General features: G+C 40.7%; 1 protein-coding gene across 1 annotated transcript; it reads left to right on the top strand.

Moving 5' to 3' along the window:
• Positions 1 to 30,785: 30,785 nt before the first annotated feature.
• LOC127622295 (adenylate cyclase type 1-like) lies at positions 30,786 to 120,825 on the top strand. Its single transcript, XM_052096359.1, has 20 exons — positions 30,786 to 31,628; positions 45,234 to 45,383; positions 61,394 to 61,512; positions 62,684 to 62,795; positions 69,137 to 69,264; positions 71,800 to 71,958; positions 72,090 to 72,231; positions 76,517 to 76,672; positions 79,664 to 79,858; positions 87,024 to 87,121; positions 87,359 to 87,443; positions 89,175 to 89,264; positions 93,054 to 93,307; positions 93,412 to 93,538; positions 94,390 to 94,506; positions 101,711 to 101,857; positions 101,978 to 102,076; positions 103,968 to 104,082; positions 114,483 to 114,607; positions 117,814 to 120,825. The coding sequence occupies exons 1-20, from the start codon at positions 30,999 to 31,001 to the stop codon at positions 118,123 to 118,125; spliced, it is 3,360 nt and encodes a 1,119-aa protein (XP_051952319.1). The 5' UTR covers positions 30,786 to 30,998; the 3' UTR covers positions 118,126 to 120,825.
• Positions 120,826 to 144,179: the final 23,354 nt, after the last annotated feature.

Below are 144,179 nucleotides of genomic sequence, written 5' to 3'. Positions count from 1 at the left end.
TGACGTGTTGTGCATTCTGAGATGCTGTTCTGCTCATTGCAATTGTACAGAGTGGTTATCTGAGTTATCATAGCCTGTCTCTCATCAACACGGCATTTCCGTTCGCACAACTGCTGCTCACTGGATTTAAATTTTTTTTTTTTTGGCACAATTCTGAGTAATCTCTAGAGGCTGTTGTGTGTGAAAATCCTTGGAGATCAGCAGTTACAAAAATACTCAAATTAGCCTGTCTGGCACCAACAATCATGCCATGGTTGAAATCACTGAGATCACATTTTTACTCCATTCTGATGGTTGTTGTGAACATAAACACAAGCTCCTGACCCGTATCTGCATGATATTATACATTACACTGCTGCCACATGATTGGCTGATTAGATAATCACATTAATAAGTAGGTGTACAGGTCTTACTAATAAAGTGCTCTTTGAGTGTATAGCAGAATCAGATTCCTCTTCGAATGTCAGTGCAGTAAAGCTATATGTAAGGTTAAATCCATAATAGTAATTGTTTAGACAAAGTGCCCTTTTATAGATCTTCATCTAAATCTAGCTGACCCTTTCATTATCATCTGATGTGCAGCTGTAGTCTCTTATTGAATATAAATCTACAGTCAACTATTTTCTCCTGCTTGAAGCAAGCACTCCATTAGGATGTCTCTAATCCAAATCCCACTACATACAGGTTTTCACTTGTCTGTTTATTGAAAAGCTAAAGGATCTAAGAATTAAAATGAATTTATATTTCTTTGGGGATTACATTTTCCACCCACTATTTTCTTTATTTTTTGGCTTTGAAAGAATGCTTTACCAAGATTTGTTCTCTTGTCAAAATTAATTTCCTCCCTGGTATGCATTTGATTGTGAATACAAACGTGAATATTTACGCTCACTGTATTGCTTTCTCCTGTCCTCCTTATAGAGCAATTGAGACTCAACACAACTAACACAAGATACCTCCTCACCAAACTTTCACTAAACAAACTGTAGGATCAGAATCCCTCTGTAATACTTATAGGAGTACAGGAAAAAAAAAAATCGTACAAAATAATGAGGTGTTTGTGGTTTGTAACCTTTGCGTTGACTTGGGTTGTTAATTATTTACATGATATTCTGATTAATGAATAAAATATATTACAAATAATCACTAAAATAATCAACAATTGCTAAGAAAAGCCCCAAATTGAAGATATTTGAAAGACTTTATTGTGGCAGAGTGGTACAGCAATGGAGAGACATGCCAAAAAGTGGCTTTAGAAGTCAATATATTGTTTGTTTAATTTACATAATATTGAACATTAGCCTATCACTGGCCTACAGTCCATAGCAATCAATTTTGCATCGATTTGCAACAAAGTGGTAGCACTAGATATTACAATAGTTGAATTTCAGAACCAAAAGACACAGTTAGCAGACTGTGCCTTTTATCTGAGCCATGGATGCCGCTGGCTACTTCTGAGTGTAATCGAGAATAGGTCAGTGAAAAGCTTCAGGCCTGATAACATACTGTATAAATGCGTCAGAATCAACAGCACAAACAGCTCTATCATGGACACAGCATGAACACTGCATCAAACAGCAATTTTAATTTTAGTCTTTATTTTAATAATTGCTGAGGCTGTCAGTAGATTGTGAATGGGGCAATATGGTACCGTTTCTGTTAATTGCTAAAGAATGTAAGGTTATCGGCTGACTCGACAGTCTCAAAATGGCTTAATATAAATATCTGGCTGTTATATTGGTATATCAGTTCGCAGGCCTATTAAAATTCACTATCCATTTAAACATGCACTCACTGAGCACTTTATTAGGGAGACTATACTAATACTGCTTAGGGCCTCCCTTTGATTTCAAAACAGCCTCAATTCTTCGTGGCATGGATTCCACAAGATGATAGAAACATTCCTTTGGGATTCTGGTCCATGTTGACATGATTGTATCACACAATTTCTACAGATTTGTCAGCTGCACATTCATACTGCAAATCTCCCGTTCTACCACATCCCAAAGGTGTTCTGTTGGATTTGGATCTGGTGACTTGGAAGGCCACTGAAGAAAGTGAACACTTGTCATGTTCCCGAAACCAGTTTGAGCCGACTTTTGCTTTGTGACATAGTGCATCATCTTGCTGGAAGTAGCCATTAGAAGATGAGTCAATTGTGGCCATGAAGGGATGCAGATGGTCAGCAACAATATTCAAATAGGCTGTGGAATTCAAGCATTGATTGAAAGCATTGCCAAGAAAACATTCCCCACACCATTACACCAACACCACAAGTCTGGACTGTTGACACTAGGCAGGCTGGATCCATGGATTCATGCTGTTGGCGCCAAATTCTGACCCTACTGTGTGTCTGTGTGCCTCAACAGAAATCGAGATGCATCGGACCAGGCTATGTTTTTCCAGTATTCAACTGAACAGTTTTGGTGAGGCTATCCCTCTGCAGCCTCAGTTTTCTGTGGAACCCAACATGTTCTTCTGCTGTTATAGCCAATCCACCTCAAGGTTTGATGTATTGTGCATACTGAGATGCTATTCTGCTCACTACAATTGTACAGAGTGGTTATCTGAGTTACCATAGCCTTTCTGTTAGCTCGAAACAGTCTGGACATTCTCCATTGCCCTCTCGTCAGCAAGGCATTTCTGTCCGCAGAACTGCCACTCACTGGATGTTTTTTGTTTTTTGTACAATTCTTAGTAAAATCCCAGGGGATCAGCAGTTACAGAAATTCTCAAATGGTCAAATCACTGAGATCAAATTTTTCACCATTCTGATGGTTAATGTGACATTAATTGAAGCTCCTGACATGTATCTGCATGCTTTTATTCATTGCACTCATGCATTAGAATGAATAAGAAGGTGTACAGGTATTCCTCATTATTAGCACCAAGATCGCTCTCCTCTAGTAATTTGACTCATAGTCTTAATTGTGATAGTATTTAACTAATTGGGGCCCAGGTCAGGAAGCAGACAAACTGGTTAATCCGAACGTATGCTAGCTGCCTTGAGAATTCACACAGGTCACATAAACTACAACACATAGAGACTGTATCACCTAGATAACATATAGAGACTGTGTCTGTTCCCTGAACTACCAAACACAAACCCCTCAATAAATAATAATACAAAAATGTTATTAAGGTCAAACTTGAAAAAACAAAACAAAAAAATTTAAGTTAAACATCAAATAAAAGGTAGGACTACTAAACATTAGATCTCTGTCTACCAAAACACTAAATGTAATGAAATGATTACAGATCATAGTTTGAATGTTCTCTGTTTGACTGAAACATGGCTTAAACCAGATTAATATATTAGTTTAAATGAATCTACTCCGCCAGGTTATTGTTATAAACATGAGCCTCGCCTGAAGGGTCGAGGAGGAGGTGTTGCTACAATTTACAGTGAAGATTTCGGTGTTACTCAGAAGACGGGATATAAGTTTAAGTCTTTTGAACTAATAATGCTTAATGTGACACCATCAGATCAAAATCTCTGTCCTTTTCTTTTGCCCTTGCAACAATATGTAGATCACCCAGGCCGTACTCAGATTTCCTTGATGAATTTGCACATCGATATTATCAACTCTCTTTACATTTATCTTATTTAATTTTACTTGGCTATTGTATAGGCCTATATATAACATTATTGTATGTACTGTGCACTCACTGAGCACTTAATTTGGAACACTATGGTCCTAATAAAGTCCCCGACATGGTCTTCTCCTTTTGTAGTCCATCTGTAGCCAAAATGTGACAGGACCAACTCATCACCATAATCAGATGCTAGATTTAATTCTGTCATATGGAGTTGATATTATAGAAATTCTACTGCAGAGTGATAACATCTCAGATCATTATCTTGTCTCTTGTATGCTGTGATCATCTAATGTTACTCAATCTACACTATGCTATCATTCAGGAAGAACTATTCTTTCGACCACTAAAGATAGCTTCACTAACAATCTTCCAGAATTGTCTCACATACTCAGCAAGCCAAAAAGTCTAGAAGAACTTGACAGTACAGTCTTCTCTAGCGCACTTGATAGTTTTGACCCCTTTCGATAAAAGACAATTCAAGAAAAAAGCCCTGCACCATGGTACAATGATTAAATTTGTGCTCTCAAGAAAGCAGTTCAAGTGGAAAAATAAAAAATTTGAGGTATTTCGCGGTGCATGGAAGGATAGTGTCTGTAGCTGCAGACAGGCACTAAAAGCTGCCAAGTCAGCATATTTTAGTAAACTCATAGACAATAACCACAACAATCCTAGGTGTTTATTCATAAATTGGTTAGGAATAAAGCATCGACTGAACCAGATATTTCATTGCAGCACAATATTAATGACTTTGCTTTAATGATAAAATTGAAATGATCAGAAATAAAATTGGAACTATGCAATCAACTGTATTAGCACCTCAGAAAACAGTGTCTAATTTTCCTCACATGCAACTTCAATCCTTCGCTGCCATAGGTCATGAATAAAAAAATCAAAAGCCACAACATGTTTGTTAGATCCAATACCGTGTAATCTCAGAACCTCTTCTTAATATTATTAATTCCTCGCTATCCTTAGGACATGTCCCAAGAAACTTTAAAATGGCAGTTATCAAACCGCTTATTAAGAAGGCACAGATTGATCCTGGAGAACTGGCTAATTACTGATTTCAAATTTACCAATTATGTAGAAAAACTAGAAAAGGTAGTGTCCTCCCAACTATGTTCATGTCTAAATAGAAAGTCAAGATTTAGGCCCCATCACATTATAGAGACTGCAATTATCAGAGTTACAAATGATTTGCTCTTATCATCTGATCATGGCTGCATTTCACTTCTAGTGCTTTTAGATCTTAGTGCTGCCTTCGACACGATAGATCACGACATTCTCTTGAATATGCTGGAGTATTCTGTTGTCTGGAAATGTTATTACTGGACATGCATTAGCATGGTTTAGGTCCTATTTATCAGACAGCTACCACTTTGTATGTGTAAACAAGAAGTTGTCAAATCAAACCAAAGTTAAGTATAGAGTGCCACAGGGATCAGATTTAGGGCCTTTGCCCTTTTCTCCTTATATTATTCAATATTCTAGTATGTTTTTATATCAAAGTACTTATATGAGTTTCCTGGCCTTTGTGTGACCCTGGAGAGAGCATATGAGGTTACTAAAAGTGTTGATGCTGCAAAAACCACAAAGAGCACACAGCTGTAACAAAATAATGAGGCTATGAACCTTGAAAACACAGCTGAAGATAAGGAGTAAAAACAACCAGTGGTCAAAGTAATTAAAAAGATAGACTAAAGCCAAGTTTCAACCAGTAAAAAGATATCAAAAGGCTCTGTGAGATAATGGTGGAGAATAGTATCCATTGGTTACAAAAATAATGAAGGGGCGTAGGAATGAGGTAATGCCAGATAACAAACTGTATAGAAGAGGAGGTTTTGGACTAAGAAAGTCAGAACGGACAGCTAGTCGGACTCAAGTTTGTTGGTGATTCAATAAACTTTAACTTTGGCATCTGGAACCCTGGAGTTTTCTTGCATTTTAGAGAGATTTGTCAAAGATTTTCCACGACAATATATGCTTAACCTGGGAGATATTATCAGGAATCATGGAATAATTTTCCACTGTTATGCCAATGATCCCAACTTTATATTTCTTCTAAACCTGACGAAATTTTACAATTCTACAAATTAGCAGTGTATCAATGAAATCAAAGATTGGATGGCCAGAAATGTCCTTCTACTAAATTCCAGCAAAACAGATGTAGTAATTATTGGACTTAAAACCTCTAATTATAAGCAGCTAAAATATAATTTGACCCTCAATGGATGTACCGTTACGTCATCTACTGCGAAGAACCGTTATATTTAATATTTAATACCAATCTGTCCTTTGAAAATCAGATTTCCAGTATTTGTAGAATACTGAATATTTTGCAGCATTCTTCCACCTCAGAAATATTGCTGTTATGACACATGCTCTCTGTTGCTAATGCCGAAAAACAAATTAATGCGTTCATGACCATCCATCCATCCATCCATCGTCAACCGCTTATCCTGTGTACAGGGTCGCGGGGGGCTGGAGCCTATCCCAGCTAACATTGGGCGAAAGGCGGGGGACACCCTGGACAGGTCGCCAGTCCAGCGTTCATGACCTCAAGACGAAATTATTGTGATGCATTACTGGGAGGATGTCCAGCAAGTTCAATAAATAAACTTCAATTAACCCCATTTTATCATCGTCACATTGGCTACCTGTTAAATTTCATATTAATTTTACATTTCAGTTAACTACATACAAAGCTTTGAATGATTTAGCTCCACAATACTTAAGTGACCTTCTGACATGCTATATTCCATCTCGTTCATTACGATCACAAAATTCTGGCTTGTTAATAGTTCCTAGAATATCAAAATCCACTAAAGGAGGTAGATCCTTTTCATATTTGGCTCCTAAACTATTGAATTGTCTCCCTAACACTGTTTGGGATGAAGATACACTCACTCAGTTTAAGTCTAGACTAAAGACTTATCTATTTAACCAGGCATACACCTAATTTATCCATCAACTCACAATTAGGCTGCTATAGTTAGGTCTGCCGGAAGCAAAAACATCTATCATGGTCTATAACTCTGCATAAAATTGAATGGTATCTATGCTAATTTTATTCTATTTGTTTCCATGTCTCAGATACTGAGGTTACCAGAGAACGCCAGATCCAGCTCCATTCCTGCTTCGTGTCAGACTCCACTGCTATGTGTTTCTAAGTGATGATGTCTAATAGCAGCCAGTGCCAGCCAAACATCACTTCAGTATTTTATGATGGACTTCAAAGGATGAACTGATGCCAACTCCAACTGAAAGATATTGGATACTTCATATGCCACTGCCTGAACCTTGGACTTAGGATGGACCCCACGGAACCTCACTGAAATGACTTGCCACTTGAACTGTGGTCCACCTCACTGATCTCTGCCTGCATCACCTTTGTCTAGTGATGGACTACACTCTTGAAATGGAATACATACACTATAATTTATCTGCCAACAAAAGCCTTCATCAGCCAACTAACAAAGGACAATGCATCTATGTGAACTTCTGCAGTTAATCCAGGATGGACTTCAAAGACATTAGTCATTCATCTTGCAGTTCACAAAAATTTTTTTTGTTTGTCCTTAACACTTACTTAGTTTAAAAATGTTAAACCATGACTTGCAGTAAAAAAGATTAAAAGGGTTGATGCTTTCTTTGTAATGTGTGTCCAAAAACTAGATCCAAGCAAACCATTTGTTGTCTCTTGTACTATCCTTTTCATTCTCTAAAGTCAGTTATTTATCAAAAACAACTAAATAAACATTTAATTCTAATCACACTGTCACAGTTATTCATCATTCTGTTCCATGGACTCTTATTTTGAAATGTTTTCTTTTGTCATTTGTCTTCAGTTTTCTCCAACTACATTTCCCATAATGCACTGCCCCAATCTCTGCCATCTGTTTACAATCCTCCTCACATGTTCTCCATTCCCTCATCTGCACCTTCTTGTATAAGTAACCTTCTGTTTTGCCCATTCCTTTGTCAGTTCTTAAATTGTTACTAGTTGTTTATGTATTGTTATGTTGAGTTGTTACTTTGTAGTGTTCCCCTCCACTTGCTTCCTAGATGATTCCTTGTATGCCATTTGTTCCACTCTAACATCTACCATTAAAATACTGAAAAGTTACTCCTGCTTCTCCTCTCTTCCACTCCTCTAACCAATGTTACAGAAAAAATGACCAAACAAAGAATACAGACTCACTTACCTGTTCCTCCCAACGTCCTCCTTGCAAGACTCTCCACCTTCTACTCCAGTGATCCCTCTAATCTGATCCCTCTGATCTCCGACAGGACCAGACCGACAAAAGTAATGGAGCTGACCGGTTAATTGATGGAACTATTCAAACAAGAACTTCCTCTCCTGGAATACACCGTCAAGTGCTGTCAACTCATCACTTCCACCACTATTTCAGACCCCTATCTCAGTGCCATTTATGGAATGGGCTTGAATTTTCATCATCCCACAGCTCTTCCGGAAGTGAAGAATTTTCCTTTTGTGGAATACGTCCGAGCCACACTCTCCATCCATCACTCCTTGCAGCCTGCCACGGTCCCTGTCTCCAATCTTGCCATGGTCCCTGTCTCCAAGCCTGCCATGGTCCCTATCTCCAGGCCTCCAATGGCCTCTGTCTCCAAGGTAACTGGCCTCCCAGACCCAGGCAGTGCCCGCCCCCTTGCATATCCGTGCTCACTCGACAAGAAGTGTGGCATCCTTGTGGGCATTGGCCAACGGCACCTCCCTAGTAGACATCTGCAGAGCAGCAGGCTGGGCAACACCCAATACCTTTGCCAGATTTTAAAATCTCAGGGTTGAGTCGGTCTCATTCCGTGTTTTGTCAGGTCTGAGCCGACAGGGTGTTTCCGCTTGCATATAGCGCCCTTCACCAAGTTGATCCAGTGTGCCTTCTCTCCCAGGTTAGCCACTAAGCCTTGCTTCCTGGATGTTCTCCTCCCTAGCCTTCTGGCCTGCGAATTCAGCAGAGAAATTTGTGTCCAGACCCACTATGAGCCATAGGTACTCTGTAGTGGGGTAGGGCTCCACGGGCTTAGGTCCCTCCTCAGGCAAACTCCCCGTGATGTATTTTCCGCAGTACGGTCTCCCTGTCGGCGGACCCGTGTCTCCCTTGGGCAGTCCCACTGCCCCCGGTCGGCGTACTTGTAGAGCTCCCCCTCATTAGGCAGGACCTACCACTGCGCCACTCCCACGTATGGCTTCATAACACTCGTGGTGTATTTGCCACATGTTACCTCCCACTAGTCTGGGCAGGATGTGGCCTCCGCAGAGTCTTTTCCCCCTGAAAGAATAGGACCGGGAAAGGCTGTCTTCCCTGATGCATTTCAAAGTGCTAAGATAACCCCAGCCACTACCCACTCTATGCGAGAGACATAGAGAGAGAAAAGGCCGTGGCTGCCGGGGTTGCTCCCATGCTAGACATGTAGCACCTGTTCCCTCCTCAGGGGTGCTGGGAATCTAAGGTCTGTATATGACATCTCTTGTGGGGGCATTGGGGAGGGTTACGTGCAGGCGATACAGTTGCCTCTAGTACGCAGCAGCCTGCTTGCACCTGTCTCAGCAGTTCATGTAACACGGACTAGTGCGTGCCGTTTTTGAATGGGACCCCTTGTGTCGAATGAATTGACAGAAAGCGAACGTCATGGTTACTGTTGTAACCTCCGTTCTCTGAGGGAGGGAATGAGAAGTTGTGTCGCTCCTGCCACAGCGCTAGACCTACCACTGTAAACGGTCGTGCCTTATTCTTGGCTCCTCAGTGCAAAAACCTGACTGACAGATGCACGCCCGCTTCCCTTTATACCTGTATGTCCGGGGCGGGGCATGCAAATTCTGTCGGCCAATTTCACATTGGCCTTTTCTCAAGTTCAGAGGTATGCGATGCTCCCAAGGAAGACCCCTTGTGTCACTTCATTCTACGCAACGTCTCGTTCCCTCCCTCAAGGAACGGAGGTTATGACAGTATCCATGACGTTTAAATAGGCTACTGTAGGAAAATGGTACCGTAGATCTGCTTTGTGCTTATAATTCTTATACTGAAGCAGATTTGTAGCCATGCAAGTTTTAATAAAGGAGAAGGTAAGGACGTTATTGAAACTCACTATTATTGGATGAAAATAATGCTCAGACTACTTTGTTATTTTAATGCTTAAACACTATTAAGTCTCTTGGTAGATTTCAGTCATGAATGACTCAAGATGATTCACTGACTCACTCGTAGCACATAAGATGCTCATTTGTTGCCACCTAGTGACATTTCCAGAAGGGGTCACTGAACTAATAATTTAATAAAATTGAACAAATTTGTGAAACATAAGCAAGCCTCACCAAATACTCTTTATTTTGCAGCTAATTCTGCAAACTTGTATCACTAAAATAGCTGGAATTGTTGCTTTTAGCTTATTATTTAAAAAAATATACTCAGAAAAATGTTTTGTGGACCAGTGATTGTCTTACCTTTTTCGCCACTCATGAGTTTGGATCCCTGTAATTTGTTGTGGCATTGCAAGAACAAATCTACAAATTAGAAAAGAAGCAAAAAAAAGTTGTTTTTTCATTACCCATTTAGCGCTCTTGCCCCCTGTGACCTCACACAGCGTAGCCAACCTAAGTGACGTTCCGAATTTCAAACATTTCAATTAAACATGGTACTAAGACAGACAGAAAACATGGACAAGTTCTTGAAAAGGAAAAATATTGAGGATGGTTAGCTTATGTGGGATAGTGGTGTGCCGTAGAATGTTTTAGTCATAAAAAATGTGTCGTGCCAGAAAAAAGGTTGGAAAACACTGCACTAGAGAATTAAAAAAACAACATCGCCATTTATTTGCTTGGTGCAGAATAATCGTGAATAATGTCAAAAATTTTAACAGTCACCTCTTTGCAGCCTGAACTTGTTCAGAACATTAAAACTTTGTGACACCTGCGCTAAAAAACAGACTAGATGCAGCGCTATGACTGAAACAGGACCCAGGTGCCTCAACATGCATTTTTGAAGTTATTTTTAACTTGACACAGTGTGTAAAAATGTGCCGGTCCTGCATGAGACACTGAAGAAACAGTGAGACACAGTACAGCAGTCAAGGACATTAGAAAAGTTGTGTTTACATGATAAAACCTGTTGAGCAAACATTTGCAAAGAAAGGTGTGAAAAAACACAGTTAACAACCTGTTACACCTGCAACTTTTTTTCTTTATGTCATCTGAATTGGACAACAGAATGCTACATCATCGGAAGTTAAACATATCAAATTTCCCACATCAGAATTGAATGGAACAAAGCTATAATAAATGTGTGCATGGCAATTTCCCATTAATCCAATAATAGGAAGCCCAATTAAAACTTTAAATGAAGTATTGTTTAATGTCTGGCAATGTTTCTTATAGTACCCATTGGAGACCCACTAAAGTGCAACCATGGATGCTTATGAAGAAAAATCATTAAAGTGAATGTACGTTGACTCAGTGAAGAACAATGGTGTAATCAAAGTATGCATTGGTGTATATACAAGATTAAACCTTTTCATCTACATGTCCCCTTGGAAACGTTGGAGAGTGTTAGAAGTCATTGTTGTGGGTGTGAAGTGTTTGACTTGGCCATGGCTAGTAGGTGGTGAAAGTGCAAGATTATGGGTCATGTTCCTGATGTTCACAGCTAGGATTAGCTGGTGTCTCCCATGGGGCTTGAAATACGTTATAACACAAATCAACACTCACAGTGAAATGCATCCCTAGAGCACAGACCCAGCTCCTAAATGCTCGCACAAATACATATACAAACACACACAAACACACAGAGTAGGTACAAAAACCTACGACTTCTATAAATAAAAGTCATATATACAAAATTAAGTTGTACCTTTTTATATGTTATGATTTATCCATCTTTTACAAATTATTATGTGCTGTCAATAGACTCAAGATGTTGAATCAATCTCATCCATCCATGATCAAGATTACTTGTATTGAAGAGTTTAAATGCTTTAGTGTTCTTCTTACCAGGACATAAAATGGCACGTTTTTGCTGGCTAGGTAACATAGCTGTGAGTTTATGAGTTTGTATATGAGTTATACAGGGCCCGCTCTATAAAGGGCAGGCACTGTGTGGCTCATTCCAGTAACAGACATTTTCACCCTGCTTCAGAACAGGAAGTCACCCGTGTCTGGTCATAGAAAATCAGTGGGATGTTTCTGGGTGAGCTGACCCTTTCATTAAGGTGGGCCCAAAAATCTTTTGACATTCTTGAAAATTGTGACTTGTTTGATTTATCGTGTGTGCATGCAGCTTGTAGAAAAAGCAATACCCACATAAATGTCATATTGTAATTGCATTTTCTTTATCTCTCTCATGTAATGCACAATGTTGCCCTCTTTTCTGTCTTTTCTCTTTCCATATAGAACCCTAAGGGGTTCTATCGCTAACTTCATATTTGGAACCCAAAATTCAACCATAAATTTTCTTTTTCATTTTTGATTAGTTTTTAAATCATTTTTTGTTTTATTACCAGAAGAACGTTTTATGGATATGGGAACTGAACAGTCCATATACTATATCACTAAGAAAGTGAAATAACCATGTAAAAGACATTTAAGTATGATTAAAGCATCTTTAATACAAGCACTAATTAACACAATCTATAATGCAATAGTTATGAGAGTTGACTTAATAAACCCACATGTTTGTAATAAGATAAAAGTTCATTAGTAGTAATATTATTTATATAAAAATCAATTGAATCATTTAACATTAACCATAAGTTAACCATAAGTAAGATTAATTAAAAAGTACAAACTAAGTAAAAATAATTAAAAGCAAATGACCTATGCAAAGCTGTTAAACAATTTTAGCCGATACAGAATCATTTTGTTGCCACTGGTCTGACAAACTGAGTGAGATTTTTTGGATACAACATGCCATCAGTTTTGTCACGTTCCTCTGTTGTCTGCCCTGTGTCTCACTAGTCTATTGTTAAAGAACTACACTTCCCAGTACCCACCTGTCATCATCACTGCCATTTTGTTCATTGCTCTCACCTGTGTCCAATTTAGTCATCACTCCCTGTGTATTTAAGCCCTGCTTCTTGTTTTCTCCTTGTCTGTCGTTGAATGTTGTTAGCCTGGTGTGTGTTCCCTGCCCGTTTTCCTCAGTCTTGTGTTTATTTCCCCCATTGAGGGTTTTCCTTTGTGTTTGTTCCAATAAAAGTAAGTTTGCTTTTAGATCCGCTCTCCTCGTCTGCCTTCATTCGTTACAGAACGACAGACCGCCAGACCGCCAATTATGGATCTAGCAGATTTCCTTATGGAACTGGCCCAGGCGGATCTGACCATCCGCGAGTACTCCCACTTCTTTTCCGCTGTTGCCATCCACACTGGCTTCAACGACACTTCCCTGAAGACCATCTACCAGCTCAGGCTACCAACATACCAGCTGAGGGAATTGCCGAACTCCGGAGACCTCACGTGGAGGGAATATGTGAGTCTAGTCTTGGGAGTACTCGCTGCCGGGGAACCACCTCTCTCGATCCTGGTTTCCGCCTCTGGGTTTCCGTGCCTGCCACGGCCAAAGAGCCAGCGTTGCCAGCTTTGTCCACCCGGCGGAGGAGGAGAAGAGGAAAGGCTTCTGCTCCTCAGTCTCCGCCTGCCACGGCCAGCGAGCCAGAGCCCACGCCTGCCACGGCCAGCGAGCCAGAGCCCACGCCTGCCACGGCCAGCGAGCCAGAGCCCACGCCTGCCACAGCCAGCGAGCCAGAGCCCACGCCTGCCACGGCCAGCGAGCCAGAGCCCACGCCTGCCACGGCCAGCGAGCCTGCGCCAACGCATGTCACGGTGAGCGAGCCTGTCGCCTCAGAAGTCAGTGAGCCAGCGCCAGTAGCCTCGACCGTCCCCGAGCCAGCGCCAGTAGCCTCGACCGTCCCCGAGCCAGCGCCAGTAGCCTCGACCGTCCCCGAGCCAGCGCCAGTAGCCGTGACCGTCCTAGAGCCTGCTCCCCTCGAGCCTTCCGAGCTTTCCAGAGCTCCGCCTTCCGAGCTTCCTAGAGCTCCGCCTTCCGAGCTTCCTAGAGCTCCGCCTTCCGAGCTTCCCAGGGCTCCGCCTTCTGAGCTTCCCAGAGCTCCACCTTCCGAGCCTCCCAAGCTTTCCAGAGCTCCGCCTTCCAAGCTTTCCAGAGCTTCACCTCTCGAGCCTTCCAGGGCTCCGCCTCTCAGGCCTCTCGAGCCTTCCAGGGCTCCGCCTCTCAGGCCTCTCGAGCCTTCCAGGGCTCCGCCTCTCAAGCCTCTCGAGCCTTCCAGGGCTCCGCCTCTCAAGTCTCCGGAGCCACCCAGGACTCCTCCTCCCAAGCCTCCTAGGGCTCCGCCTCCCAGGGCTCCATCTCTCGAGTCTGCCAGGGCTCCTCCTCCCGAGATTCCCAGGGCTCCGCCTCCAGAGCCTCCCTCAGCTGAGCCTCCCACGGCTCAGTCTCCTGAGCCTCCCACGGCTCCGTCTCCTGAGCCTCCCACGGCTCCGTCTCCTGAGCCTCCCACGGCTCTGTCTCCTGAGCCTTCCTCAGCTCCGTCCTCAGAGCCTTCCAGGCCTCCGCCTCTAGAGCCTCCTATGGCGCCACCTCCATCGGCCCCGCCGCCAGAGCCTTCCAGGTCACCACCTCTAGGGCCTCCTCCCAGGGCCCCTGACCCTGTTCCTGACCTGTGGCCTCCTCCCAGGCCTCCTGACCCGTCCCCTGTCCTGTGGCTTCCTCCCAGGGCCCCTGACCCTGTTCCTGACCTGTGGCCTCCTCCCAGGCCTCCTGACCCGGCCCCTGTCCTGGGGCCTCCTCCCAGGGCCCCTGACGCTGTTCCTGACCTGTGGCCTCCTCCCAGGCCTCATGACCCGGCCCCTATCTTGTGGCCTCCTCCCAGGCCTCCTTCCCAGTATCCACCTGTCATCATCACTGCCATTTTGTTCATTGTTCTCACCTGTGTCCAATTTAGTCATCACTCCCTGTGTATTTAAGCCCTGCTTCTTGTTTTCTCCTTGTCTGCCATTGAATGTTGTTAGCCTGGTGTGTGTTCCCTGCCCGTTTTCCTCAGTCTTGTGTTTATTTCCCCATTGAGGGTTTTCCTTTGTGTTTGTTCCAATAAAAGTAAGTTTGCTTTTAGATCCGCTCTCCTCGTCTGCCTTCATTCGTTACAAGTTTGATGCGACTCTTTGCACACTCTGAGGGGTCTGGACACCATATGAATGACCAGGTTGAGGATGGATGTGCTGATCCCTGTAAGTATGTGAAACATTTAATAGACCTGCTATCAGTATGCAGAGTAATTCAAAATAAATTAATATTGGTATCGCTCTAAATTGTATGATTTTTTTTTCCCCTCTTCTCCCCAATGGGATGCCCAATTCCCACTACTTAGTAGGTCCTCGTGGGGGTGTGGTTACTCACCTCATTCTGGGTGGTGGGGGACAAGTCTCAGTTGCCTCCGCTTCAGAGACGTCAATCCACGCATCTTCTCACGTGGCTTGTTGAGCATGACAATACAGAGACTCGCAGCACGTGGGACTCATGCTACTCTCCGCACACCACACACAACTTACAATGCGCCCCATTGAGAGCAAGAACCACTAATCGCAACAACGAGGAGGTTACCCCATGTGACTCTACCCTCCCTAGCAACTGGGCCAATTTGGTTGCTTTGGAGACTTGGCCAGAATCACTCATCACACCCTGGTGTGACCGAAACAGGACGAGATGGATTCAAATGCAGAAACATTTTTAATTCCAGAATCCAAAACACTGAGGGCAAATCCAGAGAAGCGAGGTTAAAACACAGTCCAAAGTCAGAGCCAAAAAAGATCAGTCCAATAAACAAACACTAGAACGAATGCTAGTAATTCAGTAGTAATAACAATATCCAATAACCAACAAAGTCAGAAGCACAGATGAAACTAGTATTCAGGTGATTGAGCACTAGTGTGGGAACCGGAAGAGGTGGGGTGGATTGTGAAACTGGAGTCCATGACACCTGGATTCAAACTCGCAGCTCCAAGGGTGGTAGTCAGTGTCAATACTTGCTGAGCTATCCAGGCCCTTCTAAATTGTACCTTAAAATTTGCATGAATAGGAGTGTTGTGTTTTATCTATATGAAGATGGTCAAACTAGTAATACTGCACTCCAGAGCCACTGCAAACAGAAATTAACAATTATTTAGTATCATAAGAACCTTAATGCAATGCAAACTAATGAGCAATAATACTTTTTTTTATGACATGGTTTATGTCATTGTTTTGAAGTCAAATGTCCCCTTTGACTTTCACTTGGCTCATCATGGCTCTGATGATGTTGGTGGACAGAACTTCAGAAGTGCTAGGAGTTAGGTGAAGGTCTTTGCTAAAAGCCATGTTAAATTATTATGGCATCTTCAATAAAAAATACATAATTATCATATTTTTGTAGGCTACAGGACAATAAAACTACAAACACCAAATACTCACAAGCAGAGAAATTGAAACATTCCCATGACTTCCTCTCTTTGACTTTGGACATTTCACATATTCACACTCTTGAATAGAGATTCATTAATATCTTTATATCAGTGCAGTTGGCATAATTCAATGCTGTGATGTGCTCTTCTAAATTTGTTGTGTGTTTTCCCATGTTTTCTAGATGCAAAGAAAATGTAATTATAACAACCTGGTATCAGGATCACTGATGTGCAAGGAACGGGGTCTACAGGGGCGCAAGTCTCTTTCGTTCACAAATCTTAATGTGCCCTTCACAAATGTAAAGGTGCCCTTTTAAGCGGAGGTGCCATTAAGAGCACGGATATCAACAACTACTGAGTGCAGATTTCTCTTCTCACTCTGTCCATGGCCTTTCGCCAATACCCCTGCTAAGGTCTGTGCACGTCACTGATCAGAATTACTAGTCAATCCACAACAGAGATTTTAGAGATTCAAGTTTGATATTACTAACATCATGGCGGAGAGTATTGCAGGCCTGGATGAAACAGTTCTTTTGACATTTATTATTTGTGCTTGCTGAAATAAACATGTAAGTCATAAATAACAGGGATTTATGTCAAAATAAATAAAAATAACATAACATTTATCAACAGTTGAATTTATTGCTCTTACTTACAAAGGTTCAGCTGAACCGACATTCCGTGACCATTACAATTTGAAATAGGATGCTTGTGCGCTTTGATCACTCGTGCCTCTTAAATGTGACTTTGTGCTATGTAGATAGGAGGGAAAAAACTGCGCTACATGCAGACTGTATATTAATACTAAGATAAACCTGTCATCTAAAAGAGAAAGTACATTGGATCTGATCATCTGTCATTTATCCTTTTCTAATCAAACCCAAAGCTGTACAAGTACATTGTAAAGGTTTATTTTTCTGCAGTATGAAATGCAAAAGTAATTTAGTGTAGTGTTCAAAACTATATATGAAAAAACTTTCAATACTGTAACTTATGCATAAACATACATACATACTCACATTAAGCAATTGTCAACCCAAAGAACCCTTTTGTGGAAAAGGGGTTCTTTTTTCTGTAAATTATTGTAAATGGTACCCTTTTTGCATAAAGGATTCTTTGGAGCTGAGTAAAGAACCCTAGGGTTCTATATAGAACATCAATGAACATTCTTTTCTAAGAGTGCACCGCTGCACTATATTTGAAGATGAATCACTTAGAGACCTGCCGACATTCCCGAGCCTCATCTTTCCAAGACCCACGACCTCCGCTACTGCGGGCCTCAAAGCAGCTCTGGATTGCATTGATAAACGCTCTCAGCTGCCTTTTCTCCTCATTTACGTTCTCAGATCCTCACAGGTATTGTCAGTTTTGTTTAATAATTATTTTGTGCTCTATATGGCTTACAGGTGAAACTCGAAAAATTAGAATATCGTGCAAAAGTTCATTAATTTCAGTAATTCAACTTAAAAGGTGAAACTATTATATTATATAGACTCATTACAAGCTAAGTAAGATATTTCAAGCCTTTATTTGATATAATTTTGATGATTATGGCTTACAGCTTATGAAAACCCCAAATTCAGAATCTCAGAAAATTAGAATATTGTGAAAAGGTTCAGTATTGTAGGCTCAAAGTGTCACACTCTAATCAGCTAAACACCTGCAAAGGGTTCCTGAACCTTTAAATGGTCTCTCAGTCTGGTTCAGTTGAATTCACAATCATGGGGAAGACTGCTGACCTGACAGTTGTGCAGAAAACCATCATTGACACCCTCCACAAGGAGGGAAAGCCTCAAAAGGTAATTGCAAAAGAAGTTGGATGTTCTCAAAGTGCTGTATCAAAAGCACATTAATAGAAAGTTAAGTGGAAGGGAAAAGTGTGGAAGAAAAAGGTGCACAAGCAGCAGGGATGACCGTAGCCTGGAGAGGATTGTCGGCTGGTGTTGGTCCACTGTGCTTTATTAAGTCCAGAGTCAACGCAGCCGTCTACCGGGACATTTTAGAGCACTTCATGCTTCCTTCAGCAGACAAGCTTTATGGAGATGCTGACTTCATTTTCCAGCAGGACTTGGCACCTGCCCACACTGCAAAAAGTACCAAAACCTGGTTCAATGACCATGGTATTACTGTGCTTGATTGGCCAGCAAACTCGCCTGACCTGAACCCCATAGAGAATCTATGGGGCATTGCCAAGAGAAAGATGAGAGACATGAGACCAAACAATGCAGATGAGCTGAAGGACGCTATTGAAGCATCTTGGTCTTCCATAACACCTCAGCAGTGCCACAGGCTGATAGCATCCATGCCACGCCGCATTGAGGCAGTAATTAATGCAAAAGGGGTCCAAACCAAGTACTGAGTACATATGCATGATTATACTTTTCAGAGGGCCGACATTTCTGTATTTAAAATCCTTTTTTTTATTGATTTCATGTAATATTCTAATTTTCTGAGATTCTGAATTTGGGGTTTTCATAAGCTGTAAGCCATAATCATCAAAATTATATCAAATAAAGGCTTGAAATATCTTACTTTGCTTGTAATGAGTCTATATAATATAATAGTTTCACCTTTTAAGTTGAATTACTGAAATTAATGAACTTTTGCACGATATTCTAATTTTTCGAGTTTCACCTGTAATTGTTTTGGTGTGTATGGGGATAGGATACATGTAATCATGAGGAATGCAAGTACACTTTTATGAATATACTATGCCTTTCTGGCAAAACAAAAACAATTATATTCATATATTTAAAGGATTGAATTGATCAGGCATGAGAGCATCACTTCTGGTCAGCACGCTTGTTCTGCTCTCTTTATGCAGCTTTTTCACATACTCCTCCTCTATAAGTCATTTTTTTAGGCCTCCGGGTACCAGGTAAAGCAGAGGATGACAGAGAAGTCATTGCGGATAAGAGATGTCTTATGGGGTATAATTAACTGGACTTTTTTGTGTTGAGTTTATTTCATCCGAATGCCTCAATTTAGAATTTAAGTATAAACAGATTTTGAATCTAATTTAGATTCAGGCTGCATATCCAAACTGCGCTTTGATCCATGCTCGGATAATATTGCATTTCCTTTTATAATGATCAAGTTGAGTCTTTTTGCACTTAATTTGTCATTACACCGCTGCTCCCTGTGGGGGTGGATTTTTAATCCTCTTTTGCGTTATGTATTTTCCTTTATGCTCATTTATTGTTAATCTATATTTATGATTGTCTTTTTATTTTCTTAATTTTAATCAATTACCTTCCTTATTACATATACATACAATATGTATGTTATCTGAGGGGTGACTAAGGGGTCTTAGTAAAAGTAGTCCAGTAACAGTGATAATTAATTTAAAAAAGCCCGGCTCCCAGAGAATATGCCTTTATAGTGTACTGTATTTATTAATATATATATATATCATCAATTAGCCTTTTGATTTACTCTTTATTACATCAGATCTTATTGAATGTAGAGAGTTCATGGCATGATTATTATTTTTACTTAAATATTATTGTTTTTGTTTTCTTTCATGGTCTGTAAAAGCAACCGTTGATATATTTTATACATCATTTTTAATCCTTAATTATTTAGATGTATATTTTAACAACTTTTGAGTATTAATAAATATATTTTCCTTAGAGCCATCATGTATTCATATGTTTTGCAGATGGTGAGGCCTGCATTCCAACCTAGGCCATGGAAAGTCTGTGGTAAATATAATTCAAGACCTACCATGTCTAAATTGTCTATTTACAACCTTGTTTATAGTTCATTTTTACTACCGTAGCAGCATAATGGGAACTTCAGAAAGAGGAGTATTTATTTATAACTGATAGCTAACCTCTGACACCTGCATAGAAGTCTGCTAAACCTATGATAAGACCTTAATTAATTTTATGGGTACCTAATTATTGTTTGCGCAAATGTGGCTCTTTAAAAGCTCCTTAGACACGAGCATGACTGCTGTGTGCATTTTCATAGCCATTTTTGATTTGTAACTAGTAGCAACTAATAATTTTGCAAAGAAAATAATATATATATGTGGACAGCAGGACTAAGTCGTGGAATTTTAAATGATGCCAAGCTATAGAAAGTAATCAAATAATTTATGATGTTTCCAGGAGTGCTGGTTATTTATGTTTTTGAGACATTACAGACATTACATCAGAAATGAACATAATTAATTCTGTAATGGCCAGCATCATACAATCTGCCAACCATGTTAAAATCAAATAATACATTATAAATTCTGATTCTATGTACTGATTACATTGTCCCATGTCTGCCAAACATGTTGAGTGATCCAAACATCATCTGCTGCCTGAAACCGATCTTTTGACCGGATACTAGGAGTGAATTCACTTATTTTCTTCCTAAATCTGTAAAAAGTCTCTGAATGCAACATTTTCCATCTTTTGGATACATCCTAAAGCTCAATGAATATAGCATATGTTAAGGAAAATAAGCCTATCGTCCACGTACGTGGTCACTGTGTTTAACGGCTTGCTGTTTAAAGATAAATCGCTGAACTTTTTAAATAGGAAAATAAGATGAAACTTGAGACACTACTCGTTTGACTCAAACATGTTTTAATGAAAAACCTTAATGAGGTACCGGTATCTTACCAGATGTAGATTTGTTGCTGTTTCTCCCAAAAACAAACTCAGCTGAGAAAGGTGCCATGTTGTTCTGTCACATGATGTCACGTATTGTTTTGAATGTTTAACCAGTAATGACAGCCTAGAGTATCCTGAACTGAGATCAATTGGTTTAAATAAAATGAATTAATATATAGTCTATAACGTGTAATGTCCATGCATGTGGACGCAGCGTCTTAAGAGGTTAATTAACATACTGTATCATAATCTCAGAAAAACCTTTAAAAATGACATTTTTGCTTTTGACTATAATTACTGATGTATCTAATGTTAAAGGGCTCTTCAATTCTGACTTTCTCTCTGTTCATGTATGTTGAAAATGCAGAGAACAATAGCGACAGAAAATGATTTCCAATTGATTGAAATATGAGTGAGAGTGGTTTATTGTTCATTAACGACATTGCAGACCAAGCTGTTTTCCCCCACATCCCTGAAGATATTTAATGATAAATAATTTGCTACTATGTGGCCAAAACCTTCCCTCTAATTTGATATTGACTGCTCTGCTAGAATATCTGTAGAATCGCTGTAGTATCCTGCATTCGTGTGATCAAGGCCCCAGCAACATTTTAACTTCCCTATAATAATAGAGGGTGTGGTGCATCATGTATTTGTGTAGTACTATCTAGATTCAAAGGGCCCTTTTTTAATATTTGTAATTCTAAATTGTTAAGTGTAAACTGATAACATTATAATTTCTATTATATTACCCTAGAAAGCTACCACACCTGCGATGAGGTTTCTAATACACCTGCTAAAGAAGTGACAGAAAATGTGGCATCTTTCTCTCTTCCAACCCCCACAATCTCTCTCTCTCTCTCTCTCTCTCTCTCTCTCTCTCTCTCTCTCTTTCCTTTTTGGAAAGTTTTCAAACTTATGCATGCTTTGTTAATAATCATCCCGGAGAGAATCAAGGGTTCAGGATCCTGGTTTGTCTCTCTTCTCCGCTGTTTGCCCGATGCCCAGATATCTGAGTTTACGACCTAATACATACCTGATGATATGCATCATGGAGAGGAGAAAGTCAGAGGTCAGGGTCCTGGATTGCTGGTTTTCCACACTCTCCCTAGTGCTGTCTAATGCTCACTCTGTCGCATCGGAGCAGCAACTGCTGTGAACAATGCCTTCAAGATCTTGGCCAATAGTCTTCTGTTGTATACTAACAATGTTATATTCATGGCAGAATTCAGGATCATTTAGTCGCTCAAGCAGTGGAATCTGGCTGAGGCTTGGCTCTTCTCCCTTAGGACATGATCTGTTTGATCTGTCAGGAAACTCTGCTGACATTGCCTTGGCTATAATCAAAACACTTGAATAAGCTTCAGAATTACTTAAATTGGACTCTTGAAAACTCTGAACTCTGAGAAACTCTGGAGTTAAAAAACAAAAAACTCTGCGGGGTGGTAATCTTATTAGTAGGGCTGCATGATTATGACTAAAATCATAATTGTCAATTATTGCACTCGATATCGTAATCAGGATTATTAATATTGATTAAAAGATTACGTTTCTGTGACGTCACGAAGTAAGCATCAGCTTTTAATGGTGGATATGAGCTGCGCTCCAGTTTTTTAAAGCATTAAATATTGTAATAATGTTTGTTAATGTTAGGCCTGATAAAAGTTATTTTAAAGGGATAGCTATGGTATAGAAGAAATGTGTGTCGTTGTTTCTGAACTAGTGACAAAACCAATTTTACTTGATTCAAAATCTGTGACATGTAACAGGTTGATAAATATACATCCTCACACATCACACCTCTACAGCCTGGGAAAGGTAGCTTAAATCAAAAACTACCATCAAATATGCAATATGTCTATTTATTGCTTAAATATTTGGTCCACGTACAGTAAATAACATGACATACTTATTAACAGCCATTTTAAATGACCTAGTTATGTACTGCGTTCAGTAAGCGCTTTGGTGGCGAGATTGATCATTCATCCAGTTAGATTTTCAATGGTGATTTTGTTCATGTAAGATTATCGGTAGTTATTATTTGGCCTAAGTGGTTGCACTTTGGAAATTAAACACAGCGATTCATTAAAATTCTTAATCTACAAATAGCAGCTGCGGGGCAAATGGGTCTTATTAGAGCAGACATGATAATAATGACTGTGATTCATAAAATATGCCATTCAAGCCATATTCTTTATGTTGGCAACACCTTCAAAACAAGCTAATAATAGTTCAACTGAATTATTTTATTGCTATTTTATATAAATCAAATTCACATTGACCTACTTATTAACATGACAAAACTAAACTGTTATTACATTAATAATAAATTGTACACAGAAATCGAGCAACGAGACAACCTCTCCAATTACAATGACTGCTGTCACTCACTGCAGGTTTACACTGATTGAGAACTGCAGTTCAGTGTAAGCTCAGTGACACTCCAAACAGAGTTCTGCACTCTCGCGAATGCTCTCATTAAAAAAAGATGATATCTAATCAGCATAATAAACCAGTTATTTACCCTGTGTCTATGCCTTGATTAGAATGGGAGCATTATAGTTTGCCGTGTTGCTTGTTTGCAGAATATTTACCATCTATGTTGCAAGCGACCGGCACAATGTGCAATACATCAAAACTAATTCTAAAGTTTCACAATTTTTGTGTGCACTACGAACAGAATTGAAACATAAGGCAAGCATCTGAGCATCAGACTGTTTGAAACTCATTTTTTTGCTCAACAGACATTTCTGTGATTGGTTAGAATGCTCAGCTGCTGCAAAAACACGTAAATAGAAACCAGTGACGCAACAGGAGCGGACTTAAATTTAAAGATTTAATCATCCGTTTTCGGGATTACATAATCCTGGCAGTGGCAATCGTAATTGAAATCGTTTTTTCGATTAATTTTGCAGCCCTACTTATCAGTGCTCTTTAGCAACATGCTTGTTGCCTACAGACACAGCTGCCTTTACTTGCTACAGCCTGTGTTGTTTACCTTCCCAATTAGGTCTCAATATACTTAAGGGTTACTTGTAGGCCCTATAATATTCAAGGTCTATTTTTTCTGATATATGTATAAAAAAAAGAGTTTCTCTACTAGTTTCACTAGTTTCTCCTCTACTTCTGTTGAGCATCATATGCTCAGGGATATATTGAGTACGTAAGGTTAAAATATTGACCTTAATAATAGATCTTATTTTTAAGTCACGTGACTTCCTCACAGAGAAGTGTGTTAGTCACTAGTCTTGTTAAACAGCGCAGAGCAATGTTCATAAGGCACTATACAACTCTTGCATTATTTGGTTTAATAGCAACATGCTGTTGCTAACTTATCTGGGGCTAAACTATTCATATAATTGAGCTTACTGTTGCATAGGTATCTGTTCATGAAGTGTCAATTACAGTATTTCATATACAGTTTAGGTCTATTTTCGTCATATATTTTGGGTACATGCCTAGCCGTTGCAATCTCAGACATGTCTGTTACTTCCTTCAGTGTATAATGTCCTAACATTTTGAATAACAGTTTCATGTTGCTAAGAAGGCCAATGCAAAGCTCAGTGTAATTTATATGATCAAATCATTGCATTACAATATCAAGTTAATAATCTGCATTACGATTGGTCAGCCCTACTGAGTAATAGGACATGCTGCTTTGTTTTATCTGTTCGGCTATTGGTGACATGCTGGTTACCATAAGCTCCTATCTGGATGGTTTTTGGCAACCTGCTTGTCGCTTTTAAGATTGTTTAGCCTCTGCTTGCTTCCCCAAGTAGATTACTATAGTAATTGCATCACTTTGATCTCTCCACATTCCAGCAGTCAGCATTCATAGCTATGGATTCAATATGACATCACATAATGAATGAACATTACATTATATAGTGCTTTTCTGAAACAACACTCAACACAGTGAACAGGGGACCCTCCTCAACCCCACCAGTGTGCAGCATCAATCTGGATGAAGTGACAGCAGACATTCACCAGCTATTGGTGGAGAGGAGAGAGTGGAGCAATAGAGCCAATTAATGGATGGGGATAAATAGGAAGCCATGATTGATAAGGGCCAATGGGGAGAATATGGCTAAGACACCAGGGTTACACCCCTACAGTTACGATGCTCCTGTGCCCATTGTAGGCACTTTTGATAGTGGACAGGGGTCATCATGGGCACTCTGAACGGTCTGCGGCTACACAGCCCCATATGCAGCAATGTGCAATGCACTGTGCATTGTGACACATTCCTCCCAAAACCATCATTAACATTTTCTGTGACTTGTGCCACAGTAGACCTTGCGCATCAATGTGCTTGGGTGCCCGACACCCTGTCGCCGGTTTGTGTTTTATCCCTTGGACCACTGTCGGTAGGTACTCACTATTGAGTATAGGATTTGATCAACATTATTTGTTTCACCTGTGAGTGTTCATAATATTTTGGCTCATCAGTGTACATTTATTAAATGTTAATTTAATCTGTTAAGCAAACGAACAACTATACCATATTGCACTCTCTGAAATGTAAAAAATGTACTATGTTGTAATCTGTTTTTTTGTGTGTGTTTTTATTTTTATTTGCTGCACTCGCTGCTATGTCCATGCATGACTGCATGGATGGTCGGTGAGTTACCCCAGAACAGAACAATACAGCCAAGACCAATAGATTGCTTAAATTGTCTATAAGTAAATAAAAGTATTCATTCAAAGTATTTAAGTCAAAGTATTCATATGACGAAAGTGATCCTGACTGAAAATCATCATATACAATTTCCTTGAAAAATTGTTTTGTGTGTGTGTGTTCCTCAGAAGAAAGAATGTCATACAAGTTTGAGTTGGCGTAATGTTGAGTAAATTATGAAAAAATTGTCATTTTTCCTTTAACACAGAACAGACTTCTAAAATTGCACAAGTTTACACAATCAACAATATGAGAAAAATATTTATGTTTATGCTTGTGTAATTAACTTAGACCACTTTGGTACATAGGAGGGGACTGGGGAGCTCCCTTTTTCTGTTACTATGGAAACGCAACCCCTGCCCACCAACCAGGAGGTGGAATGGAGGTTCCAAACTGCAAGCTGTCATTGTGTGTCTATCTGTTATGCTGTGTAACATTGCCGTGTTATAGTATATGTGCATGTGTGTGTGTTGTTACTAACCAAATATAATACAAGGAGACTGGTGCGTGTAAAGCTGTCTGTTCTCATTTCTCTGCTGTCTCTCTTACTCTTGAGACACACACACACAGCGGAACTCCTTTGGAGGCAGCCGTTCTGAGGAGTTCAGCTGACTGACTGCTATTCTTAGAGTCTCTACTAACAAAGGCCCTGGCAGAGAGGAATACACATAGATGAAAAGGAAAAATGTGTTAGCATATGTGTGTGTGAGTGCATGTAGGTGTTAAAAATGTAGGGCTGCTGCCACCAGTAGGTATCTGCGCTCAAAGCGAGTGCATCTGTGTGCAAGAGAGAGAATTAAGAGAGAGAGAGGGAGCAGGTGAAAGATAGATCAATAAAACGCTAATCTGTGAAAACAGGATGGTGTAGAAGCAGGGGACCTCTTTTTCTTTCTCTCCTGTTCTCTCTCTCTCTCTCTTTTTGCTTTTTCCCCACCCCTTTGCTTATGTAAATTTTTTAGCTCCTGCTGTGTCTAAGACTGGCATAGTGACACGAGCATTAGTTTAGACTTACTCTCCCATATGAGAGAAAGCAAAGTGTTATAACATAGTCAACAAAAGCCTCATAAACACAGGATGTCTTTTGTCTAAGTAGACACTGCTAAAAATGGCAAATGCTTGTTGTGAGTTTAGACAAATTCTGATGGCGAATCAAATATGCACTGAAACATCTGTTCTACAATGTCATGTATAAATCTCATGTTTCCTCATTTTTAAAACTGAAGGTAAATTCTTAATATTATTGGAATGCAGATCTGTTCATCAAACCACATTGAGAGTTCACAATTATGAACACATACACTCCAGTGTTGTTATAAAGTAGATTCATGGTATGCTAAAAAAAATGTATAAGGTAGTTTGCAGTGTCTGATGCAGGGCCATGGCATGAATTCATGGAACACGTTTTGTGTATATATATATATATATATATATATATATATATATATATATATATATATATATATATATATATGGGATATTTTTTAATTAACATTAACCAAGATTAATAATAATTAATAAAGATTAATATTATTATCAATAATTCATAATGCTGTAGAAGTAATACTGTTAATTTTTAAGTTAACTAATGTTAATGAATGCAATCTTATTGTAAAGTGTTACTAAATAAAAATAAAGTTTCTATTGTTGGTTCACGATAATAGCACAATTCAGATCACACTCAAAATGCATGGTCTGGATGGATCGGTGTGAGACAAGGACAGATAATCAATAAAACTTTCAAAAATGAATCACTCAAACATCTCTACTGTAAGCTGTTACAAATACACAAGCTTCAAAAATTGCTATGTCTGTAGTCGCGAGTTCAAATCCAGGGTGTGCTGAGTGATTCCAGCCAGGTCTCCAAAGCAACCAAATTGGCCCAGATGCTAGGAAGGGTAGAATCACACGGGGTAACCTCCTCGTGGTCACTATTATGTGGTTCGCTCTCGGTGGGGCACCTGGTGAGTTGTACGTGGATGCCGTGGAGAATAGCGTGGAGTCCGTGGTAACGCACTCAACAAGCCATGTGATAAGATGCATGGATTGATGGTTTCAGATGTGGAGGCAACTGAGATTCGTCCTCCGCCACCCGGATTGAGGTGAGTTACTATGCCACCATGAGGTCTTAGAGCGCATTGAGAATTGGGCATTCCAAATTGGGGAGAAAAGGGAAGAAAAAAGTGCTATGTAGTAAATCAATAACAAGAACAAATCAGTATATGGAATAAGTTAAATTAACGATTTAAAATGACTTGAGAATAAATTGGCAAACATTGAATACATATTTGTAAAAGTAAAGTCTATAGACTAGTCAATATCTTATACTGTAAGCTTAAAAGGCACAGTATGGATTCAGATTATAAGAAGGTTTTGAGGACTGCTGAGACGTTTACTATGACAGCTCTACCAGCCATCAAGTGCATCTACTGCATGCTGTGCCTTGATCAAAAGCAGGCCATTCAAGCAAGACATCCCAAAATATACATGAACTTAAACTGTTTTTGAGTAGTGGACTAAAATAACTTGTAACTGCCCCTGCGGGCCCCTGCATGACAGAAAGTGTTTGGATGAGGTTTTGGTGATAGTCAGTGAAGGAAGAAAAATGTTGTAAATTGTAACCCACAGAGAATGTGAACAAGAGTATCACTTAAAAGAACCTTGAAACCTTGATTTGATGTGAGCATTTAATTATTGCTTTTATGAGAAACAGGGATTCCTCAGAGGTGCTAACGGTTACAGAATGTGATAGTTTTGACAGTCACCGTTATGTTGAGTGTCAGCTTGGTTTAAGTGAAATGTATTTACTGAACATAAACATCATCTTCACAATAAATCTGTGGAACAGTCAAACTAGGTCTGAGGGCCTTTCAAAACAAATGTTCCTGGATAGCAGTTCACAACAACATAGACATTGTCGTGTTTAATCTAATGTTTAAAATTTACTAATTTCAGTCATGAAATTCTAAACTTGTAGGTTCTTTGAACTTGTTATCTGTTAGACAATCAGCTCGCTCACATGAGATATGTTAAACCAATCGACTTTTGGTGTAAGCTGATAGGTCCTTTGACATGTAACCTGATGATCAACTTGCATGCTCTCTCTTTGCCCAACATTTAAATTGTCTCAGTTTGCAAGTTAGCCAGTTGCACTGCAGCTAGAGTTTTCAATGAATATGCTATTTGCTCAGGTGGCTGCAGGGGCTTTTTCTTCTATCAAATTGCACGGTAAGGTCTGCTTTGGCCTTGACACACAGACACATCGCTAACTTCAATTAATTTTCACAAAATTAGAACAAAAATCTGTTTGTTTATTATGAAAGGCTTGTAACATGCTGATTAATAGAGCTAAATTTAGATGTGGAATTTTTTTTTTTATAGGTACCACATTAACTTGTCCTGTCACAAACCTGCTGGACCATCGGAGTCATATATCAGACAGATGAAGATAGTTTCACTTTGCTTCATTCTAGTTTTCTGCAATGTGTTTAGGCAAAAGATGCTAGTATCCATCGATATTGCTGCTCACTATGTCTCCGCTGATGTTGCTGAAATAACCACACCTGCAGCTCTACTTCAAGGTTCATGCGGCACAGAGTGGGGAGAGGAAATAAAGAGCGTTCGGCAGTAGAGAAAAATATTAATTAGCGTGGTGTGTACAGCTCCGTAGTTTTGACACGTTGCTCATATAAACTGTAGAAATGGTAAGATTGGGCAACCTTTGTCATGATGCCTCGCGGTCAGATGAAACCAAGCCGGGGTCCGGTCCCGGACAGCGGTCTGCTAATTGGTGAAAGCTGCTCTAGGCTTTCCTTGTCTAGGTACATATAATGAGTCAGATCACTAGACGTTTAAGCTATTTGGCCAAGCAGGGTGAGGCACATGTAGAGATTTATTTCATTGGCATTATGTCAATCGGGCAAATAGGCCAAGGCACACCTATATAGCATACATTCGGTGCACATGGCTCTTCGTAGCAATACAAAAGTCTTGGTGGTAGATCTGCTTGTTTGGGGGGGTTGTGTTTTGCATTTTGTGTATGCGTTTGTGCAGCTTCTGTGCTTTGTTTGTGGATCGTATTTATGTCTAATTGTGCAGCAGCAGCATGCTGTTATCAAAACGTGTGATCTGTTAGCCAGTCAGTTCGCTGACATGTGATAAGTAACACTGTGTAAATTGATAGGTCATTTAACATGTAATCTGGAAGCCAATCAACATTTGTCCTCGCTCTTTGCATTTTAATTTGCTCAGTTTGCAAGTAAACCGTTTTCTATGAAACCCTCCACCTCTCAAGCTCCACAGTCTAGAACTGCTACATGTGGATGGTATTTATGCCAGTATGACATATATGCTGACAAAGCATGTCTAGTGTGTCTAATTGTGCAGCAGCAGCCTGTATGCATGTGTATTTTCTAGCAGTAACAAGTCTTGATCTGCAGCAGCAAGACAAATATCCTTTCAATATTTCATTAACATGCTAAATCTTGAGAGTTGTCGTGAATTAAATAAACCAAAGCTGCTCCCTTGCCTCACAACCCACTCACAATACAGGACTCTGAAATGCCTAACATTTTGGTGTCACGTTAAATTATTTGAATGAATGTTGGCTTTTTCTGGTCCCATTTGTCTGGGTTTTTTCTGGTTTTAGGGTCCAAGAGGAATTCAATAGCTCTCTTGACGGACCAATTAACACCTGTCAAATTAATAAAAAGAAGCTCACCGTCAATGGAGGAGCAAGCACACCTCCTCAAATCTATTGTCTCAACATAAAAATCTACTTAGGCACCCAGTGGTAATCAATTTAGCTGCAGATGCGCGCGAATTAAAGATGAATGCGATCTGTAATCCGAAACACCTGCTCCGCCGCCGAATCGGTAACGGCACTCGGCGCGAGCTCAAACGGCACTCGAGCAGGAATTAAAGTGCTTAATTAAAAGGCTACTGATGCGGCGCCTCTCATCAGTATACTATTTATAACCGCATGCCAGCACAGCGGGGAGAATCTCCTGGGTTATTTCTGTGTTATTCATCTCTTGATCTAGTGTCATATAGGCACGTCAAAATAAAAACATAATTTGCACGTTTAATAAACAGGATCATCGTGCGTGGAGACTGTCCTAGTTCATGGCATCTTTCCATTTAAGATGAGCCCCCGTCAGAGCTGTGCTGTCTTGTCTTATCTTTTTTTAGGGCTGGGAGACGTGCCTGGTTTCTCAATCTCGGGCTTATATTGCGCAAGCGTGATCTGGACGCGGTGCTGCTGAGATGAAGCTGTGGTATGCAGAGAGGGAAGTCCCGACTCTGCGTTGTCGCTGTTAACCTCTTTCTGGGGCTGAACAAACGCCGCCGCTACGGGTGGTCTGTTCCGTGGAGACCGCCTCGAGGAAGGAGGAGAGAGAGAAAAGAGGAGGCGGCTGCAGTCTTCGCTTGTCACGCTTGTTAATTTTTTTCCACAAGCACCGCGAGCGCAACAAACAACAGTCACCAACCTGTGGACGGTGGCGCGTGCTGCGTATTAGAAACAGTCTCGCGCTGGGGTCAGTCTGCGCGAGCCCGTCTCGAAGAGCGACGTGTTTGTCCGTTTCCCTCATGACAAAACAAGTGCTGGACACGCGGTGTTTGTAAAGAGTACGCGCTCGGCTCTGGCTGTATGAATGGCACCGCAATGGAGGAAGTTCCGCTTCCCAGAGTCCGCACACGGCGGAGGAAAAGTCGCTGCCTGGCCGGCACGTGCGAGGACGAGTTTGACTGCAAGGAGCTCGAGACGCTCTTCCAGAAATACAATCTGAAGCTCGAGCAGACCGCCACGCTCAAAGCGCTGGCAATCCTTATCCTCGTCGCGTCTGCGCTGGCGCTCGTGGAGCTGCTGTCCGCCGGTTCGCGCTTCACCGTGTCCAAGGGCTCGCACCCGGTCCACTGCGTCATCTTCACCTCGCTCTTCATCGTCACCAACGTCAAATATCTCCAGGTCACGCAGCTGCAGCAGATCGCGCGCCTCGCGCTTCTTTTCAGCTTCACCTTCGCGCTCCTCTGTTGCCCGTTTCCCCTCGCGCTGGGGCACGGCGCACCGCAAGGGACGCAGGGCGCGCAGGGGCCTGACACGACGGGCACAGCACCTGAGAAAGGTGTTTGGCAGCTGATGCTCGTTACTTTCGTTGCCTACTCTCTCCTACCGGTAAGGACGATTCTGGCTATTTTGTTCGGCATCCTGGTTGCTGCGTCCCACTTCATCGTGACAGCAACATCGGTAACGGCCTGCAAACCTCGCGCCTGGACACCGGTAAGTTTAAACATATAAATATTTTACTTTACATCACGTCTAAAGCTAGAGAAAAGAGTAAAAAAAAAATTTGCTTCATGGATCATTAGGATCATGTGGGCACGCACTGCACGTGCACGTGCACAAATGTAGAGTGAAGAGTCGCGCGAGTGCCACTTTGGTTTCAGCACCACTGTTAGTGGACAGCGCCTTGAGAAAGCCGAAGGGAAAACGCTCAAAAGAAGCACAATGCACTAAAAGACATTAACTGTAGTTTTTATTCTTAGAAACTACACCAAATAATCTTCACAGCAAATCCCATTCGTAAGTGTATAACAATAAAACACCATACACTACATATTGAGTTTCCTCCTTTAATGTTTCTAAACATGTTGAAATTAAAATGAAACCGACCTGTACGGTTGTAAACACCACGCAACAGGTTGGGAAGAGTATTTGTATGCTTTAACCTTCTGTTTACTCTAGTTAGGAGCTGGCACACTGTCACATTACACTACAGCTTGTAACCTCTGAACACTCACATTTCTTACAAGCAGACGCTCACTCGATGTTAAATGGTGTTTGTGACATGCACTCATACAGGAATTACAGCTTCCGTCATCAACAACCCAACCTGTGAGCACAGTAGTACTGAATTTGGGGACCTGTTAAAGGAATATTCCGGATTCAGCACAAGTTAAGCACGATCGACAGCATTTGTGGAATAATGTTGATTACCACAAAAATAATTTTCTTTAAAAAAAAAAAGCACAAAAAAAAAAAAAAAAAAAACAACAAGCAAAAATTGAGGTTACAGTGAGGCACTTACAATGGAAGTGAATGGGGCCAGTCTTTGGAGGGGTTAAATGCAGAAGTGTGAAGCTTATAATTTTATAAAAGCACATACATGAATTCTTCTGTAAAAACATGTGTATTATTTGAGCTGTAAAGTTGTTTAAATTTTCATATGGTTGTTTTAAGGTTTTAGGGTTGCTGACATTACATCATCATGGCAACAATGTTATAAAACTGGCTTTAACTTTACACAGAAATGGTTAGTAAGTGATTTTATCACATTAAAGTCACACATTGTTTATGTCTTGTGGCTATACATTTGAAATAGTGAGTATTTTAATGTTTACAGTTTGGCCCCATTCCCTTCCATTGAAAGTGCCTCACTGGAATCCAGATATTTGCTTTTTTAAAGAAAAGGAGGGGCGAGTCAAAATAATATTTGTGGTAATCAAAATTATTCCACAAATGCTGTTGATTTAGCTTAACTTGTATTGAACCCCGAATATTCCTTTAAGCTTTGATTTTATCGACAAAGATTGAAAGAGTGCCTAAAATTGAATAAAAATGCTCCAAAGTCTATAAGCAGAGTGGATAGACATAAACTCTTTAAAATCAACTGGTCTAAAAATATCAGAATGCCTTTTCACATTAAAACAGAAGCATCACAGGAGGCAACAGTACACATAGTCAGTATTTCATTATTGTGCTTCAAACTTAAGGACCAATTCACATCTAGACTGAAGTTGTACCATTCTTATGCTGAATTAATTCATTTTTCCTCTCTCACAGACTGTCATACCATAACACTTTAGAATGCCACACATTTAAAATACATGGTGGTCAGCCACCTGTCAGCCTCTCACTTGACTTTGAAAGGCTTTAATGTGTTGCACGATCAATGATTGCCAATCAATAGCAAATACCCATTAACCAAGTTGGCCACTTTGTTTATTAGCACTGTTAACATATTCACAAGTTTGCTAGGAATTTAAATAATGTTAAGGCTTTGTCTGCATCCCCTTAAACTATTCATCAAATGGCCTTCTCTTTCATTTACAAAGGTCCTGTTAAAAAAGAATGCATAGACCAGTAGAAAAGATTCTGGGTAATCCAATTTTCTGTTCCTCTATGAATGAACAATACAAAGCCCTTATTAGGCATCTGCTTGAAGTGCCATGTCTCAAAAGCCAGGCAATTGCTGATTCGTTCAGTCACAGGAGCTTATCCAGAGAGCTTCTCAAGCTATCTAGTGTGGGGGTGTGTATCCATCTCTGTATTGGAGTTTATCATCCTAGGATGGATTGAAAAAAATGAACCCTGTGCCCCCTTTCTCTTCTCCTCAATGGCACACAAAAGTCCTATTACCTGACAGATATCACTGAATTAGGTGTCCTGAAATATCACTTGTCTCTGTGACAGCCCTAGGCTCTATAAAGAGTAAACAAATATGAGTCAGATCTTTGTTCAGCCAATCAGAAGACATTGAGGTAATTTTGTAATAATTTCTCAATAATTTTGGACATTACAATGTAGTCCATATATGGGAAGCAGGAAGATGAGCGCGTAGTAGTCAAACGCCATAGTCAACTTCATAAGCAGTTGTCAGCTAATATTTTGTCCTACGAGAACATTTTTTAATTGTTGCGGTTCTGATTCCTCTTAATGAATCAGGTTACTTTTTCTACTTTTCAGAAAGAAATATTTGGAAACAAGAAAAGCAATTACTGGTTTATTGCATTTACTGCCTGCTGGCAGTCTGTTGCCAAATGATGAGATAATTTCAGATTTCGACAGAGCAGATAGGCTATAACAAATCAGAAATACATTTAATACAATTCTTGTAAAAGCATGTTTACACAGACTTTTTAGAGGCATTAATGCAATTCTGTAATTTATGCTAACTACATAGCTATTAAATACAAATTCTAAACAAACAATGTGATAACATATTTAATGTATTATTTTATAAAATTCCAAACTACACATTGTTATATGAACAACCAGTCAGTAATTGCCTGATTGAAGTCTCACAAGCTTTAAAGGGATAGTTCACCCAAAAATGAAAATTCTCCCGTTATCTACTCTATTATTTCTGCTGAACACAAATTAAGATTTTTAGAAGAATATTTCAGCTCTGTAGGTCCTCACAATGCAAGTGAATGGGTACCATCATTTTGAAGCTCCAAATTACAAACTAAATGCTTTTTTCTTCTTCTATAAATTCTCCTCCCTGCCCAATAGGTGGCGATATGCAAAAACAAAAAAAGAAGAATGTTGACATGATTGTAAAATAGGACTTAGCTCACATATTTCGTTTGGGTAATTTTTGACACCCAGAGAGGTAGATAATAATTTTTAAATACCACATAGTTTTTAGTACGGGAACCAAACTTTGTGACTTCGTCAAGACTATCAAAATACAAATAATATATACAGTATCTCACAAAGGTGAGTACACCCCTCACATTTTTGTAAATATTTGATTATATCTTTTCATGTGACAACTCTGAAGAAATGACACTTTGCTACAATGTAAAGTAGTGAGTGTACAGCTTGTTTAACAGTGTACATTTTCTGTCCCCTCAAAATAACTCAACACACAGCCATTAATGTCTAAACCGCTGGCAACAAAAGTGAATACACCCCTAAGTAAAAATGTCCAAATTGGGCCCAATTAGCCATTTTCCATCCCCGGTGTCATGTGACTCGTTAGTGTTACAAGGTCTCAGGTGTGAATGGGGAGTAGGTGTGTTAAATTTGGTGTCATCGCTCTCACACTCCCTCAAACTGGTCACTGGAAGTTCAACATGACACCTCATGACAAAGAACTCACTGAGGATCTGAAAAAAAAGAATTGTTGCTCTACATAAAGATGGCCTAGGCTATGAGAAGATTGCCAAGACCCTGACACTGAGCTGCAGCACAGTGGCCAAGACCATACAGTGGTTTAACAGGACAGGTTCCACTCAGAACAGGCCTCACCATGGTCGACCAATGAAGTTGAGTGCATGTGCTCAGCGTCATATCCAGAGGTTGTCTTTGGGAAATAGACGTATGAGTGCTGCCAGCATTGCTGCAGAGGTTGAAGGAGTGGGGGGGTCAGCCTGTCAGTGCTCATAACATACGCCTCACACTGCATCAAATTGAACTCCATGCCCAAGAGGGTTAAAGCAGTGCTGGAAAAAAAATGGTGGCCACACAAAATATTGACACTTTGGGCCCAATTTGGACATTTTCACTTAAGGATGTACTCACTTTTGTTGCCAGAGGTTTAGACATTAATTGCTGTGTATTGAGTTATTTTGAGGGGACAGCAAATTTACACTGTTATACAAGCTGTACACTCACTACTTTACATTGTAGCAAAGTGTCATTTCTTCAGTTTTGTCAGATGAAAAGATATAATCAAATATTTACAAAAATGTGAGGGGTGTACTCACTTTTGTGAGATAATGTATATATATATATATATATATATATATATATATATATATATATATATATATATATATATATATTTTTTTTATTTTTTTTTTATAAAATTGTTTAAGAGATTTAAGATATATCAATTTTGACCCAGCATCAATTTTGGCTTTACATATGATATTATGTAGATTATTTTTTTTTTGTAAATCTATGAATTCAAATATACTTATAAACAATTCTAAACATTTAGCCTCTTTCCCATACTCGCTCACATACCTTTTTGTCTCTCACGGGGACTGTATCTTGTTTACAAACATGCACACACACAGTCACACACAGACACATACACATTTCTGTACTAAACAGACATGACAGATATATCTAACAGAACAAATAAACTAAATCAAAGGTACTACTCTGCCGAACCCGCTTGCAGCATACTCGCGCATCAACATTCGACAGTTCATGCAAGTAAATAAAATAGATTTTTGTTAAAAACACAGTGAAAAAGTATTAATTTTGCATAATATATTTGTACAGTTGTTTTGATTATGTTTAATTGAAAAAGAACAAGCTGGTTTAATATCTTTTGACCACCAAGTTGTATTGATCAGTTATGAGCAATAGGAAATTCATTCAAAGTACTAGTAATTCTCACAATAATTGTTCATATAAATTGTATATTATGTTATATTTAGACACAATTTCACAAAAATGTTGATAAAAAATATTTCTTCACGTTTCAAGGCCACATGTCAAGGTCTGGGTAGATTAAATGGCAAGCAATCAATCAGTTCTCATAATCAATGTGTTGAATACAGGAGTAAAGACCTGAGCGACTTTGACAAGGGCCAAATTGTTATGGCCAGACGACTGGGTCAGAGCATCTCTGAAACGGCAAAGCTTGTGGGGTTCGGCCATTCATGTGGATGTCAGTTTGACACGTGCCACCTACCTAAACATCATTGTAGCCCAGGTACACCCCTTCAATGGCAATGGTATTCCCTGATGGCAGTGGCCTCTTTCAGCAGGATAATGTGCCCTGACATACTGCACACATTGTTCAGAATGAGCTGAAGAACATGATGAAGAGTTCAAGGTATTGCCCAAATTCCCAGATTTCAATCTGATTGAGAATCTGTGGGATGTGCTGGACCAATAAGTCCGATCTATTGCGGCTCCACCTCGCAACTTACATGACTTGAAGGATCTGCTAATGTCCATGCCTTGGCTTGGGGGCATGCAGAGGATCAACAGCAAATTAGGCAGGTGGTCATAATGTTTTGCCTCATCAGTGTATATTTTGAAATGTTAAATAATTTCTACATGCTGTTATTTTAAAAATCATATTAATTAATAGCTTTCATTATTTGTCAGTTAACATGCCAAAACTATCAATCTTTTTACATGTATGTACAGTTAAGAACTTATTAATGATTTACAATATAGTTTTAGATGAAAAACGTTGGGTTTTGAATGATTTATAAGCTTAAATTCCACTGGGTCAAAAGTGACCAGCGAATGCAAAAGGTGTTTGCTGATTCTAAATGCAATAGTAGGGTTACATTTTGATCTGTTTCTCACTCACAATTATCATATAACATCTGAAGATATACATTTAACCACTGAGGCTTGTGGATTACTTTCATGCTGACATTATATGCTTTTTGGACCTTCAAAATGTAGGTACCCATTCACTTTCACTGTGAGGAACAATTAATGACATGTGCACTCATAAAACAAGGGAGACACAAATGAGTGTCAGGATCCAGCCACAAAAACTTTAAACAAAGTCAACAGAAGTGGCAGGATCCTGATAGAACATGGAAAACGTGAAGGTGTCTGGTAGTGAAACTCTGTTATGTGACCAAAATGCAGTGTAGGCATTTGTTGACCAATGAGAATCTTGGTGAGGTGGGACTAGCTGTGCTGTGAAATCAAAAAACATGGCAGACAAGCTCAAGTATACGGTATATTCATTCCCTGTCCAATATTATCTTTCTCTGTCAGGATAAAAAGATAGTAATTGTGGAGAGAGAACCTGGAGAAGAATTTCAATGTTTACTGATACATTGTCAAAAAGATATATTTGAAATAAACATCTCTATCCGTGACCACTTCTGCCCTATGTTGTGCACGCCTTCCAAAACAGACCTTTCACAGTCCCATGCATCTAACACTCAATCTGAACTTTCCATAGCGTTTATGTGCTTTCGGTTTGGTTTGTAACCTTTACGAATAATTTGTTTTAAACGAATGCTTAGGAGCATGTATCAAATTGGCCAAGTCACCTGATTTCTGCAAACAAAGCTTTGATATGTCATACTGTTTCAAAACAGTTTCAAAATGTTTCAAGGTTACGCTAGGGGGCGTTGATCCCACAGTCAAACCCTGAATTAGTGTTAAATGCAGGTTGTAGCTGATCTCAAGTCAGTGAATAAATAAATTATATAAAATCAGACTACTTTCTGATAAAAATTTTAGTCATTTATTGTGTTCCCTAAGGAAAAAAAATCTAAATGTTGTGTTTATGAGAATTAATTTTGAGAGAGACATTGTGATATTCAAAGAGATTTATTTGATTTACAAAAGGTGAATGTGGAATTTCAACTATTGTACATGATAATGTGTCTTCAATTTCTTATTTGTATTTAGCACACCACAATTGTCAATTCTAAAATTGCTGCTTATGCCTCCTACACACTACACGACTTTCAAAGATGTCAGATCGTGGTACTATTCATATTACACAACTGTCTGTCTTGTCATATAAGTCGTAGCGTTTTCAAATTACACGAGGAATCGGCGACGGGTAAACACATTAGAAAACATTTCACTGTTGACGAATCCCCGACGACCCGATACGAGATACAAAAACAAATGCACGATCATGTTATGCATTTCAGAATATGATGTGTATCTTTTTAATCGCCTAAAGGCATCATATATTTTATTGGTTAGAATATGAAAAGAACCTCATACTGAAAAATCTACCTATTTGCTTACCTGACTGTCCAAGAGAATTGGCAATTTCTCTCCAACTCTTCTCTTTCTCCACCCGGTTGTGGTACAGTTCAGATGAAACATGAAATCTGGTGCTCCTGCCAATGTTCCACTAATTTTTCCTCCATTGCTTCGGTCCAATTAGACTTTCTCGATACCACAGCCTGTTGCAGGTACATCAGAACTCACACCGAAACTTCCTGTGCCCTGTTTCTTGCTCTCTCTCATTGGCAGTAGGTCAATGCTGCAGTCGTATTCAGTCAAAACATATTTCACATTGTGTGATTTGGAATCGCAGACAGGTCCAGATATTTAACATTCTAGATATCTCGTTGACATCGCGACACGTTGGAAATTCTCTCAGATAATTCTATGATTATGCGTCTATGATAATTCATACATTGCGATCGTCGCTCATGGGAGTGAACTCTGATTTGACCACGATTTCGGGCTTTTGTCGGCGATCACCACAAAACTGTCGGCAAGCGAAAATCGGGCTTAAAATCATGTAGTGTAAACTCGGCATTAGAGTAGTGGTTAATATGTTCCTCAATTAGTCAAAGGCACTTGATTCGTGAGTTGGAGTACCATGCTGTCAGAGTGTACCTTATTACCATAATGTTTCGTTTTCGAATGTTTATGCACATCCTGTCAAAGCATTAACATTTGTAAAATTTATTTTACAACATGATGTTTTATGATGCTGCACTGAATTAGCGTTTTGGGAACAACTTTAGGTGTGACCAGCTGTGAATATGTGTGCAAAATGTCAATGAAAATTGACCGGAATTTATAGCCTCTGCCGGTGACATCATTGGATGCACCTGTAGCAGGGCTATAAATAGATGCGTCACAGGTGCATCGTCAGATCTTTCGTATTCAGATCACTCTGTGTGTGTGTGTGTGTGCTTCATGAGCCTGTCAGAAACTTTCTACTTTCCTCTGTTAGGAGTTAGAATTGTTAGGCAGTGAGCAGAAAAGAATGAATGATAAACAAAGCAAGCGGTGTGTGTTCTCATGTTTACGCTCTTCGCTGGTGCTGCCCTGCACACTATGGCAGTGTTACAGGTGTACTAGACTAATCTGTTGAAAGACCTGAGTGCGTGCACCACGGTCGACGAAGACACTTTCTCTGAGCTTCGTTGAGCCACGGATCTGTCTCCCTGCACGACCAAGCAGACAGCCCACTCCATTGGCCGGTCTATGTCTGCTTTAGTCAGCACGGAGAGACACTTATGGCTTAACCTATCGGCATCAGATACAAGGACAAAACTTTCCTTCTCGATGCCCCGGTTTCGCCTTCTGGCTTATTTGGTGACGCTATGAATATAGTTATCACCAGGTTCAAGGAGGCAAAAAGTCACGAGGAAGCCTTTGGGCAATTCCTTCCTCGCCACACTCAAGGGGAGGGGCCGTCGGCCACCCAGCCCCGCCTCGGTCCTTCTAGACGGGAGGCTCAAAAACAAAGCGTGGCAAATCGGGCTCCCCCTCATAAAGACTGGGGGCCGGTTCGTCGCCCTCAGCAGCCCCCAAAGCAAGACCTCAGGGCAGTTATTTCTAAAAAAAAATTGCACCCAGCTTTGTGGGGGTAGCCCCCCTTGGGACGGGTCATGTGAAACATCCACCTGTACCCTCCCGATACCCCCACGAAACCGCTCCATTCCCGCCGCCTCTGGTGTTTTGGGAGTTAGCGGTTTCCAGCTAAATGTTGGGTGTTCCGTTGCTTCCTGCATTAGTCCAGGACACGGGATACTTGACATCCCCTCAACAGGAAGTGTCAGAATCGATACACATCTCAGAGAACCTGGTAGCATGGATACTACTGCCAGGTTGTTCTATGTGGTTCCTAAGAACAGTAGAAAAAGGCTACAGAATTTTATTTGTTTGCCGTCCTCCGCGTTTCAACAGCGTGGTTCCCACTACCATTAAACTGGAGCAAGCATGTTTACTGTGGAAAGAACTGCAAAATCTCTTGGTTAAAGGGGTCATAGAACATGTTCCCCTTCCAGAGGGTGAGTCAGGTTACTACAGCAGATAATTCCTGGTTCCCAAGAAGGATGGGGGGTTTGCATCCGATCTTTGACCTTTCGAGGCTTGAATCGCGCCGAGGGCGTTCAAGATGCTAACCATCAAGACGGTTGTGTCTCAAATCCAACATCACGTTTGGTTGGTCACGATCGATCTCATGGATGCATACTTTCATATAGAAAGTCTGCCACAACACAGGAAGATCCTGAGGTTTGCTTTCGGGGGCGAAGCTTTCCAATATCGGGTTCTTCCATTCTAGCCTTATCACCCCGCTCATTCACAGAATGCATGGATACAGCACTGGCTCCTTTGCGACTCTGGGGCATCCGCATTCTGAATTACATAGATGACTGGCTGATACTAGCACAGTCACAAGAAATGGTATTACAGCACATGGATATCATGTTAGCTCATCTGGTTTCTCTGGGGTTGAGGCTCAACACCAAGAAGAGCGTCCTCTCTCCCACTCAGAAAACTACCTATCTGGGGATCGTATGGAGTTCAGTCACAATCGAGTCCATTTAGAACACCCTGAGCAAAGTCAGGCTAGGCCAAGGTTGCACTGTTCATCAGTATCAACAACTACTAGGTCTCATGGCAACTGCGTCCTCGGTGATCCCTTTGGGCCTTTTTGCACATAAGACCATTTCAGTTGTGGCTCAAAGCCAGGGGATTTCATCCAAGGGCCAATCCCCTAGGCTGATAAGGGTTACGCGCCGCGTGCTACATACCCTTTCTATGTAGTTCAGACCCCGGTTCCTCACTTTGGGTCCCACTCTAGGTGTGTCTTGCCGTCGCAGGTTTCTAATGACAGATGCCTCCCTGATGGGCTGGGTAGTGGTCTTAAGTGGTCGTCCAGCTCAAGGGGAATGGGAGGGTCGTCAGCTCGATAGTCACATTAACTGGCTCGAGTTGATAGCTGTATTTCTGGCCCTGAAATACTTCCTCCAGAGGCTGCCATATCTTGATGCGGGTGGACAACACAGCAGTAGTCTCTTACATAAATCATCAAGGAGGTCTACGTTCATGCCAGCAGAAAAGACTGGCATGGCAGATTCTCCTTTGGGCCCAGGGCAAGCTCCAGTCAGTTCTGGACTTTCTGCAGGGAAAAATTCTCAGCAGGAATATGCCCCGCCACTCTCAGGGTCTATGTTGCCGACATTTTGGCTTGCCATGCCTTGATGGACGGGGTGCCGTTGGGGAGACATCCTCTACTCGCTCGCTTCATTTGTGGAGCTATGCGACTGAGGCCTCCTGCTAGGATCCGGACCCCTTCATGGGACTTGAGGGTCTGGTTGAGACCCCCTTCGAACCTCTAGAGTCAGCATCTGATAAACTTCTGTCTCTCTTTTCTTATGGCGATTACCCCTCTGAAGAGAATTGAGGATCTACAGGCTCTGTCTGTCTTGCCAGCCTGCTTAGATTTTGCTCCAGGAATGGCTAAAGCAATTTTGCACCTTTATTCTGACTACCTGCCTAAGGTGCCATTCTCGATCTTACATCCGGTCACTCTCCGGCCGCCACCACGCAGACTATGTCGCATTGGGTGAGGGACGCTATTGCCCTGGTCTATGAGGCGCGCGGTCAAAGAAGAGGCTATAAATTCCGGTCAATTTTCATTGACGTGTTGCACACATATTCACAGCTGTTCACACGTAAAGTTGTTCCCAAAGCGCTAATTCAGCACAGCATCTCGTTCCACTTTTATCAGGGAACAAGGGTTACAGTCAAGTAACCTGAGACATTTTATAATATAAAATATATATATTTTTTGGTATTTAAAATATTATAAAACAGTAATAAAAAAAGGCCAACTTATATATGAAGGTCTACATATTCTCCAAATATTCTGTTCTGTTTATTCCAGGATATTGTAGACAACTATGAGTATATGACAAATACAAGGTAGTAAATAATTTCCAATTCATTGTCATTGTATATGATTTTGACTCAAGTCTTCTCATTTGCATGCCTGTAATCATCAGATGTCGTCAGTATGCGGTTTCGAGCACTTCAAATACAAGAAATTATTTGCCGAAGAAATTGGTTCAGTTGACTCGAAGTTTCAGAAAGCTTTGTTTCTGCCATCACTACTGTCGTGACATGCTAGTTGACCATTAAGGCTGAAATATACTTCACGCAAGTACACAAACGCTGTCGTGAGCGCTTGGCTAACACATGGCCAATGCGTGGTCCCGTTGTACATACATTATGTTCACTTTTACGTTGCACTGGCAGTTACAAACCTCAAACCAGAAGAGGACAATAGATTTTTTAGGTGTGACCACGAATTCGGTGCTGCATTCGAAACCAGGAAAATGCTACCTTGAGGCTGTATATGGAGGCAGGATGAAAATAAGGTGCTCATCAAACTGTTCAGAGTTTGTGATTGAAAGAAGAAAATACACTCTAGCGCCCCTTGCAGCAACAGTACAGGAATGCAGTGCGTACTTGCAATGTGTAATGAATTGATTGCTGGCACATTTCACAAAGCAACGACATGTGACATTGAGCTTGCGTAGCAAGGTGTGTCTGCGTTCATGTACTTTCATAGAGTATGTTTGAGCCTTGTAAGCTCTCTCCTATGATTAAAACGCGAAGTTGTTATACCAGTAAGCCTTTCATCGCAACATTTGTTCTTCCTATGTACTTCAGAGCAGATCTCCTATATAGATGACTTGACTCTGTACTGCCCTCTACAGGTCTGATGGAGTATGACAATACAGTTGTAGTGTGCATGCGTGGAACATATCCATAACAAGCTCTATTGAGCTGTATTGAAAATTGTATGTTGCTTCAAAGTAACTAAATAAAGTTAATGCTACAATTGTTTTAAGTTACATAAACCTGACTACATTAGGTTACACAAACAAAATTATTTGTATAGGTAGAAGCTCCTTCAAGCAACAACAGCATAAATTCAATTTTCAGTGTGGGATTGCATGAGGGCGAGTTAATGATAAGAGAATTTACATTTTTGGGTGAGCTATCCCAAAGTACAACATTACATAACACAGTAACAGTTCTTATTTCATTTAGAGTTTGACATGACAAAAGCACTAAAAAGAGCCGACTCATAAGAATAATGTATTCAGGAATCAGACTACAGTGATCACACTGCATGTTTCGTGCTGTAGATTCAAAACAGGCTCATAAAAATCATTCGTTCAGCAATCGGACCACACTGGACGTGTTTTTCATGCTGTTGATTCAATAGAGAGGCAGCAGTGTCACTGAATACCAAATAAAAAGCCACTGAATAAAAGCTCTTGCTTTTTCCAACAAGAGTCTACTAGAAATGTGTGTTTTTATGCCAAATTTGATAGAAATTATATATATATATCGTTTTTATATATATATATATATATATATATATATATATATATATATATATATATATATATATATATAAAACGACCATTCTATAGGTTGAACTGTGTCAGCCCTCATTCCCAAATGAACATGTTTACCATCATCAAGGACACCTACATCTGCTCCAAGGTAAATTAAAGCTAATAAATTAATGTTAATTCATTTACATCTTGATTCAGGTCTTAGTAAAGGCAATAGTAAATAAAGAGTTCACCGCTTTATAGTGAGTGTTATGAGACATTATAAGCAGTTCTGTTCATTTACGCTAATGTTATGAGGTGTGTAATCGCCATGTGACGCTTTTCTCTTGTCATGTGACTGTGATAATTGTTTGATTCACAGTCTCCACAGTTTTCAGTCAAATTACTGTGTAATTTAACAATTTCTTAAAAAAAAAAAAAAAAAACATCAGATAAATATGCTTTAAAGTGTCACTCTTCATTTCAGCCCATGTAAGAATATTATCAAATCCATTTAGGAGAATATTTTTCCCAAAACCACGCAGTTCACGGCAATCTGCTATTTATTCCTATTGGAAGTTCTGCAAAGCTTGTCAGAGCGAGCAATGATAACCAAGGAGGGTGGAGCTTAGCAAAGTGTCAATTGCACGTTCGGGAACCGTAAACCAAAAATCAAATGGTTCTGATATTTAAAAAAATACGAAATCGGTTCTGAACCGGTCCCAACCATACGTACAAAAATACTATTTTGTTACTGTTGCTTTTGAAAACATTAATAACTGAGACACACTGCTGCTCTCCTGCTACATCTCTGATTACAATGGTCTCAATGGTGTAATGGCATCTTTGGGGGGCAGGCTTTTCGAAAGAGGTGTGTGTCTATTTTTGTTGCTAAGTATGGAGGAAGTTCTATAATGGCTAAATATTGCTTACAGCATTTTTAAATGTCAGAATCCTTCTCCATGGTTCAATAAACAGGATGGTCAAGGCCCCTGCAGACTCACACACAGACCCTTTTGTCTTTTTCTCTCTGTGTTTGTAGCTGGTAGCAAATGCAGTGTTGCTGGTTGGTGTGAATCTGTCGGGTGTGTTTGTGCGAGTCCTTACTGAGCGTGCCCAGAGGAAGGCCTTTCTACAGGCTAGAAACTGCATTCAACAGCGCCTGCAACTAGAGGATGAGAACGAAAAACAGGTCAGACTGAAACAACACATGCATGTGGGTAGTTGACATTAAATACTTTTGGAAAGCTGATATGTCCTGAGGTGTGACATGCTCCATCTAAAACTAAACAGCATTTTAGTCATACTTTCATAATTATTACACATGCAGTTCTTTGGACCTCATATATTAATTGAGAAATTAATTTCACACCACAGGACCAAGTCAGGTAATTTTCCATTTTAAATTCTATTCATGTCAAGACCATTTAAAATGAACTATTGAAGGCAAAAAGGTGTTTAAAAATGGTAAAATGGTGACCAGTTACAGGACCTAAGAAATACATTTTCCCATATACACATAAATTCAACCTAAAATGTTACGAAGCGACTATTTGCACTAGGTGTAAAAAGTACCTACCGCCAGAGGTGGGTAGAGTAGCCAAAAAACTTACTCAAGTAGAAGTACATGTACTTTAAATTGAATAATAACTATTCATATTATTGTAAATAATGGAAACTGTCATCATTCACCTCCATGTTGTTCCAAACACATATGACTTCTTTCTTCCATGCATCAAATTAAATGGGTAGTTCACCAAAAAAAAAATAAATAAAAAATGCACTAATTTACTCACCCTCATGCCATCCCAGATGTGTATGACTTTCTTTCTTCGCAGAACACAAATTAAGATTTTTAGAAGAATATCTCAGCTCTGTTGGTACATACAATGCAAGCGAATGGTGGCCAGAACTTTGAAGCTCCAAAAAGCACATAGAGGTAGCATAAAAGTAATTGATACGACTTTTCAGAAGCAATATGATAGGTGTGGGTGAGTGTCATGTTCACTGTTGTCTTTTGTTTTGTGCTTTTATGTTGAAGTTTAGTTTAGTTCCTGTTTCCTGTTTTTGGTTTTTGTAGTCCTTTGTAGTTTCTTTTATTCTGTCATGTTCACTGTTGTCTTTTGTTTTTGTGTTGTTATTTTGAAGTTTAGTTTAGTTCCTGTTTACTGTTTGGTTTTTGTAGTCCTCTGTAGTTTCTTTGTATCACTGGTCTTTCCCTGATTGTTTCCTCCAGGTGTCCCTCATTCCCTTGTTTGTTCCCTCCTGTATTTAAACCTGGTTCTTTGTTCAGTCTTTGTTGATCGTTGTTGAATGTTGACGTTTCGTTTCATGCTCTTCATATTCTCTGTCTTTGTTTGAGGTTTCCCTGACTTTTATGGATGTTTCCCCAACCTGTTTAGCCCCTTTATGTTTTCCTCATTTAGTGTATTTTTCCCATCGTGGACTTTTCGTTTGTTCCTGAGTTTGTTTTTGTTGATGCTTGTTAATAAAAGCCGCGTGTGGATCCGAACCTCCCGTCTGCCTTCTCCTGATTTCCCAGATCATTACAGTGAGAAACAGATAAATTATATATTATATAGGATTTAAATATTGATCTGTTTCTCACCCACACCTATCATATCCCTTCTGAAGACAGATTTAACGAGTGTCATTTGAATCCCTTTAATGCTGCCTTTATGTGCTTTCTGAGCTTCAATGTTTTGGCACCCATTTACTTGCATTCTAGTATAAACTAACAGAGCTGAGATATTCTTGTAAAAATCTTTGTGTTCAGCAGCAGAAGAAAATAAAACATCTGGGATGGCATGGGGGTGAGTAAATGATGTGAGAAATGTAAATGTTAATTATTCCTATAAGGAGATAAGATTCCTTAATCATCATTTACATTCACTGCATGTTTTCCCCCTCCATATTTTGAAAGGGAATGGTGGCTGAGACTGTCAGTCCCTAACATTCTGTCTAACATCTTTTGGGTTTCACAGAATACAGAAAGTTTCTTGGGGTTGGAAGAACATGAGGGTGGGGAAATTATGATATAATATTAATTAAAGGCTGAATTATCACTTTAAGGATGCTTCTCAGATTTGGATGAATCTGTCAATTAGAAGAGAAGTTTCGAAAACGTTCTAATAATTTTTACGGTGAAAAACGTGAACAATGTCACACAGTCCTTGATAAAGATCATGCTTTATTATTCATGCCTTCTGTCATTATTTCACAGCTTTTTATGTCCTGTGTGAATTTAGTTCAATGAAGTTCCAGCATTAGATGATTAGTTTTGTACACAAAGGGGTTAAATTGCACCTTATCTCTGTGTTTGGAAGCGTGTAGTCCATTAGACAAAGCCGCCCGCATCTATCAAACGCTGTGCACACATCAACATTGCACTTACAGAAATGCTCACAATCGCGATAGACAGAAAATAACATTTGCACTTAACGCGGATGTTTACAAGGATTTGTACAGCAGGCACTGGTATGTTGCAGCGCTGATATAAAAATGCGTACTTAGAAACTGAGGTCAGAAGAGCCCGTTACAGATTCATGCAGAAACTGTATCACCAGTATCACCATGACACAGACAAGGCCACGTTATCACAATCTCTAAAATCTCTAAGATATAGGCATTGTGTGGAGTGAAATTATTTTTTGTTTTGCACGCTTGCTGCTGTAGTGTTGAACATGACTCGAATGACAGCAGCAGCTGTGAAGTTCCGCTGTCGTAAGAGTACCATTCAAAAATTTCAATAAATGTCAATAAATTATGCATTTATTAACACTTATTAAATTAAAAGCAGTTATGTAACGACAATGAACTCTGCCAATTGTAAGTAAAAGTAAATGTTTTCATCAGAAATGTACTTGAGTAAGAGTGAAAAGTACCCACCAGAAAACATACTCATGAAAGTACATTTATTCCAAAATGTTACTTAGGTAAATGTAATAGAGTAAATGTAGCACGTTACTACCCACAACTACCTACTGCACATCATTGCTATTTACACTCTAATGGTCTGGTGGAAACACAGAAATCGAAGACAAACTGCACTCCTAGTGTAGCTGCAGCAGCATGAGGCGTAACAATGGTGTTGATATGATTTTTCATGCAGATGACCCGGTTTCTTATCTGCCTTTTGGTACACTTTTTCACATTCTGTTTTCTGTTTCCACTCTTAATATTTCCTTTAATACAACTTATAATAATAAATACAATTTAATATAAAGGTGGATATCCTTGCAGTGATTTGTCAAAGTTGAAGGTTAGGGACTTGAGAGAAAGGTTTGATCCAGGTCAAATTAAGCATGGTAAAACATTAAGAGAATTTTCTATAGTAATATTGTAGTAGCCATGTTTTTTGGCAGAAGCTATAGTTTTAATGCATTTAAGGTTTTACTACTGTAATATGGTGTTAATATAGTGCATGTTTAATTTTGAGGTTACTAAGATTTTTACTACAAAATACCATGGTGATACATGGTTCTGTAATAAAACCATGGTTACTTTTTTTTTAGGGAGATTAAATTAAGGGTTGGTGTAGGGTGTCTGTGGGACTCAATACAATAAACATGCTGCTGTGATGCCCCTATAATGTATTTTACAGCCACTGCCAATATTGTTAGTCCATGGAAAATAAATAGTCCATGTTCTCCCTCAAGTTAAAGTTGCAGTTTTGACAGGTAATTACCTTGCAAGATTGCTTTCATTCCCCTCTGACTAGCTTAAAGGTCAAGCTTTCCCAGCAAAAAAACATGCAGATTTACATGTGTACACGTACACACCAACACATATACACAAAGACACACAAAACAAGTGGGGTCTAAGGTTAGTGGGTTGAATTAGTTGGCATTCAGGCTGTATACAACTATAATGCCATTGCACCCTGCCGAATGCACCATATTACAATAGGCTCTTGGTGGTATTGAGTGTTAATAATATCTGAGCCATTTCATTAATTCAGCTTCCTTGCTTTAAATAAAAAAAATAACATATTAATAATAATAAATTCAACATGAAATTAAAATTGACCCTTTTTACACATTCCTAGTCATATTTCACACAATAGTGCATGTTATTCCAAACAATAATCTTTGTAAGCGCTCATCAAAATGTAATTAGTCACTCTGTCTTTGCTCTTATATGACTTTCCTTTTTGGCTGATTTGACCTAGGCCATGCAGTCTATTGTTTAATATTATAGCCAAAAAGCTATTCAAGACAGGTATTGTTTTAGCGGCTACTGTTATGGATAATATAGCCTTTCTAAAATCTTTCACACAGTAATATGTGTCATTAAGGAGGTAAAATGGGTTGCAAATGAAAGTGACTTCACTTTTTTTTAAATCTGTAACTAAAAAATGTAAATCAACATTAAATAATCAAAAATCAAATCAAATCACTTTATTGTCACACTACCATGTACACAAGTGCAACAGTAGGTGAAATTCTTGTGTGCAGGTCCGAGCAACATAGCAGTCATGACAGTGACGAGGCATATACCAATTACAGTAAACAACATATTTACACAACACAATTTACATATCAGATGTACACATACTTACACAACACAATAATTATATACAATGTGCAGTAAACAATACACACAATATAGAATACACAATATACAATACAATAAGTAAAGAGTTTACATATATATATATATATATATACGTATATATCTATCTATCTATCTATCTATATATATATATATATATATATATATATATATATGTAAGTAGTTGTATTGAGGAGAATATGCTGACAGTCCAGTGTGAGATTATAGATTAATTAAAGTGCAGTGCAAATTATTGATCGTGAGAGATCAATTGTTCAACAGTCTGACTGCTTGGGGGAAGAAGCTGTCATGTAGTCGGCTGGTACAGGTCCTGATGCTGCAATACCGCCTGCCTGATGGTAGCAGTGAGAACAGACCATGACTCGGGTGGCTGGAGTCTCTGATGATCCTCCAAGCTTTTTTCACACACCACCTGGTATATATGTCCTGGAGGGAGGGAAGCTCACCTCCGATGATGTTTCTGGCAGTTCGCACCACCCTTTGCAGGGCTTTGCAGTTGTGGGCGGTGCTATTGCCATACCAGGCGGTGATGCAGCCAGTCAGGATGCTCTCTACAGTACTGGTGTAGAACCGTGTGAGGATGTGGTGGTTCATTCCAAACCTCCTCAGCCGTCTCAGGAAGAAGAGGCGCTGGTGAGCCTTCTTCACAACGGCCTCAGTGTGGACGGACCATGTGAGTTCCTCAGTAATGTGGACACCGAGGAACTTGGAACTGCTGACTCTCTCCACCGGTGCTCCATTGATGGTGATGGGGCTGTGTACTCCGTCTTTCTTCCTGAAGTCCACTACAAGCTCCTTGGTTTTACTGACGTTGAGGGAGAGGTTGTGCTCCTGACACCAGCGTGTCAGAGTGTGCACCTCCTCTCTGTAGGCTCTTTCATCATTGTCAGTGATCAGACCTACCACCGTCGTATCGTCAGCAAACTTAATGATGGCATTGGAGCTATGTGTTGCCACACAGTCATGTGTGTAAATTGAATACGGGAGTGGGCTGATAACACAGCCCTGCGGGGCTCCAGTGTTGAGGGTCAGTGATGAGTAGATGTTGCTGCCCATTCTAACCACCTGACATCTGCGTGACAGGAAATCCAGGATCCAGCTGCACAGTGAGCTGTTTTAGCCCAGAGCCCGGAGTTTCTCATCAAGCTTGGAGGGCACTATGGTGTTGAATGCTGAGCTGTAGTCTACAAACAGCATTCTCACTATGTGTTCCTTTTTTCCAGGTGGGAGTGAGCAGTGTGTAGTGTAAATGCAATGGCATCATCAGTGGAGCGGTTGTTGCGGTAGGCAAACTGCAATGGGTCCAAAGAGGTGGGCAGAACAGAGCAGATGTAATCTCTGATTAACCTCTCAAAGCATTTGCTGATGATGGGGGTCAGAGCAACAGGACGCCAGTCATTTAAGCAAGTGATTGTGGCTTGCTTCGGTACAGACACAATGGTTGATGTTTTGAAGCATGTGGGGACTACAGACAGGGAGAGGGACAGATTGAAAATGTCCGTAAAAACACCTGCCAGTTGATTCGCGCACGCTCTGATGACGCGGCCCGGAGTGCCGTCTGGATCCGCAGCTTTACGGATGTTCACCCATCGGAAGGATCGGGTTACATCCACAACAGAGACGGAGAGTGAACCGACCTCTGTAGCGTCAGCCACGCGTGCTCTCTCCGCGAGGGTGGTGTTATTGTCCTCGAAACAAGCATAAAATGTATTAAGTTCATCCGGGAGAGATGCAGCGGTGTTCACGGCGGAGTCTTTATTCCGTTTGTAGTCCGTGATGATGTTAATTCCCTGCCACATACTTCTAGAGTCAGTGGTGTTGAACTGACCTTCAAGTTTGTGCCTGTACTGGCGTTTGGCTTCACTGATAGTGTTACGGAGGGCATAACTGGCTTGTTTACGCTCCTCCGTGTTAGAAGAATTAAAAGCGGAGGTCTGTGCATTGAGTGCCGTGCGAACATCGCCGTTAACCCATGGTTTCTGGTTGGGGTATATCCGTATTGTTTTGGTCGGAACAACATCCTCTACGCACTTCCTGATGAAACACGTTACGCTGTCAGCGTAAACCTCGATGTCATCATCAGAGGCGGACCGGAACATCTCCCAGTCCGCATGATCAAACCAGTCTTGTAGCGCAGAGTCTGATTGGTCCGACCAGCACTGGATCGTTCTGAGGGTGGGTGCTTCCCATTTCAGTTTCTGCCTGTAAGCGGGCAGAAGAAGAACAGAGGAGTGGTCCGATTTGCCATATGGGGGGCGGGGGAGGGATTTGTAGCCATACTGGAAAGGAGAGTAACAATGATCTAAAACCCGGTCCCCTCGTGTGTTGAAGTTTATGTGTTGGTGGTATTTTGGTGCTGTTGTTTTGTTGAAGTCCCCGGCAACAATGAACACAGCCTCAGGGTGTGCGGTTTCCTGCTCACTTATACTCCCATACAGTTCCCTGAGTGCCCGGTCTGTGTCAGCTTGTGGGGGAATGTACACAGCTGTGATGATGACCGCTGTGAATTCCCTCGGTAGCCAGAATGGTCGACACAGAAGCATGAGATATTCCAGATCAGGAGAGCAGAAAGACTTGATGAAATGTACGTTCCTCTGATCACACCAGGATTTGTTGATCATAAAACATACACCACCACCTCTGTTTTTACCAGAGAGGTCTTTCGCTCTGTCCGCTCGGTGCACGGAAAAGCCCGTGATTTCGATGGCCAAGTCTGGAATCTCCGTAGACATCCAGGTTTCTGTAAGGCAGATAACACAGCAATCTCTCGTCTCTCGTTGGAAAGAGATCCGCGCTCTCAGCTCGCAGAGCTTGTTGTCCAGAGACTGAACATTTGCCAGTAGTATAATGGGTAGCGGGGGTCGATTTGCACGACGTCTTACTCTGATGAGAACGCCGGCTCTTTTTCCCCTTTTCCTTCTGCGTTTCCGTGGCCGAGCAGCCCAGACAAAGGGCTCCGCCGGCGTGTTTGTAAACAGCGGGTCGGCGTTGTGGAATTTAAAGTCGGTTTTCGATGTGTAATTGTAGAACCAATGTCCAAAAGCGTTTGTCTGTCGTAAACAATAAGGCAGACAACATCCAAGACAAAAAAACAAAGAACTGTAAACAAAACAAACAAAAAACCGCAGTGTTGTATCGGAGCTCGCAACGCAGCAGCCATACTCGGCACCATCTTGAGTCCAGTCCCCCATCTTGAGTCCAGTCCCCCATCTTGAGTCCCCCAAATGGTCCCTTTTTACATCTTTTCCTAGTTCTTAGTCTTATTGCACACAATTAATGAGTGGAATGACTGCTTTTTATGATCCAATCGAGCCCCAATGAATAAAAAAGTTATGTCATACATTTTTCATCAACGTGAAATCAAAATGGTCCCTTATAACACTTAGTTTTACTTTAGGAAGGAAAACATCATGGTTACTTGCGTATACTTGGTTCACTGAGTGGGAGCATGACGCTGCGTTGCTAGACGGTTTGGGGAAAGTTTTTCAGGAGTCAAACTCTCATCCATATTTTAAAATCTAACAAAAGTATGCAGAGGGGACCACCCTGTCGCCATACAAATGTTCTCCAAGGACGCACCTCTAGCCAAAGCCCAAGAAGATGCCACGCTTCTCGTAGAATGGGCCCGAATACCCAGATGCAAATTCAAACCATGCCTCATAAGCACTTGAAATTGCATCAACAAGCCAATGAAACAGTCTCCACTTAGACACAAAAACTCCTCTGTTGCAGCCACCAAAGCACACAAACAACTGCTTTGACTTAAGCCATTGGCAAGTACGATCAACATAAACCCGCAGAGCCCGTACTGGGCAAAGCAAATGCAACTTTTCGTGCTCCTCCAACTCAAATGGGGGAAGAGAGAAGGACTGCAAATTTGTAGTCTGTGAGCGAAAGGGCGTAGTGATAACCTTAGCCAAATATCCCAAAGAAGGTCTCAATATGACCTTTGATAACCCTGGTGCAAAATCCATACATACAGGATTGACTGACAGGGCATGCAAATCACCAGCCCTCTTAAACGATTCCAATGGCAATAGCCTTTTAAGGGCTAAAACCTTATCAGTAGCTGATGTTCGAAAAGAACAGCTGCGAGTGCCTCTAACACCACAAATAAATCTCATAAAGGGACAGGAATGGGACGAAAAGTCGTCAGCCTGCATACTACGTACATAAAATGAGAAATAATAGAATGTCTCCCAATAGAGACTACATTCACAAGCACGTGTTAAGCCACTATAATGGAAACATAAACTTTGAGTGTTGCCAAGCAACTCCAGACCAAAACGCTCCTGTAAAAACTCTAGCACTGAACCAATAAGACAGCGAAGTTGATCCTCCTTTCGCACTGTAAACCAAGAGGTGAAAATGTGCCACTTTAACATATTTAACCTCCTCGTTGTTAGTGCTCTAGCATTTAAAATGGTATCAGCCACAGCGGGGGATAAATCATCATTCAAAAGAACCCTCTGCAGAACTGCATGCAGCAGGCTGAGTGGAGGAAACACATAGAGAAGTGCTATTGGCCACTGATGTGCCAGCACATCGATGCTTAGCAGTGCCGGGGGCAAGAGAAAAACCAGAGGGGACAGTGTGACGCGAACAGTTCCACTTCCGCTCTGCCAAACCTCCTACAGATTTGTTCCTTCCTCCTCCAGATTGCCCCAACCCTTGATGGGGGCGTATGTCGTTATCACTTTGCGCTGAAACACCTGTCTCAGTGGAATGCCTGACCGCAGAAATCGGGTGCGTTTCCATGGCAACAGAGTCTGGTAGCACCCATGCGTCACTCTTATGGGAAGAAACTTATGCTTCAGTGGTTGAAGTCCCTTTATAGAGTTCATTCAGCACTGAAAAGGTCTTGCATGCAACAACCCTAGGGGAATGAGAGCGGATGTCTCGATCATGAGTCCCAAAAGTAAAGGGGAGGGGAGCTTGTGTGCCTGTGCTACTGTGGCTGATTGAAAAAGGGTTAATAGTGTTTTTTGGAAGTGGTAGTTGTGTACTTAAATGCCAGGAAAATAAATTTGATTTGTTCAAGAAATGTTTTGTACACTTGTGTTTGTTGAACTTTAAATTCTGTTGTGAATATGGCTGGACATTTGATCAAGGAGACAGAGGCTGAATTTGTGATGAGATTTCTCACTACCTGTTCCCAAGCTGCAGGGGGAGACTGGGCTACAATCTGGTTGTTGGGTGTTCAATGCGTTCAACAGCGAACTTGTCACAATACTGTCCAAAGGTCAAACAGGGTACAAACGGATATGTTTGTAGAGTCCAATTTCATTCACTCTTAAGTACATCAGGCTTGCTTCTTTACGCATGCTCCGAGACCTTGGTCATGTAAGCAGAGGCAAAACTCAAGCTACAAATATTCAATGCTCGTTTGCGAGTGCAAATTACAGGAGGAAAGGGAGCTAATTGCTACAGAGAACGGGTTGGACAATAAACCGTTCCTTGCATATTCAATGGGGCAACAATGTGTAGTGCTGTGGACAAAGTACTTTTGTACACAGGAGAGAATTATGTGTGCCCCAAGACACTTGGTCAAGGGGGCGGAGTCAAGATTTTAGTTGAGAATGCTCAACATTAATTCATAATATTCTGCTTCATAATAAACACGTTAGGGGGCTTCGGCTGGCCAGAAGACTGTGGTCCTCTGAAAGGAGCCGATCCAAACTTGAGACGTGAACATGCAGGGGGGAAGCGTTTGCTAACCTCAATTCATAGGAGGGACAAAGCCCATCACCCTCGCAAACAAAAGCATTGCCTTGACTGACTGTTTCCCCAGTGCAATCAGTGGGGGGAGCCGGTGAATTCAAACAGACACTCCTTAATGTGATGTGCTTGGTTAGACTACAAAACCATCGTGTGTAGATCCAAAAGCTAACTTGAAATTTTTATTAAATTCAGAGAGAATAATGGCACTGACGGAGCTCTCTGCGTTTTGGTTCGCCATCACTCAGTTGTGGAATTTTCTCTTATTTCGAGTTTCTTATTCCACGGCCAGGGTTCCACGGACCATGCGGGAACTCATCTGCTGCAAGAAATGCTCTGAACAGGGGAGAGAGAGAAAAAGATGCAGAGGCTGTGCCTCAAACTGCCTCATTCATGCAAGCTCTCTCAGAACAACACAGAAAAACGATAATGGGGGAATGGAGCCCATTTTGTTTACTTACCGTCCAACAAATAAACATCTTATACAGCATTTCTTAGTTGTGGCAGTTTGCCAATTGCATGGGTTTCGTATGCAGATTCACCAAAAAATGGCCACCGAGCTGAGCCAAACACCAGCCATTACAAACATGGGCGAGAGTGGTGCTTTCATTCGGGGGGAGGGCGACAAACATGCGAGAGTCCTCTGTCCATCCGTAATCCATTTTCTCAAGCACAGAGCCAAAATCCCAAATGGTTACAAAGTCATGGAGCTCCATATTTGGTGGCAGTAGAACTAGAACAAGTGGGGATAGCGCCTTGTGATGAGAAAATGCAAGCCTTGATTAAGCACCATTGTCGTGGTCCATCCTTTATAATGCAGGTTTTTATTAAGCTGCATATGAAATTTACTCTGAAATGTATGCTCTTTTCAAAGCCGTTCTTATGTGTTGCCACTCAAAAGGGAGAAAATGTAATCATCGCTCCGACGTGAGATGCCAGAAAAACAACACAGGCTTAGACAATATTCATGCCCTGAAGTAAAGAAAATCTGAGGGGACGGCGCTATGGGTGATGCTTATAAGGAGCCCATGACATAGCTCTTAGTGGTGACCCTTAAGTGCCATCCGCCAATGATTTGGCGTGATTGTATAGGGCTTCAGACCACGTGACCACTTATGTGTCCCCAAAGCATTTAGTGATGCAGCATGGAGTTTCCTACGAAAGTGAATTAGGACATTGGAATTAGGACATTAAGGAAGTAAAATGCACTGCAAATTAAAGTCACTTCACTTTTTTATCTGCATACATTTAAGTAGACTAAAAGCACTTTAGACTATTTAAAATGTAGAAAATATTTTCTTTAATTATGAACTTTATCAACTTAAGTGCAGCACAACAAACAGTCAACACCAAATATATTTAAAAACCTCTACTCCAATGCAACTGCACAACTCTCTAGACACACTAGGCTCTAAAAGCCCAATCCTTAAAGCGACACAGCTCTTTTTACTTGTTTCAGATCGAAAGGTTTGCTGTATCAGTTGCCGTTTTTGTGGGATAGACATTTCTGGACAAAGCTGCACACACAGCAGAAATTGATGCACTTATTTGAAAATTGTCTTGTGCCGACAACCTACTGGAACAAGCCAGATACATTTTTCATTTTTCATTATTCCACTTTATTTCTTAGTAAGACTGCTTCATCTTTAGCTGCCATTGTAGATTATATCAATGATAAGGATGTGAATCACATAGCAACATTAGCATAACTTATCTCCCTCACCGAGCTCTGGGCAGATTGCTGTGGATAATTACTGAATTACTGAAGTGGAGAGGGGCATAAGATGGAAAGATGCAAAACACACTCATACAAACTAAAGCAGAGGACACTTTCCCCTTGTTCCTTAGCGACTGAAATTGGTTATAATTGTTTGCACATGACTCATCCACCTCCTACCCAACAAACTCCCTGAATAGAAGGTAACACCACCCACTCTATACATCATACCAAGCTGTAACACACAACTCTCTCTCTGACACACATGCACACTCAGTTCAGATATTTGGACCAGTCTGTAATCTTCTCCATCTGTATATACAGAAAATCTATGATATATAACTTGAGTAAACTAAATGCACATTCAGCATTAATTGTTACTGTATTGATGGAGATTGAGATTGTTACGCTTTGTGTGAACTTTCTGGGACAGTGAGACAGAGGAAACTAATGAATTGAAATGGAAACTTTTGGATTAAATAGAAATACTGGAATAAGTGAAAAATAAAAGGCACAATCTGTGTAAGCTCCCCTGGGAGATGGGGATCCCCGTGCACCCACAGGCCCTGGGGCTTAAAGGTGGGGTATGTGATTTGCAAAACGGCCGGCAGATTTTGAAAATACACAACTCTAAGGTCCTACCTTCTCTCCTCCAACGCTGGCCCTGACTCCACCCATTCGAAAAACATGGACGCCGCAATCATGCACGAGCTGAAAACTCAGATGCGCAGTGTTCTAGCAGTGTTCTAGACTCACTAGTCAAACAGTGCATTCACCTGTCAGACAATTTTTCAGAGCAAATTGTTGACACAGCAGGAGGAGGGGGTCGCATACCACTCTTGAAAGGTGTAGAGCTGATTTTCTCATAACTGTAAAAAAAAGAACATCGCCAGCCCTGGCGTCTGTACAGCGGTCTTCTATTCAAAACAGGATTCATAGAAATGTGGAACAACCCCACTAGCACTATAAAAGCTCTATTCTCCATACATAAATACAATCGCTTCCTGTTACTGGGTCACGAGCTTTGAGTATGCACACGAACGGGACACGCGCGCCAGGGTGGTGGGGGGAGGGGGGCATGGTACGACCGTTTGATTGACACATTTTCTGTCCAATGATTCTAGATGGTCTTGAAAATGATTGGCTGGAGTTTTTCGAGTCCTGTCCGTTCCACAGATGATTAAATTGCTTAATTTTCATTTCAGTGCTTCTAATTTACAGCCAGTAAGTGGGTTAGGAATAGGATTTCAAGTTATTTTGAAAAAATGGTCAAAAAAGAAAATCACATACCCCACCTTTAAGCCCAGGTAAGCCCTTTTTATAATGCGGCCCTGCAAACACCATTAATCCAAAATCAGCCCAAAATGCAGTCTTTCTTAAGACGAGGCTGGAGCCTTTCTGCAAGTCCAATGCAGATGAATAACAAACAAGCAAGTAAAAGATAATATATCCATGTTTTGAATTACAATACACTAAGCATAACGAATAATGAACACTTTCTCAAGCTGTACGTCCCAAGAAACTTCTGGCTGCACAAAAGATATAAATAAACTCCAGTAACTTTCCTCGCATCCCGCTCCCGCCTTGGTGCGTCCCATTGAGAAGTGATCATTCCTGTACCCTATTCATTTTGAAGACATTTATTCTCCACTGTGAGAGCTTCAGATGGCTTAAAGGTGATAATGGTCAGTCAGAACTCACTTTTTAATTGATTCTTATTGGAAAATCTGTTTGGAACAACCCTAGAACATAGATTGTGGTCTCTTCAAAGTGCCCTGCAAAGGCACAATCAGCTTCAGACAGAACACAGCCAGACGCGCTGAACAGATGCAGAGGGAGGCTGCATTCACATTTTAGAAAGCATTTGATTGGACAAGGTTTCTCAACCTCTATGTGACGTCATCTATGTTCCTGAGTGATTTATTCCATAAGAGAGAAACTGCAGATTTGAAATGCTTATATCGTTTGAAAATGAATTTTTCAACGTTTAGAAATACACTAGCATATAAATTACTTTAAATGTAATAAATATGGACTAAAAGCAGCAAAACTTTATTTAGATTTCACTAGGCTTTAAATGTGTTGTTTTATGTTGCAAACTAACTGCAAATTGAAGCGGTTACAGATTGTCCCATTAAGTACATTAGGACAAAACCCTTAAGTTGGGTAAAGTCCTGTAAAAATTCTTAAAAGAACAATCCAGCATCCTCATTATTGACTGTATATGTACCTTAGTACACAATATATTCAGCGACAGGTAGCTTTATAATGATTGTCAACAAGGAAAATATTTGTAATCTTTAGGCTTAACTGACAGATCCTATCATATTCAAGAAGCTAAAACAATTACAGCAGTGCTACTTATTGTACAAACTCTCAAACCAACTTTCATCCCAGTTATGCCTTGTTAAATCTAGTGAAAAACAGACAAATTAGGTTTTTAAAACAGGCGGCTTGGCTTCCTGGGGTTTGCTCATCAAGAAGGCTTTTATTACCTGCTTTTAGAAACGTATGGCTTGGCGATGAACTGTATGCGTTTCCACGGAGACTTACCTTTGCCATGCCAACCAACTCCAACGCTTGGAACTGTGATCTCTCACAGAGTTTGCCCTCTGCAGATATCTGAGAGTTTATTAGATAAAAACTGTTCAGAAAACAGAAAACAAAAAAAACAAGTTTTCATCTGACTGTACCCATAATAATGGAGTTTTTTATTGGGTATACTGTATCAACCACAGACACTGTTATTATTGATCTCAATTCACGAATCCCTTTAGATAACTCAATATTTTAATGTCTTTGCTATATTTCATCTGGGAGGGTTTGATAATGTAAGTTACAGATATACTCTTATACTCTTTGAGTAGTTCTCAGAAGTTCTTTATTGAGCAAATTAATAATACTGTAATCTCTGGCTTTACAAACTTTTCCTTAAGTATTCAGACACCCTCAACTTTTTGTACTCATATGAGAAGGTATTAACTTATATTACAGATTTTGCACCCACTTTATTTTTGGTGTCTTTAAATACAATGCACTTAAGCATTTGATACAGTGCACTTATTATGTACATATTTGTTGTTACATTGTACTTATATTTAAAGTACCTGTATTTAATTACATTTGTAGTTACACTGTTTACATTAGCCCTAATGCTAAACCTAAACCTATAGTTACACAATAAGTACATTTTATTGTATGTATTTTATTATTAGTATTCAGTAGTTAAAGACATACAGTATAATCTAAAGTGGGGCCCAGTTTTTTTTTTTACATTTATTTTATTTACTTTTGCCACCAACAAACAATACCCCATTATGACAATCTAGACAACAAGTTTTTAGGAATTTTTGCACATTTATTAAAAATAAACAAACTCTTTTCTCTTATTTACATTGTTTACAATTAATTATTTGCACTTTATTTTGATAATACTTAAGATAATTTTCAGATCTTTCCCTGATATTCAAATTTAAATCCTGTCACATTTTGTTGGTGACCCAGAACCCAGTAGTCACTCTGAGCAGTTTCACTAGTTTCTGTACAGTAGTTTCAGAGTTCATGTGTATCTAATGAATAATAAATAATGACAGAATTTTCATTTTTGGGTGAATTATCCCTTTAATAAATAGTGCCAGGTCTGCTAAAATCCAGGAGCAAAATGTTATATACTATGAATTTTTGTCATGAAAACAAAGACCAAAGGGTTTAACACAGTACATATTAGGATGTACATTTAAGATGTTCTGATTGATTAATGAGCATGTTGAGTGATTAATCAGACAATCATGTTTGTTGTGTGTTCTAATTACTTGTAATTGGAAGTCAACACCCACCAGACACACTGAGGAAGGCCGTTAGGCCAAAATGTCTGTGTCCCCATTGTGCGGATCATTCTTCTTTTGAGATACTTAAAAAAAATCTAAAATATAAGATTTAAATATAAGATACGTTTTGATTTGATTAACATTTTTTCATAAAAGTATTTTTCCATTTATGTTATTTCATAGTTTTGATGACTACAATTATTCTAAAATGTGGAAACTAGTAACAATAAAGAATGAGTAGGTGTGTCCAAACTTTTAACTGGTACTTTGTGGACTGCCAGAAGCCATAGCATTATTCTAGTACATTTTATTTTAAACTCTACTGTCGTATTCAAAATGTTGTTTGTATACACAATTATTCAACAGGAACGCCTCCTAATGAGCCTGCTGCCCAGAAATGTTGCCATGGAGATGAAGGAGGACTTCTTGAAGCCACCAGAAAGAATCTTCCACAAGATATACATCCAACGGCATGACAATGTCAGGTATTGAGAGAAAGAGTGAGGTCCTTTGTAGGTTCATTTCTTGACTCAGTCAAGCCATTCATGTTCCAAACCCACACTTATTCCATGAATGAGAGATAACACTACATTGTTAGTTTTCCCAGACCAGGCAGACTGTGTCAATTCTATTGCACTTAAATGTGATTGTGAAAACTGAATCAATGAGTCAATAGGAGTCAACAACACTCCACTTACATATAGCCATCCTCGCTCATGAGTCTGGCTCCCAACCAAAGTGTGCGCGGCGCCCACAGCGCTAGTGCTATCAACTCAAGTGCTGCTCAATTAACCCGCACAGCCCACATATACGGAGAGAAAGAGAGTGAGAGATAGAACAAGAGACTGCTGGGGGCCAAACTTACAATAGCACATACAGTACACACATAAACAGATGCCATAGCTGTGTTTGTCGATTATTTAAAGGTGAACAGTTACTTGATTAATTACTCATGCACATCCTTAGTTGCGATCCAAATATGGGCTGCAGGTCTATCCAGTAGGGAATAGACAATGCAAACAGCAAATAATAAAATGCAATATATTGGTCCATAGTTAGGATTGCAAAAAAATTTTGTTTATTAACCTTTAAAAAACAGGAGAAAATGCTTCCCTTTATTTTGTTGTTGATGTCAAATACCATGCGTCCAATCAACCATGACAGTATTTTCTCACAAATTCCTCTGTAACTTGGTCAAAGCTAGCCAAATTAGGCAGATGCCGACATGCATGGGTTGTGTAAAATGCATGCAAGATAAAAGAAAATATGACTCATGTAGACTCAGACTACATTTAATACAGGTTGCGGTTTGGTACTGCATTGGGTCACCACTTGTTCAATGTAAAATCTGTGTCTTGAAGCAAACCAGTTGAAAAACAATTGCGGTAAATAGAGCACATGAATGTAATGTATTAAACAGACTCAGTAGATACTGCTTGATTCAGAACGCTCAGAACATCTGAGATCGTTTAAGAATTTACACTGATATTACATGCCCTTGGTTCAATTATTATTGCATTGGCTCATTAAATAGCATGTTTCTAATGAAAGACACTATTATAGCTCATCCCCTTGCACTTAAAAAGAACTGACAGTGTTATTGTGTGGAATGTCTGTAGGGAATCATGAAACCCATTACTCTCTTGTTCTATACAGCATCCTGTTTGCAGACATTGTCGGGTTTACCAGTCTAGCCTCACAGTGCACAGCCCAGGAGCTGGTCAAACTGCTGAATGAGCTCTTTGGGAAATTTGATGAGCTTGCTACAGTAAGTAATTCCTTTGCATGCATGTGCTTGTGAAAAAGAGAGAGAGAGAGAGAGAGAGAGAGAGAGAGAGAGAGAGAGAGAGTAAAGGACGCCAAATGCATTAGAAAGCTCAAATGTGTAGGCATATGCAGTAACTTATATGATTGCTTACAGTCTGTCAGCAATATGTTAATCAGCATTATAATCATAATCCCCATTAGTGGCCAGCTTTTCACAGATTCACTATGTACACTGCTTGAGAAACCATAATATCCATGAACATCTGACAGAAAAGGGACAGTAGACTAGAGACTTCTGACAGAATCCATTGTAGGAGGAATTCACTAAGAATAAATTGCAACCGGTTAAAGCACTGGTTATTTGCATGTGCTGTCTGTGCTGGTTTAGCACCTGATCACTAAAGGAATTACAGTATGCAGATCAGACAATGCCGTGAACGCGCCCACAAAATTGTTGCTGAACACAGTTTGTATGAACATTCTTCTTCACCAGTTGATTATTATTTGATGGATTACTGCTTAAAGATGCTGCCTTTGAGAATGCGCGTCAAAGGGAAATGAATACTGTGATTTCACGTGGTGTGACGCAATTTTAGGCAGAGAGACATGATCAGTAGAGGGCAATCGTGCTCCATTCTGTGAACCAACACCGATCGCATATGGTTTAGTCAGTGAGTTTATTTCTCCAATGGGACCATCTTATCCAGGCTGTCAGCGGAAAACTGAAGTGAAAACTAAATCTCAGCAAAAGCCACATCAAGCAATATTGATCAGCTATGGCAATACATTGTACAGATGAAGTTACTGTTTTCAAACAAATGCTATCTGACAGCACCTCTTTATTAATTTAAAATGTTTTCCCCCTTGGGTGCTTCACTCAAATTGAGATGAAAATGCTGTTTGTGTGGGTAAAACACCCCTTTTCCAAATGATTATTGGAGATTTGGTAAAGATAGGCTTCTTTAAATTATCTACAGGATCGATGGATCGGGACAAACTCAGGATTTTACCATAATTTATGATTTTTTACGAATCATCGCATTGTTATCATGTCTATAAAGACCCATTTGACCCTTAGCTGCTGTTATTAGATTTGAACTATTCATGAAGTAATCACACAAAATCCGATCGCAGATGGCTGCTTTGAATATCCAAAGTGCAACTGCTGTGACAGATATGAGGCAAATAAAGATAATTATGATTTTACAGCATATGAACAAGAGCATATGAGAAATCTAATGGGACGAACAGGACCCTGGCTGTTTATGAAAGGAAATGTGAATACAAATAATGTAACGCTTCTAAACATATGCTTTTGCATATATTTTCTATGCAGTAAGTCACGTGTTCGATCGGCTGTTATTACGTTTGAATAGGATGATGAAGTAAAATATTATTTGTTTTGTATGTGAACCAATAATTCAAGTTGTAAAGACATATTTTGTGTTGCATGGTAGAATGCCTTTTTATATGCCACATTTCTTAGGCTTTAGAAGTGCATTATGTGAAGATTTGTATTCATCAACCTGTTACATGTCTGACATAAACATACAGGCATATTGAACAAAGTTAAAAGTTATTTTGCCGATAGTTAAAAAATTAAAATGACCAATTGCGCATCAGAGGATAAAGTCACCTGAATTCACAAATCACAATGAATAACATTATTACTATACGTCTACAACAGCGCACAGTAGATGTTTAGCCAAATAAAGTTTGAAATTCACACCACACACTGTGGTCTAAAATGCCCATGCTAGATGTATAACACGTTAACTGGTTTTATTCCAGCCAAAATAGTGTTTTATTTCAAAAAACGGTTGGGTCAAATAATATTTTACTATTAAGGCATACTGAACATTTAGACAGAAACAGTATGTTATATTTACATGATTCCCTATTCCATTGGGGAATTCTGCTAAAACAATGACAGTCTATGACATCCAACGCCTGGTCGAGACTGCATTCCCCAATGCTGCTACGCCAAACAACGTACAAGCTGGTTTTAGATGTACAGGCATCTGGCCTTCCAATCCAGACATTTTTGAGGAGTGTGACTATGCACCATCACAGGTCACAGATCACCCTGAACCACCTGCCTCCCTGGTCTCCACCTCAGTTTAGCCAGCCCAAGCCTCCACATCAGCTTAGCCAGCCCAAGCCTCCACCTCAGTTTAGCCAGCCCAAGCGTCCACCTCAGCTTAGCCAGCCATAGCCTCCACCTCAGCTTAGCCAGCCCAAGCCTCTTTTCCAGTTGACCAGGCAGGTCAAGCCTTTTCTCAGACTCAGCCGGACCTCTCAACTCAAGCTGTTAAAAAAGGTTTCAGTCCATCTGCTTTCCATCCATTTCCCAAAGCAGAACCAAGGAAGACTGCCAGTGGGAAGTGAAAGAGGAAACCAGAAATCCTGACAGATACACCTATGAAACAGGCACTTGAAGAGGTAGCAAGGAAGAGGACCATTAAAAAAAGTGTAAAAAAACAAACAAAAAAGAATAACCCTGCCATCTGGAAAGGGGCAAAAGAAGAAAGCCAAGCAAAAGGCACAAGCCCAATGATCAAGAGGATTCTGAAACCTCAGCTGATGATAATTTCTGCATTGTGTGCATGGAACACTTTGCAAACTCAAGGCCAAAATAAATATGTCAGTTCTGGGCCCACAAAGCCTGCACTTCAGGGGCAGCAGTCTACATTTGCCACAATTGTGACAGTGATTGAACCTGTGACACATGCACATTCAGGAATACAGTCCACACGCACACACACACACGCACACTCAAACACACACAGAAATATTTTTTCAGTTAATAAAATTTTTTGAAAAATTACGTGTTTTTGTAACTTTAAATTGTTCATCTAATTTAATACAATGTCTTCTTTATTCTTCAATAAATTTCTTGTATAAATTGTATAGTGTGGATCTTATTTTAACAAATTACCTCTCATTGTTACATCCATCCCCAGCTATTGTTACAACTCACCCCAGTTGTGGGGTCGGTGGTAACAACGGAACTCTTTGTATTTGACACTAACTCACATAATATGTGATTGTGTATTAAATGTCCAAGTGAAAAATTTTGAAATCTGTTAAAAATTGTGAAAAGTGCAACACATGCATTTTTATTCTAAGTAGTCCAGCTGCGGTATGCAGAGTGATTTCATTTGATGGATTGCCTAATGCCACATTTTCAAAGGCTACATCTGTATATTATTGATAGAAACATTCACAAAACATCTAATTTGACCTCCTGAGACCCGGCGTCCACATGTGTGGACATTACGTTTTGGCTTTGCTATAGGCTATCGTTAATTTAATTTAAACTAACTGATCTCAGTTCAGGAGACTCTAGGGTATCATTAAAGGGTTAAACTTTCGACACAAGTCATATGACAAAACAACATGGCGCTGATCTCAGCTGAGTTTGTCTTTGGGAGAAACATACATCTTGTACGAAATCTGATAAGACACCTCATTACGTTTCTACATTAAAACTTGTTTGAGTAAAAAGAGAAGAGTCCCTAGTTTCATCCGATATGCCAATTTAAAAATTTATATCCATATACTGTGAAACGGCACGCTGTTAAAAACAGTGACCATGTATATGTATGTATGTGGACTATAGGCAATTGTTCCTTAAAATATCCTATATTCACTGAGCATTATCACATTGAGAATCAATGTATAAATCCAAAAGCTGAAAAATGCTTTCAGAGGCTGTATATGTAGTTGGAATGAAAATAAGGTGCAGACAGACACCTTTGCTGTCTGCTATGAAAGTCTGATTGTTTTGAAATATAATAGCACAACTCTACTCAACAATCTGCATGATTTGAGGTATGATTTTTGTTTGCTTTGTGAGTTACTCACTATGTTCCGATCCACCAGTAATATCAGAGATGCATGCCTTAGCAAACACCAGTAAATATTTTAGCAGACCCTGACTGTGGTAAATTGTTAATTGTGATTGTTTTGATGCTAAAAAGTTTATCATTTACAATGGTGCTGGGTAAGATCCTATAGAAGCGTCTCAGTGTCTTTGATGTAGAATGACTGTATATTGCAACTGTAGCATTTATTAGAGGCCATTAAATTTATTGGATCATGAACTGTAAAGCTGTTGCTCTAGCAAGTTAAAGCAGTTTGTGAGAGTTGGCAGAGATGTGCAGATGTGGGTTAGTATGCTGGTATAATAAACAAAAGAAAACAGATTAGCTTTAAATTTTCACTTCCATAATTGTTACCTGCATTTTTCAAAGACTTTCTAGGCTCAGCAAGTCTACATCTTAGCTAAAAAGTGAGGCTTTCTGTGCAATGCAGTGCTCTGCCACAATAAAACATTTTACAAGTTTGACATTAGTTAAAAAAAATCAGGCAAGAGTTGACTGGCACAATTGTGTTTGTGTTCGTGCACATGTGTGTGCATGTGCCTGCCTGTGTGTGTATGTGTGTGTGTGTGCTTTGTGATTTCCCACAGGTTCTCTTGCCCTGTGGTGCCAGATGGTGCATCTTTAATGAAAAAAAAAAAGCAATTGATTGATTTAGTTTTTCACTTTCTTCTTTATCTATTTTTCTCTTTGACTCACACTCTCTTGCCTCATTGTTTATGCTAAATATATGTGGCAGGCCTAATCCTCATAATATATTTGTAAAAGGTAATGTGCATCAGTTTGTGTGACTGTCTGTGTGTACTCATGCTCATCTCTTTACTTTTAAAACATGAGTGGATGGAATGGCTTTGTACACACAGCAGATGTCCTTGTTTATAGTGCTATGAAATCGCAAAACAATTGCACCACTTTTGCATGTTCTTACAGTGCAAAAATCTGCATCTTATTTACTAACCACCCGCAGTCTAATTAATACAAGCGCAATCAGCGCTAAAATAGAGATGCATCTTGAATATTTAAATTCAATCATTGTCATTCCTTTCTGTGTAAACATGCCTCCCCTCTAGGTAAATTAGGCTAATTTTAGATTGTGCTTTATTTGCAAAATTCTATACACAATAAACATCTCTGAAGGAAAACTGAATTTTATTAGATGTTTTTGTACATTTCTACTGATCATGACAGTAGTACTTCATCAAATGATGGTCAAATTATGGAGGATTTTAACATGGAATATATTCATATAAGCATACTTTCTGCATATTAAAAAGATGATTCAGATGTCTAGATCACAGTAGTGGAATGATGCTCTACAGTTCAGTGGTCTGCTACATTCTTTGCTTTACAGTGCTCAGAACAGGCACGCAAGATAGAAATTACACCATGCAAATTGTGTTCTGCACATATTTAGTGGGTGTTTTTGCACCATTTCTTGATCTGCAAAATTCTTTAGTGAATTGGGTGCTAAACTCGTGCAGAGAGCGCATGCAAATAAATTTAACTTTTAAAGGTCACAATTCCTTATTCCATTTTTTAATTCCACCCTGACTTTTTTTTTTTTTTACATAGCCATTGGTTTGTTCCAGAAGTTGTTTTATTCACTCATATCAAATTGTGGAAATATAGCAGATATCAAATTCTAAATAACCCGGTTGACGAGAGATATTTATCAACTGCATCATTCAATTAATGACAAAACATAATATACGCAAGTGTGTGAACGCAGATGTGAGTGCTTGGTCACCACATTGCCAACCCAGTATTCAAGGGGACAAATTAACTCTGTGCCTGGATGTGTTATTATTTAGGTACGTTGCTATAAATATATTGACTTTAAATTACTTGCCCACCAATATTCTCTTCAAGCTGTTAAACCAAGGTTATTTTTCTCCATTAACCAATATCTCATGGAGTTTTGTGTTCCTTGCCACAATTGCCTTCAGCTTGCTCACTGGGGGTCTAAATACAATTATTATTTAATTGTTTAATTTGTATACACAATTTACAATCATATTTAATCAAACTACAAAATGATTACTTTAACAAAAAAATTAAACTGTAATATCTATAAAAGTCTTAATGCATGATTTTCTGTAAAGCTGCTTTGATACAATGTGAGTTGTGAAAAGCTCTATACAAATAAAAATGACTTGATTTGACTTGACTTACTCCACCATGACAGTAGTTGACCTGAAAGAGAAAATTCATTGTTCAAACTAATCTGGCAGTAGTGCCCCTCATGGCAACCTCGAGAATGCAACATGTACTTGTGTTTGTGTTATGAATTGAGTTCAGAAACATTTTGGAAAGCAATCAAGCAATCGAGATAGCAGTGTCTGCATTTACGTACTTGCGCAGAGTATGTTTCGGCCTTTACTCTCAATTGCACATACATTTATTAGCTTTTTTTGTCTCTTGAAAAGCTCCATCATTCCTTTGTGTGTGTGATTGGCAGGAAAACCATTGCAGGAGGATTAAGATCTTGGGAGACTGTTATTACTGTGTGTCAGGCCTGACACAGCCCAAAGCAGACCACGCTCACTGCTGTGTGGAAATGGGTCTGGACATGATCGACACCATCACGTGAGTGTGGACCGCTAGAGCACTCTTGTGCTACTTGGTTTGTGGCTTAATCTCATTCTGTTTTACAGAAGTCACTGAGCTGGCCAGCACAAAGCTACGATCATCTGACAGACTCTATTTGAAAGATATAGAGTGGTATAATTTGTTTTGGAACGTGTGTGTCTCTCTGTGTGCGTGTAAGACCTGTCCCACTATATTCATTTTTCTGCTCTGAATTCTAAGGAGGCTTTCGCTGCTGCAGTCTCTTATCACCTCACACAGGTGCTAGAATATGCACACACACACATGCACACACACACACACACACACACACACACACACACACACACACACACACACACACACACACACACGCACACACATACACACACTTCCTTTCTCACACTGGTGTAGAGTTCCTGCTTTGTGTTGGTAGCAAACAGAGTAGAAATTCCTCCTGCCAAACCCCCCCTCTTTCTCTCTATATCGGCATTATAGAAAGGGATGAGGAGAGAGTAAGAAGCTTTTGAAAAATATGCACAAAAAAAAATAAAAACTGACTTTATTAGATATAAATATATGGTGTCTTTTCCACGTAAATCACTTTACCTACTTAAAAGCTGCACTACCGAACTTTGGGCTCTTATCGACATGGTGGTTTTTGAAACCTAAAATTGCAAGAAACTTGCAGAGGAACATTTTGCGACTCTGTAATATTTTTATATTACAATCTACAGCATCAGTGGACAATGCAAGTTACTAATAATGCTATGAATGAAGTATGGGGATTAAATATATTTTATGAAACATGAAAATAATATGCAGAATTATGGAATATATCAATAACAATAATAAACAGTTTCCTTAATATTTTCTTTAACAGTAAAGTTATAATAGAGAGAGAGATTACACGCTAAACAACTTAATATGTACATTACTGTGCTATAAAATCGGTTTATCATAAACATCTTAAAATAAAAATACATTCAAGAAGAAACAACCTTGTTGTTGTACCTATAGTGGCTTTTGAATAGCGTATTTGCTAAAAGGACAATTGAAAGTGATACAACGTGTGCATTTCTGCAAATGAGGTAAAAGAAATGTCACAAAAGGAGCACACTCACACTTAAGGTGTAACAAAGACTCAGGCAAGTTGGGATCCATCTGCGGTACTTTATTGAATAGCAGAACACAAGTCATACAAGCAAGGTCGTGGACAGGCAAACGGAGAATATAACAGGCAGGCAATAGCGTAACTAGAACAGGCAGGGGTCTGGGTAGGCAGCAAACAATCGTAGTAAGAGACAGGCAAGAGGTAAACAAGGCATGCTGCAAACGGGCAAGGTCTAAGTAACAGGCTAGGTTGGCACACAGAATAACTATAGAAATTGACAGAGTATAACTTGCTTGGTAATGTCGCCGGGGCTAACAAGACTTCGCAAAGAAGGATTAAACAGGCATGGTTAAATAGGGCAGGGTAACACAAAACAGCTGGGGATTAATCAGACCTAGGTATGCGGGCAGTAGGGAAATGTAGTTAACATAATCAGTATTCGGGTGAAAGTGATCTCTGATGGCTGAGGGAGGAGGCGCCTTCACCGGCGTTCGTAACATAAGGAACCTCAAAACTATGTTATAAAATAATCAGAAGTCATGAAAGTTAGAAAACATGTTACTGTAACTTCACCGGAAAACATTGCCTAATAAACACATCCTGATCGTAAAAAGAATATTCCTCGAGTAATGTTAGATTCACTCAGCATGACAACTAATATAATATTTAACAGTCCTACCAGAACATCGCTAAACAGTTAGCAGTTAAGCATCCATTGGGAAACTGCGGTTCTGCCGCTGCTGTCATCAGCGTAGCTTCCCCATAGCCAAAAACTCGACATACATTGTAGCTGGCCCTTCTTTCCTGTGATTTTATGCCAAATCTGACCCGACAGCACAAAATACAAATCATGGTTGCAGGCCTATTGTAGTGAATTGGGGTAAGACAAGGTCAAGGTAGTGAAAATGTTTTTTTTTTTTTATGTACTCACTCAATAATATAATTTTTTTCAAAAATCTTCCTTAGTGCAGCTTTAACATTAAAGGTGCAACATTAAGAAATAACTGTACTATGGACAAATATGTTGAAATATGTTGATTTTTGTGCTGCTGCTGCTGACACCAAGCACAATTTCTGCTTCCAAAGCTTACTTATAATTGACTCTGCATTCAGTATTAACCTGGGATTGGAGGAAATTATTTTAACATAGGAAAAAAGCTTCAGATGTGGAGATCACAAGACAAACTGAATACTCACTTTATTTCAGTAACCCCTCCCTATTATTGGTGACATTCAGTTGTTTAATAATTAATCATGGGTGACAAATACATCTGCAGATAGTCCTACAATTGCATCGGTGATGGTCACCAAAAAATATTTTTTTGTGTTGTAATGTTGCATCCATGCCAATAGGTGTAAGTATAAAGTCATATAGATCAGCAAACATCCACAAAATATTATTTAGGCTACCTTTAAAAAAGATTTTGTGCATGTGTAATCAGGTCTGTTGTGGAAGCAACCGAGGTGGACCTGAACATGCGTGTGGGTTTACACACGGGCCGTGTGCTATGCGGTGTTCTGGGGCTGCGCAAATGGCAGTATGATGTTTGGTCTAATGATGTCACACTGGCCAACATGATGGAGGCGGGAGGACTGCCTGGGTCAGTTACACATCAGTCTAACACATTCATACATGTTTGCCATTTCTACCCAAGCATCATGGAATGATACATATAGTGAAGACTATTTGAGCTGAAAGGTGAGAGTGTAATCATTTGCCCCTCCCCAACAGGAAGGTTCATATCACCAGGGCAACACTAGAATGTCTGAATGGAGATTATGAGGTGGAGCCGGGCTTCGGCCATGAGAGACACGCTTTCCTCAGCAAACATGCCATTGAGACCTTCTTCATTGTGCCCTCACACAGACGCAAGGTACAAAAACATCATCAACTCAATCATCAACAGAATGTACAGGGGATATAATGTAGGATGGAATTTGGTTTTCTTGGATTGTGAAAAGTAGAGACATTTCGATGCAAATAACCATGGTGTTACTACAGTAATATAGTGTTGATATAGTAACCATGTTTTTTTACGATTAACACTTTTTTAAAACACAGAATAACAAAACATAAATACAAAAAATCTACTTTTAGCACCCACAACCACCGCTCCTCCTCCCCATCCCCATCCCCATCCCCAACCCCACCCCGAACCTCAACAAACATCCCTGTGGTCATACATGAACACATACAAAAGAAAACAAAAACCAAACAATTCATAAAGAAAAATAAATACAAACATATACAGTATATAAAAATCACACACATTGACAATTACCCTCTCTCTCCACTATTCCAACCGAGAACCCTCAAAGAACACCATGTATCCACCCCAATTCCCAACAAACAAATCCAAATTCCCTATATTCTATAAGACCCTTCTTCTAAGGGCGCCACTCTTCCCATCTCTGAGCACCATTCCTGAAATGGGGGTGCTCCAACTGACTTACAACCCCTCAAAATCACCTGTCTGGCAATAACACTGGTTAGGACCCAATCCGCCACATGCTTATTCCCCACATTGATGACTGTCACATCTCCCAGAATACAGTGTCTGGGGCAAAACTAAACTTGAGTGCCCAAGATGTCATATACAAAATTCTTACCCCTCAACCAAAACCCTTGGATCTTAACGCACCCCCCAAAAACATGGGTTGTGTCTCCATCCTCCGATCCTCCTTCCGACCTTTGCTGTTGTAACCAACTTTGCCATCAGAATGCTCAAGTTCGGTGCTTCTATACAAATTTGGTGAGACAGAATTACATAACAGAAAATAATTTATTAAACAAACTCAAGCCAAAGGCAGAATAAACACAAAGAACGTGTAGATTTATTCACAAAACTGTATCAAAGGTGTGTTCCTCCCCAGAATAAACCAAATAAAAAGAAGACATTTTTGTTTTCAGTTTCCTCGGACAGTTAAACTAATGTTCAGTGAGCCGGCTGTTCAAGAATGCAGCAGATGACTTAATCCTTCCAATCTCCTGCAAAAATACTCAACAAATTGAACTCCAGCCAATAGGAGGCATAAGCACAAAGAATGAGCAGATTCATACACAAATGTGTTAACTGTGAAGGAGTGTTAATCCACCAAACAAACTCCAGCCGCTAGGCAGAACCAGCACCAAAAAATTGGTGATTGGTGTCCAGCTTCCTCAGATGATCAAGTTAAATTTTGTATGGGAAGGTTGGATTAGGTTTAGGGGTAGGGGTTGGTGTAGGGTGTCTTTGGGACTCTAAATAAACATAATAAACACACTTAAGTATTTAAATAGGGGTACAAATATCATTTAACATTATATGTACTAGGGTTGGGGGGCAAATAATAATCTAACTTTATTTGCACCAGGGTGCAAATAGCATCTGCCATAAAAATATTATAATACTGTATTTTTGTAATAGCTTTTGGGTAAACAAGTGAACACAGTAAAATTAAACTAAATATCACACTGGGATACAAGCAAATGTCAACTATGATGAAGGTAGATTTTAATCAAACGGTTGAACTGGAAAGGGTATTTTAGACTGGGGAAATTGGTCATGTTTTCTATTGAGGCAAGTTGTCACACATGTTTTATTTTTGAGTTTTTTTTATATAGAATTACAATGATTTTTAAGAGCCAGAAAAATAGTTATTAATAACTTGTTTTGTGGTTTCATAGTTGTTTTAATGTTTATATTTAGCTAAAAAGCCTATAGATGGCTATTTAATGGCAGGTTGTCATTGCGCCGCAGCCTCCTCAAAATTTTGATGAAATAGTATAAAAATAACTTTGATTTCTTTAGAATAATATGCATTGATGTATAATAAGACCAGATACATTTATCTATGAAGTAAATAGTTCCTATTTTGATTTGGGGTCTGAGGGTGTGTTTGGCCCTGGAGAAGTTTTGACATGCCATGACATTTGTGCTTTTTTCAGTTGCTTAAAAACAAATGAATGGCTAAAGTCTGATAACACTGTATTCAAAACAAACACTGTATTCAAAACAAACATATTAAACATTTGTCCACAAGACTTTTGAGAACTGGATCTTGTAGCCTAGAGTTTTTGCTACAAAATGATGTGAAAACCATCCTGATCAATTCACACAAAACAATATAGTACTTTACAACTTTTGTAAGACACTTTTAGTGTTAGAAAGGTCATATGCAAGGAGGCATACATTATCATGAATATTGATGTGATTCACACCTGAGGAGACAAAAGACCCCTCCCCTGGGCCTATCACTGAGGAATGTGACAGAAAGAGAATGAATGTGAAATCAAGTTTTAAGTTAAAAGAAGTAATCTGACTATACTTTTTCTTTACATAAAGACTACACTTTAATTTTAGACCTACACTACCGTTTAAAAGAAGTCTATTCTGCTCACCATGACTGCATTTATTTGATCCAAAAATACAGTAAAAACAGTGATATTTTGAACTATTTTTACAATTTAAAAGAACAGTTTTCTATTTGAATATATTGTAAAATGCTATTTGTGATCATATCATAGTTATATCATATAGCATACAATATACATTTTAGCCGATACAGCATTTAAATGTAACTAATACTTGCTTATTAGGACATATTTCAAATTTCAATACTCTGAATCCTGGCTGGCAAGTCTGGAAACAGTCCCACTAGTAAAATATGTACATGTTTATATAAAATAGCATGTCAACTAACTAAAACTAAATAACTTACTCGTCCAAAATTGTATCCTCGGCTGGATCAAATCACTATTCAAAATGCAAACGTTTATCGGAGTCCTGCACTTCTGAGGAAAATGTTATCTCTTCGTCACTATCCAGGAGTTTCCTTGCCTGTGTATCGTGCGATCTTCCAAATGCGCAGAAAAGTGAATGATGAAACTAGATGTTTCTATGGCACTGTTGGGGGCTTTTAACATTTGCACTGATTGCCTCAGTACATTAGCGTATGAATAGCGCTCTCTGCCCGTGGGTGTGATCACATTAGAGATAATTAGCTGAGCCAGTAAAAACTGTACATCACTTAGTTTCATACAGATTACATTGCAGGAGAATGTTTGTTTTAAATTTGAATTGTTTTATTTAAAAGTAGACATTTTAAGCTTTCTTTAGACATATGTTTCATGTTTGTGTGATAAGTATTCGTGGAGTTTCAGTTAATTTTTGTGACATGTTTCAGATATATGCTTGTGAACATAGAGACTGCTGACAGCTCACCCTTTTTATTTTCTTTATTTTACAAAAGCACAAGATTTTGTTGTTATTGTGAGTGTATACAAAAAAAGTAGACCCTTTATAATCTCTAATGATGTCTTACCCTTATCTCTATGCCCCAAAATTATTTTTATGTTGTTTCCGCTGTAATGACGTAAAAATCCTGCAGGATGCCCGGCACGTCCGTCGACCCCAGAGGGTTAAGAACCTTAAGGCTCAATTTAGTTCATCATTAGCTTAAACAGGAGCACTATATATTTGTTTTTACTGAAAGCAACTGTTAATTAAGGTGCTCATTAAGTGTGAATTTTCAGAAGAAGTGCAAAGTTCCTCTCATGTTTGACATAATTTAATTATCTTATGAAATCAAAAAGGTAAGACTTTAAGTCCATCTCTATTGGCTTTGAGACCATCTACAGTACATAAATGCTAGTGCACTTCTAAAAGTTGACAAAATTAACTTTTAGCAGATAAACACATTTAGAATTTACAGCATTTATTTTGCTGGAAAATGAACCAAAAATATTGATGACTCATCGTGCACTTGTGGGTGTATCCAAATTAAGCAAGTAGCAAATGATGCTTCACGATAAACAACAAAAATGAAAAAAAAAAAAAAACTGGATGAGCTCTTCGATATGCCCCACCCTAACGTCCTGTTTCAAAAGGTCAGGATAAACTTGATGGGGTCTTTTTCTTTTTCTGTTAAAGTTTTGAGTTTGCAATGACTTTTCTGCATTGAATTCAGCTGTATCTCCCAGATCTCTGTGACAAAGCAATAAAATGATTCACGTATGCACAATCAAGAGGCCTCACATGCCTCCCAGAATTCTTTAGAAATTAATTAGAGGCGGCGTCTTTTGAGTCACTCCCTCTTTAGTTACCACTGACATTTTCACACATTCAGTGAAGCTTTTCTCTTTCCGCATTCCACATTACATTCTCTCTCTCTCTGCAGATTTTTCCAGGGCTGATCCTATCAGACATAAAGCCAGCGAAGAGGATGAAGTTTAAGACAGTGTGTTATCTGCTGGTGCAGCTCATGCATTGCAGAAAGATGTTCAAGGCTGAGATCCCTTTCTCCAATGTCATGACCTGTGAGGATGATGACAAGGTTTGGGATTATTTTACATATGTCCATCTTCACAAAATTGTCAGCACTGCTTTTTTTCATCACTTGATTACATTGAGTGTGTGTGTAAAATCTGTACAATCCTCCAATACAATAAATTCTTAATCAAAGACCCAAAATCATCTTTCACACACACACAAATCAGATTCAATCTGTTTTAATCTGGTCCACTCTCTAATGCATGTTCTTCGGATAAGTGGATTATTGCATGCAGATCTTATCACAACAGCAGATGTACTGTTCTCATCATGGTTGACTGTGTGTGTGTTTTGCATGTATCAGTGCATAATTAACATTTTATCACCATTGCATGTATGAAAAAAATGCAGAGATGTGTTAAACATCCATCTTTCACCGTGTAGATATACTGTATGTGTGTACATGGGTTTAAATGTACATGTGGTTGTTGCATTGTTAGAACCCTGTTGGAGCTCTATTCCTAATAGATTAGTTAATTATGTAATTATTTACTCACCCTCCTGTCATTCCAACCCCTATGACTTAAGGCCGATTTATACTTCTACGTCAAACCTACGCCATAGGCTACATCTAGCTACGGCAGTTACAGCGTAGCCTGCACCGTAGCCTGGCGTGCTGTGATTGGTGCACTTTGTGGTTTGTGGAGACCACCCACCAGGATTAAAACAACAATATCTGAAGTAGCTTCACATTTTACCTAGATTATTTTAATATCTATGCATCATATCACATTGTATTTGGACTCAGGACCATTAAAGCAATTGTCTCAATCGAGAGCATCTGCTGTTTATATTCTGTTTGTGTTTCATGAAGTTTCAAGTGAAACAGCTTTTCTCAGGGCCTTTACTTGATATTAATTTTAAATGTGATTGAAAAAATATGTGTTGCATTCTACTCTCGAACTTTCTGATCTGCACAATGATTTGACCATATGTTTCACAGTATTGTGCACAGTAAATCATATTTGATAAGTTATCGAATTGGAACACTTCTAATTTATAAACAAGTTAAAAAGCACCTGGTAAGATTTGGTTATATTGCCTGTATGCATTGTCTTTAAAACAATGGCTTTTAGTGTTTGCCAAGTGAGGTGTAGTTATGAATTAATTTGATGTTTTATTTTTCAGCACGGGACGTCAAAAGTATGCCACCTTATTTATTTATTATTATTTAAGTGACTCAAGTGCAACCATACAGGATATTTTTCCTTTATTTTCTCCCTACAATACAGGCAACATGTTCACAAACTTTGAACTAGGTTTTAATGCTACAATAATTTAATACATTTTTTGAATCCAAGAATTACATTATTTTTGTTTATTTATTAATGTATAGCATTTTGTCTTTTTAACTGCAGAACGACGCTGACACCAACGCAGAACTAAATATGCAAACCAACACTTTGGCCACTATGCAGAACCTATGTCATAGGCTCAGCCCAGAAGTATAAATCAGCCTTTACTTTCCTCCGTGGTACAAAAAAGAAAAAATTTGCATGCTGCACTTTTCCATAAAATGAAAGCCTAGAGTGACTAGCGGCTGTCAAGCTCCAAAATGGACATTAAAACATAATAAAAGCAGGCCATGTGACTCATGCGCTATATTATTTAAAGCTAATTATATGGATCTACCAGAGCATGAGTGGTTAATTGGGAGGATGTGGAGAATTCCTGGTGGGATGCTCAAAAATTGGGCCAGTCGGCCCACATGTTAATGAAACTCTCAGTCATATGTTGCATAACAGTTGTCAACCATCGATATCATAGGGATCTGAATGGCATTCTGTATTATATCAGACACAGTCTCTACCATATTTTATAATTTACACCCAAACAACTGAGAGAGTGGACTGTGAGAGACAAAACATTGGCTATTAGCTGAATGGATGAACGTGCTTCAGGTAGCTGATCGTCACAAATTCAATACTGATTGTAGTCTCACAATCTCAGTCAGTTAATCTCTGAAATCCTTATTCTTTGTGGTGCAGAATGAAAATAACAATATTCTTTATTGTCACAAAATAAAAGAATACATAAAGTAAATAATTACAGATGCAATAGCTTGACACAGTACAAAAATAAAGGGACTTTACAGTTCTCAAAAGAGTAAACTCTAAATGAAATAAACTGCACAGAATGCTTTCAATACTTCTCAATCCCGATCTTCTTAAAGAGACAGTTCAAGTAGGCCTACCTGTAAAAGGAAAGTATAGATGTGTTTCTTTTTCTCTTTTTTCACTCTTATTTTTGGAAGTGGGCACTTTTAATGGCATTTAAACATGTAAAGACAATCACGCAACCTGCAAAATGCAAAGCTCTGAAAATTTTAATTGTGACCTCTTGAAATATGTATGTACAGTCTTTAGTGTTGTTATTTGCATATAGGTAGACTTTAAAATACACTTGACATTAACGGGGGTTAATGTCCCCCCCTTTGTTTTTTACAACCGATTCTATGAAGTCTTCAGCCAGAAAGCTAAAATTTTTGATTTAAACTTAAATTTGAAATGCCATATATGTTATGAAGATGGAAAATCCCATCTTTATCAAATCTGTCATCTTTATCTTAAATGTAATTTGTGCATGTGCATATCCACGTTTTGTGCATCAAGACACATCGCACCATGTTTGACACCAAACCCCATTGCTTCTCAAGTATAATATGGCTTCATATGCTTAGAATTTAGTGCATGAGTAAGGACTTTAACTCATTTTATGGTGCCTTTTTGGAGCTTTGAAATTTAGTGCAATTTAGTGCATGAGCTGGGTATACATTCTTTTAAATGTCTCCTTTTATGTACCACCGTAGAAAGATAGTCATATGGGTTTAGAACTAAATGAGGTGAAGTAAATTTCTAAGTGAACTATTTCTTTCATCTCTGTCCTTCTAAACTAATTCAGTCAGAAAAAAAACAATGCAAGAGGTATCTCAGAAATTGGAATCTCAATCCTGGAATTCAAGTGTGGATAACAGAATATTTTAATGGTTTTCCAGAGACGAGCGCTGCGAACAACTTCTGAGAAGATGCGCAGTCGGACTTCATTTTCGGCGGGCATGGTGCAGAACTCCCCCGGGACCAGAGTGAACCGTTACATAGGCCGTCTGATAGAAGCACGACAGACGGAGTCTGAGACAGCAGACTTCAACTTCATTACTCTCACATACAGGAACAGAGAGCGAGAGCAGAGAGTTAGTACCCACGCATACACAAAGGTGCAGAGGGAATGGATTATGGACGGGATGGACTGGCCATAGAGATCAGCAGGATTTTTCACAGTTGGGATGATCAAAAACACATTCATATGCAGCGTAAAAACACTATATGGCCAATAGGATGTGGACACCTTAACACCACACCCACATGTTAAACATTTAATTTTAAAATTATCACCATTAAAATGGAGTTGGTCCTCTCTTTACTACTACAACAGTTTACACTATTCTTGGAAAACTTTCCACTAGATGTTGGCTGTCAGGATTTGCCCCCATTTAGATACAAGAGCATCTGTGAGGTCAGGCACTGATTTTGGGTAATTAGGCCTGGCTTGCAGTTGCTGTTCCAATTCATCCCAATGGTGTTCATTGGGGTTCAGGTCTGGGTCTTAAGCAGGCTAGTCAAGACCTTCTACACCAGACTAAGTAAATCATTTTACTGGTGGCATCCTTTGACAATGCCACACTGAAAGTGACTGAGGTCTTTGGCACATTCTACTTAAAATTTTTGTCTTAATAGATTGCATGGCTGTATGCTTGATTAATATACAATGGGTGTACAGTGTCTGAAATAGCCAAACCCCTTCATTAGAAGGGGGTGTTCACATATTTTTGCCATATAGTGTATGGGTAATTTTCAATTTGTTTAAAAACAAAATCATACATTTTTTTTTTTTTTTTGTACTTTTACATAATTTTTATTCATAAAGGACAACATGTTGTTTTTTATTTTATTTATTTTTTCCACAAATGAAGCAAGAGGTTGTAACACAGTAACGATAACACCAGTGACAAATTACATATTTAAATTAACCATGTGAAAAAATTACAGTTAACATTTAAATAATTTTTATTTCAACATTCAACCACTATGCACATTTGAACAGCCTCTTCTTCCTCTGAACTTTGACTTGGAAGTTTCTTTTCTACAACTTTTTGTATTTTCAAAATACAAGTTTTAATATTTATAACACCAATGACATGAAATCAAGGAACAAACATTATTTTGAAATTATTTTAAATATGAATTACTTTTGCTTTTTGCACACTTGTTAGGCTTTGCACTAATGCTTGACTCGAGAAAACAAAATGAGTAAAAAACAAACCCAAATTCCTGTAAATGGCATAGAAGTGGTGTACCAGAAGAAGGAACGTCATGGTTACTGTTGTAACCTCCGTTCCCCAAGGGAAGGAATGAGACGTTCTGTCGAATGAAGTGACACAAGGGGTCTTCCTGGGATGCCAAATGTACCTCTGAACCTGAGAAAAGGCCAATGTCAAGTTGGCAGACAGAATTTGCATGCCCTTCCCCAGAAATAGAGGTATAAAGGGAAGCAGGGCAGCGAGTGCCAGTCAGGATTTTGCACCAAGGAGCTGAAAATAAGGTACGGCTGTTTACAGTGGTAGGTCTAGTGCTGTGGCAGGAGGGACACAACGTCTGGTTCTTTCCCTCATGGAACAGAGGTTTCAACAGTAACAATGACGTTCCCCTTCTGTCACTCACTCGACCTTGTGTCGAATGAAGTGACACAAGGGGTCCCATCTAAAAACGCCACGAACTGACTGTGTTACGTGAACTATCGAGACTGGTGGACTGCGTGTTAGAGGCAACTGGGTCGGCTGCACGTAGCCCTCCCCAACGCCCCCAAAGAGATGTCACATACAGACCTTAGGTTCCCCACATCCCTGAGGGGGGGAACAGGTGCTACATGACTAGCATGGGAACAAGCCCAGCAGCCACGTCCTTTTCTCTCACTATGTCTCTCACATAGGATGTGAAGAGGCTGAGGCTATCTTAAAGCTATGAAACGCATCGGGGTAGGCGGAATTTCCCGGTCCTATTCTTTCAGGGGAAAAAGACCCTGCGGAGGCCACATCCTGCCCAGACTAGGGGGAGGTAACATGTGGCAAATACACCACGAGGGTTGTGAAGCCATACGTGGGAAATGGCACGGTGGTAGGTCCAGCCTATTGAATGGGTACTCTACAGCGACCGGGGCAGTGGGGCTGCCCAAGGGAACGCGGGTCCGCCGACAGGAAATACATCATGGGGAGTTTGCCTGAGAAGGGAACTAAGCCCGTGGAGCCCGACCCCAGTACAGAGCACCTAGAAGGCTAGGGAGGAGAACATCCAAGGAGCGATGCTTAGTGGCTAACCTGGGATAGAAGGCGCACTGGATCAACTTGGTTGCAAGTTGAACACCCGGTCGGTTGTGCTGCGTTACCAAGTTCTACCAGCTCAGACCTGACAAAACAGGGGCCGAGACCATCTCAACCCTGAGATTGTATAATCTGGCAAAGGTATTGGGTGTTGTGCATCCCGCTGCTCTGCAAATGTCTGCTAAGGAGGTGCCATGGGCCAGTGCCCACGAGGATGCCACACTTCTCGGAGAGTGTGCTCGAACCCTCAAGGGGGCGGGCACGGCCTGGGTGTGATAAGCTAAGGAAATAGCATCAACGACCCAGTGAGCTAACCTCTGTTTGGAGACGGCGCTTCCCTTTTCCCAGTACGTGAAGCACGTACCAGACACAGCAACGAGAAGGCTTGGTCTACCTCTTACCGGGGCAGGTTGCTTGCAGGTTCATGACCTGGGGTCTGAAGGGGGTCGTAGGAACCCGAGTGCCTGCACTGTGAACTTCGGGGCTCTGAAAGCGAGGTCGGTGGCAAAGCGCAGTTCCTGCAGCATGTCAGGGTCGGAACTACCCAGGTGCAGATCTTTGAGTGTCTTGGCTTGGTGAACTTGCAGGAGAGCCATGGCATGCAGGCCAGAGGCGGCCTGTCCGGTGGCACTGTAGACTTTCGAGGTCAGTGATGACGTCATTCTACAGGCTCTGGAGGGGAGTACCGGGTGGTCCCACCAGGTGGGGCCATTCTCGGGACACAAGTGGATCATAACCGCTCTGTCCACCTGGGGGACCTCTGTGTACCTGTGGGCCGCCCCGCCATCCAGGGTAGTGAGAGCGGATGACCGACGGGGTTGGTTCCGGGCAGTAAAATGTGCCCTCCATGACCGCATCAGCTCGTCGTGCACTTCCGGGAAGAAAGGAACCGGGGGCGGAGTTGTCCACTCCAGCTTCACGCTCGCGGTGGCCCAGGAAAGCACAGCGGACATCTGCGCATCAGCCTCAGACTGGGCGAGCAGACCCGAAGGTGCCAGCCCAGATGAGTCATCAACATCAGACGCACAGTGACGCTCTCCGATGCAGCAAATCAAATTCCAGGGGCTCAAGGGAGAATGCTGGCTGGCCGCGAGGCGAGCTGCACCCATCCCGAGCTCGGGCGTGCCGGGGGACGGGTGGATCGTGGAGATTTACCCGGTGAAACCGAGCCCGTCGTCATCCCCAAATCGCCTTCATCGCCAGCCGGGTCGTCCTCAATCCCGTGGGAAGAAGGAACGACGCGGGGGCAGCTGAAGTGGCTTTCTCCCGTGAGGAAAGAAAGCCATGACCGCAATTTTGCCATGGCTATGTTCTCGCATTGAGAACATGAACCATTCATAAAACGCTGCCTGCATGTGATCGCAGCCCAGGCACATGAGACAGCTTTTATGACCGTCAGAAGTGGAGAGAAATCAACCGCATCCAGGAACTACACAGAGACGGAAAAACATCTTTAAAAAGACTCGTCCTGAAAAGGACGTTCAACGCCTGCTGTGTACTGCTGAGTAGAATGAGTGGAAACTCAAACTCTTTTAGAGGAAATAAACTCTTTTTAGGAGGAGAAACACTCTTTCAGGCAATGAAAGCCCTGTCGAAGTGCCCAGGAGGGTGGACTGCACAGCGTGCAGAGAGAGAAAACGCCAGCTGGAAACGTGCCGTAGATCCAACAGCATTGCTTCTTGCCAACAGAGGTGAGTGAAACAGTGGTGAACTCAGCTTTGCTGTTGCACAACCGTTTGGCTCCGAAGAAAAATTTTGACATGCACTCGCGTGTTTGACATGCATACAGTCGAGTTCACAAAGTCGTGGACCCTGGATGTCCTTCCTTCCTAGCCCTATGGTTCGCGAACTCGGCGGAGGAGTTTTCAGCCAGCCCCACTGTGTCTAATATGCCCTGTACTCTGATAGGTACTCCACAGGTGCCAATTACTCCGGTAACCCCTGTGAAGTATATTCCGCTGTACGGTCTCCCTGTCGGTGGACCCGTGTCTCCCTTGGGCAGCGCTCTCTCTGCCCCCGGTCACTGTGTTTGTAGAGACCTACCACCATGCTTCTTCCATGTGTGGCTGCTGAGCCCCCCTTTTGGGCAGGATGTTGTTTCTGTGGGTTCTTTTACCCCTGAAAGAATCGGAAAGGAGAAGAACACCTTCACCGATGTGTATGACAGCATTAGATGGCCCCAGCTGAATCTAATACTCTGTGGAGAGAATAACATAGAGAGAAAAGGCCGCGGCTGGCCCATGCTAGTTACGTCATAGCCCCTCAGGGATGTGGGGAACTACATGACATCTTTTGGGCATTGGGGATGTTACGTGCAGTCTGATGCACCTGATATTTTGCCTGCATCAGCAGTTCACGCAACAAGGTTCAGACACAACTTCAAGTGAGTGACAGAAGGGGAACGTCTTGTTTACAGTCGTAACCTCCGTTCCCTAATGGAGGGAACGAGACGTGGTGTTCCTCTTGCCACAACACTGTACTAGCTGCTGAAATGGCCGGACTGTGTCTCGGCTCCTCAGCACAAAACCAGAATGGAGTGGGCATTTCAGCTCCTATAATACCCATATGTCTGGGGGCATGCAAATTCCACTTGCCAATTCTCATTGGCCTTTTCTCAAAGAATCGGAGGTGTTCAGGGTTTTTAAGAGCAAACTCTAGTGTCACTACATTGACACAACGTCTCGTTCCCTCCATCAGGGAATGGAGGTTACGGCAGTAACCGAGATGTATTTCAGGCAACTGACAAATTCAAATATATTTTCTAAACAATTTGTAAAAAAAGTCAAACCTTTTTGTATTATTTAATAAAAGGCTAGGTTATATAATGATGCCTTTTAAATTGGGTTTCTTGACTATTTGAAATCTTTTTCATGACTGAAAAATCAAGAGATATGTTGATCACCATATTTTGACAATAACCCATATACACAGAATTTAAGGGAGAAACATTTCAGACATTATTAGCCTAAAATGTGTAAGCAGGTCAATTAAGCAACATTTTGTAGAGCAGCACTAGACACAGTTAACTCAGTAATATTTACGTAATAAAGATTTACTTTATTTAAATGACACATCACAGGTGTAAACTTTTATAACAAAGTGTATTATAATGTATTCAGCAGCCTGGGCTAAGCCCTGAATATCCATTGACTCTAGAACCACCCCATGGTTGACCCTTGCCTGAATGCAGTGTGGTTTTATTGTGTAACCATGTTTACACGACAGCTGATGCAAAGATATGATTTTATTAAAATTTTATTATTTCACAGATGCTAATTATTATCATTTAGAGATGTTTGAAAGCAACATACAATACCACGGCTAGAGAAAACAAGCATTTGTATAACTGGACTTTTGACTCAAAGTTTTCAAATACTGAGATATAGCCTTTTTGTCAACTTCCCTATGTGACAACAAGCACCAGTCCCCCCTATATATTGGGGGATTATTTGCTGTCATTTTGAGATGGGCAGTCCTGTGCTACTTTTAAGTCCCTGCCCATCCCTGATTCTGGGTAAACATGTATACAGCAGTAACTGATCGGTGGCATTAGCAGTAGTGACTTGGCAAAATGCGAGAGAGATGGAGTGAAGAATTTCATCACAGGCATGCCACATCCCACACATTGTTCTGTGGTGCTTCGTGACTCTCTGTCTCCTCTCACTTTCAACCTCCTCTCTTCCCCTCATCTTTCTCTCTCTCTCTCTTTCCCCATATTGACTCCTCCCTTCCTCTCAATCCCTCCGATCTCCGATTCATTTGAGGCATTCGCCCACATTAACGGAACGGGAGCAACAGTAATGATTTGGGAACATATGACATACGTCTGCCAACAACCACAACATTAAAACCACCTGCCTAATATTGTGTAGGTCCCCCCATGCTGACAAAACAGCGCCAACCCGCATCTCAGAATAGCATTCTGAGATGCTATTCTTCTCACCACAATTTTACGAAGTGGTTATTTGAAATAGACTTTGTCAGTTCAAACCAGTCTGGCCAGTCTCCGTTGATCTCTCTCATCAACAAGGCGTTTCCGTCCACAGACCTGCCACTAACTGGATGTTTTTTGTTTTTGGCACCATTCTGAGTAAATTTATAGAGACTGTTGTGCGTGAAAATCCCAGGAGATCAGCAGTTACAGAAATACTCAAACCAGCCCGTTTGGCACCAACAATCATGCCATGCTCCAAATCACTGAGATAAATTTTTTCCATTCTGATGGTTGATGTGAATATTTACTGAAGCTCCTGACCCATATATGCATGGTTTTATGCACTGAACTGCTTCAACATGATTGGCTGATTAGATAATCGCATGGATGATTATTGGGGCCAGACAGGCACATTTTCATGCACAACAGTCTTTTTACTCAGAATGGTGGCTAAAACAAAAAACATCCAGTGAGGGGCAGTTCTGCATATGGAAATGCCTTGTTGATGAGAGAGATCAGCAGAGAATGACCAGACTGGTTTGAACTGACAAAGTCTATGGTAACTCAGATAAACTCTCTGTACAATTGTCATGAGAAGAATAGGTTGGCACTGTTTTGCGGCATGAGGGGGACCTAAACAATATTAGGCAGGTGGTTTTAATGTTGTGGCTGATCGGTGTACATTCTCTCTCATTCTTTCTCTCAAACTACAGGAGCTTGCTGTGGCTTTCCCTGCTCTCTGTGGGATTATAATGACATTGCATCTGGCTCTTGTGTAGAGGGGGATTTTGGTTTTTATACTCTAATGAAGCTGATGCACAAATCAGTGCATTGCATCGATCTATCACAGTCTGTGCTGGAATGACACAAACACACGTTCCTTGTGACACCTAAAAGAGACAAAACCCAGCACGTGTTCACTTGCACACACACACACACACACATACACATGTGGATATATTGATTGCATAATTGCTGTGATCTATCAAATTGTCTCTCTCTCTTTCTCTCTCTCTCTCTCTCTCTCTCTCTCTTTCGCTCTCACAGTATCAACAAGTGTATGATGATGCCTTTATCGGCGCTGTGGTCATGTCTCTAGTCCTCACTTCATTTTTTGCAGTCGTCTATTTTCTCATCATTCCTCAGTACGTAACACACACACACAAACATATATCTAAAAATACCCCATTTTAAATGAATGTCCAAACACACCTTTTCTTTGTTTGCTAGACACACTAAATTGATCACACATTTCACGTCCTCAGAGGTCACTGAAGCACACACACACACACACACACACACGCGCACGCACGCACGCACGCACGCACGCACGCACGCATACTTATTTGCGTATAACCTTTCTCTGTCTCTCTCTTCTGTAGAGGTCTACTGGTTGTGATTCTGCTGGTTCTTTGTTTGTGTTTCCACATGACAAGTGTGATGTACCTTCACATCACTCACGTGCAGGTAACACACACTAACACAATATTATATTAAATGCATTCTTTTTCTTGGCTTTATTTAGCAATGCTCTCATTGGCATGATAGCAGTGAGGACATTTGCAAACTCAACCTTGGTTTGAGCTGTAAAGAAATACATATTTAAGGGGGCCTGGGTAGCTCAGCAAGTATAGATGCTGACTGCCTCACCTGGAGTCTCAAGTTCGAATCCAGGGTGTGCTGAGTGACTCCAGTCAGGCTTCCTATGCAACCAATTGGTCCAGTTGCTAGTGTGGGTAGAGTCACGTTGGGTTAACCTCCTCGTGGTCTCTATAATGTGGTTGTCACTATTGCCTGGGCGGGTGGTGAGTTGTGTGTGGATGCCGCGGGAATAGCTTCAGCCTTCAGTAACACGCTCAACAAGCCACATGATAAGATGTGCGGATTGACGTCTCAGACACAGAGGCAACTGAGATTGAGGCGAGTCACTACGCCACCATGAGGACTTAGAGTGCATTAGGAATTGGGCATGCCAAACTGGGGAGAAAAGGGAGAAAAATAAGACCAGCATCACTATTACTATTGCTCATATAAATCAGTATGGATTTAAACAAACCCCTAAACATAAGTTTTAAACAATGGCACAGAACATGTCCTGCACCCAGGGCCATTTCTGCACATATGGGAGCCCTAAGCAAAACCCTACCCCACTCTCGTAATTACATATTTGTGGTGGCGTTCATGTGCATGAATTTAAGAATCATAGCGAAAGCAAATTGTTATTGGTAATAATTCAAATTTGCTTGAGAATTTGAATGTTTTTATGAATGTTTTGTACTATTACTGAAGGATAAAGATACATCTCGCCAGAAAATAAGCCTCATTAACTGGTTAATGCAGTGACAAGTGTTTGCAACAATACATTTCCCATCATTATATGTGGGCAGACAAGGATAATAAAATAGATATATAAAGCATTAATTACACACCTAATGTGTGACTTTGCTCATCATTTTGTTGCATTGGTGCTTAAAAAAGCTTTCTGCCTTCGCTAGTAAGCGAAAAAGAGAGAAAAAAATATGAAATTAAAAATGGGTCAGTTCTTTGCGACTAAAATTAATTGAACGCATAATACTTAAGATTTTCATCCTTGTAAATGCAAACATCCCAGGAGGTCTAGAATGCACCATTACTTGTAACTTTTTGTATATTTAGTATATTGTGGTGCACCCTTGTGGCTCCGGGGCCCTAAGTGTCCACTAATACCACGTATAGCTAGAAATGGTCCTGCCTGCACCGTTTTAGCTACAGACAATGAATGATTCCTCAAATCCTGCGGCTTTGTTGACTTTTCTAAGTGATGATTTGACTTAAAATGTTCACTGGGATGCCGATAAAATGAGTAATGGGATCCTAAATATCAGAATATCATAGAAACATGTGGGCGGGCTATTTTGACCAGGCCAATTAAGCAACCGCATAGAAACCACCCAGAACACCCTACTACCACTTAGCAATGCCCTAGCAACCTTCCAGGACACCCTAGAAACCGTATAGCAACAAGCGCCGACCCAGATTACCTTAACAACCACACTGCAGTGCTCTGGCAACCACCCACAACACCCTAACTTCGTGGCAGTGACTTTTGTCTGGGCAAGCGCAACTTACATTTTCTTCAAAAATTTGCAAATCTAGTTCTTTTGAATGTCTTTGGTCAGCACATTCACTGAATTCTCACTCCTTTCTCTGTGTGTTCAGTGCTCTCCTGACTGCCTGACCCTGCAGATCAGAACGGTTCTGTGTGGCTTTCTGGTCCTGCTCATGTACTCCGTGACCCAGGGGTGTGTGGTGAGTGTGTGTGTACAGTAGAAGAGAGTGATTATCGTGTGATTGAGGGGGATGCATACAACATTGATTGAAAAAATGTGTGCAGCAAATGTGTCCATTTAATCAAGTTGGCTATTGACTCATATTAGACCTTGTGGTAACGGTTTATTTGAAGCCTTTACATGTAATATGTTATAAAGGTAATACAGATGCCACATCATGCACTTAGTAATGCATTTTATATTTTATAAATACATTTATCTACAGTTACTATACATTATAATACTTAAACTAAATTGAGTAATTATGGAGTATAGAGAAATGCATTATATCTTGAGCTGTTTAAAGTTTAAATGTTAGCACATGTGATTAATGAAATACGATGAACACAGTTCACTTTTAATGTTGTTAATGTATTTAATCAATTTGCTATTATAAGTGTATCACTCTGTTCTGTGTGATTTTTAATCAACCTTAACATGTATGAAATATCACCCACAAGTGAACACACCTTTCGTAAAAACATTTAGAGTACAGCTGCAGAGATTCTGTGGCAAAAACATCTTTATTGCATATGAAAAATTTATACAATTATGAGATTAATCACTATTAAATATTTTAAACACTTGACAGACCTAATCATAACACATGATATGAGACATTTGGATGTCGATCATGTGATATAATCAGGGGTTCAATTGGGCCGGTACGGTCCGGATCAATAGTATCCAGCTGCAGAGCCGCAGCACCACCAGTTTCAGAACCCCAGTTTCAGAACACCAGCGCCAGAACCTGAAGTGAGGGGCGGAGCTTACGTTCGAAACCGAGTAGCGCCACCTAACGTTTTGGAGAGTACTTTGCTTTTATTACAAACGAAACATCATACTTTATACGTATGTTATAATGATTCTTTAAGGTACAGTACAATAAGCACTTTAAAACATTGATCTTGTGTAATATAATTGTATATAGTTATCCGTTTCATTGTATTATGAGAGTTACTTCCTGATCATGATGGTGAAAAAAAATGCTTGAAACTTATGGGCATTTTATATAAAATATACTTTATTTCACAAGAACATGTGCAGCATGCATTTTTCTTTATGTAAAATAAAACATGTCAAAAAAACTAAAAAAGAGAGAAAATTCAGCATAATTTTAAAAGAAACAATAAAAATATATACAACAAATGACCAATTCACACCTAGGCCCATTTTATCATGACAATCCTGTATAAATTAAACTTAAAATGTATCAAATGAGGAATTCACTCTCAGGCCCATTTTGTCCTTACATTCTTGCTAAAATAACTCCATGTCATCCCTGAACACAAAATGAAATAGAAAGGGCTCTCTGGAAGCTTCTGACTGTTCCAGGAGATTGTTATGGGCCTTTTCCTTGTGGTCTTCATTCATTCGAAATGTCTCTACAAGAGATGAAAGCACCACACAATAATCTCAACGTAAAAAAAACCCCATCAACTATAAGGTAACATTAACTCACAAACAATGCATATAACAGAGGAACGTGGAACAAACACTTTAACACCTTCACAAGATGTCTTCAAAACGTCACCACAAGGCTCATTTACAACACGCAAAAATGTATCGAACCATCCGTAGAATTTTTTTTTTTAATACAGTAAAGTATGACAACATATTCAAGCTTCATTAAGATGATAAAGTTATGCACAAATTAAATATTTAGCAGATAAACGCTGAACTTAATATATGCGATAATTTTTCACAACATGATGTCAAAAACGTTACACAACTCACCATGCTCTCCGCCATGCTTGTCTCATTGTCAATAACTCCACCCCTCACTTCAGGTTCTGGCGCTGGGGTTCTGAAACTGGGGTTCTGAAACTGGGGTTCTGAAACTGGTGGTGCTGTGGGTCTGCAGCTGGATATGTCTCGTCCGGATCGGCGTTCAGGCACCTTTGGTTCTAAAAATAAAAAGATGCTTGTTTGTCAATCAATTCCATTTCTTGTACTCTCCAATGCGGATTTTGTTTGATACATCTGACACATTCCGTCTCTATTTAGTGACGTGGTCAAAAGTATTTCAAGTTCATTATGCTTCGCTCTAGTCAGTTGCGGATGCTGGTAGAGGCAGAATACTAGAGCAGCATGAGACAACGCGTCCCCGCATTCTGTTCCAAAGAAATCGCGTAATATGCAATCTTCTATCCACTGATATGCAGTAGCGATTTCGCTTAGTTTTACTAAAACACACGAAGGGGGTTTGAATCTGGAATCTGTCGCATTCAAAGCGACATCAAAACTGATCAAAACACTGTAAAAGGTTTCACAGTTATTTGCATATTTACGTGTGTCCTCGATTTTGGTTGATTTAGCATCTATTTTTATTTTGTTTAAAACATTAAAAAAAAAAAAAAGGAGCAAATATACAGTGGGATTCACTAGTGAAAATGCTTGTTCATGGCACAGTGAAGAATTTTAAACTCTTTCATAATTTAATGCAAATGTTTTCATTGCTTATTATATTATCAGAAAAACAATTCGAGTAAAAGGTAGTTGTCTTCTTTTAAATTGTAACATAATTAGATTTAGCTGTTGCATGTTCTAATCCAGTGGTTCTCAAAAATGTTTACTCCAAGGCCCCCCCAATGTCCAACACAATCTTTGAAGGCCCCTCTGCCCGAAACTAGACATGTCTGATTAAAAAAATTGATCGTGGATCATTTTTAATTCTAGAAGGTTCAGAAAGAGTCTGTTTATAATCTGTAGGCATACATCTTAACGTATTGTTTTTTAGCATTTTAATTAAGTTAGTTGGGACAAGAAGGGGTACCTTCTTGGCCCCCCCACCAAGGACAAGAAGGTACCCCCACCTCCAAAATCCCAATTTAACCCCTGGATATAATGCATAATATTCTTGAATGGTGTAGGTTTGGACTATTGATTTAACATGTTACTTCAGTGCAGGTATTTATCTAAAAAAATGAATGCAATTTATCATGCCCTCGGACCATAATAAGGAATTTTCCTACCATTGGACCAATTCAAACTTGAAGCACCACCTTCATGTTTTTACGAGTCTTAGTCAGCAGTGGGCAGTAAACTGAACTCCAGCTGAACAGGCAACAAACCAAGCAGGCAGCGCCAGATGAGGACATGATCATGCATTCAAACACAGCTGGACAGAGTGCAACTCCGAATACAGGGGTCAAAAAATTTGTTGTTCTAAATTTCAAACTACTAACAAGGACCTAAAGACATTGTTTATCCTGCAACGCAACCAAAATGACTTACACATGTTTACATTGACACATCCTTAGAAAAGCCCTCATAATAAATCTGTCTTGGAAGGATTGAAAATTCAACTGCAAAATGGATTGCTGTAAACCGTAGGCCAAAGACAGGCTTATGTTCAATAACATGGAAATAAATAATATATTGCCTTCTAAAGCCACTTTTTTTATTGTTTAATCAAGGCTTTACTCATCTGCAACAATAATGTAATGTATTTTAATTATCTGAATTATTATACGTATAATTATGTAATCAGATATTGAATTAGTTTTATTCGAGGGCCTTTCTGAGCAGGTCTGATTAATTGGCATAGCATGTAATTAATTTGATTAAAAAATGAATCAGTTGACAACCGAATTGTAATGTATACAATGGATACAATTATTCATAAAAACAATGTGTTACAATGTGTATAAAAAAAATTTGTATGAATTTGTTGTAATTCATTATGAGTAACTTTATATTGCATATAGTATAGATGGGCTTGAAATGCAACTGAACTTTTACGTTTTGGGTGTCTTATCTAACACAGGTGGGATGTGTACCGTGGTCATTGGAGCAGAACTCCAATGTCTCCATGGTGACGGTTGTCACAGTGAATAGGACTGGTGTGGGCTCCGGGGTGTGCAAATACACTCCATATGTATTTTTATCATGTGTGATGGCATCACTATCTGTGGCGTTGTACCTACGTGTGTCGTCACTCCCCAAGATCCTCCTGGTTCTACTTCTCAACATCCTACACACTGTCGTTATGGAGACCAGTGGCTATCGGGAGGCCATGGGGTAAGTCGAGAGAAGCACGAAGATTATAGGAATGCATAGTTTCATATTTATCTATTTCATCTGCTTATGAGCTAAGGGATGTCATCATATGTGTATGTGTATAGTGGTGGATTCTTTCACACACATGGCTATGACCCGGTTCTGGCAATGCTGTTGTTTTCTGGAGCTCTGGTGCTCCACTGCAGACAATTGGATCTCAAACTCAGACTGGACTACCTCTGGGCCACTCAGGTGGGTGCATCGGTGCATGTGCATTAGTGTTTTAGGGTGTTTGTATATGTATGAAGCTTCTAATGGCTAAAATGCTTCAGCAATGATATAAGTAATGTTTCGCAGATTTCCACAGAATTGGTACACCTGTCATTCAAATATCCCATCCATACATTCTTCTTCCCTTGCATGTCTGTTTATTAAATGTGCGATCAGTAAGTTTTTGGCAATTTGTTTGCAGGGCAGATATGTCTACTTGCACTTATACTGATACATAGTGGCGTGGATGCAGAATGCAGAACCAAATATTTTCAGATATCAATGGATTTGTAGAAATGCACTAATGGTAGTCAGCCATAAAAACTGCCATGGGACTGGCAGTTCCTATGGCTGAACTGTCAATCCCATGCTCATTGACACATAAGCATGCTTGTTCACGTTTTTGAACTGGCATGTGCACGATACCAAGAGTCCTTGTGAGAACATGCGAACATATTTTAATAAAATTGTTTAATGAGGAGTGCACCTTTAATATTTTGTCTAATATGATAATGTAGTCAGCTACGCGTGTTAAAATTCACCATGGAGATTTTTCCTCAAAATCAGAGCTGAAAATACAGAAAAAAAAGAGCTGAAAAAAAAAAAAAAACATTTAAAGAGCATATAAGCAACATCAGCAACAGTGCTTTGGCACTGTAAAAAAAGACATGCTACTTTATTTTATAAGTAACAGTGCCCTCTGGTGGATTTTAATTATTTTCTACACTATAATTATTAGTTTTAATCATTAATGAACTCTAAACTCTCCAGTGTCTGTAGAGTGCCGTACCAGAATATTTTCTTAAAACATGTTTGTGTGTTACATTTTCTAGGCAGAAGAGGAGAGAGATGACATGGAGAGAGTGAAGCTGGACAATAAGAGGATTCTGTTCAATCTGCTGCCTGCGCATGTTGCACAGCACTTCCTGCTGTCCAACCCACGAAACATGGTCAGATTTCAGAGAGATTTCACTGAAATTTTGGATGGGCTGAAAGACAATGATCACGGATCATTTAACATCCATAATGTATATCCAAGTGAACCAGTAAATTTAGATTGAAATAATTATATCTATTATGATTTGAGTGGCTTGGCTTGATATTGTTGGTCAATATTATTTATCTGTATCCGTAAGACCAGCACACAAAAAAATTATAATTTCATAGGCAGAAGAATAATATCAGAAAAATACCATAAAAATATATACATTAGAATGATTAAATCTTTACAATAATGTGTACTAATGAATCATGCACAATAAAATTTAGTTAAGGAAGTAAAGAGGGTTAATTTTGTTTTTAATTTCATGATGTCTTAAAAGGGATAATTCACCCCAAAAAGAAAATTCTGTCATTATTTACTAACGCTGATGATGTTTAAACCCGAATGACTTTCTTTCCTCCATGGAACACAAAAAAATTGATCGATCATTAGTTATGTTAATGTGTAAGCTGCTCTTATTCATACAATGAAAGTGGATGGGGACCAGGAAAAGGTGAAAAGGTACCAAAAGTACTTTCGCTTTACATTCCATGTCTTCTAAAGCTATATCTTTGTGTGAGGAACGGAACTAAATTTAATTCACTGAATCAATATTCACTGAAAATCTAGCTCGACAGCGGCGGCCACCATTTCACTTTTTTCATTTCTTATCTTTTTTTAATGCAAAAGATACGTTTGAAAATCTCTTTTGTGTTCCATGGCAGAAAGAAAGTCATACAGGTTTGTAACTAAATGAGTGAATTATGACAGAATTTTCATTTGTAGTTGAAGTATCCTTTTAATTGAGCATCTCAGTTGTAATTCTCTGTCACCACTTCATGGAGATGTTGTTGTGATCCAGCAATAATTTAGGTGAGAGTTCAGTAGAGATCCTTTGATGATACTGTGTGTTTTGATCATGTAAATGAGATAGCATTGAGAGTAGTGCTAATGCTCAGCCTCGCTGTCTAGCTTTGTGATCTCACTGCCAGGTTCCTTTGTGAGGCCTTATGAATATGAGGAATGTGTCATTACACTCCCCAGTTTGTTATATTCTATATGTTTGCTGCATGCTTAACACATGCTGCTCGTCTCTTTTCCTGTCCAAGACCCTTTACAGGAATTGATGTAATCAGACATCCTGAAATCTGTTTAGCTCTGAAGCAAGCATCCTCTCCTAAGCGTGGAATTATATTGTAAACTGTGACATGGGGAAGTGAAAATCAAGACACATACACAAAAGTATAACCAAGATGCAAACATCTCTGGAATTATTTTCTCAGCAGACAAATGTTTTTCTATTTTATGCCTAATTTTTACATCAGTTTATATCACAATCTTTTTCTTCCCTCTGTTTTACATTTTTAGACACATTTTAAACATAAATATGTTTTACTGGAAAAACAATTTGACACATTTAATGTTCTTTTTTGCTGTCAATTTATTTGTAGTGAACTCTCATAACTGTCCAAGTGTGGGTCTATTGTAGCATTTTATCCCTCAAGTCCACTTAGAATGTTAGTCAATGTTTCTTGCACCAAAATAGTTTTACATGACAAAACAGGCTGTTTATTCCATTGCACCTTTAAGACTTATACCTTTATATGTAAATAAACTTATGATTGCATAACTTCTGTGTACCTGCATACATCACACTCTTGTTCATCAGGTTGGACCAAGCTGCTTAATACTGAATAGGCGTTGATATGTATGTGTGGGTGGTGATATGTTATTGTAATGATTGTTCTGACGTCAATACATGATGATTTCTGAAATGACCTGTTCTTGCAGTTTAATTTTCATAAATGGTTTGGGTAGCCTAGGTTGGGAGATTGACGCTGTGAACATCAGACTGTGTCTAAGTATTACATCAAACTTTTATTTTAAATGATATGAACCATTTCATGCAGTAGTTTTTAACAGGTTGCTACAGGACCCAGATTTTACATTGGACATCAAGTGGCGAAATTGACCCAACACAGTACCAAAATTGTTTAGTGTACAAAAGTAAACTAAAATGTTATATTAAACTTATTCATGGTTTTCAAAAATGAGGTCACGTCACACAAAGTGTTCGTGTTGCCATCTGCCTATTTTGAATAGCTTCTACCAAGTGATAGATTACTATTACCAAAAAAACAAACAAACAAAGAAATAAAAATACAGATAGATTTGGTACCAAGAGCTGTTGATATCAAGAACAAAATACAAATTTTTTATTTAAAACAGACTGATCGCACTGTGAATTCATCAAAAGTAGGCTGAAATTTCCACTGCCGACATCAGTCTCTGCTTACTGAAATTTTGATTACTGCCCCCCAGGGCCCAAAGCTGGAAGTATTGTTGAATGTATGGGCACATGTGTGCTCCAGTTAAAGGGATAGTTCACATAAAAAACGTCATGGTTACTGTTGTAACCTCCGTTCCCTGATGGAAGGAACGACACGTGGTGTCGATTGTAGTGACACAAGGGATCTCTTCTGAGAGCCTTGCGTACCTCTGAACTTGAACTTGAGAAAAGGCCAATGTCAAGTTGTCAGACAGAATTTGCATGCATGGAGTGGGCAAGCGAATGCCAGACAGGTTTACACTGAGGAGCCGAGAATACGGTTACGGCGCATTACAGTGGTAAGGATAGTGACGTGGCAAGGGGAACACAACTTCTCGTTCCTTCCGAACGGAGGTTACAACAGTAACCATGATGTTCCCCTTCTGTAACTCACTTGACGTTGTGTCGATTGTAGTGACACAAGGGGTCCCACTTAAAAACGGCATGCACTACCACGTGTTACGTGGCTGCTGAGCCAGGTGCAAGCAGGCTGTTGCATGCTAGAAGAAGCAGGGTCGGCTGCACGTAACCCTCCCCCCACACCGGGTCGGTTGTTCTGTATTACCGAGTTCTACTGGCTCAGACCTGTCAAAACACGGGAGGTTGTAGAACCTAGCAAAGGTATTGGATGTTGCCCAGCCCGCCGCTCTGCAGATGTCTGCTAAGGAGGTGCCGTGGGCCAATGACCACGAGGATGCCACACTTCTCGTAGAGTGTGTTCGAACCCGCAAGGAGGGGGGGCACGGCCTGGGTGTGATAGGCTAGGGAATTAGCGTCAACAACCCAATGAGATAACCTCTGTTTGGAGACTGTTCCCTTTCTGCCATCTGCCAAAGCAGACAAAGAGCTGCTCAGAGCATCTAGAGCCCTGTGTGCGGTCCACATGGGTACGCAAAGTATGTACCAGACACAGCAACGAAGAGACTGGGTCTGCCTCCTCCCGAGGACCACTGAGAGATCCCAGGAGGGGAACAGGCTTGGCCGGGAAGGGTTGTACCTCCGGGCGCCTCTTAAGGAACCTGATAATCAAGTAGTGCTTACCAAGGGACTTGCCGTCTACTGCGTCGTGGTGGGCTGCGATAGCAGCGACACACACCTTCAAGGTGGAGGGGGCAGCCTCACCTCCAGCCACTCCTGCAGGAATGAAGCACTGACCGAACTGCGCATCTCTGTGTGTCTTCAGATCTGGAAGAACACCAATTTGCGAACAGATGCCACTTGAGGGTGTAAAGTTGCCTGGTAGAGGGAGCTCTGGCTTGGTTGATTGTGTCTACGACTGCATGTGGTAGACCACTTTAGTCTTCCGCGTCCCGTCCAGGGGCCAGAGGGTGCCCCATCCCTGAGAAAGGAGGTCCTTCCTCAAGGGAATTTGCCAGGGAGGTGCTGTCATGAGGAGAGCGAGACACTGAGCGAGACTTGTTGCGACAGCGCGTCTGCCGTCGTGTTGTGGTCGCCAGGGATATGAGTGGCGAGCAGCATCGGGAGTCATGGCTGCGTACGGTGCCTTGGCGGTTTATGTACGCTACCGTGGCGGTGCTGTCTGAACGGATCAAGACGTGCTTGCCCTGAATCAGCTGGAGAAACCTCCGCAGGGCAAGGAGTACAGCCAACAACTCAAGGCAGTTGCCCCGTCCAGGAGCCAGCGGCTGCCTACCTGTAGCACACGGTGCCCCAACCCAGTTGAGAGGCATCTGTGGTGACCACAATACATCTGGACACCTGATGAAGGGGGACTCTTGTCCGCAGAAAACAGAGTTCTGTCCAAGGGTTGAAAGTCTGACAGCAACAAGGGGTGATAAACACACGGTATGTGCCACGGCACCATGCCCATCTCGGGACTCGAGTCTGAAGCCAGTGCTGGAGCGGTCTCATATGCATCAACCCTGAGCGGCGTGACCGCGGTCGAGGTTGCCATATGCCCCAGGAGCCTCTGGAACTGTTTGAGAGGAACCGCTGTGCCTGGCTTGAAGCGAGCCAGGCACGTAAGCACTGACATAAGTGCGGTCGTTTGTGAGACGTGCTGACATTGAGACTCAGTCTAACTTCAAACCAAGAAAAGAGATGCTCCGAACCGGAGAGAGCTTGCTTCTTTCTCAGTTGACCTGAAGCCCTAAGTGGCTGAGGAGCGCAAGCATCTTGTCCCTGTGGGCGCATAGTAACTCTCGAGAGTGTGCTAGGATGAGCCAGTCGTCGAGGTAATGGAGTATGTGGATTCCCACTTCCCGTAGCGGGGCAAGGGCTGCCTCTGCGACCTTGGTGAAGACGCGAGGGAAAAGTGACAGGCCGAATGGGAGGACCTTGTACTGTTACACCGTAAGAAGGGTCGGTGTCGAGGCAGAATGGAGAGGTGGAAGTACGCGTCCTTCAGGTCTACCGCCGCGAACCAATCTTGATGCCGAATGCAGGTTAGAATTCGCCTCTGCGTGAGCATTCTGAACGGGAGTCTGTGTAAAGTCTGGTTGAGAACTCGCAAGTCCAAGATTGGCCGTAACCCACTACCTTTTTTGGGTACGATGAAGTAAGGGCTGTAGAAACCCTTCTTCATCTCGGTTGGAGGGACAGGCTCTATCGCGTCCCTGAGTAGCAGAGTGGAAATCTCTGCTCGTAAGGTGCTGGCATTTTGCCGTGCATTGGTGCCCGAGTGCTTGCGCTGTGACCTTCGTAGCTCTGAGAGCGAGGCCGGTGGCAGAGTGCAGTTCCTGCAGCACGTCAGGATCGGGAATACTCAGGTGCAGATCTTTCAGTGCCTTGGCTTGGTGTACTTGCAGGAGAGCCATGGCATGCAAGGCGGAGGCGGCCTGTCCTCTCGTGTGAAAAGAAAGCCACAACCGCAATGTTGCCATGGCTATGTTCTCGTACTAAGAACATAAACCATTCATAAAATGCTGTCTGCGTGTGTTCGCAGCCCAGGCACACGAGACAGCTTTTATGACTATCAGAAGTGGAGAGAAATCGACCGCATCCAGGAACTACACAGTGGCGGAAGGGCATCTCTAAAAAGACACGTCCTAAAAAGGACGTTCAACCCTCGCTTGTGTATGTTGTTCTTTTACCAGAATCAAAGTCTTTTAGAGGAAAATAAACTCTTTCAGAGAAGTCAACTCTTTTATAAGAGAAGCGCTATTGAAGCGCCCAGGGGCAGAGTTTGCACAGCGTGCAGAGAGGAGAAAGCTGCTGGAATGCGCCATCAGATCCAAAAGCAAGCTCTCTTGCAGAGGTGGGTGAAGCAGTCTGATCACACAACAGTTCTCCAAAGAAAAAATCTGTCTGGCATTCGCTCGCCCGCTCCCTTTATACCCATATGTCCGGGGCGGGGCATGCAAATTCTGTCTGCCAACTTGACATTGGCCTTTTCTCAAGTTCAAGTTCAGAGATACGCAAGGCTCTCAGAAGAGACCCCTTGTGTCACTACAATCGACACAACGTTGAGTGAGTGACAGAAGGGGAATTACAATTCTCTCATCGATTACTCACCTTCTTGCCATCCCAGATGCATATGTCTTTCTTCTGCAGAGCACAAATGAAGATATTTAGATGAATATTTCAGCAATGTAGGTCCATACAATGCAATTAAATGGGTACCAAAACTTTAAAGCTCCAAAAAGCACATTATGGCAGCATAAAAGTAATTCAGAAGACTCCCGTGGTTTAATCCATGTCTTCTGAAGCGATATGATGGGTGTGGGTGAGAAACAAATACATATTTAAGTCCTTTTTTCTAACAATCTCCACTCTCACTTTCACGATTTTGTCGATTAGCATTCTTCATGCATATCACTCACACCTATCACATCACTTCTGAAGACATTGATTTAACTACTGGAGTCGTATGGGGTACTTTTATGCTGCCTTTATGTGCTTTTTGGATCTTCAGAGTTCTGTCACCATTCACTTGCATTGTGAGGACCTACAGAGCTGAGACATTCTTCTGAAAATTCTTCATACAGTGGAAGAAAGAAAGTCATACACATCTGGGATGGCATGAGAAAGTTTTCATTTTTGGGTGAACTATCCCTTTAACATATGAAATATCCTCATAGTGGTGCAAAAAGTGAATTGTATATTTACAACAATAGTTGTAAATAATGTAATACAGTCAACAGGAATGCATATTTTACCCTACTTCCCAACCCTTAACCTAATTGTCAGTTCAGCGAATATGCAACCTTCCAATCATGCTTAGCAATGTTTTATGTGAATGCAATTACTTCTTGATTTCTATGGGACCAAAACCCATGTCTCAGAGGCTGCTATCAGTGCACTAGAGAGAAAGGTAATGGTAATTGCAACTGAATTGATGCAAAAATGTCTTGTGTGGTATGGTGCTTTCAGTTATTAGGCAGAATGGGGTCAATTTCAGGGTACATATACATTTGGAAGCAACGTGTCGATTTCCCATTTGATGATGTTGTTTAAAAGAATATAAAAACCTATATATTTTTCTATGCACAATTATATGGTCTGTTGCATTTTAGTATGTACATTTAGAATGGTTTCCTCTGCTGTCTGCGACCCTATCAGAAAATTTGTGCAACCCATTTTTTTGTCGCAACTTGCCAGTCAAGAACCACCAATGTTTTGCTAAACCACAGTGATACCTCTACTAGATGGACAGGTCAATATTACATCCACTGCTGTCACTAATTTACTCCACTCTTTGATACTGAAAGCAAATTTTGCTTTGACCAAATTCTGGACAATTCATGCATGTCATATGTCATGACTAATTACTGTAGACTTGCCTAGATATTTAGTCCATGAGTCGACGACTCAGCCTGGATCAGTGGTATCGTCCCCTGAGGGTCTCACAGCTCTTTTCTCTCCTGCTCTTTCCCTTTTCCAGGATCTGTATTATCAGTCTTACTCTCAGGTGGGCGTCCTGTTTGCCTCCATTCCCAACTTTAATGACTTCTACATTGAACTGGATGGAAACAACATGGGTGTGGAATGCCTTAGGCTGCTCAACGAGATCATTGCCGACTTTGATGCGGTGAGAATTTCTTGTTTCCCATTCCAAGAAATTTTATGTTTTGCTGAGTGTGTGCATTACCTTAATCCCACTCAAGGATTCATTATTTTTCTGTTGCACCATCTCTATGTCTTTCTGTAGCTGATGGATAAGGAATGCTACAGAGATATTGAAAAGATTAAAACTATCGGCAGCACCTATATGGCTGCAGTCGGACTCGTCCCCACAACAGGATCCAAGGTACACGGAGCATATGTGTGCCTCTGTAGTCTGAGCTCTGTTGTGTTTTTTTTTTATGAAAGAACTGTGTGTGTGTGTGTGTGTGTGTGTGTGTGTGTGTGTGTGTGTGTGTGTGTGTGTGTGAGCGTGTATTTATCACTTTGTGGGGACCAAATGTCCCCATAAGGATAGTAAAACCCGAAATTTTTGACCTTGTGGGGACATTTTGTCGGTCCCCATGAGGAAAACAGCTTATAAATCATACTAAATTATGTTTTTTGAAAATTTAAAAATGCAGGAATTTTTCTGTGAGGGTTAGGTTTAGGGGATAGAATATAAAGTTTGTACAGTATAAAAACCATTATGTCTATGGAAATCCCCATAAAACATGGAAACACTACGTGTGTGTGTGTGTGTGTGTGTGTGTGTGTGTGTGTGTGTGTGTGTGTGTGTGTTTTAGAGTTCAACTGAGTTTGGGTGTATTTACTTTTGGATTTGAAGGGTGAAAAACTTGTCGTGGTACCACTCAAACTTGCCGTTGCTATAAGCAAAACTAATAGCAAACAGGCAAGCACACACCTCACATGTTAATTAGTCATTTTTCAATGCAGCTGGTAAAACGACAGGTGGCATGAAAGTGTGTGGTTAAAGGGTTAGTTGACCCAGAAAACAACATTCTGTCTGTTCTTTCCACACAATGTAATACATATAGAGTAGGGCCTGTCAAAAGTACTCTATATTGAAGCTCTGAACTGCAAGGTGTTTGTTTACACAGAATATCTTTTCCTCAAAAAGTGTTTTTTCCACTAAAGGTTCAGGGCTTTCTACCTCTAAAAGTAGTCCATATGACTCATGCACTGTATTTCAAATGTTCTGAAGCCATACTAAAGCTTTTTGTAAGAAACTGAATGAAATTAAATTGTTATTTGCCAAAAATCTTACCATCTGTAGTAGCTTTTCTTCATATTTAAACTTGTCCCAGAAACTTATTACGAGACACTTAAAGGGTTAGTTCACCCAAAAATGAAAATTATCCCATCATTTACTCACCCTCAAGCCATCCTAGGTGTATATGATTTTCTGATTTTACACTTGGCAGAGAATATCTTGTACATGTCCTGTGTTAAATACATCTATATTCATCATGACAAATTTGTATGATTTTAAAAGACAATTTATTGTCACACTGACAAGTATTGATCACAATACAAACAACTGCAACACACTGAACTGTAAGCTGTAAAGAGAAAAATGAACATAAAATCAGAAATTCACTCGTGAATTAATCTTTTTTTCTTCTATGCTGAGCCTAGTAACAGTCATGTGACAAATGAACAAAATTACTTGAAAAAAGATTTGTTCATTTTGCTGAATGAGAGTCAAAGTTCCAAGTCAGTAAAATGATCCAATATTCCCATCACTACTACAGAAGATCTGCAATAAAGAGCGCAAGTTGGATGGACTGCTTTTGTAATTTCTGTGCTACTAGTGTCACCACAGGTCACAAAAACTGATAGTCCCGCCCTAAATTCTTGCAATTGGTTGAGTCAATATTGCTGTGTTGGGCTGGTCTGAATGCTAAAATAGAAATGTGTCTTGATGCCACCACAGTGATTACACTTATCAAGGAAATTAACCTATGAATGGTAGTTATATTATATTATACATTACTTGTAAATTATTATATATAGTGGTTTTATATACACATTAAGTTGGGACTGGAAAGTATTATATAAGAACAAATGTAACATTGAAATAAAAATCAACACTTCACCTTTTGGTCAGTAGTGCTAGCTTTTTATGAGATACAATACAGTACAATACTCTGTATTTATCTTAGAACATGAGCGTGTAGAAGTGGTAATTCATTGTTATTGTGTCTTTCTGTATGTTCTCTGTTACCCATGAATAGGTTAAGAAGTCCATCTCTGCACACCTGTGCACAATAGCTGATTTCGCCTTTGAGATGTTTGACGTCCTGGACGCGATCAACTACCAGTCCTACAATGACTTTGTGCTTAGAGTTGGTGAGTGAACTTGTGTGTTAGTGTGGGTGAGTGTGCATATGTGAGTGAAGGAAAATATGATTGGAGAAAAAACTTCAGAGGATAAGTGTGCACATTGTGCCGGACATCCTGTGTCTGGTGGTCCGGTAGGACCTCCTGAGTTTAATATAATTTGCAGTGGTAGATTGCGCATAACAGATTTACACACAAACATAAACAAGCTACATACTTTACATACTGAACATATGCTGAGACAGATTAAGATGTTGGAATACCCTGAGCAAGAATGCCTTCGTGCCCACTCTGGAGGTGAGCTGCAGATCACAACTCAACAAAAGATCACCCCTATTATTATCAATGGTGCTGTTGCAGACATGTAGCGTAGAAAATGTTGATTATAATTGGAGAGATCTTTGCCACGTCACTTCAAGTGTCCTGTAGAATGGATTTCAAAGATCCACCAGCAGCAGGACATTTTACACAGTATTGATTACATCCGTATGGTCCATCAAACAGGATTTAATGACATGAATAAACAAGAGGAAAAGATGTACACATCACAATTTGGCATCAGTATCATTATCCACTATAATTTTCTACCCTTTCTAGATTGCGCTATTGTAAAAGCATACATTAAAGAAATATTCCGGGTTTATTACAAGTTAAGCTCAATCAACAGCATTTGTGGTCATGGTTGGGAGGGTTACTTTTGAAATGTATTCCACAACAGATTATGGAATACATGCTTTAAAATTAAATTTGTAACATATTCCGTTAGATTACTCAAGGTCAGTAATGTATTCTAAATACTTTGGATTACTTCTTCAGCACTGGTAGATTTTTTCATTTGTTTTGACTATAAAATCTCTGCCAGTACAGTAAGACAAAACACACATGTTAAAATACATTCTCTGAGAAACCCAAATATCTTATGCGGTGTTGTTTCTAAAACATGATAAATCAAATTTATCTTGTCATAAGGATTTTTAGATATTTTTACAGGAAAACAAAACATAAATTATTATCAAGAATCCAATTTTTGCCCCAATATCAAAGGTCTTACTAGAAAAAAGAAATTATGATCTAACGTGAATTTTCTTAATACAAAAATATGATCGTATCTGGTAACATGCACATGTAAAATGGCTAGAAATAGCATTTTAGCTTAGCGTAAAGCTGACAAAAAATTATTTTGACTCCTTTTCTAAAAAAATAAAAAATAAATCAAGGCTACATTAAGGCAGTTACAATAGAAGTGAATGGGTCCAATTTTTGGAGGGTTTAAAGATAGAAATGTGAAGTATATTATTTTCTAAAAACAACTTGCATTAATTGTATGAGCCATATTCATTTTGTATTATTTTATGTAATTTTGTCCTGTGTCACTAGGGGGCTGTATGTGCTTTGTGGTTCAGCTGATCTCGGGTCAGCCCGGGTAGGCCATTTAACTAAGAGGAAACACAGACACAAGTGTTGCTAATTGGGAAGCAAACAGTTTTTGACTGTGTCTAGTAGTGTCTCGCCTTTGTGGTGATAACAGTTTGTTGATTTTGTTACATGTATTATGAGTTAAGATATTGCCGCTGTATAATATATGGAGGAAATTAAACTTGCTAGATAATAGTAATCAAACTGAATTCTCCGTTTGATATGTGTGAGGCTGCACGGGCGCACGTCTAAACTTAATCCGCTGTATTAGCAACCAGTACTAGACTTCGTTTAGGACTTAGTCAGTACACTTAGGTGAAAAACTGCTTCAATTTGGACAAGCCATCATCGTGAGGATGCAGACCTGTTGTATTGTGGATTTAACGGTGTTCCTTTGGAAACCACGGATGTGAGGTGGGCAAATGTTTGGAGTTGCCGATTGCTGAAAGGAGCTGCAACGGAGCGAGCTAAAGGGACACCGGATTACCACTATCATCACATTGGGACATCATTCATCAAGCCGGCCAATGCTTTATTGGGGTATGTGGTGATCAGCGCTGATATTATGAATGGCCATGGTAATTTGTGTGCATACATTCGTGTAAAGCCAATGCATTGGTAGTAGCTCGCTACCGTCTAAAATAACTTTGCGTGTCTAGACGAGTTGTTGCGCAACACAAAACTATTTTGCCTGCTTATTGATTAATAAACCAATTCGCTTTGTGTGGTCATTATGGCCGAAAAGGAAAAAGGCCAGCTTGGCTTTGAGACTGAACTTTGTATGGGTGTAGGGGTCAAATCTGTAACTGAAAAACGTGTGGTTAAATTAACACCCAAAGCTTTGTTGGAAAAAATAAGCACTTTAGAAAAGGAAAGAAAGTTTAAATTTAGTAAACTGTCGAATGCAAAAGAATCTATTAATAAATTGATGGGTGATAAAGAGCATGTAAGTGAGGTTGAAAATGAATTTAACATGTTCAATTAGTTGAGTGACGAAATACAGCATGTACATGTATCTTTATTGGGTTTATTGCCTGCTGATGAAGCAAAGAAACATGAAATATGGTATCAAGCTAAAATGTTGAGTTTCAATGAGTTTTTTGTGGGTACAAATCAATGGTTGTATGACACTAAAGCTTGTTCAGTTACTAAAATGGATGATGATCATGATGATTTGCCGGTTCAAATTGAAACTCCCCATGTTGATGTCAATGCTGAAAATGGAAATGAGATTGATGCCAGCAATGGAAGAAGAACTGATGGTGGAAAGGATGAGGAAGAGGAGGATCAGATTCAACCTCAAGACAGCATTTCAAATGTGCAGTTAAGGCACCGTGGCTCAAGTAGCGGATCCTCCAGTTGCAGATCCTCCACTTTTTCAGCCAGATGCAGGGCGAAGGTGGAACAGGCCGCACTCTTGGCTCAAGCTGCTGCCTTAAAGGATAAGCATGCATTGGAGGAGCAGGAGCTCATCTTGAGGAGAAAGAAGGAGCAGCTTGAGCTGGACACTGAGATAGCTGCCACTTCTGCTAAGTTAGCAGTGCTACAGGTCGGTAGTAGCCTCCATTCAAGGCAATCTGATGGAATGGCTTCCTATATCAGAAAAGGGGCTAGATTTAAGCTCCCGTCTACCTCTCTCAATCCACAGGCCTCAACATATGTTTCTCTACCCTCACAGCGACATGCATCTCTACCACTACAAAGCAATGCTTCACCATTAGCCAAGCCATCTGTCTTGCCAAAGCCAACTGTCATTCAAAGCTTTCAACCCCTGCAAGGCCAACATCAGACAGCAGGTCTCTACAATTTGCTGCAACAACAGAATGACATAACAGCTCTTCTTGTTAAAATGCAAACTTTACAACTGCTACCACGCCGAGAAATTCCAATTTATGATGGAGATCCTCTAAAGTTCAACACATTTATGAAAGCGTTTGAACACTGCGTGGAGGCAAAGACCAGCTGTAAAGGAGACTGTTTGTACTATCTTGAGCAATTTACTAGGGGGCAGCCAAGGAATATTGTGCGCAGCTGTTTTCATATGACTGCAGATAAAGGATTCGCTGTTGCCAAAAAATTGCTCAAGGAGCACTTTGGAAATGAGTTTAAGATAACAGAAGCCTATATGGAGAAGGTCACAGGGTGGCCAAGTATCAAAGCTGAGGACCCCAAAGCGCTTAAAGCTTATGGACTCTTCCTCCGTGAGTGTTCCAACGCTATGGATGATCTTCAGTACTTGGAGGAACTTAACATGCCAGCAAACATAAAGATTCTGAGTCAGAAGCTTCCATATAAACTCAGAGACCAGTGGAGAACAAGGGCATGTGAGATATGGGAGAAAACTGGTCGAAGAGCACGATTCTCAGACATTGTGGAATACATCGAGCACCAGGTCAGGATCACTTCAGATCCAATCTTTGGTGACATACAGGACACATTACCTGTTATCAAGGGAGCTACAAAAGCAAGCAAGTCGCAAGTAAAACCTCAGTTGGGAAGAAACAGCTTTGCAACACAGGTGGTCATTGAGGATGGATACAGCAAACTAGATAGTAACAAGAAGGAAAAGGTTCAAAACAAAGTGACATCCTTCACCAAGACTGACCCTATTTCCTGCCTGTATTGTGCTGCTGGTAATCATGTTTTGGAACAATGTTTTAAGCTGGGAAAAAAGACACACAGGGAGAAACTGGACTATCTAAAAGAGAAAGGTCTGTGTTTCAGTTTCTTGTGCACAGGACACTTGAGTAAGAATTGCGACAAGCGCATTATTTGCAACAAGTGCAACCGAACGCATCCCAGTGTTTTGCACATAGGAGAGAAGGAAAGGATTACTCAAAAGGATCAGAAGCATGGCGAGCAGAAAATTACTGAGCAGTCAAATACTTCTGACAGCTGTACTACATCCTCCGCTTGTTGTCTTACAGGAGCTGGGCACTGCAATGGAACTCTTCCCATTTTGCCTGTTAAGGTGAAGTGCTCAAAGGGAAACAAGGTTATTGAAACCTATGCTTTTCTGGACCCAGGGAGTACAGGGACTTTCTGCACCAGGAAGCTCATTGACAAGTTGAACATAGAAGGACGCAAATGCAAGATTCATATCCGCACCTTGGGCCACAATAACGTAGTGGAAAGCTCCATTGTTGATGGACTGGAAATTTCAGGAGTTTCTGGTGAGTGCTTCTATCCTCTTTCCAAAGTGTGGACCCAGAATGGGATGCCTGTTTCTACAGCCAACATAATTAGCGAAAGGGAGCTGAAAAAAATTGCCTTATTTAGAGGATATAAAGATTCCCCATATAAATGCTGATGTTGACCTATTAATTGGCACAAACGCCTCCAAGTTGATGGAGCCTTGGGAGGTGATCAACAGTCGTGAAGGTGAAGGACCCTACGTGGTTAGAACCCTACTGGGATGGGTAATAAATGGTCCGTTACGGGGAAGTAGCGACTGTGGAAGTGATCACCCTTTAGTTTATGCCAACAGAATTGCCATTGACAGAATTGAAGAACTGTTAACCAGCCAGTTCAACTACGACTTAAATGAGCAAGCTTCTGCAGAACAGGAAGAAATGTCAAGGGAAGAAAATTAGTTTGTGGAGATAATGGAAAGCTCTGCTCAGCTTAAAAACGGACATCACATGTTTCAAATGCCTTTCAAAGGGAAAGATGTTTTGATGCCGAACAACCTCAGTGTTGCCATGCAATGTAAAAAGGAGACTTCAGAGAGACACAAGCTTTCATGAAGAGTACAACTTCCTTGCTGATGTTATTAGCAATGGCTATGCCGAAGAAGTGCCACAGCATCAGTTGGAAACGCCAATAGGGAAGGTGTGTTATATCCCGCACCACGGCGTGTACCATCCACGGAAAAGAAAGCTACGAGTGGTGTTTGACTGTGGAGCAGAGTACAAAGGGATCTCGCTCAACAGTCAGCTCTTGCAAGGACCGAACCTCACCAGCTCGTTAGTTGGAGTTCTTATGAGGTTCAGACAGGAACAGGTGGCCGTAATGGCGGACATAAAGGCTATGTTCCACCAGGTTAAGGTGACAGAAAAACACCGGGACTACTTAAGATTCTTATGGTGGCCTCAAGGTAACCTGGAGCAAGGTCTTGTAGAGCATCGCATGACTGTCCATTTATTTGGAGCGGTTTCATCACCCAGTGTCGCCTGCCTTGCTCTTAGAAAAACTGCGGAAGACAATCAGGCTAACTTTCCAACAGAAGTGATTGAAACGGTCAACCGAAACTTTTATATGGATGACCTATTGAAGAGTCTGCCCTCTGAAGAGGATGCAGTCACCATGGTTAAGAACCTTTATAACCATTTGCGGCAGAGGAGGGTTTACCCTCACTCAATGGATTAGTAATAGTCGAGAAGTGCTTCAAAGCCTCCCAGAGGATCTCAAGTCCGTCTACGATCCATTGGGGTTCCTGGCACCTCTAGTACTTCCGGCCAAACTGCTGTTAAAGGGGTTATGCAGGACGAAGTGTGATTGGGACGATCCAATACCTCCAGCTTTCCAGCAGAAGTGGAACAAATGGCTGTCAGATCTTGAGAAGGTGGCATATTTCAAGATCCACAGATGTGTGAAGCCTGCAGGATTTGGTAGGACTGTTAGCGCCCAATTGCATCACTTCGCCGATGCGAGCGAGAATGGCTATGGTACGGTTACTTACCTGAGGATGCAGAACATGGATGAGAAGGTTCATGTTACTTTCTTATTTGGCAAAGCCCGAGTTGCCCCCCTGAAGACTGTCACCATTCCCCGTTTAGAGCTCACCACTGCCGTTGTTGCAGTACAAGTGGACAAGATGCTTCAATCGGAGCTCCAGTTCCCATTAGAGAAGACTTGCTTTTGGACTGACAGCACATCAGTTCTTAAGTACATAAAGCAAACAGGGTAACAGACCTTTGTAGCAAACAGGGTAACCACCATAAGGGTCAACTCGGAAATTGATCAGTGGAGATATGTTCCCACATCCCTGAACCCTGCTGACGATGCTTCACGTGGATTGAAGGCAGAAGATCTTGTGAAACAAAGATGGATAGAAGGCCCAAAATTCCTACGGGAACCTGAAGAAATGTGGCCAACATTTCCTGTGGATACAAGTGTCACTGCCGACGACCCAGAAGTAAAGAGATGTCTGACTGTCAATGCGATACTAGTTGACACCAGCGCCACATCGCAACTGATGACTTATTTCTCTGATTGGCAAAGATTGAAAGTTGCAGTTGCGTGGCTCATTAAGCTAAAAGGAACTCTGCTCAAACTGAAAGAAAAAAGAAAAGAGTTGGAGTATGCAAACACCAGTGTTATTGGAACCGTAAGGTTGGATGTGCAAAAGGAGATGCAAGCTTTCTCAAAATCGCTTGGGAATCAGAAGGTGACGCTGGAAAATCTCTTGGAGGCTGAGACCTCCATAATCGCTTTTTGCCAGCAAGAAAGATTCCCCACTGAATTTGCTGCACTAACCTCTGGCAAGCCACAAGTGCCGAGAAGTAGCAGCCTCCTCAAATTGGATCCGGTTCTAAAAGGAGGACTTCTATGAGTTGGGGGACGACTGAGAAAGGCAGCAATCCCTGAGGACATTAAACACCCCCTCATCTTGTCAAAGGACCAACATATCTCCGATCTTATCCTCCGTCACGTCCATTTACAGCTTGGACATGGAGGTAGAAGTCATGTTCTTTCCACTACAAGGAGAAAATACTGGATCACAAGTGGACCTACTGCAGTGAGGAAGATCATATCAAGATGCCTCATTTGCTAGCTCAATGGTGGAAAACCTGGTGAGCAAAAAATGGCAGACCTGCCAGAAGAGAGAGTGGTTCCTGATCTACCGCCGTTCACAAATGTTGGCGTAGATTATTTTGGGCCAGTTGATGTAAAAAGAGGGCGTAGCATCGTGAAAAGATATGGAGTAGTATTCACTTGCATGACAAGTAGAGCCGTGCACTTGGAGGTGGCCTATTCTCTTGACACAGACTCATGCATCAATGCGTTGCGAAGGTTCATCTGTCGAAGAGGACAAGTCTCGCACTTGAGATCTGACAATGGCACCAACTTTGTGGATGCAGAAATGGAGTTGCGAGAAACCTTAGCCTCTTTGAATCATGACCGCATTGAAAGATCCTTGTCAAAAAAGGGAATCAAGTGGAGCTTTAACCCTCCAACTGGGTCGCATCACGGTGGCGCATGGGAGCGCATGATACGGATGATCAGAAAGATCTTGTGCTCTGTGCTCCATCAGCAAACCTTGGATGATGAAGGGTTCCATACCGTGCTCTGTGAGGCTGAAGCTATGCTTAACGATCACCCTATCACAAGACTGTCAGAGGATCCCAACGATCTTGAGGCGTTGACACCAAACCATCTGCTGCTCCTCAAAGGAAAACCAGTTCTCCCACCAGGACTGTTCAACAAAAAGGATGTTTACGCAAGGAGAAGGTGGAAACAAACGCAGTACATTTCGGATCTCTTTTGGAAGAGGTGGATCCGCGAGTACTTACCGCTTTTACAGGAGCGTCAAAAATGGAACCAGGAGAAGAGGAGTTTTGTTCCTGGAGACCTGGTCATGATTGCGGACTCCACAGCACCACGTGGGTCATGGATGTTAGGAAGAGTCCTGGAAACCTTCCCTGATAAGAGAGGTCTGGTACGTGTGGTTCGTTTGAAGACCAAGACAAACATCATTGAACGACCCATCACTAAAATATGCTTGCTTAATGAAGCTAAAGAGTAATTGGTTTCCATTTCATATCTATATTTTCGGTATTTGTGGCTCTTTTGAATTTGGTGTAATTGCTCTGGCAGACACAATTAGGGGCTGGAGTGTATGACCCATATTCATTTTGTATTATTTTATGTAATTTTGTCCTGTGTCACTAGGGGGCTGTATGTGCTTTGTGGTTCAGCTGATCTGGGGTCAGCCCGGGTAGGCCATTTAACTAAGAGGAAACACAGACACAGGTGTTGCTAATTGGGAAGCAAACAGTTTTTGACTGTGCCTAGTAGTGTCTCGCCTTTGTGGTGATAATGGTTTGTTGATTTTGTTACATGTATTATGAGTTAAGATATTGCCGCTGTATAATATATGGAGGAAAATAAACTTGCTAGATAATAGTAATCAAACTGAATTCTCCATTTGATATGTGTGAGGCTGCACGGGCGCACGTCTAAACTTAATCCGCTGTATTAGCAACCAGTACTAGACTTCGTTTAGCCTCTTAACCAGCACCCCTATTTTTGAGAATTTTCGGAAAATGACATACCCAAATACAAATGTCTGTAACTCCTAAACCATATGCTCCACATTCATAACTCTGATATTTTTTTAAACTAGACACTTGAAACTTTGTTACCCAAGAGTCATATTAATTCAAAAGTAGCATAGGAACAGAGTAAAACAAGGTCAAATTTACATGAACGTGACTCACGATTTCTATGAATGAACTTCATTTAGGGAAAAATGTATCAGACTTTTATGTTAAAGGCCTGAAAACACCATAAAGATAAAACTGAATGTCTGACCATGTTCTGATTCAAATTTGAAGATGATACTCCCAAAAATGTAGTTTCTGTAAGCTTTTATTCAGGGAAAGTCTAGGCGTCCTTTCCAAAAGGCCATTTGGAGACTGTAATCTCATATCTTGCTAGTCTTCTCCACTGTAATTTTATAATCAAAACCATCTTCACCTGACTTCTTGTAATCCTTTCCTTCCATTTTTGTTATATTATATGCATCATAAATATAATGTGTGTGTGATATAAATATTATGTCTTTATGTATAATATACAGCTATCACCTAGCTACTCGTGTAGCCTCGTGTCTTTGCTAGTCATTTTATAATCAAAAACATGATATGAACAGAAAAACTGCCAATACTTCATAAACATAAAAACTCAAGACGATGTGTTTCAACTTAGCGATCTAATACGGGATCGAGTCCAGACTTAGTCAGTACATTAATTATTTTGTTAAATATTGTGTATTATTTGAACTGTCAAGTTGTTTAAATTGTAATTTACAGTGATTACAAAGTTTGCGGCGTAACATTGTAATGGCAACGAAAATAGGCTTTAACTTTATTCAGCAAAAGTTAGAACGCAATGTTATCACACTAAAATCATGTGAACTCAAAGATTGTTTATGTCTTGAGGCTATACTTTTGAAACGGTGAGTATTTTAATGTTAACGGATTGGTCCTATTGACTTTCATTGCAAGTGCCTCAATGTAACCCAGATTTTTAAAATTTTTTTAAGAAGGGGCGAAGTCTTATTAAATTATTTTGTGGAAATAAATATTATGACACAAGTGTTGTACATTGAGCTTAAAGTTCCAGATATGTATGACTTTCTTTCTTCTGCAGAACACAAATTAACATTTTTAGAAGAAAAACACATTAAACAGTCAACTATTAATTGCAGAAATTATTGCGTTAAACTTCCCAGCCATACTATGAACATATGCAGTTGTAAACATATGCATAATAAGATACTTTTTTTTTTCTCTAAAGAGAAAAAAAAAGGTTTTATAATTTTTAATTTCCATCAAAAATACATTTCTTCACCTCTCAAATGAGGGAATTCAGGCAGGGAAAAATAATATTAACCAACCAAATTTGTATATTTTCTGAAGAAAATTTGAATGGTGCTTGCCTGTGCAGAACTCACTTCCACAATACTAGGGTGTTGTGGGTGGTTGTCAGGGTGTTGCTATGCAGGTGCTAAGGTGTTCAGGGTGGTTGCTAGGTTTTTGGCCCAAGTCAAAAGAGCCCAGATATTTATCTAGATATGTTTCTTAGATATGGTTGTCTCATCTTCAATGTAAGTCTAAAGGAATTGTTCACTCATTTTATTTTCTGTTTTCCCATTGAAAATTCATATTCATATAGAAAAACATCACATTATGGAAGATAAAAATGCATTTTTATGTTTTTGAAGGTAATTGATCGAGTTGTTGAATTTCTTTTAATTCATTTATCAGGTATTAATGTGGGTCCAGTGGTTGCCGGGGTGATCGGGGCTCGCAGGCCTCAGTACGACATCTGGGGAAACACAGTCAACGTTGCAAGCAGAATGGACAGCACTGGAGTTCAGGGCAAGATACAGGTGGAACAGACATAGAATCATATACACAAACAGCTAAAACTAGATCACTCCACTATAAATTTTGTAAATGTGCAGTTAAGAAAAGACCCTTAAAATAATTTTTGCTCTTGTAACCCAATCAGTTTAATTCAGTTTTGCTAAATAACATTTTTGACTTGAATAAAATAAGTTAAAAGGTGAAGTGTGTAATTTCTGCACCACTAACATCACCAAATGCCACAGTAATTTTCAAACAGGTCTCCCAAACACTTTCTTGTCCTTCACTGGTTGACAAACAGATAGTCTTGCCCCAAACTCAACATTGGTCAAGCTAATGTTCCCCTTCTGTCACTCACTCGACATTGTGTCGATTATAGTCACACTAGGGATCTCTTCTAAGAGCCTTGGTTACCTCTGAACTTGAAAAAAGGCCAATGAAAAATTGGCATGTCCCTCCCCAGGACATACGGGTATAAAAGGAGGGAATTGTGCATCTGTTTAGTCAGATTTCTTCTTCGGAAATGAGCGGTTGTGTGATCAGCGAGCTGACGTTCACTACTGTTCCACTCACCTCTTCCAGAGCACAACTGTTGGATCTTACGGCGCATTACCAGCGGCTTTTCTCTTCCTCTGAGGTAAAGCCACTTCAGCCCCCCCCCCTCCCCACAGATTGTGATGGGTAAATCCCTGGGTAAATCCCCACGAAAATCTCGCCCCCCCCAGCACGCTCATTTGCCCCTGTCCAGGTCCGATGTGAGACCAGCTCGCCCCACGGCCATTCTGATGACTCCTTCGGACCCCCCGAGCTGTGAGAATATCGCCGCTGCAGCGGAGAGGGTTGCAGCGTCTGACGCTGAGGACTCGACTGGGCTGCCACATTCGGCTCTGAGGCCAACGCGCAGATGTCTGGCATGCTAAACGATTGGTTCCTCGGGTCAGGGCCCCCCAGTTCCTTTCTTCCCGGAAGTGCATGGTGAGCTGACGAAGTCATGGAGGGCCCTTTTACTGCCCAAAACTGATCTCCTTGCTTGTCCGCTCTGACTACCCTCGACGGCGGGCTGGACCATGGGTATACCGAGGTTCCACACGTGGACAAAGCGGTTGCTGTGTGCCTGTGCCCACAAAACGCGGCCGCCTGGATGGATCGCCCGGTACTCCCCTACAAGGCCTGTAGGGAGACGTCGTCCCTGGTGTCCAAAGCCTAGAGCCACCGGATGGGCCACTTATGCTCTGCATGCCACGGCCCTCCTGCAAACCCACCAGGTCAAGTCACTTAAAGAACTGCACTTGGGTAGTCCTAATCCTGATGTGCTGCAGGAACTGCGCTCAGCAACTGACCACAGGTCACAGCGCAGGCACTCACAGCGCAGGCACTCGGACAGGCGACATCAGTGGCTGAACCTGGTCGAGATGCGGGAGATTGACAAACCCTGCTTTCTCAACGCCCCTGTCTCCCAGCTCAGCCTATTCGGTGACGCCGCTGAGGACTTCGCCCAACGGTTTTTAGCGGTGAAGAAACAGACAGAGGCCATTCAATACATCATGCCTCCTCGTCGCACAAGAGCACATACTCCGTCTGTTCGCCGAGGGCGTCCCCTGTGGCTGCGAAAGCTCAGGCAACTCCGTCCCAACCCGGGCCCAGTTCTCAGCCCCAACGTAGAGCTCCCCGCAGGAAGCTGTGAATACGCGCGATACGTTTTGCATTCCCTCGCAATAAGTTTTGCGTTCCCTTGCAATTATTTGTATTACCTTGCAATATGTTTTGCGTTCCCTCGCAATAAGTTTTGCATTCCCTCACAATAGTTTGCATTCCCTTGCAATAAGTTTTGCCTTTACCCGCAATATGTATTGCATTTCCTCCCAATAGTTTGTCTTCCTTTGCAATAAGTTTAGCATTCGCCCGAAATAGTTTGCGTTCCCTCACAATAACTTTTATGTTTGCCCACAATAGTTTGCGTTCCCTTGCAATCAGTTTTGTGTTTGCCCGCAAAAGTTTGAAATCCCTCACAATTCCAACAGTCCCCCTTCTGTCACTCACTCGACGTTGTGTTGATGTAGTGACACTAGACGTCGCTCTTGAGAGCCTCAAACACCTCCCATTCTTTGATAAAAGGCCAATGAGAATTGGCGAGTGGAATTTGCATGCCACTCCCCCGGACATACAGATATAATAGGAGCTGGAATGCCCACTCCATTCAGATTTTTTCTTTGGAGCCAAGTGGTTGTACTATTAGCGATCTGAATAATTCTGCTGTTCCATTCACCTCTTAAGAAGCTTATGCTTTTGGATACACGGCACATTTCACATGTCACATTTGAGCCGTTAGAGTCAGTCGAGCTGAAAGCCCTCTCCTTAAAGATGGCCCTCCTGATTGCGCTCACCTCCATCAAGAGGGTGGGGGACCTGAAAGCGTTCTCCCTCAGCCCTGTTGTTGCTGTGTCTGGTGCGTGATTTGTGCGCACCTACTTGGATCACACGCAGAGCTTTAGATGCTTTTAGCAGCTCTTTGTCTGCTTTGGTGGTCAGCGGAAAGGGAACGCCGTCTCTAAACAGAGGCTTTCCCACTGGATCGTGGCCTACCAGACCCAGGCCGTGCCTGCCCCCTTGCGGCTTCGAGCACACTCTACAAAGAGTGTGGCATCCTCATGGGCACTTGCCAGTGGCAGCTCTCCAGCAGATATCTGCAGAGCAGTGGGCTGGGTAAGACCCAATACCTTCGCAAGATTTTATTTTATTACTCTGGTAACCCCTGTGATGTATATTCCACGGTACGGTCTCCCTGTCGGTGGACCCGCCTCTCCCTTGGGCAGAGCTCTCTCCATGACCTTTGTAGGCAAACCATGATTTATTATGTGGAAATCATGGTTTTAATACAGTATACTGCATCCATATAGTAACCATGGTTTTACTATAGATTAATAGATGTTATTTGTTGTAAAACCTTAGCAACACAAAATTATGATTTTAGTACTATAGTTTTCCTGTATTATTACTTTGAATTTACTACAAATATCAAGGTTAAAATATTGTTACTATAGTAAAACCATGGTAAATTTATTGTGAGGGCACGCAAATCTATTTTAGATGTATTTATTTTTATTATTTATTTCCTCTAAGGGGCTCCGTTACAATTAGCTTAAAGTTGTCTTTGCATATTAAGCTAGGATAGCATAAAGTATTTTAGCATTTTGAGTTTATTTACTTTGCTTTGCTTGTGCATTCACAGGTAACAGAGGATGTCTTCCGACTACTCCATGATTATTATCACTTCCAGTGCCGTGGACAGGTCAGCGTAAAGGGCAAAGGTCAAATGCTCACCTATTTTCTGGAGGGCCGAACCCCCCAAGGCACACTACATACTCAGTCCAAGAGCCTGGAGCGTGGGTCAAACCCTTGCATCCAGACAAAGTTGGGCTCTGCGCCCACTGTCAGCAGTTATGGGGTCAAAAGTCACACTCTGGGATGCGTTGCCACAATTCCAAACAACAGCATTCTTTACTTACCCTCAGTATCTGTCAACATGGAGATGGAGGTGTGAACGCCACTGAGACAGGTTCTGCGGAGATTAATAAAGTTGAGTAAAAATAAATAGGAAGTAGGATTGTAGATCTGTGATGAATAAAAAGGAGAAAGGAGACAGTGAGGTCTCTGTCTTTGCACTGATGAAGAGATGAGAGAGACATTTAAATGTACCAAACAGAGAAAAGCCCTCCCCTTCCACGCAAGTACATAAGCAAGTATGTAATTATGTGTGCGCGTGTATGTGTTTGTGTGTTATAATGAGTCTTCCCCAGACCAATAGGACTTCAGGGTCTACTACATGGGAGCATGCGATCTACTGCAAGACAGCTTCACACCAGCCGAGGAGACACATGCCGTGTGTGTGTGTGTGTGTGTGTGTGTGTGTGTGTGTGTGTGTGTGTGTGTGTGTGTGTGTGTTATCTTGCATCTAAAAATGTCAAGAGATGCCAAGGCAATGAACATGTGAGCAATGAGGACCAAACATTTAGATTTTAAACAGCGCTGTATTTTGTACTATGAATGAGTCAGGGCAGATGTTTATGAGACGATGAAACGTAAGCAGGGAGAAACTTGACACTTGGGTTTTTATTTAAAAAAACAAAAAAAACAAGGTTCCTCATATTGAGATTTGTTTTCAATACATTGTTTACAAAAACTCGGCAAGGGTTTTCTGAGCTGATACAAATGGAATTTCCAGTTTTCAAAGGCATTAGTTTGCAGTTAATACCGTCTTAAAAGAGAAATTACCAAAACTACTAAACAATTACTCCACAGTGAATCAGAGACCATCATTAAACATTACTCCATCAGTGAATCATTTACAGAAAGTCTGTAGAGTCTATGACGTGGGTAAATGTTTATCTTTTCATGGGATGTATCAGCAAAGTTTTCCTTCATGTGATGTGTGTACGCACTGGTGCTTGGAGAAAACATCTGCATTCACTTGTCACTGCCCTTTGACCTCTGGAATTTTTCTCTCCAGTAATTACAAGAAGAAAAAAAAAGAATCCTGTATTATACTGTCAAATGTTGATTTACTGAAATAAACACTACACTGCACGAGAACTGTAACACAAGCCAGCACAATCAAGGCTGTGTGAAAGTGCAGTATTTTATTATTATTTTTGAAAACATTGGCTCCCAGTTTGTAAAAATGCAGAGAGAATAGCTGGACATTTGTTCCCTATTCCAAATATTTTGTCAGTGGTTTTTCTGAGTTTGTAAGTGGCGCTTCGCTTTACGATTCTCCTATCAACGGTAGCATCTCTCACTGTGTTTGCAGAACGATCTTTAACACACGACTGAATATGCATGATATTTTAGTGCTGGATGTGTCATGTGCTCTGTAGGTTTTAGGTTCTGCCGTCTGAACATCTGGATTTTAGTGCATCAATTTCAGAGCATGCAAACGTCTCAAATCCACACTCGAGTTTGAACACTCAATAGCCTCGTTTTAGATTTCATACGAATAAAAGACTCAGAGTTCAGGCCAGTTGGCCAGGTTTATTTACTTTATGTGCTATTACTGTATCTTTGATAGGTTTTCCATGATGCCTAGGGAATGAAGTTTGGCTTCAAGCATGTCCATTCTCAGCATGCCGTAATTCTGTCATGTCTGCTATTTGATAATTAAGTTGTGTCTCTAATGCATGCCTACTGCAAAAAAAAAAAACAAGGGTGAAAAGTGTCAAATAAATGTTGCGAAACATGCTTTAGTAGCACTGCATGAGCCCACAATAATGGCCTTGATGCCCTGATGAATTGAAACATATTTCGTTGAACCATAATCTTTTACTGATGGCTTATCTGCTTACCTTTGCCATGCGTGGTGCTGCTGTAAGACATTGGGGAACGCTTACTGGGAGTTTTGTAGCATTGGCACCTATGTCAAGCTCTTGAAGTGACTGCCTTTTTATCCAGGGTCTGTTAGAGAAGTTTAATTTATTTTAATATGTGCCAACACATACTATAGTTACCAACATATCAGACTGTGTTCTTTTATAGCACAATTATGTGACTTGGTTTTCTTTCTAACTTAACTCTCATAGACTGACCAAACCACTTGGGGCCCACAACTCACAAATGGGTATTCCTTTAGATTTAAACGTTTTGTCTATTTTTAAATTATGTCAGACAGCATATCAAGGATTGCTCTGTTTCTGATTATACTTTACCTGCATTTAGGTTAAGTTGCCACATAAACAAAATGTAAGATTTCACCTATTAATGTAAACCGAAAAACTGCCCATTCAGGTTTACTTTTTTTTTTAATTTAATGAATATGAATGCCAAATGCCAAAATGCTTATTGTATCACTGAATATTTCAGATTCTATGATCCAACATATGTAGACAGACAGCTAAGTGGTTCTATACGATATGGCTTAATATGAATTATTTTCAGATTACAGTGGCCTAAATTACTGCTGTTATTAACATTATGTATTAACTTTAATAAAGCATAAAGTGTGCACAGTAAAATCATAGACTAGATTTTCATGTCAATTCGATATTTTCATATTTGATACGGGTCCAAATTATTGTACGTATTAAATATATTGTAGAGTAAACTAAAAGAGTATTTTATTGATGATTTGTAATATTTGTGCTATTTTTGGGGTTGCAATGTATTTATTGCGATTGGTTCTATGTGAATGTAAATTTCATATTGAGATCTTTTATACTTGTGTTTGCACTGTTAAGGAATAAATTAATGATGAGAGATGACATTGCACATTTCATGGTGTTTTTCTGAGGGTCGGCGTTGTCGTGGTCTTGACCTTGGCCTTGACCTTGGCCTTGAATAGCAGGGCATCAAACTATGGACTGTGACTGTGAGAGTGAATGACCTGGGAGTTGTGAAGTTGTATAACTCAAGAAAAACAACTGGGGCCAAACAAATAAAGATTCTCTCATAAATACATAAAGTATATAAAATAAATATAAGAATAAAGTTTTCCAGTTATAAAATATCTAAACATACTTATTTACTCAAGAAGAAAAATGTTGAAGGTTTTCAGAGAAAGTAACTTGTTCCATAGGCAGATAATTTCACTTTTACCATACAGGATAATTATTCTACATTTAATAAGGTTCATGCTTAAAGTGAACAAAATCTGTGAAACAAGTCAAAATACACCTAGACTGGCCCCCCAAAATATGTGGTCACTTAAGACACAAATTAAAATTAATAAATGTCTCTGCTTTAATTCACAAAATATGAAACCAGTGACATTTATTTTACAGAAATAATGCACAATCAAACTTTTCAAGCAAGACATTTAACAAAAAACTAAAATAATACATTTAAATAAATGTTTTTAAGATTTTTTTTCATTGTAAAATTTGTTCCCCTTCTGTCGCTCTCTCCACGTTGTGTTGGAGAAGCGACACGAGGGGTCTCTCTTGAGTGCCGATATATGCCTCTGATGTATGAGAAAAGGCCAATGAGAAGTTGGCAGATGGTATTTGCATATCCCGCCCCGGACATACAGGTATTGAAGCGCGGCAAATACGGACTTCATTCAGAAAATATCTTCGGAGCCGATGGTCGTGCATGCAGTCTGCTGCGAGTCACACACCAGTTCCTGTTTAATCCTCTGACGCTCTGCATGCTGTTGGATTTGACGGCGCATAACAGCGGCTTTCTCCTTCCTTGCACGGCTGTGCAGTGTTGCCCCTGGGTGCTTCGACACCGCAGACAACTCGAAAGAGTTATTCTAAAAGAGTAATTTCACTCTAAAAAGAGCAAAACACAGTGGCGTTGAACGTCCTCCGCCCCTGTGTAGTTTCTGGATGCGGTTGATTTCTCCCCACCTCTGACGGTCATAAAAACTGCCTCGCTTACCTGGGTTGCGATCACACGCAGGCAGCGTTTTTATGAATGGTCTATGTTTTCAGTACGAGAACATAGCCATGACAGCATTGCGATCTCTAATTGCTTGTTTCCGTCCGAGCTCGGGATGAGCATTCTCTCCAATGGGTTATGTTTTCAGTGGGAGAACATAACCGCGGCAGCATTGCGATCTCTGCTTTCTCTTGTAGTGAGAGAAAGCCACTTCAGCCGCCCCCTGCGCCTTGCCTCCTTCCTACGGGATTGGAGCAGGCGCCGCGGGCAATGAAGACGATTTGGGGAGAATAATGGGACGTTTTCACCGGGTAAATCCCCTCGAAACCTCCCGGACATTGGATGACATCATCACCGCTGCATCGGAGAGTGTCACAGCGGCGTCTGATGTGGATAACTCACCTGGGCTGCAACCTTCAGGTCTGCCGCCCAGTCTGATTCTGACGCACGGAGGTCCGCTATGCTTCCCCGGGCTTAATTGGTTCCGCGGGCATGTGCACCGCTCACAGCCATGACCCCCCCGGTTCCTTCCCGGACATGCATGACGAGCTCCAGCTCAGCAGTCCTCAGCGGTGAAGAAACAGACGGAGGCTATTTCACACATCTTGCCCTGCCGCAAACCTGCCGCCAGGGGCCATGCCCTGTCTGCTTGCCGAGGGCATCCTCCTGCGGCTTTCAAGAAAGAAAGAAAGTGGTGCTCCGCCTCAACTAACAAAAGAGAGTGTGCCCAGCTCTCAGCCCCAGCATCGAGCTCCCCGCAGAAGTTGGACGCCCCTTGTCTCATGGACCCCCTCGAGGACCCGGAAGGCTCCCAGGCCTCCTGAGATGACCGACTCAGAGACCGAGACGTTAGCTCCAGAGCTGGTAAGACCACTCCATTCCCCGGTGGAGGGCCGGGAGGAGAATCTTTTTGTTAAATTCATTACATTCTCAATAATAGAGCTATTTCCTTTTGTCTCTGGGTCACCTGGCCTGCAAATGCCGTTCTCACGGCACTGTGCCGCCAGATCTCAACAGACCCGGCTCCCTGAACGCGGTACCTCCGCCCTCAGCCCCACGACTGTTCCCCGGCTGGCCGGTTCTGACGAGTCTAGAGGACGCCTGCACTGGACCTCCTCCTCAGTCATGAACCCACCCCCTGCCGGGCGCGCGGAACAAGGTAAGTGCTTCGAGTTTGTTCTCAGCACCAAAGCCTCGGGATGCACCACTGGCTCCCGATGCCATATTACCTATTCCGACCCGCTGCGAAGCCCTGCCGGGTACGTCCAAAATACTCGTCCCCTTGGTGCCCCTAGCACGGAGTTTAGAGGCGTGGCTTTCACTGCCCAAACCGTCACGCTGGCTGCACCGGACCATTCGACTCAGTTACGCAATTCAGTTTGTCAGGCCTCCGCGGGCGTCCATTTTTCCACAGTATACGGCGAACATGCCAAATCCATGCGCAAGGAAATCGCATCTCTTTTACTCAAAGATGCGATAGAGCCTGTCCCTCCAACCGAAATGAAGAAGGGTTTCTGCAGCCCTTAATTCCTTGTACCCAAGAAAGGCGCGGCTTACGACCGATCTTGGACCTGCGAGTTTTCAACCGGGCTCTGTCCAAACTCCCGTTTAAAATGCTCACCCAGAAACTGATTCTGTCTGGTGTCCGGCATCTAGATTGGTTCGCAGCGGTAGACCTGAAGGACGCATACTTTCACGTCTCGATTCTGCCACGACACCGACCCTTTCTATGGTTCGCGTTCGATGGCCAGGCGTATCAGTACAAAGTCCTCCCCTTCGGCCTGTCTCTGTCCCCTCGTGTCTTCACGAAAGTCGCAGAGGCAGCCCTTGCCCCACTCCGAGAAGCCGGCATATGCATACTCAATTACCTCGACAACTGGCTCATCCTGGCATGGAGTTAGACTCAGTCTCAATGTCAGCACGTCTCTCCAACGAGCGTGCACAGTCGGTGCTGAAATGCCTCGCTTCCTTCAAGCCAGGCACTACGGTCCCTTTAAAAAGTTTCCAAAGGCTCCTGGGGCATATGGAATCCTCTGCGGCGGCCACGCCGCCGGGGTTGATGCATATAAGACCACTTCAGCACTGGCTTCAGACTCGAGTCCCGGGATGAGCATGAAAAACCTTCAAACCCTGGATAGACCTCTGCTTTGTACAGGCAGGAGTACCCTTGCAGCAGGTGTCCCGACGCATCCTGGTCATGACCAACGCCTCCAAATCGACCACGCAGCCGCGGGCCATTGTAACAGGGCCCCGCTGCGCTGGCACATCAACTGCCTAGAGTTGCTGGCTGTTCTCTTTGCCCTGAGGACGTTTCTGCCATTAGTTCGAGACAAACATTTCCTAGTCAGGTCAGACAGCACCACAGTGGTGGCTTACATAAATCGCCAAGGCGGAGTACGCTCCCAACACATGTCACAACTCGCCCGTCGTCAGGCAGTGTGATAGCAGATGGGCTGTCATGACAATGCTTGCCCAGTGGGGAGTGGAGGCTCCACCCCCAGTCGGTCCAGCTGATCTGAGAACGGTTCGGCAAGGCCCAGGTAGACCTGTTTGCCTCCCAAGAAACCTCCCACTGCCCGTTCTGGTATGCCCGAACAGAGGCTCCCCTCGGGGCAGACGCATTGGCACACAGCTGGCCCACGGGTCTGCACAAGTACGCATTTCCCCCAGAGAGACTTCTTGCACAGGTGCTGTGCAAGTTCAGGGAGGACGAAGAGCAAGTCACCTTGGTGGCCCCCTATTGGCCCACTCGGATCTCACGCTTCTCACGACAGCCCCTCCCTGGCAAATTCCCCTGAGGAAGGACCTTCTTTCTCAGGGAAGGGGCACCCGCACCCAGACATCTGGAAACTCCACGTCTGGCCCTTGGACGGGATGCGGAAGGTCTAGCCAGTCTACCATCGACCATCATAGACACAATCAACAAAGCCAGAGCCCCTTCTACCATGCATCTTTGCGCCCTAAATTGGCGCCTGTTCGCAAATTGATGTTCTTCCCGGGCTGAAGACCCACAGAGGTGCGCAGTTAGGTCAGTGCTTGTGTTCCTACAGGAGAGGCTGGAGGGGAGGCTGTCCCCCTCCACCCTCAAGGTGTATGTTGCCGCCATCACGGCTCACCATGACACAATAGACGGCAAGTCTCTGGGTAAGCACGACTTAATTATCAGCCTGTTCCCCTCCTGGGATCTCTCGGTGGCCTTTCAAGCCTCTAGATTCAGCTGGACTCAGGGCCCTCTCTCTCAAAAGGGCCCTGCTGATCGCACTCGCCTCCATCAAGAGGGTCGGGGACCTGCAAGCGGTCTCTGTCAGTGACACTTGCCTGGAGTTCGGTCCGGCAGACACATACGTGATCCTAAGACCGCGACCGGGCTACGTGCCCAAGGTTCCTACCACACCCTTCAAAGATCAGGTAGTGAACCTGCAAGCACTGCCCCGGGAGGACAGCGCTTGCAGGTTCTTTTTGTTCTGCAGGTTCTCTTTGTCTGCTTTGGGGGACAGCAGAAAGGGAATGCTGTCTCCAAACAGAGGCTCGCCCACTGGGTTGTCGATGCCATTTCATTGGCTTATCAAACCCAGGCCGTGCCCCTCCTCCCCCCTGCGGGTTCGAGCGCACTCAACCAGAAGTGTTGCGTCACTTCTGCCTCTCTAGGTCACCGTGCTGTAGCAACTCCCTCCTCTATGAGGCTGGATCTACCACCGCACCAACTTTCCCACATAGGTCCTAAATGGCCATGTGATGTATTCGCTACCTTTACCTCCCCTGCAGGGTAGGTGTGGTCTCCGCAGGGTCTTCTCCCCCTGAAAGAATAGAAAACTGGGTAAGACCCCCTTCCCTTAATGCATGTAAGGGCCCCGGCCGTAATTGCTCAATGCGAGAAACATAGTGAGAAAAGAGGCCCAGCCAGGCTTGGCCCATTCCCAGGTTGGCAAGCATCACCTTGTTCCCCTCACTAGAGTAACCATAAGGATTCTGATGACTTTAATGGGGCATTGGGGAAGGGATACAGGCCTGATACAGCTGGTCGTGTTTGCATGAAAAAATACCTGCCCGCTTCTGTATCAGCAGTTCACATACACGGCTCAGTGCATGGCATGATTGAAGTGGGACCCCTAGTGTCGCTTCTCCGACACAACGTGGAGAGAGTGACAGAAAGGGAACGTCTACGTTACGTATGTAACCTACATTCCCTGATGGAGGGAACGAGACGTTGTGTCTTCCTCGCCACGTCGCTGAGCCGAGCCACTGTTGTGGTCGGACCATTTCCGGCTCCTCAGAAAAATCCTGAATGAACTCCCGTATTTGCCCCGCTTAAATACCCATATGTCCGGGGACGGTATATGCAAATACCGTCTGCCAACTTCTCATTGGCCTTTTTTCATAGATCAGAGGCATATATCAGCGCTCAAGAGAGACCCCTAGCTTTTCCGACACAACGTCTCGTTCCCTCCATCGGGGAATGACGTTTCATGACAATAAAGCACATTTTATCCCCTAATTCTAATTATGTTATTTAAATTATAAAGTATTTACACATCGCAGTTGAACTCCCTTGGTGCTACCTTTCTTTTTCGCTGATTTTAAATTGTACAAATTATTTTTTCATCCTTTAATTTGACAAAAACGTCTCTGGTTACATGTGTAACCCTTGTTCCCTGAAAAAAGCGGAACGAGATGCTGCGCTGCTAAGCACTACGGGGAACAACCCTAGTTGTGACCGAGCTGAATAATGTGTGCAACACGTCAATGAACATTGACCGGAATTTATAGACTCGGCTGATGTAATCATTAGATGCACCTGTGGCCAGGCTATAAATGGATACGTCACCAGGTGTCGTCAGATACTTCTTTTTGAAGAGCAGTCCTGGTACGTCCCAGTGCGACAAAGCAACGCAGCATCTCGTTCCGCTTTTTTCAGGGAACAAGTACACATGTAACCCGAGACGTTCCCTTTACAAAAAGCTTCACTATGATGCTGCGCTGCTAAGCGCTACGGGGAACACAATACCCAAGCCGCCGCAATTGGGGCTGTCCGGACCCCTACGGTTGTGCAGTGTACTCACAAAAACACGAGAGGTGTCAGACATGAGCTTGAGATGTCGACTCAAGGGCATAAGAGCCCGGAGTAGCATAAACATCTAAACCATTACATTTTGATGAATGTGTGCGGAGAGGACCAGCCTGCCACATCACAAACTTGTTTAGGCATGGGCTGAGATGTCGACTCAAGGACATAAGAGCCCGGAGTAGCAAAGCATCTAACCCACAAAGTTCGATGAATGTGTGCAAAGAGAACCCTATCGCAACACAAACTTGTCATAAAAACTGATGAATGTGAGCGGAGAGGACCAGCCTGCCGCATCACAAACTTGTTCAGGCATGAGCTGAGATGATGACTCAAGGGCATAAGAGCCCGGAGTAGCAAAGCATCTAACCCATAAAGTTCGATGAATGTGTGCGAAAAGAACCCTATCGCAACACAAACTTGTCATAAAAACTGATGAATGTGAGCAGAGAGGACCAGCCTGCCGCATCACAAACTTGTTCAGGCATGAGCTGAGATGTCGACTCAAGGGCATAAGAGCCCGGAGTAGCAAAGCATCTAACCAATAAAGTTCGATGAATGTGTGTGAAGAGAACCCTATCGCAACACAAACTTGTCATTAAAACTTATGAATGTGAGCAGAGAGGACCAGCCTGCCGCATCACAAACTTGTTCAGGTATGAGCTGAGATGTCGACTCAAGGGCATAAGAGCCCGGAGTGCAGAACATCCAAACTTAAAAAGTCCAATGAATGTGTGCGGAGAGGACAACCTGCCGCATCACAAACTTGCTGCAGAGGGAGACCTCTAGCCAAGGTTTTAGAGGAGGAGAGCCCTCTGGTAGAGTGCGCCCTAAAACCTACTGGCGAAGCTTGACCGCGCACCTCGTAGGCCCGGGCAACAATGAGGATGCCTCTTTGAGGGCACCCCGCCCACCAAGCCGTGGCAAACCGCAGTGGCCAAATAGAACCTGGCAGTGGCGAGGCAAGTGCCCGCTGACAGTTCTTTCTACAGAAAATCCAGAACTGAAGCAAACTGGCAGTTAGCTGGTTCTGTAATAAGAACTTTAGTAGAAGGAAACGCATGCAGGCGCATTTGTGCTATGTATGCATTACTATGATCAGCCCCTCCCGAGGGGGGGGGGGACTGGGCGACTCAGGGAGAAGTAGAGGAGACGTTGCGCTATCAACAGAGGCGAAGAGGTTCTCTTCTGCCCTGTAAAATCTACCCAGATCAGTTCCAAGTGGAGGGAGCCCTAGCACTTGAAATGTTCTCGATAACCTCAAGAGAAAACCCTGTGAACCTCATTTGGTACCCTTAGGGGCCAGACATGAAAAGTTTCACAATTCGGGCCAAGGATGAGAAGGTCCTCCCTGTTCGGAATCGCCCAAGGCAAGCCGTCGAGGAGAGGAATTAACTCCGAGAAACATATCCTGTTCGGCCAGCGCAGCGCCATTAATAGGAGGCAAGACCCTTGCTGGAGAACATTGCCAAGTCTCCCGGGAGCAGAGAAACCAGGGAAAGAAACGCATACAGACGCATTCTGGGTCATGTATGTGTCTTAACGTCCAGACCCAAGGGGGCTGGGTGATTTCAGGGAGAAGTAGAGGAGACATTGCGCTATTCATAGAGGCGAAGAGGTCCTCTTCTGCCCTAAGATCTCAGCCAAACTTGTTCCAAGTGGAAAAAGTCCGGCATTTAAAAAGGTCTCGATAACCTCAGGAGAGAGCCCTGTGTCCCTCAGTTGGTACCCTTAGGGGCCAAACATGAAAGATTCCACAATCCGAGAACCAATCCCTGTTCGGCCAGCGCGGTGCTATCAGTAAGAGGCAAAAACCCTTGCTGGCGAACTCTGGCCAACTACTACCTTAGGGTGGAGTTCTTAACTCCCCCGTTGGTATTTTCTGTCTGGACAGTAAATCTGCTCCCATATACGGGCATCCAGGGATATAACTGACCTGAGTGACAGGAGCTTGCCCTGGGCCCTAAGGAGAATCCGACGTGTCAGAAATACTGCTGACAAGAACGTGGGTCTCCTTGATTATTTATGTAAGAGGCTACCGCTGTATTGTCCACCCGCACCAAGACATGGCAGCCTCAGGAGGAGGTATTTCAGGGCCAGAAATACAGCCATCAACCCAAGACAGTGACTGTGACAAATTATCCCCTAATTTGGAGGGTTTGGTGTATCTTTTTCGCGTGGCCAGTCCAATCTGGCAACCACTTGAGTAACAACATCGAGCAATTCCTCTATAGATTTTTTTAGCACGGACGTAAAGCTCGGAGGCGGGAAGAGAATCGTGATTCACCTCATGAACGCGCTTCGAGATCATGTGAAGGACCAGCTGGGTTTGGGGAGAGAGCGAGAGAAAGGGATCAACCCGTCTCTTGCTCCTCAGCCAAATCCATGCAAGAGCCCCACGAACTATCTTTTTTTCCTTTTCGTGAGTGCTGACTCCCGGAAGCAAGCGAGGTGAGCACGAAGCACTCTGCCTGTTAAAGCAAATCGCATTGCTCGCACCTGCCCTGCTGCAACGCAAGAGCAGCGTGCTCTTACCCCAAAACAAACAGAGCAAAAACTGATGTGTGTCGTCTTTAGCTATAGAGCGAGAAGAGGGGAACACGCACCGTTTGCGGCTTTCAGTCATTCTCTCTTTTTTTTCTTTCTTTTTTTTTCTTTTTTAGAAATATATATATATATATACACTCACCTAAAGGATTATTAGGAACACCATACTAATACTGTGTTTGACCCCCTTTCGCCTTCAGAACTGCCTTAATTCTACATGGCATTGATTCAACAAGGTGCTGAAAGCATTCTTTAGAAATGTTGGCCCATATTGATAGGATAGCATCTTGCAGTTGATGGAGATTTGTGGGAAGCACATCCAGGGCACGAAGCTCCCGTTCCACCACATCCCAAAGATGCTCTATTGGGTTGAGATCTGGTGACTGTGGGGGCCATTTTAGTACAGTGAACTCAATGTCATGTTCAAGAAACCAATTTGAAATGATTCGAGCTTTGTGACATGGTGCATTATCCTGCTGGAAGTAGCCATCAGAGGATGGGTACATGGTGGCCATAAAGGGATGGACATGGTCAGAAACAATGCTCAGGTAGGCCGTGGCATTAAACGATGCCCAATTGGCACTAAGGGGCCTAAAGTGTGCCAAGAAAACATCCCCCACACCATTAGACCACCACCACCAGCCTGCACAGTGGTAACAAGGCATGATGGATCCATGTTCTCATTCTGTTCACGCCAAATTCTGACTCTACCATCTGAATGTCTCAACAGAAATCGAGACTCATCAGACCAGGCAACATTTTTCCAGTCTTCAACTGTCCAATTTTGGTGAGCTCTTGCAAATTGTAGCCTCTTTTTCCTATTTGTAGTGAAGATGAGTGGTACCCGGTGGGGTCTTCTGCTGTTGTAGCCCATCCGCCTCAAGGTTGTGCGTGTTGTGGCTTCACAAATGCTTTGCTGCATACCTCGGTTGTAACGAGTGGTTATTTCAGGCAAAGTTGCTCTTCTATCAGCTTGAATCAGTCAGCCCATTTTCCTCTGACCTCTAGCATCAACAAGGCATTTTCGCCCACAGTACTGCCGCATACTGGATGTTTTTCCCTTTTCACACCATTCTTTGTAAACCCTAGAAATGGTTGTGTGTGAAAGTCCCAGTAATTGAGCAGATTGTGAAATACTCAGACCGGCCCGTCTGGCACCAACAACCATGCCACGCTCAAAATTGCTTAAATCACCTTTCTTTCCCATTCTGACATTCAGTTTGGAGTTCAGGAGATTGTCTTGACCAGGACCACACCCCTAAATGCATTGAAGCAACTGCCATTTGATTGGTTGATTTAGATAATTGCATTAATGAGAAATTGAACAGGTGTTCCTAATAATCCTTTAGGTGAGGGATTATATATATATATATATATATATATATATATATATATATATATATATATATATATATATATATATATATAGGTGTTCCTAATAATCCTTTAGGTGAGGGATTGTATATATATGTATGTGTATATATATATATATATATATATATATATATATATATATATATATATATATATATATATATATATATATATATAATATTTTCTAAACAGAAGAGAAAATAAAACAATGTTCACTGCACACTGCCTAAATGATTCTAACTCCTAACAGAGGAAAGAAAGTTTTGACAGGGTTTGTGAAACACACAGAAACAGAATCGCTCTGAAAAAAGAGTTTCTGACGACACCTGGTGACGTATCCATTTATAGCCTGGCCGCAGGTGCATCTAATGATTACATCAGCCGAGGCTATAAATTCCGGTCAATGTTCATTGAGGTGTTGCACACATTATACAGCTCGGTCACAACTAGGGTTGTTCCCCGTAGCGCTTAGCAGTGCAGCATCATAGTGAAGCTTTTTGTAAAGGGAACATCTTATTACTAACATAATAAAAAAAAAAAATTGTGATTGTAATGAGAATCATCATAAAATAATAATAATAAAAAAATATATAAAAAATTAAAACTTTGCGATAATGAGAATTGGAAGAATAAAATGTGCTTATTTGTCTTGAAAAGTCATAATGCAAAAAACTAAACAAAAAAAAAAAATATATAAAGTTTTTTCTTTTTTAAATATCCTAAATGTAGGCTTTATTACTATATATATATATATATATATATATATATATATATATATATATATATATATATATATATATATTATTATTTATTTATTTATTTATTTATTTTTGATTGATTTAGGGTTAATTATTCAGGACATTTCTTGGACAGATTTCTTGACAATCACCCATACAAGAACGTGTTTTGCTGTGAGCTACCATTTCTTCATGAATGTGGTTCAATGATCATTTTTGCTTATTCATGGTGTATAATTTTTGTGTAGCAATTTGACCACACCATCCACAAACCCAAGCACTGTCTGTGTGTGAGGAAAACACGTGTGAGCTGTTAAGTGAAATCAGAGGTTGACTGATGGGAAACCCGGTTTCCTAACCCAGAGGAGCCTATGTCTTCCTGCCTGGATATTTGTATTAGTCTATGTGCCTGCATGTTTGTGTGATATAAACATCAGTGTTTCTGAACATTGAGGCTTTAGGAACAACTGAATATCCGGTCTATTGTCCCACTTCTATTTTCTGTATGTTTACTCGATTCTCCTGACCAAGAGCTGCATTTTTCCCACATCCAGGATGTGCCCATTCTGAAAGCATTTTGGGGGAACAGAGCAAAACAAAGTAAGTCTTATCAGGCTGGCATGTGCAAGCAGCAAACACACTATGTGAAACACTATACAACTGGAAAAAAAAACTTCCTCATGCTGCCATGAGTTTAATTGGAGAGAAACTCATATACTGTATATGCTATACACAAACACACGAGGGCTCAGTGTCAGACTGGATGGAAATTGCAGTAAGACACAGAGACCTACACTGAAGTGTTTAGCACAATAGCTTGCTTCAGGTCACCCTTAAATGGCCAAATGTCAACTCTTTAATATTAACCTGCATCATCCTTTACCCAACAAAACCTGTTTCAATAATGTCATAAATGATTGCAAAATTATTTTTAAAGGGGTAGTTAAGCCAAAAATAAAAACTCGGTCATAATTTACTCATCTTCATGTCATTCCAAACCCATATAACCTTTTTAATGCCAAGGAACACAAAATATGTTAGGAGGTATGTTCACACTGCTACAGTATTTCCCATAATGTGAATGGGGAAAGACACAAGTTAGCTTTGTGTGATGGACAGACCAACATTTAAGCTGTTATTCACTGAATATCTTCCCTTCTGCTGTAGCTCTCAAATTTAATTTGCACATCAGAATATGCTAACTTTCTATGTTAAATTCGGTTTCTGACATTTGGAATCATACCTGGGGCATGACCATTTTGATGCACCATATTGGCATGAATGCAAATGAAATTTGAGAGCTAGCCAGTGGCAGAGCAAAAGATTTTCAGTGAATAACAACTTTTTGGTCTATTCCTCATGCAAAACTATAGAGCGCAACAGTGCCCACCTACCTATTCAGCCATCTTGGTTCTGGAAGTATTTTTCCCATTATTTATTCCAGTAGGAATTAAAAAAATCCTTCATCAAAGAGTTATAATCCATGAACTAAACCAACCAGCTCTGAGATGAATCACTAGATTAAAACCTTGGAATTAAAGCTAAAACTAAACAAAAAAGAGAAAATTAGAAAAAAATTAAGGTACAAGACTATGTCCTTTACATTTGTAATGAGGAAATTAACTGCAATTCCATAAAGCATTGCGAATGACATAACCCAAATAAAAACTATGGAAAAATATACAATTATTCATTTAAAGTTGTTTTTAGTATATGAACAATATATTTAAATTTTATAGCAAAATATTCATATGTACTGTAAGTACTTTCAGAGTGTAGGGAGACCGAATCGATTGCAACAATTCACAGTGTGTCATGGAAGTGGGCTGTCGCTGCCGGGTTTACTTCCGCACTTTGTTGGTCACTATTCTCTGATTTTTAAAAAATTAAGACAGATGGCTTCAACAGAAGCATACACTCACGAAGCACTTTATTAGGAACACCTGTACACCTACTTATTCATGTGATTATCTAATCAGCCAATCATGTGGCAGCAGTGCTATACATAAAATCATGCAAATACGGGTCAAGAGCGTAATTTTCACACCAATCATCAGAAAGGGGAAAATTTTTATTTAGACCGTGGCATGATTGTTGGTGCCAAATGGGCTGGTTTGAGTATTTCTGTAACTGGTGATCTCCAGAGAATTTCATGCACAACAGTTTCAAAAGTTTACGCAGAATGGTGCCAAAAACAAAACACTTCCTGTGAGCGGCAGTTCTGTGGACAGAACCATATTGTTGATGAGAGAATGGCCAGACTAGTTCGAGCTGACAGAAAGGCTATGGTAACTCAGATAACCACTCTGTACAATTCTAGTGAGCAGAACAGCATCTAAGAATGCACAACATGTTGAATATTGAGGCTCAGTGAGGGTAATTCTAATTTACATTTCCTTTTGTGTTCAATGGAAAAAAGCGAGTCATATTGAATTGAAATGAAACGAGGGTGAATATGACCAAAGTTTTTCTAGCAAGTTAGAACACTGGCGGCCATCTTTGGAACACTTACACGAAGCTATTTCCAGTCATGAAAGTACAGCTCCTATCTACTTGAATGGGGAAAGACTGAAATCTCCAAAACAGTTGGCCAAGATTATGATCAAAAAACATATTTCAAATCAGCAATAAAATCAGACAACACTGGAATCATAAATTGTGCTACTTTACCTCAGATTTAAATATATATATATATATATATATATATATATATATATATATATATATATATATATATATATATATTTCCCAACTTGTAAAGCTAAAGTGTATGTGTATTTTCGAGTTGATTGACAGGTGATGTCTGTATTTAAAAGGTGATTGGCTCTTTTACCTGACTTCATTTCTACATCCGTTGACCGTTGGGCATTCCAATTTCTCCCATTCATTTTAATAGAAGTGGCCCGTCTCTGCTAAATAGTCTCCGGTATGACATAAATACATACATTTTGAGGTTAACTTTTCCTTTCAATGCTGAAATACCAGTGCCATTACATGCAGTATTGGCACTGGTAATTCAGAGTAAATGGAATGGAATACACACAGTCATGCCTAGTGTATTGAACCTATTGTGAGCTAACAAGGACCTTTGATTATGGAAACCCTTCATACTTGTTTCTGTTACCAGTCCTGTACTTCATAATAGCAGTGTCAGTTATGTGAAATCAAGTACAGGTCTGGGCTTGCTCTTCCAGTGCTTAACCAAGCCCATTCTTTTCCTCATCTCTCCAACCTCAACCACTAACGATAATCTCTGCCCTCCAGCGCATCAGCACTCACAATGACTTTCATCTGAAGATGCTCCCATTTTAACTCCCACCGAACGCCCTGCCAGAACTTGTCTTTTCCCCCTTCCTTAACCGTCTGTGCCCTTTTACTGGAAACTGTAAACGTTTCAAGCTAAATGAAGATGTACATGTGTGTATGTGTGTGCGCGTTGTGTACATGTTGATGAATAAGGCGTAGGAGTGTTTATTACCTGTAGGGAGGAAATGACTCATGACTTTTTTATGGTCGACATACCAAGATAAACACCAGCGCTAACAGGTCATCAGCTTGCACACTTTAAACCCAGCTGCTGCTGAGATCACAACTACGCAACGACTTGATTGGATAAGCTGGTCTCAGATCAGCATGGGGTTAACAATCGATTTCCACTTCGAATTACCCAACTGAACAATCATAAGAAAACACACTGAGCTCTCGGGCATACACTACAATTTCAATGTGGACACCATATCTGATAAGAGGAAAAGAGTAGATCCACAGTTGCCCAGTCTTGGATTTTTTATGATTTGTGTGTATGTGTTATATATTTACATTTACATTTATGCATTTGGCAGACGCTTTTATCCAAAGCAACTTACAGAGCTCTTATTACAGGGACAATCCCCCCAGAGCAACCTGGAGTTAAGCTTTGCTCAATGACACAATGGTGGTGGCTGTGGGGATCGAACTGACAACCTTTTGCTTAACAGTTTAGTGCTTTAGCTCACTACGCCACCACCACTACACATGTGAAAAGTTTCATGCAAGGTACAGGATGGTCTTAAATTAAAAGTGCTGTAAGTGATTTTTTCATGGAAAGGTATGCAAAAAATGTGTCCTCGGACCACGCATAGTGATGCTTTCTGCCAGTGAATCATTTGCGTGTTGTAGTTGCAGCAAATTATTTCGGCTTAATGCATTTTTAAGCCATGTTGTTCAAAACAGTTGTAAGTTGAGGGCGCTATTTTACTGCTGTTACTTTTAACAGCCGTTTCTGCATGATGTCGGTCAACAAATTTAAAGTTAATTTGTTAGATTTGGAGTGAGGGGTTTTGGAAAGAGAGGGCATGGTTAAGCCAACGGCTCAGTATCGTAGAGTTAGAATGGCTGAAATCGCTTACAGCACCTTTAATTAAATCATACAGATTTAAATAGTAATGGAATGTGTGAATCAGTTCAGATTGATTGTTCAGATTGATGACTACTGCAGTATGCTGATGCACTGGACACCAGTGGCGTGCACAGACCTCAGCAGGGGTGGAAGGAAAAAAGGGTACTATACTTATTTCTTTGCTTTTACACCATTTAAAGGAATATTCCATGTTCAATACAAGGTAAGCTCAATAAACAGCATTTGTGGCATTTGTGGTGTTGATTACCACAAAAATCAAATGTAGCAGAACCATGGGAGAATGATGTTCCTACAATGGTAATATTATGGTTCTGAATAATTACCAAAAAATGGTAATTCCATTGGTACTTTATAGAAAGTGATTAATCTAATGGCTTATTTGTTATAAGAGGGAAGGGGAAGCCACTCGATAGCTTGCTCTGAATTAAATTGAGAAAATTTATTATTTCTCGAAGGGCCGATCTGTTGTAACGCATATTGTTAAAGGCATCTCCACCTCCACCTACTTTTCTTTAAAGTCCCAGTGAAGTGCCTTAAAGAGCGCAGTTTGATTTGGTGTTTTGACGTATTTTATACTGAAACAGGAAGTGCGGGTGGGACTGCTTACAACCACAACACACAAACAGACACACAAACCCCTTTCCACCATACTGCTCATGTCAGAGTCGTTTACCGGGGAAACTTGAGAGGTGATCTCAATACCGGCTTTTATAAAAACGAACGAGTAAAAGATAAGATATCCATGTACTGAATCACGATACACTAAGCATAAAGAATAAAGAACACTTACCTACTTACACTTAAACTGTACATCCCAAGAAACCTCCAGCTGCACAAAAACACATTATCTATATCAGTGGTTCTCAACTGGTTTTGCTTCAGAGCCCAGATTTTAAATTGGACATCAAATGGCAACTCAACACAGTACTAAAATTGTTTAGCATAAAAAAAATAAAACATTGAAAGTTTGAATTCAAATTAATATAACCATAAAATGCATAGACCCAACAACGTGCAACATTATTAACATTGTTTGTGATTTGGTTTCTAACTGTCTCTAGAAATTTGATGGTTTTATGCCATTTACAACCAATAATTCAATGCACAAAACTCATTATGGGCACAAAACAAGTTTATACTTGCATCAAGTGATCCCATCCTTAATGTAGTCTGGGCCATATTTTAAATGACCTTGCACCGTTTTGTTCATACTTTTCGAGGATGAGGGCTTGTCACACAACCTATCCATGTTGGAATCTACCAAACTGGCCTAGCTTCTGCCAAGGTGACAGATAAATCTGCACCAAAGAGTTTAATTAGCCTTTGATGTCAAGAAAAATATGGAAAGTGTTTTCTTCCACCTTTTAAAAGTAAATTTATTTGGTTATGCTAATTATACATGATTATATGGTTTGATGCATTTATTACAGGCATTTAGCATTGTTTTTCCTCTGTTGTATGTTACTCTTTTAGAACGGACCTGCGATTATACATTCCAGTTAGTCCTCAAAAACCCAATAACGCTTTCGGTGGTGCCCCCTAGTTAGAATGCACAATCTGTATCATCAATCACACTCTCAAACAATGAAACTCAGTTGCTCAGATTAACAAGCTCAACTTGGCAATAATAAAGGTATAAAAATAGCAGCGAAACACACTCCACCATTTATTTCAGAATATGATGAGTTTGGCACAGCAGGTTGCAATTTAATGGGCTTTTGGCAGGTCATCAATCCATTTCACTGCCACCAACAAAAAAGGCATGACTCACTGGCAAAGTAATTAAATTTAAGACTTTTATTCAAAGAACTTTAAAATGGCAGTGGTGATCAGAAATAACTGTGAAACATGTTGCACGTGAGAGGTCGAACTGTAAATGGAATATTGTGAAACTGTAAATATGGAGATATCACATTCTTTGTACTGTAGTCAGAGCTGCTTACACGAAAGGGGAGGTACATTTCATGAGCAGTAGAATGGTGGCTCTTGATAAATACCTCTAAAATTAGTTTGATGACAAATTACAGTACTTTTGAAATATTTTATGTGTTGGGGAAGAGTGAGTAGTAATTTACTCAAAAAGTAATTAATTACTGTAATAAACTTTCTTTTTAACTACAAAAATTAATGTAGCCCATTATGAGCTCTATTTTGGTGACCGCAATAGGTGCATTGCTACACCCAATTTTAAGTGTTATTTTAACACAAATTTTAATAAGTGCTATGTTTGTGCTTTAGAGCAAAGTGTAACTGGCCATAGATGGGAGTGCTTGCGCAATCTGTGGGTATATCTGCACAAACTTTTGGTGTATTCATTGTATGTTAATGAAGTGCCGCAAAGTATTGCGCTGAGACTCCTGAAAACCACGTCTGTTATTGGCACAAAGTCTAAACTTAGTTCCTGCCTTTGTGGGAGCAGGGTGAAAATGGTCCATATTAATATTCTTCTAATGAATTGCATTAAGCCCACTTATGCTACCAAATTCTTACGAATAGGCTGCCTTCATTTAAATTGACATTGCTTGACAGGGAATGGAATACTCTATGTAATAGGACACAGACGGAGCAATAACCGGAGAAGAACGTCAGAATTAAATTGCACTTGTTCCAGCCCATTAGCGCATTGAGCGTTTGCCAACGCAATTGTGCCTAGTCTGCACAAAAATAAAAAACTTCTATGCCCACTGATTTTGGAAGTATAACTTATTACATAGCACCGTTCTTAAGATGTAGCGCTCTTAAAATAGGGCCTTTTTAATACCTTGTAATGAGATTACAGATATTGGGCCTCATTCATGAAACACGAACTGAACACATTTTTGAGTACATCGTTCGTAAAGCTGTTCTGACATAATTTCTCAGATTTATTTTCAAAATGTTAGTTGGTATGAAAGAAATGTATACCTGCTCCCGACCATGTGTAAATCATGAGTAAGACATCTGAACATGTGTTCTTTTAGGCAAACTGTCATGACTATGTTTTGATAGAAGTCAAATTAAATAAGTAATGAAAAAATTTACTAATAATTAAATGAGTGAAATTAACATAAAAAAAAAAACTTAAATTAGTAAAAAGTAAAAAAAAAAAAGCTTTGTTGGGGCCTGGGGCCTACCACCTCTGGAGTCGCGAGTTCAAATCCAGGGTGTGCTGAGTCACTCCTGCGAGGGCGTCTAAGCAACCAAATTGGTCCAGTTGCTAGGGAGGGTAGAGTCACATGGGGTAACCTCCTCGTGGTCGTGATTAGTGGTTCTCGCTCTCAGTGGGGTAAGTTGTGTGTGGATTGCGGAGAATAGCATGAATGCACATGTGCATGATACCGTGGATTTGAACTTGTGACTCCAGAGGTGGTAGTCAGTGTCAATACTCGCTGATCGCTGGGGCTAGGTATGAGCGACCCGAAACCAAGTACTTTAAGGCCAGAATCGCAGATATCGATACCAATACTGATACCTCTAATACATTTTATTTTTACACATTCTTTGGATAAAATTATTAACTTAAATTATTACATACATTTTTAATATATTTATATGTCTAAGCAGAAAATTATTAGGCTGCTTTGTTTACCTTTTAAATGTTTTTAAGTATAAGCAACATATAATTCCACAAAATTAACCATAGATATTAATATATGGTTAATATTAATAAAACCATGTTACCATATGGATACAAATCAGGTGAAGGGTGTAGGAATTACAACAGTTTGTATATGTGCCTCCCACTTTTTAAGGGACCAAAAGTAATGGGACAGATTTACAATCATAAATCAAACTTTCACTTTTTAATACTTGGTTGCAAATCCTTTGCAGTCAATTACAGCCTGAAGTCTGGAACGCATAGACATCACCAGACGCTGGGTTTCATCCCTGGTGATGCTCTGCCAGGCCTCTACTGCAACTGTCTTCAGTTCCTGCTTGTTCTTGGGGCATTTTCCCTTCAGTTTTGTCTTCAGCAAGTGAAATGCATGCTCAATCGGATTCAGGTCAGGTGATTGACTTGGCCATTGCATAACATTCCACTTCTTTCCCTTAAAAAACTCTTTGGTTGCTTTCGCAGTATGCTTCGGGTCATTGTCCATCTGTACTGTGAAGTGCCATCCAATGAGTTCTGAAGCATTTGGCTGAATATGAGCAGATAATATTGCCCAAAACACTTCAGAATTCATCCTGCTGCTTTTGTCAGCAGTCACATCATCAATAAATACAAGAGAACCAGTTCCATTGGCAGCCATACATGCCCACGCCATGACACTACCACCACCATGCTTCACTGATGAGGTGGTATACTTTGGATCATGAGCAGTTCCTTTCCTTCTCCATACTCTTCTCTTCCCATCACTCTGGTACAAGATTATCTTTGTCTCATCTGTCCATAGGATGTTGTTCCAGAACTGTGAAGGCTTTTTTAGATGTTGTTTGGCAAACTCTAATCTGGCCTTCCTGTTTTTGAGGCTCACCAATGGTTTACATCTTGTGGTGAACCCTCTGTATTCACTCTGGTGAAGTCTTCTCTTGATTGTTGACTTTGACACACATACACCTACCTCCTGGAGAGTGTTCTTGATCTGGACAACTGTTGTGAAGGGTGTTTTCTTCACCAGGGAAAGAATTCTTCGGTCATCCACCACAGTTGTTTTCCGTGGTCTTCCGGGTCTTTTGGTGTTGCTGAGCTCACCGGTGCATTTTTTCTTTTTAAGAATGTTCCAAACAGTTGATTTGGCCACACCTAATGTTTTTGCTATCTCTCTGATGGGTTTGTTTTGATTTTTCAGCCTAATGATGGCTTGCTTCACTGATATTGACAGCTCTTTGGATCTCATATTGAGAGTTGACAGCAACAGATTCCAAATGCAAATAGCACACTTGAAATGAACTCTGGACCTTTTATCTGCTCCTTATAAATGGGATAATGAGGGAATAACACACACCTGGCCATGGAACAGCTAAGCAGCCAATTGTCCCATTACTTTTGGTCCCTTAAAAAGTGGGAGGCACATATACAAACTGTTGTGATTCCTACACCATTCACATGATTTGGATGTAAATACCCTCAAATTAAAGCTGAAAGTCTGCAGTTAAAGCACATTTTGTTCGTTTCATTTCAAATGCATTGTGGTGGTGTATAGAGCCAAAAAGATTAGAATTGTGTCGATGTCCCAATATTTATGGACCTGACTGTAAATGGTCACACAAGCCCATTATAAATTATATTACATGTCATGTCTAGGTTTGTAATTACTTGGTGTGAACAACTCCAGATGCTGTTTTTCTGTCAATACCTCAGGAAAGCACTGCTCCCTCTTTGAACAAGCGCTATGACACAAAGGGTGAAAGCTGTCTGTGACTGATAGTGTATTTTAGCATTTCTGCGCATCACAATGAGCGGAAGAAAAAATTGTTCTGGTGCCATGCAACAATTCGCTCATATAATTATTATTTTCCACTTCGAAGCTTATGAGATGTATTAATATTCAAGTTATCTAAATAATAAGATCACTAGTTAAAAAAAACCCTTTTGATATTTTCGATATTTTAATGTGACGATCGATATTCTTGATACCACATCAGTATCGGAAGTATTGATACTTTGGTATCGATCCGCCGATCCCTAGCAGACGCAGGCTAAATACATACAAATTGTGCCACTGTTTAATGTGCTGAGTAACGTTATTTTTCCCACCGTGTCTGATATTAAAATCAGTTCGACACACTTTGCAAAAGGCGTGGGCATTGTTGTTCGAGATATGAAATTAAATTCTTCCGTCCAGCTGTTGTTAAATTTACATAGTCATTTGTAGTGAATTACCTTTTTTGAGGAACTTACCCTGGTGGGGGAGAAAGGGAGGAGTGGAATCCAAATTTAAGTCTTCATGCACCCTCATCCACGTAACATTCAAATCCTGCTCTCATTTATACATGCAAAATTACCTTCTAAAGAAGCGTTGCGACAGCTTTGACATCAGCTTTCATGTGTTTTGAGACCAACTCTGATGTTCTAATGTTTGGATGTACATTTTTGAATGAGATGAGACTGCCTTCATGGAGAGGAAGATTTTTAACCCTTGTGCATCCTTGTGGACATTTTTGGCTTTTTCAGTTTTGTTTTTTTGATAACTTTGTCTGTGTTAATGCTAACTGCATAAAATTTTCCACAGGTGTGAATTTTTATTGGAATTTTAATATTTCACCCTATTTTCTTTAAAAAAATATTTTTTGCACTAGTTACACAAAATAGTCCCTCTTAGCGTCGTTTTGGACAAAAATGGCACATTGAAACACATTAAAACTGTGATTTTTAATCCCAGTGCCATTTAACTATAAAATTATGCAATCTTGTTTAACATGCTTTCATTATGTTGGCAAGGCTTCAAAATTTACATTTTAAATATTTTTTACCAGATCGTGCCATTTTTTCAGGTTTGGCATATCATCGCTTTTGTTGTTGTTTTCTGCTGTTTTTGGCTTATGCATATTATAGAGCCAATTAGATACATTATGGATTTCAGAGTGTGGTTTGTATGTGTCTGAGGCTCTAATAATAAAAATAAAAAAAATTCTGTTTAGCATTTATTAAATTGAAAATAATTATAATTATTATATTTTTTATAAAAAACAACAGTGGCATTATGTAAACAAACCGGCGTTTAAAGTGTTAAAATTCGGAAAATAAATGAATGTTTGGTAATTATGATTAGAACTGATGCTGGTTAAAATATAAGTCAGTGAAAGTAGAAAAAATATTATTCTATAATATTTTTATGACACTTTTTGACATGGCCATTTTTGTCCATTATGGACCTAAGTGGTAGCTTTTTTTAAATCTGATGCTGCATAAAAAATATGAAAGCATCAAAATGAATGTTGTTGTTAATCATTGACATATCCGAGGCTCTAATAATCAAAGAAAAAAATTCTGCTTAGCATCTATTAAATTGAAAATAATTATTATTTTTCATTTTTTCCTAAAAAACAACAGTGGCATTATGTAAACAAACCAGCATTTAAATGGTTAAAATTCTAAAAATGAATGAATGTTTGGTCATTATGATTAGAGCTGATGCTTGTTAAAAAAATTATGTCAGTGAAAGTGGGAAAAAATATAAATCTATAATATTTTTATGACAGTTTTTGGACATGGACATTTTTGTCCATAATGAACCTATGTGTAACTTTTTTTTTTTTTTTTTTTTTTTTTTTTAACCCTTGTGCATCAATTAAAAAAGTTACATAGGTTCATTATGGACAAAATTCCATGTCCAAAAACTGTCATAAATCTATAATATTTTTATGACAGTTTTTGGACATGGACATTTTTGTCCATAATGAACCTATGTGTAACTTTTTTTAATTGATGCACAAGGGTTAAAAGATTAAAACCTTCAGTTTCGTTCTGTTCAACACATGGCACTATCGTGTGAATTTGAAGGACTATAAATGCAGCATAAGTTGTTTGAATTACTTTTATAGTGCTTTTTTGTCATTCTCCACTTTAGTGTACTCCACTGCGTATAAGAGATCAAGATTGGCGAACTCTGACCTGCAAATCCATTTGAGAGGACGCAAAACATCACTTGCTGACCTCTTGGCTCAATACAAAAAATACATATTTCAAAGCAGCTTGTTTGATTGTTGCAGGAAAGAAGACAACATATTTGAACATTTTCAATATAATATTATTCATTTTTTGTGATGTATTATTTACTTACACTAGAAGTGATGTCCGATGTGACATCATATCCTGGTCCGATGCATAGGCTGGCTACGTGAGACTAGTGTCCATCAAGTCCAAGTGTTGTTTGTTCTCTGTAAGGCAGCGCACTGCATAAAAAGCTGAAGTTTCACTTACTGCCCCCTGCTGAAAACAGGTGATATCAAGCTTAAATTCCTCTGATGGTAGGACTATTCCTTATTATGACAATGGTGTTTTATGGATCAGCCGACCCACACAAAATCTCCCCCAGAAATCTGCTTTCTTTACACATTCATATATGACCAATTGCGATGTAATATTTCATGTTTTCAAAACTTAATATGAATGTAACAGATCTACAGACCAAAATTGCACATGTGTCTTGTGAGACAAAAAGTTTTATTCCTGCAGAGGC

This window comes from Xyrauchen texanus, chromosome 28, assembly GCF_025860055.1.
Source record: "Xyrauchen texanus isolate HMW12.3.18 chromosome 28, RBS_HiC_50CHRs, whole genome shotgun sequence".
NCBI classification, from domain to species: Eukaryota; Metazoa; Chordata; class Actinopteri; order Cypriniformes; family Catostomidae; genus Xyrauchen; species Xyrauchen texanus.
The sequence above is the reverse complement of the archived record's forward strand: the minus strand, read 5'-3'. Positions and strand labels throughout refer to the sequence as shown.

Coding starts and splice junctions, on each gene's coding strand:
- LOC127622295 (XM_052096359.1), top strand. CDS start 30,999: ATGAATGGCACCGCAATGGAGGAAGTTCCGCTTCCCAGAGTCCGCACA. Junction 93,539..94,389: donor ACTACCTCTGGGCCACTCAG/GTGGGTGCATCG, acceptor TACATTTTCTAG/GCAGAAGAGGAGAGAGATGA. Junction 102,077..103,967: donor TCCCCACAACAGGATCCAAG/GTACACGGAGCA, acceptor ACCCATGAATAG/GTTAAGAAGTCCATCTCTGC.